General features: G+C 39.0%; 4 protein-coding genes across 8 annotated transcripts; 2 read left to right on the plus strand and 2 right to left on the minus strand.

The window, feature by feature from the left end:
- Positions 1-15,866: 15,866 nt before the first annotated feature.
- Positions 15,867-93,348, plus strand: ABCB5 (ATP binding cassette subfamily B member 5; the record flags this gene model as incomplete). The annotated part of the gene is made up of 27 exons (XM_084897121.1): positions 15,867-15,919; positions 18,154-18,211; positions 19,858-20,008; positions 26,251-26,305; positions 31,469-31,660; positions 31,741-31,912; positions 34,687-34,811; positions 34,895-35,072; positions 36,886-36,999; positions 37,284-37,394; positions 39,445-39,570; positions 40,797-41,000; positions 44,570-44,740; positions 53,875-54,036; positions 55,576-55,713; positions 58,024-58,167; positions 59,050-59,154; positions 59,340-59,417; positions 64,631-64,714; positions 73,605-73,808; positions 79,529-79,629; positions 80,840-80,980; positions 86,284-86,440; positions 87,024-87,221; positions 89,030-89,236; positions 92,002-92,148; positions 93,151-93,348. 27 exons carry the CDS (start codon positions 15,867-15,869, stop codon positions 93,346-93,348), a joined length of 3,774 nt encoding a protein of 1,257 aa, XP_084753247.1.
- LOC311629194 (thymosin beta-4-like) lies at positions 78,941-79,268 on the minus strand. The gene has a single exon (XM_084897127.1). It carries the CDS (start codon positions 79,219-79,221, stop codon positions 79,102-79,104), a length of 120 nt encoding a protein of 39 aa, XP_084753253.1. The 5' UTR covers positions 79,222-79,268; the 3' UTR covers positions 78,941-79,101.
- Positions 93,349-113,463: 20,115 nt separating the features above from the next.
- SP8 (Sp8 transcription factor) lies at positions 113,464-117,186 on the minus strand. Of its 5 annotated transcripts, none has more exons than XM_084897125.1 (2): positions 117,052-117,186; positions 113,464-115,112 (listed from the first exon to the last, which is right to left on the minus strand). In XM_084897125.1, the coding sequence occupies exon 2, from the start codon at positions 115,077-115,079 to the stop codon at positions 113,586-113,588; it is 1,494 nt and encodes a 497-aa protein (XP_084753251.1). In that variant the 5' UTR covers positions 115,080-115,112; positions 117,052-117,186; the 3' UTR covers positions 113,464-113,585. The 5 variants fall into 5 exon arrangements, with proteins under 5 accessions (XP_084753251.1, XP_084753248.1, XP_084753252.1 ...); XM_084897122.1 differs by lacking the exon at positions 117,052-117,186 and adding an exon at positions 116,211-116,296; XM_084897126.1 differs by lacking the exon at positions 117,052-117,186 and adding an exon at positions 116,211-116,230 and having other exon boundaries at positions 113,464-115,108.
- Positions 117,187-137,236: 20,050 nt separating this feature from the next.
- LOC311628878 (nuclear transport factor 2-like) lies at positions 137,237-137,665 on the plus strand. The gene has a single exon (XM_084896452.1). It carries the CDS (start codon positions 137,261-137,263, stop codon positions 137,648-137,650), a length of 390 nt encoding a protein of 129 aa, XP_084752578.1. The 5' UTR covers positions 137,237-137,260; the 3' UTR covers positions 137,651-137,665.
- The last annotated feature ends 6,514 nt before the right edge of the window (positions 137,666-144,179 follow it).

The raw sequence follows: 144,179 nt of genomic DNA on the forward strand, positions 1-144,179 counted from the left end.
AGAGTAGGGGTGTCGAACTCAATCAGAGAAGGGGCCAAAATCTAAAATCCAGCCTAAATCGCGGGCCGAATGGTTTACTGAACAGTCATAAACTGACAATGTCATAAACTGACAGCGGAGTGCAGTGATGACAGCGCGGTGCGGGCCACATTGCAAGGCCTGGCAGGCTGGATTTGGCCCGCGGGCCTTGTGTTTGACACATGTGCTCTAGAGTCTAGGTTTTAAAGTTCGTCCTATTCAGAACCACATAACATACAACTAGAGACAACCAAGTGAGAGAACTGGTCCTGGGGCCCTACGGCTCTCGTCCACTTGAACCACAGGTTGACCCTCGTGGGCGCGGGGGAGAGTGGGAGGGAGAGGGCCGCCCACTGCCCGCCCACGCGGTGAGAAACCTGCGGAGTTTCTATCAACTCCGCCTCCACCGATGGAAAACAAGTGTGCACGTTCTGCTCACCGTGAACCGCTCTCCGGTGTTTCCAGCCTCCACTTAGCTGAGCAGGAATCCAGGCCTTCCGGTGTGGAGGGAAAACGGAGCCACCGGAAACACCCACGCACGCCGCCGCCGGAAGCGGAAGCGCCTGGAGGCCTTCGGAGGACCCGGATCTGGAGCCCTGAAGCCTCTGTGTGAAGAAGGCCTCCCGCGTTGCCCCAAGGACCCCATGTGGCCCTCCGGGACCTCGGAGTCATCGCCTTGTTGGTTTCTCCATGCTCTTGGTCCTTGGCAGCACCTTCGTGCGCCATCCGTCCGCCTAGTGCGGGCGTGGGCCCGCCCGGAAGCTGAGGGGCCGGGGAAACCCCGGGAGGCCATGAAGTCCAGCAGCTTCGACCCAGCCACATCCAGCCGCCACACAGGGACAGACTCTGAATGCGGCTCAAGAAGTGCCACCGTCTCCACCCCGCCAGCCGACCTGCCCTCACCTCAGAACACCTAAAAGGGTCCTAAGAGTCTGAAAGGTTTGGGTGGTGGTGGTTTTTATTTTTATTCTGATGGAATTTGATGAGGTGGAGTTTGGGCAAAACGGAAAACCCCTGAAACAGTCGCCCACCTGGATCGCAACTGGAATAGAGGAGCCATCTATTGGAGATGGGCCCTCACTAGGGTGAAAGCATTTTTTTTTTAAGGGGAGCTAACTGGCTGAACCACTGAGAGCACAAATTCAGATTATTTTGCTAGTACAGTGGGTCAGCCAGAGGAAGGTGAGTCTCTGGGCGCAAGACCAGAGCAGAAGCTGATGTCCCTGCTCTACAGGAAGACAAGCTGGCGCCAGTTTTATGTTGGAGAAGGGCTGGGTATCGCTGCTATTTCCAGAACAAGATTTGGCGGGAGAGGAACATGGCAGATGACAAATAGACCAGTTCCTCAAAAACAGAAGGAAACTCCATTTACATAGGGAAGAAAACTCAAATGATGTTTACAAGGAAGCACTATAAAGTCGTGAATCATCACTGGTGCCTGACCCCAATGCCCAGTTCATCTTCCTACAATGAAATGTTTGCCAAATGACTCTCCTGTTCAAAATTTTAGAGGCAAATTCAGGAGGGAAGGTAAATTCCAACGCTCCTCTGTGTTATTTCTGATCTAGTAGAAGCTCGTCTCCTCCACAACCGACCTCCACTGTTCACTAAAGACATCTTCCATCTCATCTGGACTCTGTGTTTATGTCCATGTCCATGCTTGTGCTCATGTCATTCCTCCACGGAACGACATGGCTCTCTTCCTACCATAGAAATCTCTTATTCATCCTTTAGAACATCACTATTTCCCACATGAGTGGAACCTTCCACAGCCACTCCAGTTTACAATTATTTCTCTCTCTCAGATTTTATAGCTCCTGTTACCTCTATCCTTCATATTTGCAACTAATCACAAATGAATGCACACTCTGCAATATTCTGTAACTATTTCTATAGGTTTGTCTTGTCTCTTGACAGAAAAATACAGGTTCCTTGTTAGGACCCATGTGTTTGGTCTCTTTTACATCTCTCACGGCTCCCAGTTGAAAGGTGAACTTCAGGCAAGAGGACAGGAAGCAACAGACTACATTTAAAAGCGAGTTCCCGTCTGCTGGTATGCTGAGGCATCGTCAGCATCTTCTATCTCTGAATTGTGTCTCTTCTGTCTTCATGGCTGGAGCGCTTCTGTCTATTGCTCTCTGTTACAGAATTCCAGATGGTCTTGGAGTTGTTTTCTGAAAATATACAAACATATTCTCAACCAAAAGTTAATAAAGGGATATTTTCTTTAAATTTTATTTGGGATTCTTTTCCATTTTTTTCCCCCCAAATGATTTTCCCCTGGCTTGTTTTGTCACCATGTGGGTATTTTCATGGGTATCTTGCTATTAGTGTTTCAAATGAAGGTTAATTTTCTAAAACACAAATTTTTTAGATGTAAATTATTATCAGGATATATTTCCTTACATGATATTCTTCCACTGTCACCCCCTTTTTTACTTTAAATAATAGGAAACTTTTGGAAATTTTATACTGTAGTCTTGATAGCTTTTACATTTTAAGTTAGTTGCTCTACATTATGACTACTTTAGATTCATAACATGTTGTGCAATTTTACCGTGGCCGCTCTGCCAATAAGAATTTTTGTTAACCCATTAGGAACAGCTTTTTGAACAGTACAATCAGTTGTTGTTGTTGTTGTTGTTGTTTTAGAATATCATTTATTTCCATTAGCCACATTACTTTCCTCTGAGAAATTGGCTACCATTCATCTGTCATACTCAACACTCTAGCATCAATCTCATTTATCATGTGTGTATTAGTGGAGTTGATTATTTCCCTTCTTGAGAAGGGTCTGAGCATTCCTGCTGCTAGGTTGGACTTGTATATTAAAAACCCACTTGCCCACACCATGGGTATGAGTCCTTTCAAATAAGTCTTGTTGCAGTGAGAGGGCAGCTGCTGTCAGCCAAGTCTCTGTCTGTTACCTGGGTCCCACTTTGAGCTGTGCATGGTAAGCGATGCAGCCAAGGGGGCAGGAGACCTCCCTCAGAATGGGAGGAGGTTCAGGCGCCTGCCATGTTGCAGGGGGGGTTGTGGCCATGCATATCTAGGGAGGGGTTTGAGATGGGAATGGGGGAATAAGGACAATTATGTGAGACCATAATCAATAAATAAATAAATAAATAAATAAGTTGCCTCCAGCAAATTTGTGAAATTTGACCCTAATGGAGTGTGCAGCCATTCAGGTCTCTGTTCATTTAAAAAAAAAAAAAAATAGCCCTGACCTGTTTGGATAGAGTGTCAGCCTGAGGAATCAAGGGTCCCAGGTTCAATTCCGGTCAAGGGCATGTACCTTGGTTGCGGGCACATACCCAGTAGGGAGTGTTCATGAGGCAGCTGATGGATGTTTCGCTCTCATTGATGTTTCTATCTCTCTATCCTTCTCCCTTGTAGCAAAATCAATAAAATATATTTTAAAATAATTTTTAAAAAAATAAAAGCGAGTTCCCTTGAGCCTGGGCAATTCTATTTTATGAGCAGCAATGACATCTAGTGGTTGGAAAGTTGTATGCCTTCTGACTTGGAAAAAGGCATTCCCAAAGAGAATGTTGTAGAATATTCAATGAATCCAAATTATTCCCATCAATTATGCTTGCTTTTGAAGGGATTTCACATTTTAATTTATGTGCTCTGCCTTCCTCCCAATGCCTCCCCACGCCCTCCTGTGGTCCAACGGCCCACAAACTGCTTATTAGGGGTCCCCACATGTGCTCCTTGTAAACCACAACTTCCTTTTCCCGTAGGAAGATCACCAGAAGCTTTTATGGCAACTATGCTCCGCTTCCTGTTAAAATGAAGTTTACATGCATAAATATTTATTTTGGAAATAAAATATGTAATTTAGAAAGAAACTTGAGATGATAAATTTGATAGAGTAGAAACTCATTTCAGAGCCAAATAGGGGAAAGGCAGTGTGGTATAGAGGAAAGCTGTGGACTTCAGCTTCCAAGGCACTTGGGGTCAGAAGCCAGTTCTTCCCATTAAAGTCACATGGTAGTTATGACAGTAATGTCTCTGGAACTCAATCTCCTTACCTCAAACAATTAGGATGGCATATACCTTGTCAGGATGTTTTCCGGATTGAATAGAATCATGTACAATAAAATTCTGGCCCAGAGTAGGTGGTATTATTATTATTATTATTATTATTATTTGTATTTTACTAAGAATAATTATCCTCATGTTTACAGTTGGATATTGTAAAAAGCCAAAATGCTGGTTTTTAAATTTTCAACTATCTGTGATCCTGATTGAAATGACCTCATCTCTCTTTGTTACAGGTGTTTAAACTACAAAATAACGACTTTGGGAAAACTGCTTTAAATATCTGAAAATGAGATAGGAATTCTAATCTACTTGAGACTTGAATAGTAATAAAGGGTTTAGAAGAATTGGAACAGACTGATAGTACCTTTACATAGAGAACTTGAAAAAATGATTTCTAACTCTATAAATTGTGAAGATAATCTGGATTTGTGGATGAAAAAAAAATCAGTTTAGGAATAAATGTGTAAACAAATTTATCACAAGAAAATATTGTGAAGTACTGATTTCTGTGGCCCTCTTATGGGCAGAATGTGAATCACAGTACCCCTTTAATATATATATATATATAGTGTTAGAGAGTATCATCTGAGTAGTCTAAGTTTAACCTTATCTGCAACCTTGTTTTAAAAGTTGACCTTTTTTGCCTATAATCTGGAACTTAACAAATTTTTTCTATATAAGGAATGCTATATACCTATACTGTGGTCTATTTCCTAGTCAGTTTCACAGATTAATACCAAAGTTAGACCTCAAATATATAACCCCACAAATAGGACTAGCTCAGTTAGCATCAATTGACAGTGATTACTTTGGAAATATCAAAAAGCAATAGAATTTTGAGATTGGAAGAAATTTGAGATCTCTATTCTAAATTCCAGTGAAATATACCAAAAACACACCTTTCACCAGTTTTGACCATAGCAATAGGAGCCAATAATCCCCTTCCCACCTAAGACAGATGTGGCTGTCTTCTCCAATCAGTATTATAGAAATAGCAAGGCATGGGCTGACCTGGGTTCTAATTTTCACTCTTCAATCTATTATAGAAGAGAGAGTGGACACTGGGGCATAGTCATCCCAAAATCAAAGAGGGTTAAACAAAGGTCTGGTTTGTGCTCACATTAATGATCTTTGCAGGTTGGCTGTAGCTCTGTTCCAAATCTTCATCTGAAGTCCAGGCTGCAGTAGCAGCCACTAACAGGAACATGCTCTGAGCAGAGGGGGGAAAATTAATTGACAAGTTAGATTACTCAAAGACTAAACTCAAGGTTACAATAAAGATCAAGTAAGACTAAGTTATATTATGTTAAGTTATAACATATCTTATTTAAATTCTATTAATGCTATGAGATCTTTTATCAGGTATTCTGTCCAGTAGATCTGTATATATTTTTTAATGCTCCAGGACTGAGAGACACTTGGGGAGGGATAATTCTAGTCCTCGAGTCTGGCTGTGCCTGAAGCTAGCAAAACCCCAAGACTTTTGTTTTTCTTTTCTTTCTCTTTTTCTTTTTTTAAATATATTTCTTTATTGATTTCAGAGAGGAAGGGAGAGAGATAGAGAGATAGAAACATCAATGATGAGAGAGAATTATTGATTGGCTGCCTCCTGCATGCTCCCTACTGGGGATGGAGCCCAGAATCTGGGAATGTGCCCCTGGCCAGAATCGAACCCGGGACCCTTCAGTCTGCAGGCCAACGTTCTATCCACTGAGCCAAACCGGCTAAAACAAGACTTTTGTTTTTCATTTAACTATTTGCCATTGGGTTCCTGTCACTTGTAACCTAAAGAGTTCTAATTAATAATACACTCCCTTCAGGCATAGTCAGTTTTGTTGTTGTTTAATACATAAAATTTGAAGAAGAACCAAGTAGTTAACCTTGTTCAGAGTACTAGTACTAAAACAATTCATGCCATAACCCTGCAGCCCTTCATGTTGAGGCTTTACAGTTTTTGTGGTACAGACTTCTAAAAAACAAAATCTCTCAGAAGATAAAAGGAAAACTCCTTCCTCCTATCCCCTTTGTCTATATTCTAATCACTTACTAATATACCCCATAGCTGGGCCCTTTATCTAGCTTTACTTTTCTCATAGGTTCTTTAGACAGCATTAGCTCTATATGGGGAAATATGCCTTTCATTGAAGAAAATTAAAAACAAAAATGGAATCTTAGCTAACCTCTGCTTCCATGCCTATACTGGCAGCTGTTGAGAAGTAGCAGCTCACATTTACAAGTTTTCTCAGTTGTCCTCCATCTCTAACTCCTGGTAAGTGTTAGGTCTTCCAAGGAAGAAAACCAATTACTACTTCTCTTTGGCCATACCCAGAATTTCAGAACAGATGGACCTAGATGCCAAATGTTGCTGTAGAGTTTAATATGTTTTCTTGCTCTAAATTTTAAAAAATCATTATAATATTTAGTTTACTTAGAATTTAAAGCTACTGGGTTTTTTTTTTAAAAAAAAATACTTTCACTTTTTCAGGATAGAAAATTAACACATGATCTCAAAATAGAATTAGTTGTAAGAACTCACATATGTTACAAGTATATCTAATATATGAATTCAATAATTTGTCCTGTTTTATGGTAATAGCACAAGAACTTCCCCTGTATTGATCATGGATTTTATTTTCTGTATTTTATGATGCTTTAACATCTTGGGCCTTGCTGATTATAGAGAGATTGTCCTTCTCAAGGTTAGCCAATTCTTAGAGACAGCAAACAATTCATCCTGACGTGCTTTTCAAAACCAACCATCCAGAGCCTATAGCTTCCTCTCATTTAATACAAAAGACTGCCACATGCTGAGCAAGCCACTATCCCCTGCCCAAATCAGTCCAAGATCAGGTGCCAGACAACTAGAGACATCCCCTACACCCAAGTTCACTGAAATTATTCAATCTAGCTAATTCTAAGCCTTTTTATCCTGTGTTGCTATGCCTTTCCTATGGAAACCACAGTAAAGGCTCTTACTTCCTGGCCAACCCTGGGGTGGTCCTGTGCAGAGTACCTTATTTCATGTTTCTAGGGATCTGAGAGTATAACTTCTTCCTTCTTGTCAGTCATTTCTGAATCTATATGTCTTACCATCCCTGCTTAAAACAAGTCCTGAGTACAATTTTAAACCTTGGCAATTTTATTAACTATTCATCAAAATAGCTTCTATTAGTAAATATATTATTAATATAAAATTTTATTTACTAGGGTCCCTCTGCGTGGCCTGTGGGCATCAGGCCGAAACTGGGAGTCCAACATCTCCCAAGGGATGTAGTAGTGGGTGAAGCAGCAGGCAGCCCAGGAGGAGCCCAGGTCGGGCACCACTCCATTCCTGCTCATCCCAGTCCCACTGCTCCTGCCACTCAGTAGGCTTGATGCAGCTCTGCTGAAGTCTCCCCACCCATCCTAGAGTGATACCAGTGTGCCCATGACCTGGTAAGCGGCTGTGGGCTTGCACCCAGTCAGTCCTGATTCCGGTCCTGGTCCGGATAGGGGAGAGGCACACAGGGTGGGTGTCCAAAGGAGAGGTTCGCACCACAGCTGCACTCGCCAGGCGTAAGCCCGGTGTCAGCTGAGCAGCGCTCCATCTATGGAAGCTCACTGACCGCCAGGAGCCAGCTCCTGCATTGAGCATCTGCCCCTGATGGTCAGTATGCATCATAGTGACCAGTCCAACCATCAATAGTCAAATGGTCACTTAGGCTTTTATATAGAGAGATTTGCCAAAATAGCTTTTCTTAGTAAATGTATTATTAATCTAAAGTTTGTTTTTATAATATTCAGAGGTCTCCTTGAGATACTTTTTTTTTTTTTTTTTTTTTTAAAGCAAGACTTCAGGAAAGAGGAAAATTCAATTCCATTGAGACTGTTTAAGAATAAATAAGTCCCATATTTTTTTAGGAAAACTTCAGTAATAAAGTCTATAAAGTTGGACTTGTGGTTTACAGAAGGCTCCATAATCTGTTTTTGATATGGGTATAATAGTATGAGTCATCAAAGGAAAAGTAATTTTCCCTCTGTGGATTAGAAATGATTTCAGAAACCTTTATAAAACTCAAAGGAGAAAAGCATTGATTGCTGTGAACAACTTGCCTAATTCATTTAGATCTGGTTATTTAATCTTGTCATTTATTTACAGAAAGAGCTATTAACAAGCAAATGGCCCCCACATGTGACTGGCTGATGTTTCCTTGCCTGGAGGAAATTGATAACAAGTTATATCTTTTCTTTTCGTTGATATTTAAATTAGAATAGAATTGATGGCCTGTTGGTGAACAAAATGGATGATGGATGATGAATGCTGACTGTGTGACTGGGAGATTTTACCCATCAGAGTCACAATAATGTAATCTTTAATAATTCATATTATGAAATAAAAACATCATTGTCTCTAAGAAGTTATTTATCCTCCATTTAGAAGAGGAGCTTTAAAAATATTCTGTATATAAAAACAACTAGGAATAAAGCCAGTGTCCGCTACTTTAAGCAATGACCTCAAATCCTAACTTGAATAAAATCATGTGTAGTACTTTTTAAAAATGCATATTTTTGGGTTCTGTTCTCCAGTGATTCTGACTCAGTAGTCTGAAGATAGGCTCAAGAATCTGCATTTTTATTAAGTAGTCTGCCTCTTGACACAGGTGTTCCAAGAATCACAATTTAATAAACACAGAGAAACCAGTGGCCTACTTTCCCTGCTTCTAAAGATTCATTGTTGAGCCATGTGTGCAATCAGCTGTCAGCTTGGGTTCTAAAATATATTCTAGTAGCAGCTTCTGTCTAAACATTGAGCTGATAATATTAATTTTATGTAAAGTATATATATGCATATCAATATGTCTAGATAGACAGATATCTAGAGATAGATATACTTATTTTTTATTATAATTTCACCCTTTTCAGATCCAGAAATAAATTTTTATTATGATTTCACCCTTTTGAGGTCCAGTAAAAATTTCAGGTCAGTCATTAAGTTTAACTTGCCCTGTCTTAGCTAGGGCAATTTAAACACTTTGAATCTCAGTTTCCTCATCTTGAAAATGGGATTACAATGTACCTTCACAGAATTATGGTGAGCATTGAAGGGGCAGTGGTATATAATGCATTTAGCCCAATATCTAGCAAAGAGTAAGGGTTAAGTAAATAGTAAGTCTTGTTATTAAAAGATAGGGTAGAAGCACTATGACCCATTGATGCCTTATATTTGTAAGGAAATTGCTATATTTCCAGAGCTCTTTCACATACATCATTTCATTATATCCTCACAATGTGCATATGAGATAGCGGGTATAGGATATTGTCCAGTTTACAAATAAGGTTCAACTTTGTCATTCGCTGTGCGCATTGGCTCAGACTATGGAGGAGGTAGTGGGGGGAGAGGGGGGATGAGCCTCAAAGCAACTGAGAAGGTAGAAGTTTCTTTCACCTTTGAAACCAAGGAATTCGTGTATCCTAGAATGCTCCTGTAAACTTTAGAGCTCACAGTGAGTTTCTAATTTGTAGAATGGCAGAGTAGTACAATGGCTAAAAGCAATAGGTTTTGGAGTAAACAAATCTGGTTTTGCCAATATAATGGTTGTTAACTTGACAATGATATTTAAGTTTTTTAAGCCTGGATTGCCTCTTTGCATAATAGTAATATCTAATATTTATTGACTCTTCAATATAATGTTTTCAGAGTACAGAAGAGTACTGCTCAGAATAGAGGTAATATATAAGAATCCTTCCACCTATACATGCTACAATTACTACTAATGTATAGAAGCTGTTATTACAATGGTTAGCTTAAAAACTAAAGTAATAATTTTTCCTAATGTGAAGAGATAGCTAGTGGACAAATTGTTTGCCACCATTATAATCACTTACATTTTTAGGAAACAGAGTAAACATGAGCAGTCTGTGTACCTAGGCCCAGATCACAAAATGACTCCATGGCAGAGTCAAAGTTCTGCTCTGACCAAGACCTTATCTTGTCTCTAGAGATCACTGTGATCCTTTCATAGCATTCAAAAGGACTTCCACTTGGGGAGTTTCCTTATTGCATTCCAAATGCTCTTGGGTCTGGAAAATTACTTTGTATTCTTATGTTTAATATTCTGAGTTTTGTTAAAGATGGAATTTTTGCTGAGTTGAAGGCCCACACAATTCTTACAGGTTCCAACTTGGAACCAATCGGAAATCTTTTGTGGCTTTGAGTTAGTCTTGGCAGAACACTTTCAGAGTGGGAGGATTTAATGGGTTTCTTTAAAGAGTCACTTTAAAGCATTCATTTAGGCTCAAACCAAAGTAAACTGACCACTCTATTCCCATGGATGTCAGAGGATCAAGGGTTAGAATTCAGGGGAAATGTGGTAGCCAAGCCTATTGAGAATTTGGTTGATAGTTTGGGCCATAAAACAGAAGCAAGTCCATGGTGTCACTAAAAGAAACTTTCTCACAAAAACTTTTTTTTAAACTTTGTCCATTGACCAGTTGGGGGAGTTTTCAGGCAAGGCATCCCCAGCAGCTCATGAGGAGGCTTTCTGATGGAGTTCACTCCCTGGGGTTAATAGAATCTACATTCCTTTCATATGTTCCAGTCTGAGCCCTGGCTGGTCTTCTCCCGGTTGCTCCCTACCGCCAGTCATAGCACACCTCATTGTTATGGGTAGGTTGTGCAAGAAATGGGTATCTTTAGTGGCTTCGCACCCAGTTTACCCTTTTCAAAACATTCAAATTGGAATTTTTGCTTCAACAGTCTCCTTGAACTTCTCTGCTGAACTCCTAGACTCCCACAAAGGCTGTGAGTGATTGTATAAATCAGTGTTCTTTGTGGGAGAAATGATCGAAAGCTACTATTTCACCATTATGGACCCTGTCTAACTCTGACTTTGCTTTTTTTTAAAATAGTGATGTTTTACTCACATCTGGTATTACTTGATATGGCTCATTTGACCAAAAATGAAACAAGTAGTTACATTATTCGAAAGAGGAAAATTGGCCTTATTGAGTTACTGTGCTTAGTATTATACAGTAAGGATTAAATGGCTTGCCCAAAATTATATGTATAATAAGTGGGGAATTCAGAATTTGAGTTTAAACAAGTTGACTCCAAGAACTGTGCTTTCCAATAAGATGGTCATTAGCCACATGTGGCATCTAGATTTAAATAAATTCTATAAGCTAGAAATTTAGTTTCCTTAATAGCCACATTGCACATATTCAATCGATACACATGCCTAATGGCTACCATTATCAGACGGTACAGAAATATCTGCATTTTTGCAGAAAGTTCTATCGAAGCAAAACTCTTAGCCTCTATACTACATCACTTCCCTATACTTTTATATAACATTATAGATTAGTAAAGCAATTTATTCTCAAAGTTTTAATTATTCCTTTTGTGCAAGTGACCATAGCAAGCAATTTTCTTAATTATCAGTGCCACATTTTCATCTGTATGCCAGATATGTTCATTTGTACATTCTAATAGCAATGCAAACATGTGTTGTTGTTTTTTTAATGAAAATAAAGGAAATTTATTACCTGTATACAGTACGGTAGTACGGTAGTTGTCAACACAAACCAGACAAACTGTGAATCCTACGGTATCAAGAATTTACTCATTTATTCAATGATAATCATGTCATCATCTTCTGGAACATCATCATAACAATCCAATTCCTGAATTTCCTGGTGAATTTCTTGTGACTCCATTTCTTTCAGAATCAGTGGACCAAATCTCTCATGTTTAGCAATAGCACTGTCTTTAAATGAGTACTTCTTGTCAAGGTAGCCTGCTCGCAGTGCATTTGCAATGCAACTGTCAGTGATTTTCTCCCGTGAATTTTTCACCCAAGTCACAACTTCTTGCAGTTTAGGTTTCACATATTTTTAAACTGAATTTCACCTTATCCTCAAAATCAACTTTCTCTCTTAACCTCTCCATTTTCATCTTTGCTACCCTTTTATTTCCAGTTTCTGAAGGTTAGTCATTGAACTTTTTACTTTTTATTTCCTCTTTTTGTCCTCTGAATCTATATCCTATCAACCTTCCTTTAGAAATATCTCTGAAATAGGACTTTTTTACTGCAATTAAACTAGACCATGATAGTCTAGCTGAATCTTATCTTTCCCAAATCCTTCCAGTCTATCCATGACATCAGATATCAAATACCAATGGCCCTGTCCCTCATTCTCAGAAAATTACAGTAGTTTAAAAAAAACAAAAAAACAGTTAATGCCTTCTACAATCTTATCTACTTTATCTCTTCCTCCATTTCTGCATGAACTGTTTGTTCTAACCAGACTGGTCTTATTCCTCTATTGAGATACTTGACCTTTGCATTCCTGAGATTATGTTCTCATTCTTCTTCCACTAATCTCCACTTACTTTAAATATTAACTATCCCCCAAGGACTAACCTCAGGGCCCTCCTTATCCTTAGGGTGAAACCATTTTAGGTCATAATGTTCTTTTCAGATGCTAGACTAGTCAGTCACTCTATGTGCTATTCATCACATAACTTCTTGTCTTGCTAGGTATATTGGACTAGGTTCTCCAGAGAAAGAGGAACAATATATTTATATATCCATATATCCTTTTGTGTTTATTTACATCTTTATCTTTATATACTTATATAGATATGAGAGAATGGGTAGATAGATAAATTTTGATTGATTGATCTTAAAGAATTTGCTCCCATCAGTGAGATGGCTGGCAAGACCAAAATCCTCAGGGCAGGCTAGAAGGCTGGAAATTCTAACAAGAAGTTAATATCTTGAGTCTGGAGACAGAATTTTTCCTCATCATAGGACCTCAGTCTTTTCTCTTAAGGCTTTAACTAATTGGATGAGGCCTACCCACATTATGAAGGATAATCTGCCTTACTCAAAATCTATTGATTTAAATGTTAATCACATCTAAAAAATACATCCACAACAATATGTAGACTGATGTTTAATCAAACATTTGAGTCTCATTACCTATCCAAATTGATATATAGAATCCACCATCACATTGGGTATATATCAATATATTTTTAGAGCGTGTGTGTGTGTGTGTGTGTGTGTGTGTGTGTGTGTGTATGCTCTGCAATCGAATAGCTTTATGGAGAAGACAGAAATAAAAATTGTTTATGAAATTTGTCTATACTCAGCAATGATCTTCCTACTACAGTTTGTTCTCTTTGTAGCTTCTATAAAATTTATATCTTTCTTCATCTAGATTCTAGAAGAAAGATATAAATTTTATATCTTTCCATCTAACCTATCTATCTTAGCTAGGCATCATATTATTCTTATTAACCATGTTTCAGAATTAATTGCCATTCAAAAAAATTTTTCCATCTAACCTATCTATCTTAGCTAGGCATCATATTATTCTTATTAACCATGTTTCAGAATTAATTGCCACTCAAAAAAAATTTTCCCAATTTCTCCTCTGATTTCCCATCGTGGCACATAAACCTAGAACTTTTTTTTAAGCAAGAGCCTTGAAAACAAAATATATCTTTCTAAATTTGTATTTCTTTGTATCCTCTATAATATTTGCTATGATAATCTACATAGTTATCAATCAGTAAGGATTGGCAGAGTGACAGGTTATTTAGGCCAACAAAGAGTTCTATTCTCACATTACCTACTAATTGTTAGATATTACTACCTGATTATCTCACCAATATCTCACATCATATGTTTCAAACCAAACTTACTTTTCTCCTAAAACATTGGCTGATCTAGAGGAACAAAAAGTTGCCATCATTTCCAACCTATATCTTCCTCGGGAATAATGACCTCTTCATTGCGCCATGCTCTTTCGTCTTGTGTTCCTTTGTCTCATGCATTTTTATCTCCACCTGCCTGGGATACTCTTCTTGATCTTTATATGTCATTCTCCTTCTTTTAGTTCCACTTTCACCTTAAATACTATCTTCCAGAAGAGGTTTTCCCATACTGAACAGGAGAAGGAAATATTTTTATTTTTACTCTTATAAACTTACAATATAAGCTCAATACTTTTTCAATGAATTCCTGAATGAATAGATTAAATAAATATAATACAGTAACTAGGAATCTATAATAATAAAGGCATAATATGCTAATTGGACCAGACATCCTTCTGGATGACCTTCCAGACAAAGCTGGGGCTGCGAGGGAAGCCCATGTCCAGTGGGAAGCTGGTGCCAGCAGCTGGGAGAAGGAAAGCCTACTCTTGCATCAATTTTGTGCATCGGGTCTCTAGTTGTAATATAAGGCAGAATGTATCAATGCACATAATACAGATATGACCAAAGCACAAAAGGAGGTGATTATTTTCAGGTAGTAACAATGAGGTAGTTGAATGAATGCCTTGTACTCAATGATTATTTACTATGTAATTTGCTATTATTTAAATTATTATTTACTGTGCCACTGACATATGAAAGATATTTATTTTAGTTATTATAATTACTAATTCAGCTAACTAAAAATATTATGGGACTAAACAATAGAAAACTGGGTATATATAAACACTTCAGACTTTTTTTTTAAAGAGTGTTTGTTTGGCTCAGTGAATTCTCTTTGCTCACCTTGTTACCTGAGTGCAGTATGACATAAAGAACACAATGTGCTTTAGCTGGAAATTAACTGCTATAATCAGATGTTACCGCATGATCAGAAAATAAGCTTTTTAAAGCATAGTTATGAAAAGTATAGTTAGTTATTTGTTGAGAAGAGAAACTGCACATGACTTTGATGTAAATGAACAGATCATGCATTTAACAAGGTGAGCCTCAATTGTTTTTATTTTTTTTGTGTAAATATGAATCGTATTATATATTTGTTAATATCCGTAAAATGAAAATGCTTGATAGAGTATATTTTATTACTTTTCCTACACATATGTCAAAATAACGAAATGGTGTAAAGCTAGTGTAGTAATTATAAAGATTTCCTATTTGGAGTTATGACGATTGACTTCTAAAAAAGGAAGAGCATGCCTTCTTTCTCAGGCACTAACAACTGACCCATTAGGTCTTATTTCTTCATGAAGAAACTTACTATTTCAAAGTGTTGGGATTTTTTCAGATGTTCAGGTAGGATTTAATTAGTACTTCTAGAGTTAAAATTCAGATTCTCCATATTCTGTATAATGATCTCAATACATGAGGTTAACTCAAAACAAATGAGGTTCAGTCAAAACATCTCTATTACATTTGCATTGAAATGATAATTTATGTAAATAATTTCAATCTTAAGACAAACTAAGATTCTGAAGTGTCTTCCAAAGGAAGATACATTATGCTTAATATAATTATAATGATGAGTGGGTTTTCAAACTATTCTACTTTTAGTAACTATTAATTTATATATGGCAGAACCTTTAAATTGCTTACATTTGGTGAACTAGAGAGGCCTTCTTCATCAAACTACTCAAAGACACTATTGCATTAATTTTTTACAGAGAAAACTAAGCATGAGATAATTTAAAGTTTTCATCAATTACAATTAAATCAGAGGCAGAATAGGAATAAAATCCAATGTCCTGAACAACTATGCATTGTCATGAAACTTAATACTTCTTTTTTTCCCATTTCTATAATTTTCATTAGCTTTACATCTAAGCCCAAATGAGACAAAGAAGTCATAAATTCAATGATAAAACCTAAAGATACATAACCAGAAACTCCAGTTGGGGTGGAGGGGTGAAGAGGCAGCATGATTTTTCAGAAGCTGTAGGGACATAAAGAATGCTTTATATCAGCTAAGTGATAAAATTTCACATAGTCATGATATATTTGTTGATATTTACTTCAGAATAATTAAGTTATAAAGAAGATGGCAGATTATGAAAAAGCTGAAGAGATGCAAGAAAATTGCCAGAGAAATAGGTAAGTTTTGCCTAAATTCTACAAAAAAGTGTTTTACAACTTCATATATATATACCTTATCCTTTTCACAGCTATAGCAAAAAAGATAATTTTTTTCCCAAAAATAGCAATCCTATTTGCATTTTGCTGTACTTCTACATAATCAGTGTTACAAGTTTACAACTGGTTAAAAAGTAATTTTAGGAAATCAATAGCTACAGGATTTATTGAGTTAGCACTTCATATATCACATCTTCTGAATTTCTTATAGTTTACCAGATACAGATAATTCCATTTTAGTTATCTATGGATCTTTCATACCACTTGGTACATTTAATAAAATAAAATGTAAAGTTTTGATTTTTTTTTCACTGAATGTGGATGTCTGTGTATATGTAAGTTATAAAATTTTTCTTCACCTATAATCCATTAATTTAGAGATTTAAAGTTGAAATGATCTAAAATTTTTTCATCTTTAGCATAATATTTGGGTTAAATTTCAGTGTATAAACTGTGAGCATCAGGTGGACCTCTCTAGATTCTGTGGTTCATTAATGCAGAGCTGCAGTAGCCAGAAAGAAGCTCCTGCCATTTCTATGCTCTTCTCCACTTTCTTTTTAAAAAATTATTATAATTATACAATCTTTATTTTTATTGAATTTATTGGGGTGACATTGGTTAATAAAATTATATAGGTGTACAAATCTATAATATATCATCTGTATATTGTTTTGTGTGTTCACCACCCTAAGTCAAATCTCCTTCTACGACCATCTACCCCCCTATACCCTCTTTTGCCTCCCCACCCTATCTTCCACTCTGGTAATTACCATACTGCTATCTGTGTCTATGAGTATTTTGTGTTTGTTTGTTGGTTGGTTTCTTTGTTGTTGTTGGTTGCTTCATCTCTTCATCTTTTTCACCCAGCCCCACAACAACCCCCAAACCCCTCTGAAAGCTGTCAGTCTATTCTGTATCTATGAATCTTCACTTTCAACTCTGGTCTTTTAAAAGACTACCCAACCGCTCTTTCCAAGGCTTTCCATGAAGGTAAATAGAGACAGAAATGTTTTTCCTAAAACAAAATTTATCAAAAGAGAGCATACTGGGTCTTAAGTGTTTGGAGTGAAGGAAGGTCTTTTATGATCTTAAAGCACTTTTTGTCACTATGACTCATCTCAGAGAAAATTGGCTAAACTCAGGTGGAATAGAATTAAGTGACTTCTCATTTATTTTATAATGAGATAAAACAGAAAATAGTAAGTATTGGTGATTATGTTAAGAAACTTCCTTGTGCATGATTGGTAGGAATGTAAAATGATGCAGCTGCTATGGAAAACAGTATGATGGTTCCTTAAGAAGTTAAAAAGAATTGAAAGCAGAAATTGAAGATATATATTCATAGCAGCATTATCCACAGTAGCCAAAAAGTAGAAGTAACCCAAGTGTACATTGATTAAGGAATGAATGAATTGGTTTGAAAAATGTGGTGTATATATATATATATACAAATGGAGTAATATTCAGACTTGAAGGAAAATTCCAACATTTGCTACAACTTGAATGAACGCTAATGATATGTAAAGAAATAAGCCCATGAGAAAAGGACAAAATACTGTATGATTCCACTTATATGAAGCTCCTAGACTAGTCAGACTCGCTGGTGTGGCTCAGTATTTGAGCATCGACCTATGCACAGAAGATCCTAGTTCAATTCCTGATCAGGGCACATGTCTGGGTTGATCGATGTTAATGTTTCTCTCTCATGGATATTTCTGTCTCCCCTCTTCCTTCATCTCTCTCTCCCAAATCAATAAAGGCTTAAAAAAAAAAAAAAAAAAAGTAGAATGGTGGTGGCCAGAAGCTGGCAGAGTTTCCATTTTTCAAGATTCATGGTAGTCTGTCGATGGTCAGTGGTGATGGTAACACAATATACAATATGAATGTACTTGATACCACTGAGAAGTACACTTAAAAAAAGTTAAGATGGTGAATTTCACCACAATAAAAAAATTCACACCAGATGTATATCTTCAGTTGTTACTCTAACGTGACAGCCAGTGAGAACTTAAATTTTCCAGGGATTATACTAAAAATCTTTGTATTGTCTGTGGTTAATTTTGTTTTTAAAATTGCAATGTTGGTATAATTTGCTACCTTGGGTGAAATTTGACTCTTCAGCACAATTATAAACTAGAAAATGTTACAAATTATATTCACAATGTAACGTTACCTTTTAAAAATTTATTTTCCAGAAAACTGCAAGAACAACTGCCCAAAGTAAGAAACCAAGTTGTTGGACCTTTTGAGATAGTAAGTAACATCTGTTAGAAAGTATGCATATCAAAAGATTTTAGGGAATTCTCAGTAGTGGATAGACTGTTTGTTTGATAGGTTACATCTATTTGGGGAAAATAGGGATTTAAAAAAAATTCATCAAAGTATGATTTCCAAAAGGAAAAATATATAACCAACCCAACAGGTCCACAATAAGGCATGGAAAAAACCAACACAAGAACTATACAATGATTCCAACTTTGGGGGGGAAGAGTGTGTGCATGTGTGTATGTGTGATCCATAAATGTTATCAGAGGTTATTTCTGAGGGGTAGCCTATATAATAAAGAGCTAATATGCTAATTAGGCTGAACAGCAGAATAATCAACGAAGCCAGGGCTGCAAGGGCCGAACCCCTCGCACAAATTTCATGCATTTGGCCTCCAGTGGAATTATAAATGACTTTTACTATTTTTGTTTACATTTTAATATTTTCCAGTGATACTGACAAAAGTTGCCTTTATTTTTAAAATTGTATAAATCCTTTTTAAATAAAAAATAAGTATTTAAATATTTTGTAAACTTTATGTATGCATCACAGTATGTTTTAGCATAATTCTTTAGCATTATGTTAAAGGAAAATTTTCAAAAATGCTTTCTCAAAACAGCTCCTCTACTTAATCTAATCTCTAAATCAATCTATCAGATCAATATCACTAAAAATATACTTGAAACTACTTGAAAGTCCATTTTTTAAGAAATCTGAGAAGTAACAGAACATGAGAAAGTTTATCAAGGAGATAACACACTACTCTGGGGGTGTTGGAGGAGCAGATACCCTCTTATCATCTGTTGTAATGAGTACAATGGTATGGCAGTTAATTCATAAATATTTATTAGCTAATGCATGAATGAAAGGAAAACATTGTTTTTTCAGTTTCCACTTATAAAACATCTACTAAGTTCCTGTTATTCAAATCTAATTTTATTTCAGTAACATTATACATTTTATCTTTACCTCTCAGTAAAATAAATAATCCACATTTTTAAGTTCATGTTTTGGTTTGGAATAGTGTTATGGGGACCTGCTATATAATAGAATGTGAAGCAATCAATATTTGACTTCGTTATTTCTTTCTTCTAAACAGCTTTGCGAATTATTATAGACCTTAATTTACAGAATAAATGTTGTCCTAAGTAGAAATAAATATAAGGAATTTAAAATAAGAATGAAAAATATAATTTATTACATTTGGTGAACTGATTTTTACTAGGTTCATTGCACTTAGTTTTCATTGCTATGATGTTGATAAGCCTAGGGAATTGAAGATCATTGTCCATCAATCAAGATATTGTCATTGCAGTCTTTTGAAATATCTTAATTTATTCCAGAATTAACCAAATGAAGAAAGTTTCTGATTCATATCCACATCTGACCTGACTTGTATCACAGGTCTACAATTTTTACTGATTTTGCTACTTTATATTTTTCAATATACATTGTAATTCCTTAAAATTGGTGACTATTTTTTTACTTTATAAATACTTTTTCATTGTTTTATTCATTTATTTAGTCAATTAATTTATAAAATGACATTTACTTGATGGCAAAAACTGTAGTTTTGGTTTTGGGTTTTAATTTTTTACAGCAAAATGCTACCCTGTTTTGTTTATTTTCCTCAGTTTCGCTTTGCTGATGCATTGGACATCATACTCATGATCCTGGGATTACTGGCATCGGTGGTAAATGGAGCATGTCTTCCTGTAATGTCACTGATTTTAGGAGAAATGAGTGATAACCTTCTTAGTGGATGTCTACTCAAAAGTAACACAAGTGAGTATAATATTTACTTTTCTATTATATATTGCTGGAGACTCAGAGGTGTTAAAACAGTCAGCTCATAATATAGATTATTGTATTGTCATATAATATCTACATGGTTTGCATTAAAGTCATTTATTTTTATATATTGCCAGGGACTAAAGAACCAAAATCTGTATTCATCAATATTTTTCAAAGAAACAGAACCAATAGGATGAGTATGTTTTTGAATACATACATACACACATTATATATGTGTGTATAGAGACAGACACACACATATGCACACACACACACACACACACACACACACACACACACAGGATGTCCCCAAAAAATATATACACACTTTGAATGATTACAAAATCAGTATTTATTAGCATATAGTTCATTTTCAAAATTTAAAAAAAATCTATAGAAATGATAATTTTTCTGTCAATAACTGTTTTCAAATTAATGACCATTCTGGTCCAGGCACTGCTGATAACATAAAGCAATGGAATCATTTTATTTGTATTTGTGCACCCTCAATTCATCAATTGTTGTTTGTTTTGTGCCATAAACTTTATCTTTTATGTATCCACATTTTAAAAAGTGGCACTTTAGAATAAATTTTCTTTGTTTAAAGCCTAGTCTAGCTTCACCATTATTTCAAATCAGTTGAACCTGAAAAGGAGTGAAAATTAAATGAGTTATCAACTGCTAAAGTGTGCATACATTTTGAGAGAGAGAGAGAGATGAAAGATGAGATTTCAAGGAATTGGTTCACTCAGTAATGGAAGCTGGCAGGTCCAAAATCTTCAGGGTGGGCCTGAAGGCTGGAGACTCATGAGAGAACCAGTATTGCAGTTCAAGTCCATGATATACAAAAATAATCTGAGATTGAGAATAGTTCAGCTTGTCTTTCTAGAATTTCAAATAATTTTCTATCTAAAGTATGTTATAGGGAATATAGTCAATCGTATTGCAATAACTATGTTTAGTGTCAGTTGGGTACTACATTTATCAAGGTGATCATTTAAGAAGTTATATAATGTCCAATCACTAGGTTATACACCCAAAACAAATATAATATTGTATGTCAGCTATAATTGAAAAATAAAAAATTATTTAAAAGGGAAAAATCAGTGATGATTATGTCAAGATTTAATCAACGGCTTGGGCCATTCCAGGCTATTCATTTGTATTTCAAACTTTAAGAAGAAAATAATCAAGAATGGCTAAATCTTTCAGAGATCTATTTAGAGTTTCATTAATAATATATAGACATACATGGCATTGTAGAACATACCATGGCAAAGAAGCCAAAAAGAACATGCAGAAAAATTATAGTGCTAGAAACAGAAAGCCTGAATAAAGTTAGGAGGGCAATCTTAGCAATCAGGTGTGGAAAAAGTGTTTTTGTGCTTCCAAATTATAAATATCTTTCATGTATTGTTACCTTTGTAGCATCCTATTTTAGGGTCATGTCCTTCAAAGTGACATTTTTCAGATGTAATTTCCATCAATTCTCCTATCACCAATATAGTGAATATCCATTTTTTTAATCTAGCGGATATTATAAATATTAATAATTCCCTAATATGTTTTCTCCAAATTATACAGTAGGTAGTATCCTAATAGCTATCTATATACGTAAAGAGTTAATATGCAAATTAGCCAGATGCCTTAAGGCATCAAGACCAGTCAGGAGGAGCTGTGCACACAGAGGGTGGGAGGGGACTGCGTGCTGCCCCCAGCCCCAGTGGACACACACCAGGAGTGGGTGGTGGCGGCAGTAGGAGTGAAGCAGCCGGATCCTGGGTGCAGAGGGAAGCCAGTACTGGCAGCCAGGGGAAGGAAGGCCTATTCTTGCATGAATCTTCATGCATCAGGCCTCTAGTTTATTATAACTAGGAAAAATGTCTCATTAAAATCTGACTGTCTTTTAGACAAAAGCCTAGTTTTATACAGTGTGCTTCCCTCTGTGCCCTATTTGACTTTAAATACTAATTTATAGCCTCTTATTTTCTACCCTAAGGCTAATCTTTCTAAGGTCCCAATCTTGTTTGAATGAAGTAAAGCCATTGATTCTACCTCTGTCTTTGCATGTTAATTTTTTGATATTTTTTTTATTGCTCTGATTTTGAGCATGTGTTTCTTTTTTTTATCTTTATTGTTCAGATTATTATAATTGTTCCTCTTCCCCCCCCCCACAGATCCCCTTTACCTCGTTCCCACCCCACCCTCTGACCTTACCCACCCCCATCAGTGTATGATTTTTGCCCAGTCTCTTCCCACACCCCCCACATCCCTTTCCTCCCCAAAATTGTCAGTCCACTCCCTTTCTATACCCCTGATTCTATTATATTTACCAGAGTATTCTGTTCATCAGATTTTTTATTCACTTGACTTTTAGATTCACTTTTTTTGTTGTTGTTTTGTTTTGTTTTAAAGATATATTTTATTGATTTTTCACAAAGAGGAAGGGAGAGGGATAGAGAGTTAGAAACATTGATGAGATAGAAACATTGACCAGCTGCCTCCTGCACACCTCTCACTGGGGATGTGCCCGCAACCAATGTGCATGCCCTTGACCGGAATCAAACCTGGGACCTTTCAGTCCACAGACCGATGCTCTATTCCACTGAGCTAAACCGATTTCTGCTAGATTCACTTGTTAACCTGTTAACCGGGGAGTTCCCTTTTTAAATTACGCAACGGGCGCATACTCTTTCACTAGGACATGTCAGTACGTCACACCCAGTGGACGTAATTTTATATTATTATTTTTTTTTATTTATACTTAATTAAAATAAATGAAATATATATTTTTCCTTTATTTATATATAAAGCGCAAAGGAAAATACAAAATTACAAACAAATAGAAAAGAATACCAACAAAAACATGGAAACATCGAATTAAAAATTTATAAATTTTACAAACAATTATAAAGATTACAAAAAATATATACTGTCTCTCTCAGGGCGCAACATATATTTCAAGGATGTATTCATATGTCCTACCCGTTCCCGATAGTATTTACCTTTGATGTATTTATAGGTCCCACTAGGTTAACAGGTTAATAGATATGTATTTGTTGTTCATAATTTTAATCTTTACCTTTTTCTTCTTCTTCCTCTTCTTAAAGAATACCTTTCAGCATTTTATATAATACTGGTTTGGTGGTGCTGAATTCCTTAACTTTTTCTTATCTGTGAAGCTCTTTTTCTGACCTTCAATTCTGAATGATAGCTTTGCTGGGTACAGTAATCTTGGTTATAGGTTCTTGCTATTCATCACTTTGAATATTTCTTGCCACTCCCATCTGGCCTGCATAGTTTCTGTTGAGAAATCAGCTGACAATTTTTGGGTACTCCCTTGTAGGTAACTTTGTCTTTTGCTCTTGATATTTTAATTATGATGTGAATTAGTGTGGTCCTCATTGGATTACTTTTGTTTGAGGTTCTGTGTGCTTCTACTGTTGGTATCACTGAAAGGAATTGACCTCCAGGCCTATTGGCTGTGAGGATCAGCTGTGTCTGCAATGGGAGAACTTCTGTGCTGGAGACACCCTTATGAGACAAGACTTGCTTCAGTGGGGCTTTGGTGCTCACTGAGTCTTCCCCTTGAAGTGTGTCCCTTATGGATCTGAGGAGTTGTAATCTGGATGGTCCTATTCTGACCCCTGGGTATAATGGCTCTTGGATCTCTAAGGAGGTGCTAATTTAGCCTCTGCCTGAGGCCATTCAGCAAGAGCTGCAGAGAGATCTGCAGATTCCTCTTCTTTGTTTTGGTTTTGGAGGTGCCCAGATGAGGCCCAGCTGTGAAGTAATGCAAGCTGCTGTGGGGCCTTGGGCTTTCTTTTAGATGTTCTGGGGCTTTCTGACTCAGCTATAGTTTATTAGGTAAGTTTAGTTTTCAAAGGACCACGCCATTCATATGCAAAGGCTTCTGCACACAGTTTGAATGGGGCAGAGTCTCAGGGCAGAGCAAACAGTAATGGCTTCCCATCAGCCCTGCCTTAAGAGGTCCCGGGGTCTCAGTGTCCCTTTGTAATCACTGCAAGAACCTCTGAGAGAAAGCCACCCCCGAGTTACAGCAGTCTGTATGAGTCTGAGTCCACAGAGTCTCAACTAGAATTGGAGTTCAGAGCAGTGGTGAGTTTATGTCTCCTTGTGGATTGAAAAAGCCACCTACCGTATTTTCCAGCGTATAAGACGACTTTTGAAATGAAAAAAAGTCAGCTGAAAATTGGGGGCAAAAGACCAAAATTGCACAAAAATTACCTGCAGATCTTGACAGCAAAGTCTTTTCTTTGAAGTGGGGGGTAGTTTTATACAGCGAATATAGGCCTAAACCTATGTTTTAACTGTAAAATTAGGGGGTCGTCTTATACGCCTGAAAATACGGTACATACTTTGTTGCCCTTGCCGTGCGCACGCGCCTCTGTACCTCTGGACTTGACTTCTGCAGCTCCTCTGAGTCTCAGTGTGCTTTTCTCTTTCCTTCTAGTTGTAGAATTTCCACTCAGCCAGCTTTCTTGTGGTTCTGGTTGATGTCTGTTTTGTCTTTTAGTTGTAGTTTTGAAGTGGTTGTGCGAGGCAGCAAGGTCAGGTGTTTACCTATGCTGCCATCTTGGTTTCCCTTCAATTTTTTGATATTTTAATGATGGAAGCTAAATTAAGGATGTCATTCTGTTTGTTAAACAAAATAAATAGCCAATTCACTGAGCAAATATTTATTAATTGCCAACTATGTCTCTCTCTCCATCTCTTTCTCTCTCTCTCTCAAAATGAGTGATGAAGAAGGAAAGGGAGGAAAAACCAAGCAACCTAAGGCAGTATCCTTGAGGATATTTCTTCTGTTAGACTGACTCAATAAATTATTGCCTTACCAACTTAAAATAGCCTAGGCCAAACATAACTGGTTGGTACTGCTTGAATTTTAATTTTTGTTTTTGTTTAAGGCTTCTCCAGTTTTACTGAGTTTCATTGTTGAGTAATTAGTAAACATAATATTGATTTTCTCAGGGATAATAGAGGAGGGTTATTTGCTCCTAGAAATGAAAATATAAATGTAGCTATTATTGATCAGGAGCCCATTTTTGTGCCACTGAGCTTTTATGCATACTACCTCTATTAATATAATCTCCAAAATGAAATGATGCCATTTTTATGTGATTCTCGGTACCACTTCTAGAAATGTTTATTATATTTATTAATTGAGTTCATCTCATTAAAACTTTATACTTCTATGATACTTCTGTGTCAATTCTGAAATTTGGAATAGCTGCTTTAAAATTGTTTCCTGCCATAATTTTATAAATAGAATAAGAGGAAAATGATGGTTCACATAAAAATAATGATCATAGACAAGCATTATTATATGTGAGATATTTTGGTTATGTAAGAGATGAAGAGTTATGATGATTGTAATTCATTTTAAATTTTTATTATAGCGGTTTAAGAAAGAATATAATAATAGTAAATACTGACCACTGATTTGTGCTCTTGGTGAAATCATGATCTTAGAATACTAATCAATGTTCTATATATTTTTTACCATATTTTTTACCAGATGATATAATTTACAGTTTATGTAGCAAACTTGTAATTCAAGGAGTATTTTTTTAAAATATATTTTATTGATTTTGACAGAGAGTTAGAAACGTCGATGAGAGAGAAACATCGACTAGCTGCCTTTTGCACACCCCCTACTGGGGATGTGCCCACAACCAAGGTACATGCCCTTGACCGGAATCCAACTCAGGACGCTTCAGTCCCCAAGCCGACGCTCTATCCATTGAGCAAAACCGTTTTCGGCTCAAGGAGTATTTTAAATACTGTTTTATTATGTTGCTATCCTTGTTATACTCCACATATTTCAATGAGCTTTATTTACATTTTTCCCATGACTACTGCTTCTAGAACTTGCTTTTCTTGGACTTTCTAAATCATTCCTTGGGGTATCTCAAACTGAATTCTAAATGCATGATCTCAGCAATAAAGGAGAGCTTTATTACTATTAATTACACAATTGTTGTCTGAAATCAAAGATGTCCTAAAGAATTCTTTCTAAGTATGAGTTTCATGGTTAATATTAACTCATAATTTTTCACATTGCATGAGCACTTCTTGAGATCAAAGGTAATTATTTCAATTTTTATGTTAAAGTCATTACATTTATTTTCTTAAGAATGCATTATATTTGGTTTGGAGAGTATGGCCAATGATAAATTAATTGCTTTATAATTTTAAAAACTTTTTTACAGCAAATTATCGGAACTGTACTCAGTCTCAAGACAAGTTGAATAAAGATATGATTATGTAAGTCAAAATGAAATGTTAATATCACGGACATTGCATGCTGCTTTATTAAATACTTATGAGGAAAACTTAAAAGTTTGATCATCAACATGACATATAAGGGATTAAAGCAAACATATCCTCTTTTTTTTAGGTATATAAAATATTATTACATATTTTTTCTATTTGAAAGTTATGTAAGTATGCTTTAAGTTTTATTTGACAAAATTGCCATCAATAGAAAAGTTGTTTTAGGATTTGCATTTTTACACAAATTTTGCCTCCTAGAATTGAAGGTACATATCATAGAGACTAAAGGACTTGTTTTTCCTTTTTTTAAATATTATTTTTCTTAAAAATCTTATAGAAAAAAATGCCACTTCTATAGTTTAAAAAATTTTAAAAAGTATGCAAAAAATAGTAAAAATAGTTGTAAAATTGTAATATTTTGTTGACTAATTTTAGAGACTATTTCAGATCATTATCGTTATTTTTAGACTAAAAATTATAAAGACTGAAATAAGTAATTTATAAGGACATTTTTTGTTAGTAGTTTTATGTACTAAACAGCATGCTTTCCTCTCTCACATATAGGGTGTCCCAAAAAATGTATACACACTTTGAATGATTATAAAGTCAGTATTTATCAACATACAGTTCATTCTCAATATTTAAAAGAATCTACAGAAATGAATAATATTTTTGTCAATGCCTGTTTCAAACTGATGATCATTCTGATCCAGGCACTGCTGATAACTCAACACAATGGAATCGTAAACATCAAGAATCATTTTTTTCTGTATTTGCAAGCCCTCAGTTCATCAACTGTTGCCATAAACTTTTTTAAAAAAAATATATGTTATTGATTTTTTTTATAGAGAGAGAAAGGGACAGAGATAGAGAGTTAGATACATCGATGAGAGAGAAACTTGATCAGCTGCCTCCTGCACACTCCCTGTTGGGGATGTGCTTGCAACCAAGGTACATGCCTTTAACAGGAAGCGAAACTGGAATTCTTCAGTCCACAGGCCAATGCTCTATCCACTGAGCCAAACCAGTTAGGTCTGTTGCCATAAACTTTATCTTTTATGTATCCCCATAAAAAAAGCCTCGTGGCACTTTAGGATAAATTTTTTTGCTTAAAGCTTAGTCTGATTTCATCCATTATTTCAAATCAGTTAAACCTGAAAATTAAGTGAAGTATCAGCTGTTAAAGTGTATTTACATTTTGGGAGGACACCATATTGAGTTTGTTAGTTAAAGAGACACTACTGTACAGGGTATAATCATTGGATTTCAGTAATATCTCAATAAAACTATGAGTCTTTACTATAGACCAAGGGGATTTGTCATGTTTTCACCCAAGGGTAAAGCCTCTATGTTGCACAATCCCAGGGGATACCTATCACATCACAGTGATAGGTATCATTCTTTTTTTTAATTTTTAAAAACTTTTTTTTTTTTTTTTTTTTTTTGAGAGAGAGAGAGAGAGAGAGAGAGAAGGGAAAGGGATAGAGAGATGGAAACATCGATAAGAGAAAAACATCGTCAATTGGCTGATTCCTTCACACCCCCTACTGGGGATTGAGCTTGAAACCCGGGTTGACCAGGAATTGAGCCAGTGACATCTTGGTTCATGGGTCAGTGCTCAACCACTGAACCACACTGGCCTGTCATGGCTACATCCACTTTAGCTAGGCATGTTATCACTCTATCTCTGTCTCCATCTCTGGAATGCCAGTATAAATTTTTCAAGTGAAAGTATTTTAAAAAATTCTGAAAGGAGCCCTAACTGATTTAACTAAGTGGATGGAATGTCGGCCTGCGGACTGAGGGGTCCCAGGTTCGATTGTCATGGACATATACCTTGGTTGTGGGCACATCCCCAGTAGGGAGTGTGCAAGAGGCAGCTGATCAATGTTTCTTTCTCATCTATGTTTCTAACTCTCTATTCCTCTCCCTTACTCTGTAAAAAAAATCAGTAAACTATAATACCGTATTTTTCAGACCATAAGACGCACTTTTTTTCCCCCCAGAAGTGGGGGGAAAAAGTCCCTGCGTCTTATGGTCCAAATATAGCCTACACATATACTGTAAAAAAAAAAGTTTTTTTACTTGCCCGGCTCTGTGTGGTCTCTGTGTGCTTGCCCGGCTCTAAAATGGTTCTAAATGCTGCTGTTTACTTTACAGGGTTGATTACATGTGTTTATGACTGTGATGTTGGGTTTTAATGCACATAAAATATTTTAGGACACTATTTGTTTCAGAATCTTTTTTTCTTCATTTCCCTTCTCTAAAAACTGGTGCATCTTATGGTCCAGTGTGTCTTATGGTCCGAAAAATATGGTGTGTGTGTATATATATATATATATATATATATATATATATATGTGTGTGTGTGTGTGTGTGTGTGTGTGTGTGTGTGTGTGTGTGTATGTGTGTGTGCGCTCCAATGTGCACTAAAAGTTTGTGGGTTTGATCCCCAGTCAGGGCCCAGTTGCCCCCAACTTCCCTCCTCTGCTGGCCTGGTAACCCCTAACTGCCCTCCCCTGCAGGCTTAATCTTCCCCAACTGCTCTCCCTCACAACTTCCTTCCCCTGCTGGCCTGATCACCCACAACTGCCCTCCCTTATAGACCTGGTCCCTCCCAACTGCCCTCCCCTGCTGGCCATCCTGTGGTGGCAATCTTGTGTCCACTTTGGGGCAGACATCTTGTGTGTTGGAGTGATGGTCAACTTGCATATAACTTTTTTTATTAAATAGGATAGAGACCTGGTGTATATGCCTGGTCTGTGTGATATGACTTGGGTGTGAAAATAATGTCTTAGGAGAGGAAGCTGAAGGAGTGTGAATACAGTGGGAATGCTTACAATTTAACAACTGTAATCTCACTGGGGGAATAAAATTGGTTCTATAACCATTAGAATTATTTTTGGATTTGTAATCAAAATGATTTTATGATTTGTCTTTGACTATTCACAGATAATTGCAAATTTTGGTTTTATAATCCCAAGTCATTTTATATTTGCTTTCCTAAAATTTATTAAATTGGAATTTTTTAATACTTTATAAATACTATCTAATAAAAGAGTAATATGCAAATTGACTGTACATCTGCTACACCCACAGGCCATGCCCACCAGCCAATCAGGAGCCAGTATGCAAATTAACCCCACGAACATGGCCACAGAGCTGCAGCAAGCAGGAGCTTGGGTTTCCCTGGCAATGGAGGAAGCTAAGCTTCCCTGCTGCTTTGGCTGGCCCAGGCCTACAATCAAGGCTACAAAGTTTCAATTATAGAAGATAAATAAATCCCAACAAAAATGGTGGCAGCCATGGAGCTGGAGAGAGCAGGAGGCTTGAGTTGCTCCTGGTGATGGAGGAAGCCAAGCTCCCATAGCCCTGGCCTGCTTTGGCCTCCACTAAAAAGTTTCAATTATAGAAGATAAATAAGTTCCAACAAAAATGGCTGTGGCCACAGAGCGAGCAAGAGGCTTGGCTCTGCTCAAAGCTACAAAGTTTCAATTATAGAAGATAAATGAACCCCAGATACCAGGGCCTTCGCTTGGGTTGCCTTCGCTTGGGTTGCCGGGGGCATAGCCAGCCTGCAAACCATCACAGGCCCCTCACCCAGGCCATCCCATGCCCCAAGGGAACCTCATCCTGATCCAGGATACAGTTCATGGCAAACCAGCTGGCCCTCTATCCAACAAATGTAAAATGACTTGGGATTATAAAACCAGAATTTGCAATTATATGTGAATAGTCAAAGATAAATCGTAAAACCGTTTTGATTACAAATCCAAAAACAATTCTAATGGTTATAGAACCAATTTTATTCCCCCAGGGAGATTACAGTTGTTAAATTGTAAGCATTCCTACTGTTACACTCCTTCAGCTCCCTCTTAGGTGTTTTCATACCCAAGTCATATCACACAGACGAGGAGCATTTTTCCTTTCACAAAGCTTAGCAAAATAGTTCCTTTTGACTTAGACCAATAACTTCTATTTATAAATAACCCCTCTTCTCCCAGTGCCTAAATCCACCCACGTCTTTATCCTCCATAGGTTGTCTCCCCTTAGTGCCAGTTCCAGTATGACAGGTCCTCCTCTAAAAGCACCAGTGAGGCCACACCAGTCACACATTAGCTCCTGCCTATACCAATGTTGACTGGGGTCCTAGTTGTCTCGCCCCTTTATGCCCAAGAAAGTTATCGTGTTCTCCTCTCTCTTCCTCATTCTTGCTAGTATTCTCCTGCCTTTTCATGACATCTGTGACAACAAGATATGTGGTTATTCCCAGTCCTTTCTGTCTTGTACAACCCTTCATTGATAGCCAAGTAACTGTAACTATCATTGCAATGCTGAAAATCTCTTGGTCTTTTTCCCTCACCATCTGTATCAACCTCAATAAAACAGTCTCTTTTAGGAGCCAGGAGTCTTAAACCAGTGACTCCTATCTCCACATGCTCTGCCTTTTAACAGACCTACTTAATAAGAATCTGTAACTTAAAGATCTCCGCTGCTCTGCATGACCTAGTCAGAACACCACAGCCTCTGTCAAGCCTGAGGGAAGATGCCAGGCCCATCAATTCTCACCAATCGTTTTGGGTTGAATTAAATTAATATAGTACCACACTATGCTCTTTACTACACTTCTTAACACACATATAGCATCCACTTTAGTAGTTTGAGCACAGAGCTCTTGAGAGCTATCTTTCCCCCTTTCAATATGCCTAGTCACCCTCCCATTGGGCCTAGGAAGCCTGTGCAGGCCTTCTGAGTTTCTCTTAAAACTAAGTATCTAACTGGTTAAAAAGTTACCCACAACTAGTTATATTTTATGACCTCCATATAGTATGTATTGCAGCATCACTCAATTTGCAATCAGTGAAATTTATCAGGAATCGATGTTCTCTTAAATCTGATTTTAAGTGCTAACTACTTACTAGTACTAAACATGCTCCACTTTTAGTATGTCTATATTAAATGCTCAATGTAGAAATGCTGCTGAGAGAAAACATGTTCTGAAGACCTGTCTCTATTCTCCTCCCCAGTCTTTCAGTACAAATGTGATAGGCTCTTTTTGTTTGGGGGTGTAGTAAGGAGGTGTTTGGGGTTTCTTTGGTGATAAGGGAAAAGTTGTTCTTGGATCTCACTAACATTTCTCATCATCTTTTTCAGGTTGACCTTATATTACGTTGGAATAGGAGTTACTGCTTTGGTTTTTGGCTACATGCAAATTTCCTTTTGGGTTATGACTGCAGCACGACAGACCAAGAGAATTCGAAAAGAGTTTTTTCATTCCATTTTGGCACAGGACATCAGCTGGTTTGACAGCTGTAACATTAGTGAACTGAACACTCGAATAACTGAGTAAGAGTATGCACATATAGCCTATCAACTTTGTTTTCATATCTGACATATAAACAATCCACTGCATTTATTTGTTTCAGTGACATCAACAAAATCAATGATGGTATTGGAGACAAGATTGCTTTGTTGTTTCAAAACCTGTCTACATTTTCCATTGGCCTGGTGATTGGCTTGGTGAAGGGCTGGAAACTCACCCTAGTGACTCTGTCTACATCTCCTCTTATAATTGCTTCAGCGGCCATGTGTTCTAGGGTAGGTGAGATGGCTAATGTGTTGACTAGAAGTGGGAGTGTAAATGAGGTGTTTTACTGAGTTTGCCAGAAAGACATTTCTGTTCATTTTTTATGTCTCAAATAGAAAGGAACATTATACACCAAAATTACTTTTGGTTTTATTTACTGTTAATCAGCATTCTATCCTCAAGTTATTTGGCTATGATGAGGCTGGTTTTAGTATCTTACTAACATTAAAAAATATTCATCTTCATTTAGCAGCCTAATGCAACTTCATATGATAGCATGGATAAAGTATTGTGCCTGGATACATCAGATGTATCTAAATTCCCAGATAAATGTGTTGCAGTTTATTTCACTAGAACAGAATGAGAAAATCCTAAAATAGTAAATATTCAAATACCTTTTTTATGTCAGCTATTTAAAGTTTAAAATGTTAGTAAGGCTCTGAATTATATTTAAAATGTTTGCTAATGTCTATTTTTATGTACTATGTAAAGCTCTTTAAATTTTTAAATATCAATAAATTGTGTAGGTGCATTTTAAATTATAGTTTTAGCACTGTTATACTGTGAGTATACCACAAGATATTAACCTATTTATAGCCAAATCTTGAAACCAATGTTTTTTGTGAAGACTAAAAACAACCAATATATCCCTAATAGGTATCTCCAAATCATGTTTTTGTTAAGTCTACCAATGTACATACTCATCTCCTAGATTTGAGGTATAGTGTACTCTTAAGGGATGGATAGAGTTTTTAATTTTGCAAAGCTAATTATTCATTATGAAAATCAACCCCATAAAATTCACTGAGTGTATTTTCTAGCAATATAAAAAGTCAACCAAACAAGAATTTTTCGCAATGATAATATTTTGTGGTTAATAATTCCTTAACAATAGACCCAAATGTTTACACAGCAAATCTTTATTTAGTGTGACTTCGAGTGTTGACCTGGTAACCCTTGTCAAAATCTTATTTGAAATTAGAACCTCTTAGGAGAAATATTACCCACAGTATGTTGCTAAGATCAAATCTTTAACTTAACTGCCCAGGGAAGTGACGTAGACAAGTTGTTTAAAAGGAATAGCAGTGGGGAATCTAAGTTCTGCTATTGTTGTATTAACTGATTATGAAGATGAAGCAAGTAAAAGTTATCCAATTGACTAAAGAAGTTAGGTGGATAGCTTCTAGCTTCCTTCAATTTAATTTATTTAGCAAACATTTATTAAATAAATATGCACTATAGCCAAGGCTTTTTGCTGCTTCCCTTCTAGTGATATATCATAGAAATTATAATCTTTTGCATTAATTCATCAAATAATGGGCATTACTCAATTTATGCTACCTTCTGAGTTTAACAACTGACAAGTTTTGTCTTACATATAATAAAATCAGCTCCAATGATATGAAATGTACTTTGGAAGTGGATAGATCTGCTATGTGAGTAGGCAGTAGTTAGACTCAGAGGACAAATTCTATTCCCTTTCATTGTGCTAATTATTAAATTGAATCCTCTACTAATTAAAGGAGTAATAAGTGCATATAATAGAGGAAAGGGCCCATTCTGATTTTAAAATTTTGGGAAATCACATAAACCTTCCTAATATGACAAAGAGTGATATTCTCCTCTCTTTGTCTCTGGAATCTCACCTCTTAGTGTTTGGAGATACAGCATTTTCTTAGATGGCTGCATTACACAGTAATAGCTTCTGGGGTCATAACCCAGGCATATGCAAGGATCATCTTCTCCTGCTACAACCTGTGACCAATATCCTCTATAAGCCTTGCTTTTTACATAATAACAAATCAAATCAAGTTAAATTAAGCTTACTAATTTCCAGAGTACTCCCAAAATAACTGAATTCTATAATAATATCCTTCTCCAATTCAAGTCTTTATCAGTTATATAAACACCCAAGTTTTTAAAAATACAGAGGGGAAAAAAATAGTAAAACTCTACTCATAGAAAGCAAAAATAGAGATTTAGATTCTAGGTTATGTTAGGTTAAGATCTTTCACTGCTGTGAGACTTTATAAGTCAATTAAGCCTGGACAGTATGACTCAGGGTTGAGTATTGATCAATGAACCAGGAGGTCACTGTTTGATTCCCAGTCAGGGGACATGCCTAGGTTGTGGGCTCAGTCCTCGGTAGGGGGGCATGCAGGAGGCAGCCAATCAATGATTCTCTGTCATCATTAATGTTTTTATCTCTCTTTCCCTCTCCCTTCCTCTCTGAAATGAATTTTTAAAAATCAGTTAATATATCTGGCTATTGGTTTCCTCATTTGTAAATCAACGAGGTTAGATTAAGTGACATTAAGTACCTTTTGCAATAATCTTATATAATAAAAGGCTAATATGCAAATTGACCAAATGGCAGAATGACCAGTAGCCATGATGCACACTGACCACCAGGGGCAGACGCACAATACAGGAGCTGCCCCCTGGTAGTCAGTGCTGCTCACAGGGGGAGTGCTGCTCATCCAGAAGCCGGGCTCATAGCTGGCGAGCATAGTGGTTGTGGTGGGAGCCTCTCTCATCTCTGCGGCAGCGCTAAGGAACAGTGAGCTGAGCGGTAAGGAAGCTGGCAGGTGAACCTTCCCTGCGGGTCCCAGAATGCGAGAGAATGCAAGCCAGGCTGAGGGACCCCTTCCCCCAATGCACAAATTTCGTGTACTAGGTCTCTAGTAAAATTATGTTATTCTAGATTCTACCTGAATTAAATGTTCTATGCATTGTTACTACCCTCGGTCATTCTTTGGTTAACTGTAGTTATGGTTTATTACAGATAGTCATCTCATTAACCAATAAGGAATTAAATGCCTATTCCAAAGCTGGAGCTGTGGCAGAAGAAGTTTTGTCGTCCATCCGAACAGTCATAGCCTTTGGGGCCCAAGAGAAAGAAATTCAAAGGTCTGTTCTTTTAATTATGACAATATATGCTTGGTTTTATTTTTCCTCCCAAAGACTATTATATTATGTTTTGTCTTTTAAAGATATGCATACAATCTAAAAGATGCAAAGGATGTTGGCATTAAAAAGACTATAGCTTCAAAACTCTCTCTTGGTACTGTGTACTTCTTTATGAATGGAACCTATGGACTCACTTTCTGGTATGGAACCTCCTTGATTCTGAGTGGAGAATCTGGTTATACCATCGGAACTGTCCTTGCTGTAAGTTGTATGTGAGAACAAAAGTAACTGGCCTACATACATTTTTTATTTAGAATATAGTGAAAAAAAATTCTCTTTGAATAATATTTAATATTCAAATGTGAAGATTTTTAGTAAACATAGGAATACTGTTTCCTTCAAATGATTTGTATATACTTTATTTATATATATATATATTTTTTTTATTAAATTATTATCTGTGTACATATTTTAACATTGCCCCCCCCCATACATACCCTCCCTCCCCAGAGTTTTGTGTCCATTGGTTGTACTTATATGCATGTATACAAGTCCTTCGGTTGATCTCTTATCTCCCCCAGATCTCCCTACTCTCCCCACTGTAATTTTACAGTCTGCTTATTGCTTTACTGTCTTTATATCTGACTTTTTGTATATACTTTAAATTTTAGTTACAAATGGCAGGATATATTCATCTAGCCTATCTTCTAAAAGCATCACACTTTTAGAAGAATCATAATTTAATTTTCCTCTAGAAAGGTTCTGGAGAAGGGGCTGCGTGTAAATTAAATAACAGCCAGAGATTAAACAAAATTTGAAAGGCATATAAAGGGTGGGAGGTGGGGGGGGAGGGGGTCAGAGTACCCTGTTTCCCCAAAAATAAGACAGTGTCTTATATTAATTTTTTCTCCCAAAGTTGCGCTAGGTCTTATTTTCAGGGGATGTCTTATCTTTCCATGTGCTAGGTATTTTCGAAGAATGTCTTATTTTTGGGGAAACATGGTAGCCTGGCTGAAGAAACCAAATTCTCCTTGTCTCAGGACCCTTTGCTTTTTATTAACACAATTTGTCCTAGGGCAAGGTGGAGATATACACTTCAAAGGGTAAGGTTTAGGTACAAAAGCAATGTCAGATTGGGGAATTGCCTTTGGCTGTTCAGGTGTTTAGCCAACAGGAGGCAATAATATGTAGATTAAGATGCCCTGAGCTGTCTGGCAACAAATAATAAATTTAATGCATCCTTTTCAGATTTGGGGAAATGCCTTTAGTTATTCCCAGATGATTCAGCCCTTGCTGACGTGCTGAAATTGGCTTCTGGCACCTTCCAAGTTTCAACAATCAACAGATCATTTTAGGATTAAGAACTATTTGCCTTGCTGAACTGAATTGATCTGGTCTATATATTTCAATTTATGTATGGCTCTCCTATTCTATATAGATTTCTATTTTCCTCAGCTAAAATCATCTTCTGAATTTGAGACTTCCATAGTAAAGACTTAAGCTATTCATTTATTTCATATAAATAAAACTTCAGCATGAAGAATTTATGTGTGACTTGGGCAAATGACTTGCTATACCTCAGTTTCCTCATCTATAAGTAGGGAAAATAGCATCTAGCTTGTGGGGTTCTTTTCTTATTTGAATTTTTGCAGAGATGTGTCTGTATGAAAATGTTCAGTAAATCAAGAGTTCATAAGAGTTTGGACAGAAATAGTATAATGTCTATAAGTTAGTAAAAATCAAACACATTCTTCTTTTTAAAGTTCAAGGGGTCGACCAACAAGGAGGGAAGTGCAACTCACTTCCTCACTCAGCCAGGTTCAGATATGGCAGGCACTCCTCTGAAAGCCAATTTTTCTGCTCAGACTTCCCAGGCGATAATGACACGACTATGGGACAATCAAAAGTTGTTCCACATTAGGAAAAGGCCAAATATACTTGGATTAACTTGATTCCTTTATATTTGACAGCAGCTTTCAGTCTCTCCTACATAATTTTAACCAACTATATACTTTATTCTGCTGTCTCTCTTATATAACTGAGGAAAGATAAATATTATTTTTTTTTCTTTTAGGTTTTCTTTAGTGTAATTCATAGTAGTTATTGCATTGGAACAGCAGCCCCTAACTTTGAAACCTTCACCATAGCCCGAGGAGCTGCCTTTAATATTTTTCAGGTTATTGACAAGGTAAGACTTCTGATTGCTTTGAAATATAACTATTAGTATTGCTGCAATAAGGAAACAAAACAAAAAGGTGGGCAAAACTCATGTTGGGCAATTGACTATGGAAAGATTGCTTTAATTCTCCTACAAGGAGATTGTTTTATTAAAACCTTCATGTCTAATCAACGCCCTTCAAGCAAAAAGGAAAACATTATAAAAGACAATCATCTTTAATCTATACTGTAGTAAGTAGTGATTTGTCAACTTATTCCCTTGAAGATTTATAGCATTCTCTTTGTTTTTTCAAGGAACCTGCTATAGATAATTTCTCAACAACAGGTTATAAACCCACATGCATAGAAGGAACTGTGGAATTTAAAAATGTTTCTTTCAGTTATCCATCAAGACCATCTGTCAAGGTAGGTTAAAATTAATTACAGAATTGTACAGTTTTCTTATATTATCACCAACTGGCTAAGATCTCCTCATATAAAATAATCTGGGATCAGTTTGGCTAAAATTAGCCACTTTGTTCAGAGACTTTAAAAGAGAGATAGAGAGAAAGAGGAAAGAGGTGGTGGTGAGGAGGAAGGAAAGAAAAATCAGTAATGGACAGTTAACCCTGGATGAGCTAATTACATTTTGCAGCCTCTTTTCTATACTCAGCTGACTAAAGCATTTTCAACTCCCTGGGATTTCTTCACTCTGTATTTGTGAGCACACCAAAATATCTTGGATTGATGATGCCACCTATTGGTGAACTCTGGATGTTATCCACCCAGCATAACTCATTTTAATCTAATTTCTAACCTGGGAGAATTATGCACAGGTTGTGCGTTTCACTTCTCCCTTTCCTAGGGCATTTACTGTGTCAGCATTTGTGCCTCAGTTACTTCCCCTCTCACTTTTACACACACACAAACACACTCATGTATGCACACACAGCACAGTGTCTTCTTCTGTCATTCAGCCTTTGACAAGTTCTTGAGAAAATATGTTTCTTCTATTGTCTTCCTCCTTTCATTTTATTGTGTATTTCCCCAAAAGAGTAGTTAAAGGATGCGGGGAGTAACTACTAACAAATACTTGTTTCATAGAAAAAGGACATGATTTTAAGTGAAATTAATAAAATTGCTCATTATCAAACTATACTAGTAATGCCTTTTAAAGTATGATATAAATGTCCCCTGTATAATTTGCATCAAAAAAGACCTACCTACTCCTGTTTCCTTATTTTTCTCTAAGTCTTTGATTGAAATTCTCTTTTCAAAGCTCTTTATTTATTTATTGTTACTTAATTACCATTATTACAGGAGTACTGTCTTCCATTTTTCTTAACATAAATAGAGGATTAACTCCATTTTACAACTACGTTTGGGTTGTCTTCCTGGAAACAAGCACCAATTGTGCTATCAAATTGCAGAGTAAAGTGCTCTCTGGGTTTTAAGCAACTGTTTTTGAAATGAACTTTTGAAACAGCTCTGTTCATTAAGCTGAAGAATTTTAAAAAAGAAAAAGTTCACTCATTTTACATAAAACGCATATTCTTCTAGGGAAAGAACAGAAACCTACTCTAGAGTAAAAGTGCAGGTGGGGCAGGGGCTCCTCCCACTGGGGGTCCTGATTTCTCACCTCCTTTAAAGAATTTTTCTCCGCTTGGCCCTTTGAAGGTTTTATGTTTGGCTATTTAAAGGGTCTGTTTCTTTACAAATGGGGAGATCAAAGTGAGGGAATCCAAAGAAAGATTCCCATACTTGGGGCTAAATACATACAAATGCAAGCTAAGATAGGTGAGAATTTCTCAACAGGATTGCTCTTGTCATCTGGGAGGTTTCTCTCACTTTGCAGGTTCTTGGAACACTACCAGTAAATACTGGTTTCAACCCCCCAGTTACTGAGAAAATTTTGAAGTGCTTCCCCTAAGCTGAAATGTCTCCATGGGATCCACCACTAGGAGAAGGAGGGTTTCTGTTGGTGGAATCTCATTCAGTGGAGTCCCTAAAAAGTTTCAACAGTTGTTTTACTTTTGAATTTATTTTGCAATAATGTTAAATATATTCTAAAAAAGAAATTACTTAAGTAGCTCACCAAGATATTTGATAAGATTTCACTCAGTTGTTGCAATTAAAAGTAAAATTTTCACTAGCTTGGTAGTCATGAAATTCATATAAAGTATTTCAGCTGAAATATAGTTTTCTGTGGCTAGTTAATATTTGATAAGTACTCTTAATTTATATTTCTTCTTTATATAGAGAGATGATGATTCTTTTACTATTATTTTCCAAAATTATGTAGGTTATTATTATATATGTTTGTATATATAATATATATATTGTATAAACAAACAAGATCTAAATTTGTTTTTAAGAGCCTTTGTTTTATGTTAAATTATATTAAATTTCTGAAAATATGTAAACCATATTTTCATTTAACCTAGTTTTGTGAAATTTTCCCCATACATTCCAATAGATTCTGAAAGGCCTGAATCTCAAGATTAATTCTGGAGAGACAGTAGCCTTGGTTGGCCCCAATGGCAGTGGGAAGAGTACAGCAGTCCAACTTCTGCAGAGGTTATATGATCCCCAAGACGGCTTTGTAAGTGCACCTACAAATATGCAGAATCTTCTCAGTGATATTTGGAAATACCACCTATTACAAAGATCTTACAGCTATGTTAACTTTTAATTTTTAACAGTGGAGCTCCAAGAGAAGCAATATTGTTTTCTTTCCTATATATGCATTCATTCAATAAATATTTCTGAGCATTTACTATGTGCCAGTCACTATTTTATGTCCTGGGAATACATTGGTAAACAAAGCACAAATACCTCTACCTTCATCAATTTTACATCCTAATAAGTAGACAGACAATAAATAAAATAAGTTATATAGTAGGAATTAAATGCCGTAGAGAAAAATAGAATAGTAATTTGTAGTACCCAGGACTTAACAAGAATTTCAATTTCTCAAAACATCCCAGAAGAATGACATCTGTAGAGAATATGCTCTCTCATTTTTATCTGTCACCCATAATGTTGCACTTAATTTTCTTATCCTTGTTCATGGCATAAAGAATGAGACTATGATAATCACAGGACCATAATTTTTAATGCTTCTATTCAAATTTTCAACTATTCTTTTTAAAAGAAAATCTACTCTCCAATTGCCTGATTTCATTTAAATTTGATTTCTTAGTAAATCTTCATTTAGAATCTTCAACACCCCACTCATGTACCCATGCTAATGTTGAATAAATTATTGGATAACCATTCCATATATAAGCAGTTATACAAAATACCAGAGTTGGTGAGAAAGAGAGACTCTATAAGTTATATTGATCGAACATTGGCTTCTGTCATTGGAATATGTTAGGGTAAAAGGTAATGGTACTATCTCTGGAGAAGACAATTTACTATTATTTTGCAATGAATGGGGTGTTGAAGAGAAGTAAGGAAGGATATTTCCTAGGGGGGGGAAAAATGAAAGATCACATCAGTCTGAAAATAACAAAACTGAAGTTACATGTATCTACACAATGACAGGGGATATATCTTTATAATACTAGTTTGTGGATCTTAGAATAAAGATATTTAAATGATATGGCAAGATTTGAAGCAGATTTTTTAAATATTTTGTTTGTTCCTATCTATCAGAAAAAAGTCTCTTAACAATATAAATGCTATAAATATTTTATCAAAATATAGTCAGTCTTTGACTCCTGAAAAACTGTGCTTCTCAGCTTTTGTTTTAGACAAGTAAAAAAGACTAAAAACAATTAAATAAAAGGCATCACCACATGATTCATTCCTTTGGATTGGCAGATCACAGTGGATGGGAATGACATCAGAACTTTAAATGTGCAGCATTATCGAGAACATATTGGAGTGGTCAGCCAAGAGCCTGTTTTGTTTGGGACTACCATTATTAACAATATTAAATATGGACGAGAAGGTGTGACTGATGAAGAGATTGAAAAAGCAGCAAAGGATGCAAATGCTTATGATTTTATAATGGAATTTCCCCATGTAAGTACACTATGTAGCCTATATCCTTAGCTTAGAGCTAAAGCACTATACTATTCCAAAATGAAATAAAAAAACAATAACTTCTACAAAGCAAGAAAATGTGATTAATTTTTTAGTTGTCCTAGATGAAACATCTATAAATGAGAGAGCATGGTAACAACCAAAACAAATGCATTGATATTTTAAAAACCATATTTGGTTCTAATTGGTTCTCACTGTAAATGAAAATATAAAATAAAGATTATATGAGACACAGCAGAGAAATGATATCTCAAAAATGTTGATTTGCAAGGCCATCTTGTGGCTAAGAGTGGGATTGTCACACAAAATGTTCAGATTGGGTCTGTGATTAGGCAAAAGAATAACTAGGATTGTTTTTTAGAAGCACATAGAGCTAATATTGGACATGAAATATGAAATCATACTTGGAAATAGACATAATAAACTAATATCTTGGTATTAGGACATTTCTTAATGGAATGGGTATTTAGAAATGATTGCTGTAAAACCATTTATTTACATTTTCTTTTTTTTTTAATATTGATTTTTTTTTTTACAGAGAGGAAGAGAGAGGGATAGAGAGTTAGAAACATTGATGAGAGAGAATCATCAATCAGCTGCCTCTTGCACACCCTGTACTGGAGATGTGCCTGCAACCCAGGTACATGCCCTTGACCGGAATCGAACTCGGGACCTTTCAGTCCACAGGCCAATGCTCTATCCATTGAACCAAACCGGTTTTGGCCATTTATTTACATTTTCAAAGTATTTGTTCATCAGTACCACTGAAATTGTTGTGGGGAGTACCCTGTGAAATATGGAAGGATAATATTTGAAATTAAAATACAGACAAAATTTCACCATTCCTGAAGGAAACAATAACAAAAAAGTTCATTTTAATGAGTATGCTTTACAAACTGCCTTCCATGAATCATTATAATTTTGTTCATTTTTTAATAAAAATTTTTGTTATGCTAGTAAATACCTCCTATCCCCATTCTTAGTATCATAATTAAGACAGAAAACTCATTAAAGACTTGAGGTCATTCTTTGCCTTATGGTTCAGGAAAACACAGATTTTCTTTCTTTGACCTTTTGAGTCTTACAATGACTTCCTTTTCTCAAAACACCAGTCATCTTCAGTTTCTCACTTGGAATTAGGGAGCTTTCTGGTGCCTCTGAAATCATACCCTGTAAGTTACTACTGTCTTTTTACTAAAAGTCTCACAGCTATACAAAAATGTCCCTTGCTAAAAATAAAATAGTAAAGTCTAAAGATATAATCCAAAGAACAAATTAAAGATATTAGCTTATGATGATGGAAACTAAATTTCACAGCCATGTTAATCCTGAGAAATAAGGATAAGCACAATAATAAATAAAAATTCCAAAAGAGGATAATGTATGTAGGTGAAATATTTGAAAAAGTTATGCTCAAAATAAAACCACATTACTTTTTTGAAACTTCTGTGATATACATATATTTTTAGTTATTATATTAGGATTAACTAATACTTGCTAGCTTTTCCCAATAAATAACCCTAAGTCTGGCTAAAATAGGACAATTGTTTCTAAACAATGGATGAAAGGTAGCATAAGACTGTGATTCCTGGGAGAAAGGAAGCTCATGAAGAAAGTCTGTGATTTTGCAGCATTCTGCCTGGGAACAAGTTTCTGACCCCATTTCTGGGAAGTGGAATACAGACAGAGCTGAAAGACAGAATTTCAGAGCAGCTTAAGCAAAGATAGAGGAAATGAGAGAGCTGTGGAGCTGAGGTGGGGTCAGAGGTCCATGTAGATACCATGGGGAATCTTTGTCTGAGTATAAGACTATCCAAGGCTTACCAGAGAGCAGCTGATACAGCTGAGAGGAGAATGGAGATGCTAGAAGCTGAGCAGGATGGTGGGGAAGTTGAAAACACAACCCAGCCAGAATGGAGAAATCACATTAACACCTTTTAAATACCTCAGGCATGTAGCTGAGACACCAATAAAAGCTACACCTTAGGAGTAAAAACCACACCTTAGAGTAAGGCTGACTCTAGACCTGCCCTGACAAATTCTAAAACCACGCCATGACAAGATCCCCAGAGTAGACATAACTTGGAGGTTGGGTCCTGCCAAGTTTTGAGACAACAGATTTACTCCCAACAAATCATAAAACCAAGATTATACAAGTTCAAGGTGCTAAATCAATATTTGAATTACCTACTAGAATGATATCAACATTTTTTTCCACAAGAAAACATATTCAGAGTCTCCAATATATGCACAGAATTGAGTACATCATAATTTAGTTTATGCACTTCAGAAAAGCTTCAAAATGAATGAGGCAAAAAGAAAAAAAGAAAAGATAAATCTGAAAGGATAAATAGACAAATCCACAATTTTAGCTGAAGTCTCTAATACTTGATAGAACAAATAGGCAAAAAGTAAGGATATAGAATGACTGGAGTAATACTGTCAACCAAGTAGATCTAAATGACATTTATAGAATAATCTAATAAATACAGAATGCATTCTTCTCAAATGCACATGAAACGTTCACTGAGATAAACAATATTTTGAGTCATTAAAATAAAAATTAAGAGCTTTGCAATTTCAAATAAAATATGCCCATAACAGAATTAATAATACAAATCCACAAATATTTTAATTTAAATAACCCACTTCTAAATAATCTGTAGCTCAAAGAGGAAATTTAAAAGAAAATTTAAAAAATCTTTTTATCTAAATAAAAATGAAAATGCAGTGAACCAATAGTTGTGGGATACAGTTAAGACATGGCCTTGGTAGAAACATAGCATTAAATATTTACTTTAGAAAAGAAAAAAGATCTAAAATCTATAAACTATGTTTTTACCTTGAGAAATAGAATAAAAAGAGCAAGTCAAACCCCAAGCAAGCAGAAGGAGGGAAAAAATAAAGATTAGAGTAGCAATTAGTAAAATAAAAAATGGAGAAACATTAGAAGGAATCATTAAAACCAAAATCTGGTACTTTGATAAGATTAATAAAATCAGTAAAACTATATCAGGACTGATGAAGAAACAACAAAAAAGAAGAATAACTACCAATCTTGCCAGATTAATTATGTATATACCCAAAAAAAAGTAAAAGAAGACCTAAATTGAAATAAGTTTTAAGGGAAAGTTTATTTTTGCAGTAAACTTTTTCATACTCTTTTTCAAAATATCCAGGACAGAGATTGTGTGTAATGCATGAAATTGCTAATAAACATTTTTAATAGTAGTTAAATATGTTTTTGTATTAGTGTTCTTTTAAAGATAGCAACATATTCTAAAAATTACCTAAAAACTTTGAAAATTCAAATTGTTAAAAATCCTTGATATATCATATATTCTCATTTCTTTTATCCATAGCCAAATTTTTCTTAGGTCCTCGCTTTTCTCGACTTTTTAACTTGATAGCTGTTTATTTTTATAAAGAATAAACCAAAGGTCAAAACCAGCCGGACTGGTATTAAAACATAACTGTTTGTCATTTCCTTTTCTTATCATTTGATCATGCTAGCCTCTGTTTCTATGCTCTTTCCTATTTTCCATTAGAAATTTAATACCTTAGTAGGGGAAAAAGGAACTCAAATGAGTGGAGGACAGAAACAGAGAATCGCGATTGCTCGAGCTTTAGTTCGAAACCCAAAGATACTGCTCTTAGATGAGGCTACCTCTGCCCTAGATACAGAAAGCGAATCCGTTGTTCAAACTGCACTGGAAAAGGTAAGTGAGCAGACATATTTCTGATTTTTATGTTCCTGATTCAGCGTTATTTTTAAATACAAGAAAGTATAGTACCATAGTACATTATTCATTAAGTTTAGTTCGCTCCTTAACATATGCATGCAGTTTGTTCACCCTTTCAAACATTTATGTGATGGTTATAGGAAATGATATGGAGAAAAGAAAAAGATGCTGTAATTGGTGCTAAATACATATTTGAGAATGATATCCAAGCAGTCATCCTATATAAATCTTCATTCCAATGGGTCTGCATTTCCACTTCCCCATAGTAATCCTACCACTACTACCATAGTGGTTATAACTATGTTCACCTTTGCCTTTTCCATACACACCTATGGAATTCTCTTCTCTCACAACTTTTCTTCTTTAAGGCAGCCCTGGAGCATCATTTTAACTTAATTTCACCTCAAGTAGAGAAGCATACAGTGTGGTTTGACCTGCACTTGAACCATCCTATCCCTACAGCCCTGGGCCCTCAAACCTCCTACTGACCTGCTTACTGCAAGCTGCTGCATATGCTTCATGGCCTCATGCAGTCATGACTCTTGACCAAATTGTACTGCATCTGGAAGGGTGGTTAGTGAGGGATCTGGTAATTTTTCAATGGCCAAACCCTCTTTTTAATCATGGCCTCCAAACCCTTTAGAAAGCTTAATGTCACATTTTATTTTAACCTTATTTGAAAATGTACTGTGTGTTTTTCTCAAGAAAAGGATAAACTTTTTCTTTTTAAATATTGACTTTGTGGGAGCAGAAATGGTTGTTGGCAGCCAGAGTGCTCACTGCTTTTTGAAAAATTACTTATTATTATCAACTTGCAAATTAGATTGTATATGTTTTTAACCCTTGTTTCCATCACATGATGAGTATGTCACATGTTGTATGTGATATTTTTTATTTTCATAAAATGAACAACTGATAAGGAAATTCATGTTTATTGCGGACACTTTGCTAATTTGGTTCATTTGGGTGAAGAAGAAACAGTGATTCCCTCAAGGGCATGACTAATGCTTATTCATTTTTTATACTTATTATCTAGGACAGGGCTTTTATCTATAGAATGCACTCAAATTATGTTCAGAATTGTTGATGTTTCATTCCCTAGGGCTGAGTGTACTAAAAAATGATTACATTTAACATAACTATCTCTTAAATTACATAAGAGTTTTTTCCAGGCGTATTGAGGTATAGTTACCATAGGTATATAAGATTTTTTAAAACATATTATAATAGGCCCTGGAATTGTTTAAAGGTTAAATATCTCCATTGTCTTTTCATCCAGTATATTAATCACTTCAGGCAATCAAAACTTGTTTAAACTTTAGCCCTGGCCAGTGTTCTAAGTAGTTAGAGCATCGGCCCTTGAATCAAAGGGCCATGGGTTCAGTTCCGGCACAAGGGCACATGCCTGGGTTGCAGGTTTCACCGCCAGCCCTGGTCTGGGTGTGTGGGAGGCAACCAATTGATGTGTCTCACATCAATGTTTCTCTCTGTTTCTCTCTCCTTCTCTCCCTTACTCTCTCTAAAAGTCAATGGAAAAAAATATATTCTGGTAAGGATTTTTTTTTTTAAAAAAGCAACTTGTTTAAACTTTAAAAATAAATAATTGCTTGGCAACATGATAAACTAATACGCAATTTTTTTTTCCTTCCTGGTTAAAATGAAATCTACATTATAAGTAAAAAAGAGAACAATGCAAAATATTTGTAAACTATGATCCCAATTCATAAAATAATTGTATACGTGAAAAAAAAATGAAGGCAACATATATGAAAGTAATAACAGTTGTGTGGCAGAATTATGGTTTTTTTTTAAGATTTTTAAAAAATTCATTGCTATTACTGTTTTTTAGTTTATAAAGCATGGTATTAAATCAACATTGTAGAGATGTATACATGTGAAACTGCTTTAATCAGTGTTTGTTCTTTTGTGGCATAAGGGTAAATGGTAATAAATGAGGTGATGTAGCACAGTAAATTGGATTAATTATATATGCCTCAATTTATTGGAAAATGACTCCTGGCAAAGAGAAAAGTTAAAATGTAGGTAAGTTAAAATACCCCTTCTTACTGATGCATCTCTCCATGCCCAGCCTTCGCATATTCCTCCCAACCCTTTTTCTCCATTGCTGCATTAACTTCCTTTTATATTAAGTTCTAAAACCAGTAAAACTAATAGTGACTTTTAAAAATCATATCATTAGTTTCCTGGAGCAGAAGATGGGTTTTGATTAAAAAGGGACTTGATCTCACTAGGATTATTACAATATCTAACTCCCTGCTTCAGCCCAGAACCACTTCAGTCTTTTCTCAACACAGGACCACGTAATGCTATTAATGTGTAAATTTGATCATGACATGCCTCTGCTTCAAATCATCCAGTGACTTCTTATCTCACTCTTCACTCTAAATAAAAACCTAACTCCTTTCAGTAAGTTTTTTTTGGAATTAGGTACCAAACTCCTTCTGGAAATTTACATTTCTCCACTCGCCCCCACATTGGATGCTCCTTAAAGATGTCATAGCACTTTTCGTCAGTTAACATACTGTGTATGTATTTTGTTGTCTCTCTTTCCCCACTGGAATGTGAACTTTCTGGTGGCAAAGGCTTTGCTTGATTAACTGTAGTGTCCCCAGCACCAGAACCATGACTGGCCTTAGTAGACAGGTAATAAATACTTGTTGAAAGGATTTTGTATGAGTATGATACAGAATAGTTCCAAGACTTGAAGTGCCCTTTTCTGGATTTCTTAATTGCCCAAAACTAGTTTTTATTCATTAGTCTTGTTCAAGAAGAGAATCTAGGGCCCATGGATAAAGGTTAATGCCACAGGCTATGTGGTTCCACTTTGCTACTGGTTTGGACCTGGTGTGCCAATGCAGCAAGCTTCCAGGCTGTCCCACTGTGAGGAGGCACAGCATGGACATCTCCAGGTTACTAGGGAAGCAGAGGAAGCCCACACTGGTTTTAGAATAAGACCTGTAAAAGCTCTTTGAAATGTTAGAAGTTGAATGCAAATCTAAGGAATAATTATTATTAAAAGAAGGTCAACTATCCCACATCAATGGAGAACCTTTAAAAAGGCCCTTTACTAATTATGAGGGAAAAGTTTCCACCACTGTTTTATTCTTAGAAGAGATAGAACTGCTCCTATCGCAACCTTTTTGGGCTTTTCTTTATCGTCACTGTTCTTTCCCACTATAATGCATTCGGTTGGTGTTCCTCCAAGAGCCTTTATATTTATACTACCTGGATAACCGAACAATAAGAAAATTGGTATATTTCAGTAAGCGGTGGGTTACTTTCTTAAATTAAGCACCAAGAAATGGTTATCCAAAGTTGAAGCTAGCTTGATTATTGTGCACACGTGCGCGCGCACACAACACACACACACATTTTGGTGTCTCTACCATATGTGAATTACATATCTTGCTATCTAGGATATTGAGGACTTTTAAGATATTTTTTTCTTTCCTTTTTTTCTTTTAACCACTTCTTCCCTTTTAATACATCAGTGCCCCATTGAGACTGTTCAGAAAAATCTGACATGATAAGATCTGCCTGAATGAAAAAAATAGAATCTAATAAAATAAAAAAAGAAGAGTGATGGGTAATTTTTAAAGACCACTGTAATAATTGGGAACAGAAAGGGGATTTCTGCAAGGGAATTTCCTTGGCTGGAATTCAGCCAGAAAAGCAAAAGTAACAAAGAAACTACCTCATTCCCAAAGCATCATGGCATATTTTATAAGTCTGCTTAACCAAGCTCACATTTGTAAGGCTTGGTGTTAAATTATAGGCCATTAACTTCTTTTAGGGTAGTGCTTCTTCCCTTTTAATACATCAGTGCCCCATTGAGACTGTTCAGAAAAATCTACAAATGCACTTATACACAGAGATTTACAAATAATATTGAAGGGTTCATAGATTCCCTGGAGCCATTCATATATCATTATTTTAGGTTTAATAAAGAAATAAATAGATAATAATAGCTAAGAATCCATTGATCCCAGTCAGTGTGGTTCAGTGGTTGAGCATTGATCTATGAACCAGGAGGTGACAGTTTGATTCCCAGTCAGGGTACATGCCCAGGTTGTGGGCTTGATCCCCAGTAGGGGGAATAATGGGAGTAGCCGATTAATGATGCTCTTTCTTTCATCATTGATGTTTCTACCTCCTTCTCTTTTTCCTTTCCTCTCTGAGATCAATAAAAATATATTTTATGAAAATAACCCAATGATTAAGAACACTTATTCTCCTGCTTCACTGATGTACACACAGAAGTACATTTGGGCAATAGTGAAGTCAGAACCTGGACCCAGACTGTCAGCCTTCATTCACATAACACCATGCTGTACTGCATCAAAATTATACATTTGCCAAAGGACTGAAGCAAAATCTGAATTTAGATCACTGTTCAAAACTAGCCTCTTATTAAATACTAGAGGCCTGGTGAATGAAATTCATCCACAGGGGTGGGTGTCCCTCAGCCCAGCCTGCACGCTCTCCAATCTGGGACCCCTCGAGGGATGTCCAACTGTCTGTTTAGGCCAGATCCCATCAGGCAATCGGACATCCCTCTCACAATCCAGGACTGCTGGCTCCCAACTGTTCGCCTGCCTTCCTTTCTGATTTCCCCTAATCATTACTACCTGCCAGCCTGACCACTCCCTAACCACTCCCCTGCCATCCTGATTGATGCCTAACTGTTCCTCTGCCAGCCTGATTATCCCTAACTGCCCTCCCCTGCAGGCTTAATCACCCCCCAACTGCCCTCCCTTGCAGACCTGGTCCCTCTCAACTGCCCTTCCCTGCTGGCTATCTTGTGGCATCCATTTTCTGTCCACATGGGAGCAGCCATCTTTGACCACATGGGGACAGCCATCTTGTGTGTTGGAGTTATGGTCAATTTGCATATTATGCTTTTATTATGTAGGACTTGTGGCCTAGTGCACAGATTCATGCACATTGAAAGGAAATTAATTAGAAGAAATATTTTAATAGTGTATTTGCCCTTTATCTATAATAGAAGTGTCAGAAATGAAAGAAAGTTAGTAAAATGTATATGAAAATAATATATAAATTGATTAATAAATAAACAATAACAACAAAGACATAATATATAAACAACATTGATAAAAATAATGACTGATAAATTATTCTAATAATATATCTTTCTGTACCACATTAAGAAGCAAAAAGAAAACCCGCAATAAAAACAGTTCAAACTAGTATGTCTAAGGTTATTTATTACAACATCAATCATTTTTAACTTGATCATTTTACAACCTCTTAAATCTCAAAGACATGATAAGATCTGCCTGAATGAAAAAAATAGAATCTAATAAAAAAAAAAAGAAGAGTGATGGGTAATTTTTAAAGAACAAACTTAATTTATATACATGATTCCCCTGGTCAGAAACCTCAATAAATTCTATCCTATTATTTTCAATAGTTTCAAAACAGGTTTTCTTTACTTATAGATTTAGAATACAAGAGTTTGGAATAAATACTCATCTGCCTCATCTAGAATATATACTGCACCGAAACCGGTTTGGTTCAGTGGATAAAGCGTTGGTCTGCGGACTGAAGGGTCCCAGGTTCGATTCTGGTCAGGGGCATGTACCTTGGTTGCGGGCACATCCCCTGTGGGGGTGTGCAAGAGACAGCTAATCAATGTTTCTAGCACACTATCCCTCTCCCTTCCTCTCTGTAAAAAATCAATAAAATACATACTTAAAAAAAAAAAAAGAAGAATATATACTTCAATGGAGAGGCCTTTTTAGAGAATAGAGAAAACCATACCAGATTCTAGTACCAGTCCTTCCAGTGACTAGATAAAGGCTTGAGCAAGCCTCTTAATTTTTCTGAGCTCTAATTTCTTTCTCTGTAATAGATAAGAATAAAAATAAGAACAACAGTAAACAGTAATATATAAGTACTGTAGTATTAATAATATTAGCTATCAGTTCTTAAGTACCCAGAACATTTTTAGTGTGCCTGTAATATGCCAAAAGTATCAGATATTGTGCTAAGCATTTACAAAGCTATAGTACCTCAAGAATAACAAGACAATCTTGTAGAGGAATAATAAAGCTAAAAGACCTAGATTAGTAGATATGAAAGGCTATTTTAAATCTATGGAAGCTAAGACAATGTAGTATCCTATATAATAAAAGCCTAATATGCGAATTGACAGAACGGTGGAAGACTGGTGGAACAACTGATCACTGTGACTACCAGGGGGCACACTGACCACCGGGGGGCAGATGCTCAATGCAAGAGCTTCCTCCAGCCTGCAGGCCTCAGGCCAGCCAAGGCAGGTGCTAGCAGGGAGCCCCCAATCACCCTGCCAGTCGCTGTGCAGAGGGAGGTGACCAGTGGGGGGAAAAGGGGGCGCGACCAGGGGGCGGAGCCAGCTGGCTAGCAGGAGGCTCCAGGGGAGCCTACGTGGGTGTGGGCGCCAGCAGTGACCCCACACACACACAAAATCGCCCTGCTGGTTGACCCACAGATCAACCCTGATTGCCACCCAGGCCTAGGGACCCTATCCATACATGAATTTCTTACATTGGGCCTCTAATTAGTGTAATAACAAACTACATAGAACAGTATACAGAATACAAAAACAGACACAAATAATGGTCACCTGAATTAATGACAAAGACAGCTCTGCAGTGTAACAGAGAAAGGATGGTCTTTTAAAAAAAATGCTGATGGGACAATGGATAACATTAGTCCCTTTATCTGCAGGGGATATGTTCCAAGCTCCCCAGTGTATGCCTGAAACTGCAGATAGTACTGAGCCCTATATACACATGCCAGACATTAATATATATGCTTTTTCTGATATATACATACTTATGATAGAGTTTAATTTATACTAGGCACAGTAAGAGATTAATAACAATGACTAATAACAGAACAGTTACAACAATGTACTGTAATAAAAGTCACATGAATGCAGTCTCTCTAAATGTCTTTTGAATTGTTTATTTCTGGAATTTTCCACTTAATATATTTAGACCACAGTTGACTCAGGATAATTGAAACTGTAAAAAGTGAAACCTTCAATAAGGAGTGCCACTGTACAGGGAAAATGTACACTGATTCCTACTTGACATCACATACAATTCATTTCCAATGAAGTGTAGATCTAAATATGAAACACAAATTATAAAGATTGTAAGATAATAGATAGAAAAACACCCACATGACATTGGAGTAAAGATTTCTAAAATAGGACACAAAAAATCACAAACTGATCACTAAAATTTTTTTAATTATATTCATCAAAAACACCATTAAGAAAGTGAAAAGACAACCATTTAGAGGGAAAAACATAAGTGTAAAACATAGAACTTGACAGAGTACTCATATATAGAATATATAAACAATCCTGAAAACTGATGAGAAAAAGACAGTTCCTATAGAAAAAAATGAGCAAAAATCTACAATTTGCAGGAGAGAATATCCAAATTGTCAATAACCAACTAAAAAGTTGTTCAACTTTATCAGTCAAAAGGGAAATGTAAATAAAAGCCACAATATGATAGCATTTGTCTACCAGACAAATACAGAAATTACTGTGTTAGTGAGACTATGGAGTAACCAAAACTCTCCTGCACTTTTGGAGGTTTATAAATTGGGACAACCACTTTAAAAAGCTGTTTGGCAGAACCTTAAAAAGCTAAGCATATGACTCATTAATTCTTCTAGGTATATAACTAGTAGAATGGGTACATATGTTCACCAAATAAACATGTATAACAACCTATTTATTATGGGGGGAAATCTAAAACTACCCAAATGCTCATCAGCATAGTATGGGTAAATAAATTGTGGTATATAGAATTCAGCAATAAGAATGAAAGATTCGCCGAAACCGGTTTGGCTCAGTGGTAGAGCGTCGGTCTGTGGACTGAAAGGTCCTGGGTTCGATTCCGGTCAAGGACATGTACCTTGGTTGCGGGCACATCCCCGGTAGGGGGTATGCTAGAGGCCGCTGTTCGATGTTACTCTCCCATCGATGTTTCTGGCTCTCTCTCTCCCTTCCTCTCTGTAAAAAAATCAATAAAATATATTTAAAAAAAAAAAAAGAATGAAAGATTCACAATTCTATAGAAGAAACAAAATAGATGAATCTCAAAAACATAATGTTAAACAAAAGTACCTAGTCATATAACCTTCTATGACTGGGTGTTTTTGATTAACATTATGTTTCCATTTATATAAAATAACAAACAAAAAAAAAACAAAAAAAAAACTAATCTATGCTGTTAGAAGTCAGGATCGTGGTTGCCATTGGTGTGTGTGAACTGGACAACAGTGATTGGGAGAGAGCCTGAGAGAGTCTCAGCTGATCTGTTTTCTAATCTGAGTACTGTACATCTGGATCTATTCAGTTTTCAAAGTGCATTGATCTGTACCCTTAGTGTACTTTTCCATATGTATATGATACTTGTAAAAAAATTAAAAACATATTACCTTAAATCTGTACCCACCTCATTAAGAAATATCTCCATTCTAGAGATGAAGAAAATGAGAAATAGTGAGTTTAAGTTACTTAGTTATTTTTTAAATTTTGTTAAAATATATTTTTATTGATTTCAGAGAGGAAGGGAGAGGGAGGGAGAGATAGAAACATCAATGATGACAGAGAATCATTGATCAGCTGCTTCCTGCACAGCCTGCACAGGAGATCAAGCCCACAACCTGGCAGCATGTGCCCTGACCCGGCATTGAACTGGTCAACTCTTGGGGCATGAGTTGATGCTCAATTTCCTGAGCCACATTGGTCAGGCTACTTAGTTATTTTTAGTTACTAATAACCAGAGAGCTGTTAGGTGACTCAGATTAAATGATTTTTAGTTTCCTTTCTAGTTCTAAAATACCATGGTTTTATAAATCCACCAATTTGGAATCTAATTAACTTTATGACTTCCTTCTTATTTTAATTTTCATTGGCCTTGCTAATGTATCAGTGTTTCCAAATTCCAATATGCAAAGTAACATTCTCTGACATTTAAAATATATGACAAGTAGTTTTCTTGAATAGTGAAGAGTTTGTTATTCTATTAATTTTATATTGTTTCTGTATTTCTTGTTTTTAGGCAAGCAAAGGTCGGACTACAATTGTGGTAGCACATCGACTTTCCACTATTCGAACTGCAGATCTGATTGTGGCCATAAAAGATGGGGTGGTGGTAGAAAAAGGAACACATGCGGAACTAATGGCAAAACAAAGTTTATATTATTCACTTGCAATGTCACAGGTAATGTTTACGTGATATAATGTTATGTTATCAGGGTGTTGTTTTTTTAACCAGAATCCCAACTCTGCAATTTAATAATTTTAGGACCTTGACTAAGTTATTTAAATGTTTTTGCCTCAGTTTTCTAATCTCTCCTAGGGAAAATAATAGTAACGTATTCATGAATTCTTGTGAATACTAAATTGATTTATTCATATACAGTGCTTTGAATTATTATTGACATAAATTTTACTATATTATTATTACCAGCATTAGCATTATCCAGTGAAACTTTTCAGAAAAGTTCAAACCATGGAGATTAGTGCTGTAGTTATTTGTCTTGAACATGCATGATTATTTGCAGACATATTCATTTAGTGAGTTTCCACATGAAAATGAGATAAAAACAGATAGAGATACCAAAACTTATTTTGTCTAGCAGCCTTCTCAGGAAAAGAAGTTGTCTTTGTCCTGTTAGAGAACCTCCTTAGAAAAATTTATTATTAGAAGAGGTCAAAATGTTACTTTAAACTTGTCACAAAGTACATAACTCCCGAAAAAAGCCAAATAAAAGATTTCTTTCTTAGTACAGAAATTTATAGGGGAGGAAAGAAAGTGATAGCACAAAGGAATGTCTGATTAAAGATGTTAAGATAGTATAGGACTGGTTAAAGTTCATTGTACTTTGAAATGACTGATTAACAGTTGTTAAGCTTGTCAAAGAATCAGTGTCCCTGGGAAGCCTTTCATGTGTATATTCTCCTTTGTACCTAAATCTACCTATGTCTTTCATCTCCACTCCCCACCCTGATCTGGGCCACAATCACCCCGACTAGGCTCCTCATTTCTGTCTCACTCCCTTCCTCTTCTCTCTTCTTAGGGAAGCCAAATTTATTTACTCACACCACTCAGATGAGCAGACAATATCTAGCTCCTTTATTTCATGAAAGCTGGTCTTGTTTCTCTGAGTAGCAAGAAAAACAAAACTAGACTTAGAGTGTTCTGGTTTAGAACTTCATCCTGTCCTATGATTTAAACAGTTCCATTGATATTTTTGGAACTCCTTATTGTTTATGAACTGGCCTCACTACTTTTGCTTTTTAATCAGTTTGGAATGGGCAGCAGTGGCTGGCCTGGAAAGTATTATTCTCCTGAGATCTTCCTCAGGCTCAGGACCAGCCTCACATTTAAGTGCCTAGCTACATGTTAGAAAATTATCTTTAAATCAGCTCTCCCACTAAGCTCCTTTACCTAAGATCTGCCCCTGCTGATGGAATAATTGTTTTGGATTAAGGCATTGTTTTCTCCAGTTAATTATACTGATCTTTAGGGAGAGACAGGGTGTGTGGGGAAGGCACAGAAAGTCATTGTCACTCACTAACATTTTAGTATAAGTTGGACTTGCTCTTTATGAAGCCTGAAAACTTCAGCAAGACCTGCTGAATAAGAATATACTACTCTCAATAACAGAGACAATAGTGTTTAAAGGGATGGTTAATAAAGTTTCTTTGAATTTTTAAGGCCTTAGTCTAATGGTAAGCTGTATGTTCGTCATTTAAGGATATTAAAAAAGCTGGTGAGCAGATGGAATCAGTGGCATATTCTGAAAAAAATACCAGTTCAGCTCCTCTGTGCTCCATGAATACCATCAAGTCACACTTTACTGACAAGTCTGAGGAATCTACTCAGCATAAAGAGGTAATGTTTCAACTATCAACAAGTTTACCCCATGTTCTCCAATGAATTTTTATTTAATCCTTACAATATTTAGGGTGCATCTATGATAAAATGTTACTATAGCATTAAACTTATAAAACATAACTCTTTCCTAAACTTTAGTATCACCGGTACATTGTAAAGAAAGAGGCCCTCAAATAAGCTGGCACTTTGGTCAGAAGCCATTGTGCAAACAAGACATCTCATGAGAATGTTACATTTTTCTTTCTTTCCTATGAGGCAAACTGTGTTTAAAACAGTGGCTCAGGAATTGTGGTACAGATACTACCAGTGTTGTTCAAAATTAATTTGGGTCATATAAAAACCCAGATCCACCCCACTACCAGGACAGATAGGCCCCAGCATGTACAGGATCTAGTCCTCTAATCCCAGAACACAACCAGAGAGAGTGAGGAAAATGTTCAGAGTATGTATTGAGGCCAAAGTACATCCTGGGCATGTTTAGAGAAGGGAGGCTGAAATGAGTGAGGTAAATTGGAAATTGAAGAGAGTAGTCCTAAGTGGTATGAGATATAAAGAGGGTTACAGCGGGGTGATCTGGACTAGGGGAGAGCCTGGGGGTAGGAATGGGGAAGCAAGCATGAGAACAAGTACTCCTTGCCCAAGTGAACAAAGCTGTGAGCAGAAGGGTGCAGGCATCAGTGAGCTGGCTGAAGCACAGGCCCATGCTGTCTAGTCCTCATGGTTACACCTTCACTGGCCAAGCGAAGAGCTGGAGAAAGCACGTGGTATTCAAACACATGAGAAAACAGGCACCGAGCTCTTAGAAAACTGTAGGCAGAACAATGAAGAAAAGAGCTCACCCTGCAGGAGTGTTCTCGGATAGCCGCCAGAAAGAGCAGGAAGAAAAAGTGGAAGTATTCTATTTTCAGGTTCTGAAATGACATATATCAGTTGAAGATAGACTGTGATGTTAATGGCAGTCAAAGTAAATTTCAGAGCAAAAATATTAGTTTGTCAAGGACTGAAGAGAGAAATAGATAAAATTGCAATTATATTCAGAAATTTCAACACCCCTCTCTTAAATATTGATGGAACAAATAAACAATAGTTCAATAAAGATAGAAATAGCGTTAATAGTACTGTCAGCCGACCTGACCTAATAGACATTTATAAAAGTCTAGACTTATCAATAGAATACACATTCTTTTCAAATGCATTTGAAACATTCACCAATGTAGGCCATATTCTGGACCATAACACAAGTCTCAATAAACTTAAAAATTCAGGTAATTCAAAGTATATTACCTGACCAAAATAGAATTAAATAAAAAATCAAGAACAGAAAGTAGATAGGTTCTTTGGAAATTAAGTAACTCAGCTTTAAATAATGGATCAAAGAAGAAATCAAAAGAGAAATTCAGAAGTGTTTTTAACTGAACGAAATGAAAATTTCAAATGAAGCACAAAAGGATGCTAAGAGATGTATACTACTAAATACCTAAATATATAGTATATTAAAAAAATCTCAAATTAGTAAACTAATAAACTTCCCCCTTAAAAAACTAAAAGGAAAAGAATAACTACAAAGAGGAAAAATCAATGAATTCCAAAGCTGGTTCTTTGAGAACATCAATAAACTGAAAAACCACTGGACTAAATGAGCAAGTAAAACTTAGAAAGAAGACACAAATTACCAATATTAAGAATTAGAGTGATGACATCACCACATAAATTACAGATATTAAAATAATAATAATACAATCATATGAAAACATTTCTGCCAACAAATACTACAACTCTGATGGAATGGGCAAACTCTTTGAGTACCAAAGCCTACTAAAAAAAAAAAATGTAATAGCTTGAATAATATTATATCTTTTAAAATGAAATTAAATTTGTAGTTAAAACCTTTTTTATAAAGAAAACTCCATCCCCAGGTGGCTTTACTAGTGAATTATACCAAACAGAAAATTGAAGAGAAAGGAATTCCTATTTCTGAGAATAACATTTCATACAGGCTAATAGAAGTAAAGAAAAATTTACATGTTATTTCCTCTTTGAGTCTTAGCTATCAAAACATGTGGGTTAATTAGTACTTTTTAATGGTAGCAGCTGAGTGAAATGCCAAAAAGAGAAGTTGCACAAATAGTCACTTTTAGGTATGATTCCAGTAATATGGGCAGTGAAATCTTTCTAAGAAAAATTATTTCTACTGATTCATCTATTGTATTTGATATTTTACATTATCAGTCTATTTAAGATGTCTAACTTCTCTAGGTTCCATTATGCTCTCAAACTGGGGTTTTAACCAAAGTATTTTATTTATAGACAGATCTCCCTGAAGTTTCACTATTAAAAATTTTAAAATTAAACAAGTCTGAATGGCTTTCTGTGGTTCTGGGGACATTGGCTTCTGTTCTAAATGGGACTGTTCATCCAATATTTTCCATCATCTTTGCAAAAATCATAACTGTAAGTAAAAGTAATTTGCTAATAGTTTCGACTATTATAAACAAAATGTGACCTGAGAGAACAGACCTGTTGTACGCTGATCCAGCAAGAGGAAATTTGGGGTCCCCTCTACTGTGGGATCCATGACAGAAAGGTTAACTAATGCTCTCAGGGAACAAACCAGCCACTATTGTGAAGGTTTTGGCTGGGACTTGTTGATTGGGCAATCAGTAAATAAATTGCTTTGTATTCTAATTTTGACTCCAGTGCTGTATCAGCATTCCAAAGCATTGAAGCAATAAAATAGACAAATACGACTGCTCTTCTTTCAACTGTTCAGAACAATGGCCATTTTTTTTTTATTAACAGCTAAGTCAGGGAGAGGAAAAAGGAGTTTTAGATTGTGCTGAGGGACCTAGGAAAGTTGATGGACTCAAGGATTTTACCAGAGCTATGTTAAGTTTTCAGTCTCTCAGATTCGCACAGTTATGCCTTATCAACATAGATGCCAATATGTACATCTATAATTACCAATTTTAGGAACAATTTCTAAGGACATGTGCAAAGTTCTAATATTGCAGGTAGTACTCTAAATAGAAGAATACTAAGAAATCTGACTTATTGGAAATAATTCAAACTGATAGTTTCTTTGATAATATACTGCGAAAATAATAACAGGTAAAGGACTCATTTGTCTGATTTTATAAATTCGTAGCTTAAGTGAGAGAATTAACAGCAAATTATGCTTTTATCCCATTTAATAAACATAGAGGATAAAACAATGGTACACTTTATTATGTTGAAATTCATTTTTGAAATCCTGATGAATAGACATTTTAGTTTTTTCTCTCTTTTGTATTTTTTTCCAATCACCTGATTTTTTAAAAATCTATTCTTTTTCAGATGTTTGAAAAAGATGATAAATCCACATTAAAGCATGACGCAGAAATTTATTCCATGGTATTTATCATTTTGGGTGTTATTTGCCTTGTCACTTATTTGATTCAGGTAAGATTTCAATGAATTAAACAAGCTTTAATGAGATTACTTATTTACGTTATCTTCTCTATTTGAGATAAAAATAATAGCTAAGTGCAATAACTAAATAAAATATAAATAAGCAAATATAGTAACTGTTATAAAGAAATAAGAAAGAGTTAAGAATAAATGTAGATTTTCTTCTTGTTTTCCAGGGATTCTTTTATGGCAGAGCAGGGGAAATTTTGACCATGAGATTAAGGCACTTGGCATTTAAAACCATGTTATATCAGGTCAGTGTTTAGTTGATTTTTTTTTTCTTATTTTATTTAAAATGTGCTTTTAACTATCCTAGCTTTGGATAATTCTTCAAATCAATTTCTTGACATAACCTTTCTTTTGCTCATTTAAAAACATGCTTTTTGTGTTCCAAGAGGCATCTGATGTCAGAATTCTTATAGTGTATTTCTGTAAGAGGAGCAAGTTCAAAATTGTATTCAAAAGTACAACTTATAGAAAGCAAGGTTTAGAGTCTGCTCCTCATTCCTTGCATATTTCTTAACAAATCTTTATTTAATGTATAATGTAGTATTCTAGGATCAGAATGGAAACTCAAATTAAAACTGAAAAGGAAAGTTAAGAGCTACAATACCTTGAATAACATATGTGAAAAGGAGTTAATTCCCCTTGTTCTCACCCATGTGCACAGCTTAAGTTTTTTCACTTCATACTTTTTTTTATTTTTAAATCTTTATTGTTGAGAATATTACAGATGTACCCCTTTTCTCTCCCATTGCCCCCCTCCACCCAGTTTCTACCTTGCCCCAAGCCTTCATGACCTTTTGTCTCTGTCCATGGTAATGCTTATATGCATAAACTAAACAAACAAGGAATCTAATGAACAAAATAAACTGATGAATAAATAGAACCAGAGGCATGGAAACAAACACTTCATATTTCTTAAAGCAGCCAATCTCTCCTTCCTTAGAGGAGTTCTGAATTCAGATAACATCAGTCTAGTTGGCAGATCGGCCTACTGAACACTGGTGATCAATCACACATATGAAAAAAATAAAACTAGGTGGATTAAGTAATAATCTTGAGAAGTGAGTCTTGGGGGCAAATGATAGGAATGTCTGTTTGGCACCTCAAAAACTCTTTCAGGAGCCTGAGGTGTATTGGGTTACCCTGAAAGCAGTAATCACTGGGAGCCCTTCACCATAGTACTTTCTGTCACCAGAACTCACTGTGCAGGAACAAATAGCTTCCTGCCGGGTCATTTCTTTTCAGAAATAGAGTTTCTGTCACTCCAGCCAAGTCATCAAAACCAAATTTTACATCTTGTGACTTTTAGCAGTAGCATTTGAAGGGTTGCTGTATAACAAAACTCTTTTACTTCTGTGCACTTAGGGAACTAGGAGATACAAAATGCAGCAAAACAAATGGCAGGTTCCCCAGAGCAACCTGATGCTCCAAAGCAGTTGGTGCCTGGAATTCTCTGCTCAAAAAGGTCCAGAGACTGGAGCCTCTCCTTAATCCAGAAAAAGGGAAATGTAAGGGATCATAAAACCATATAGTGCCTCCATGTCTGGCTCATGTCAAACTTGGTACTTTAGTTTGCTTTTGTTTTTTAATTTATGAACGCAATGTCTTTGCTGCAAATCTCTGATAATATAAGGAGGAATTTTAATTATCTAATACTATGTTTCACACTAGTTGACAACATTTGCTCATTTTTGGTTTTTCTTTATAATTTGTGTTTTTTTTTCATATTCAAGGATTTTCAGTTTATGGAAATTTTTGAAAATGTTCCCTGATTGTATGTTTTAAACAACAGAGTATACATTTTAACCTTTAAAGCATTACTTTTAGCCAAAACTGGTTTGGCTCAGTGGATAGAGCGTTGGTCTGCGGACTGAAAGGTCCCAGGTTTGATTCCAGTCAAGGGCACATACATTGGTTGTGGGCACATCCCCGGTGGGGGGTGTCCAGGAGGCAGCTGGTCGAGATATCTCTATCATTGATGTTTCTAACTCTCTATCCCTCTCCCTTCCTCTCTGTGAAAAATTAATAAAATATATTTTTTTAAAAAGCATTACTTTGAAATTCCTCTATAGAGGTTTACAGTATGCTTTTAGTAGAAGAGCCTCAAGGACACTTCAACTTGTAGATATTATTAATCTAATATCCTGTTTGTTAATAATGGACACTGATGCTTTGCCTAGCACTAGCCTTGTGAACATAAGGATAGTAACATTCATGGATAAAGTAGCTTCTGCCCATAAGAATGCACCAATCTCTAAGCCATAAACTCTGGTCCTTCCAAAAGCATGCATGTACAGAGATACACACAGAATATCTATGTTATTTGTGTTTTTAAAATTCCCTCATAAATTTAACTCAGCCCTTTCAGCTTAGTGTTTGTTTTCCCTTTTCATCCTTCAGCATTCTTTTTGCTTCTTATCTTTGTGGTGTGTGTGTGTGTGTGTGTGTGTGTGTGTGTGTGTGTGTGTAATTGGAAAAAATAAAATAATAGTAATTTGGGTTTCTTTATAAATATATTTCCCAATTTCACTTTTATCTACAGTGAGGGAAGCTCCTAATGTTCAGTTTTGCCTAACTCTTATTACCTGATTATTGTCCCAAGTTAAGACTTTTTAAGGCTTAGAAAGCATGCTGAGACTTGCAGTGCTTTTTATAACCATTTTGAAACCTCATTTGAGGTAGAGGTATTTATGGAATCAGGTGTGTCTTTTTATAGGTATAAAATCCATATTTTATTTGATTACTTGCACTCCTTCCAGTTAAAAGAATGTTCTAATTGTTGCTGACTTTAGTGGTTGTAAATAACTCTTTGCCAATTGTGTTTCAAAGCTAAATTTATGCAGAGTCTCCCAAAAAATGTGTATACACTTTCACAGCTGGGAGCTCAATTTTGAAAATGAAATGTATTTTAATAAACACTGCCTTTATAATTATTCAAAGTGTGTATATATATTTTTGGGGCACCCTATATTTCTTAATGATAAATATTGACCTTTAGATCTATTGGTTTGTTTGGGGTTTTTTTGTTTTTTAACAGATTTGAACTTTATTTTTGCCCATTACTCTCTAAATTAGGTTGGCTAAGTCCTCTGTGGGAGTGTCTCTAAATCATAAGATGATGGCATTAAATGGTGATTCCTAAGGGATCTCAAAGGGCTAATTCCAAAAGTATTTGAGGTAACAAGTACTGAAGCAGGAGGAATAAGTAATGAAACTCAACTACAATACTGCAGTTAGATGGGAGGTACTTGTTTAAAATCTCTGGCATCTAGTTGCCTAAGTTCAAATCCTAGCCTCAGTACTGGCCAGCTATGTGGCCTAGGGCAAGTCATATTTAATCTCTCTGTACCACGGCTTCCTCATTTATAAAATATGGATGGATGATAATATCTACCTCACAAAGTTGTGATAATTAAATGAAAAAGTATATACCAGGTACATACATAGTGTTATTTATTTCTAGTAAATTTTTTGGCAGGAAAAAAGTGGATTTGCTAGTATAAAAAAAAAAACTGATAGCCTTACTTATTTTACCATCAGAAATAGAAAAAGCAAGCTAATTTTTACTCAACACCAGCTATGTTCTAGAAACTCTAAGAGTTTGAGCAAATATTGGAAAATGATCCCTAGTGTACAGTTGCTGACTTGAAAAACAATTCTGTACATCTTGCTGATTGAACACCAGATAATGACTAAGATTAGTCACATATGTATCTTAAGCTTTGTGCTACTATAGAATCAAGGATGGAATATTCAGTAATGAATTCTCTTTCTACATTTTAACATCCTATTGTATATAAAAATTCTCTATGCAACTCATGTCATATTGCAATATAAAAATAATTAGGGGCTGGCTTTAGCTCAGCGGTTCCTTCGAGTACAAAAATAATTAGAAAATGTACAGTATATCTTAAATTGTTTGTGTCTACAATGAAAAACAGGCAATGTCTTCCAGTACAAGAGTACTATGGTATTACTGTTGCTGATGTAAGTTCCCAATATGTTAGGCTCTTGACTGGGGTTGTTTTCAAAGTGACTGTGTAGTGCAGATCATGATCTCCATAGGATGCCCTCTGGGTATCTAGAGAGTAGTGCTGCCATGCCAGGATTGTACACATTCTGCCTCCTGCCTTATTCCCTCTTGGGAGCTTTATTCTCACGTGACTTCAAGATTACTGCATAGCCTTCTCTCTGTTACGCTTTTGTTTTGTTAGTTGGCAGAAATCTGTATGTAACCTAGGTATCAGGTTCCTGGCTGGGTTGTTGTAAGCCCAGTTATTTAACTCACTAAAAACAAATAATTTTTCAGAGCAGTCTCCTGTAGTTTTAACCCACAAGAGATACGCAGTTTGAGTGAATGGGAGGAAACACTCAATAGCTACTAAGATCAGAATTCCTTGGGTTGAGAAGTTCTAAGTGCTGTCTCTATTTGCTGTTGAAAATAAAATTGTTTATAATATGTTGCTTTTATAGCTTATATTTTTTTTTTACCTTCAGATTGCATGCTTCTTGGCTGCAGGAGTTTCATAGCAGCCTTTCTGTCTCCTTAGCTTCTCACAATGGCCAGTGCTTGTAAAATGTAGGGGGTAGTATGAAGTGTCAAAGAAAGCCTTGCTTATGTGGTTCCTAAAGAGAAAAAGATAGACTTTTTATTCCTAATTGGTTTAAGTAGAAAGATCTGGAAATATTTCTAAATTCTGTGGTGCATTACCTTACTTTTTAAATAGGGTTTGCTCTACACAAATTACTTGTGTAGTAAAATTACAAATTACTTGGTGGTTCAAACTAATCATTTTTAATATTGATTATTCTAACAATACTAGAAGCCCAATGCACAAATTTGTGCACCAGTGGGGTCCCTCAGCCTGGCCTACAGGATCAAGCTGAAGCAAGTTCTCTGACATCCCCTGAGGGGCCCCGAATTGTGAGAGGGTGCAGGCCAAGCTGAGGAACACCACTAAAGCACAATTTGGGCCAAGGGGATGCAGGAGGTTGGCCAACCAGCAGGAGGGACCGTGGGAGGGCTCCAGGGCATGTCCGGCCTGTCTAGCTCAGTCCTGACCTGCCAGACCTCAGCAGCAGGCTAACCTACCTGTTGGAGCATCTGCCCCCTGGTAGTCAGTGCATGTCATAGCGAGCAGTTAAGCAGCCTTAGCATATCATTAGCATATTACGCTTTGATTGGTTGAATGGGCAACTGGACACTTAGCATTTTAAGCTTTTATCATATAGGATTGTAGGATGGCAATAAGTCCAAGCTGTTGGACTTAATTTTTCAGTTTATATCTAAGTATAGATCATTGTGAAATAAGAAATAAAAGTCATTTGATCTGATATTTATAAAAATTAAGGACCTATGAGTGAGGAGGCAGGTAAATAAATGCCTTGTGACATACTACAGCAAAATAATAACTCAGAGAATCTTTTTAATACTCGTATGTTAATTCCCTTTTTTCTCTAGGATATTTCCTGGTTTGATGATAAGGAAAACAACACAGGTGCCTTGACAACAATATTAGCCACAGATATAGCACAGATTCAAGGAGTATGTATATTGCTTTTATTTTTTTTAATGGCATATGTATGTGGTATGCATGTGTGTGTGTGTGTGTTTGTATATAAGTGAACCATACTGGGATTACCCACATCTTTAAAGAGACCAGGTAAGTCCCAGGGCTAAAAAGAGATCTCAGTAAAAGATGTAAGGAGATTTAATAAAAGAAGAAAGTTTAGCCCAGCCAGTGTGGCTCAGTAGTTGAGTGCCAACTCATAAGCCAGGAGCTCACAGTTTGATTCCCAGTCAGGGCACATCCCCAGTAGGAGGCATGCAGGAGGCAACTGATTGATGATTCTCTCTTATCATGGATGTTTCTACCTCTCTCTCCCTCTCCCTTTCTCTCTCTGAAATCAATAAAAACATTTGTTTAATTTAAAAAGAGCATTTAGTTTTTTCTTCCTCCCAATAAATAAGATCTTATATACCATAATATCTAACAAGTTAGATTCATGTGTACATCTGGAAATGATTCTGTACTAGTTGTTATACAGATCAAGTTAGAGATATGTGTAATAAAAATGACTGGTCATGTCATGCATAAACAAAATATTTATGCACCATATTCAAAATTGATGGCAGAATGACCAGAATAATGTATGTCAAAGTGATGCTTAAATAAGTATGGGGAGCACAGTAGTATGGAAAATAATTTATTAATTTTCTTCCAGTTATTTTAAGAAAATTAACCTTTGATCACAAGTGGGATTTCAACTATGATTGAGAAAATGAGTGCAAAACAAGTGTTCACACTTTTAAGTTAAATGAGGTAAAGCTTCTTATCTCTTTATTAAAACAAGAGCTCTAGCAGTTATAGTCTCATTTTTCCTTATCACTATGGGAGAAAAGGAAAGTTGATGCACCTCCCTCTGAATGACAGAAAATCTTAAACGTATTTTTATTTATAAACTAGAGGCCTGGTGCATGAAATTCTTGCACAGGGGGGAGGGTGTCCTTCAGCCCAGCCTCCACCCTCTCCAATCTGGCACCATTTGAGGGATAGACATCGTTTAGGCCCGATCCCAGTGGGGTCCCTCAGCCTGGCCTACAAGATTAGGCTGAAACTGGCTCTCCAACATCCCCCAAAGGGTCCCAGATTGTGAGAGGGTGCAGGCGAGACTGAGGGACCCTATCGGTGCACAATCGGGCCTGGTTGTCTCCAACTGGCCTCCTCTGACGGCAGTCGAACATCCCCAAATGGGAGGTCGGACATCCCTCTCAAAATCTAGGACTGTTGGCTCCCAACTGCTCATCTGAGTGCCTGATTGCCCCTAATTGCTTCTGCCTGCAAGCCTGATCACCTCCTAACCACTCCCCTGCCAGCCTGATAGACACCTAACTGCTCCCTGGCCAGCCCAATTGCCCCTAACTTCCCTCCCTTATCAGCCTAGTCACCCCTAACTGCCCTCCCCTGCCATTCTGGTCATATTTAACTGTTCTCCCCTGCAGGCCTGGTCACTTCCAACTGCCCTCCCTGCTGGCCTGATCATTCACAACTGCCCTCCCCTGCTGGCCTGGTCCCCGCCCACTGCCCTCCCCTGCAACCTGGTCCCCCCCAACTGCCCTCCCTTGCTGGCCTGGTCTCCCCCAAACTGCCCTCTCCTGCAGACCTGGTCCCCCTCCTACAGTCCTCCCCTGCAGGTTTGGGTCGCCCCCCACAACTGCCCTCTCTTCCTGGCCTAGTCTCCCCCAACTGCCCTCCTCTGTTGGCCTGGTCATCCCTAACTGCCCACAATTGCCCTCCCCTGCAGGCCATCTCGTGGTGGCCATCTTGTGTCTTGGAGTGATGGTCAATTTGCATATTACTCTTTTATTAGATAGGATATTAAAATGTCAATTACAGCATTGTTACCAGAGCAACAAATTATTAGCTGAAACAGCCCATCAAAATTGCATTTTATGGAGGCTATTTCCACAGAATATAGCCATTAGTCTAACTTATGTAACTTCTGCAAGACCTTGTTCAAGATATAGATACAAGGGCAGATTTCTATCACCAGAGAATAGAACAAGTTGGTTACAGCTGTGAATATTCCAATACATCTGTATTAGTTTGGAAAAGTATTTTAATCATATAGAAAGAGCTCAAGAGGAAAGGGACATCAACTTTATCTTTTCCTGAAACTCTTTTTGATAATTTTAAAGGCAAGGCTCTAAATTTTATTAGATAGTATTTAAATATTAAGATATGGTTGAGTAGTTAAATTTTACTGGCATAGTGAGGAAAATGATAGAATTTCACTTACTAAAGTAATGAGCATAGCATTCATAGCACAAATAGAATTATGTAAATGACAATGTATTTTTTTAGAAATTCCAGGGTTTAACTCTTTAGACAGAAATATCATTCTCTATAATTTTATTTGAATCCCCATTCTACATAATTTGCTATTTTCTTCTTTACTGTGGGAATATGTTTTTCTTACTATCTATCATTTAGATCTTTTAAGAATTCAATGAAAAGGCATTCTTACTGGCAGCTGTATTTTATATGTGTGCCATCTCTTTTAGCAAGTGTTTACTTTAACAAAAGAACAGATTAGGATTGAAAGACCAACATTATTTTCCTTAAATTCATTAGTTGTTTCTAATAAATAGTGTTGTCTTTCAAGAGAAATTAATGAGAATATGTGTCAGCCTAATTCCATATAAGCATCTGACTAATACAATTTGATCACTTGAAACTTTGTTGCAATTGTAAATGTTGGTCTCATAACAACTTTTGGACAGGTCATTTTCATTGAATGAGAAGAAGTAGCTAACGAAATAATGGTTGTAATACTGATTGTAGATTTTTAAATTGTTGAATTTAAAAAGCAAAAAGGCCAATGAAGGATTTCAAGAGTGCGACTAAGTCTATTAGCATGTAATTCACATAAGTCCTTGCTTTGCCATATAAAGATAAATTCATATCTAACGTGAATGGATACTCTTTTTATCTAAGGAAGAATTATTTATCAGTCCTATTTATCCACTATTTTTTTTTCTCATAAAGACACACTACCCTATGGAATAATTCAGGATCATATTTCCTATCATAGCAATTTAAGACATATTCATCTCAGTCTCTTCATCATGTAATTTCAGTTATATTTTATTTTATCAAATGTATTAGGGTGAATGTTGATAAAATAGTTCCTTCATAATAATAAATATTATTTTGAAATCTTTACTAATGACCAAAAAATATATGTTCCTGGCCATTTTTAGAAACTCTGATACTTTGAGAGCCATGAAAAACACATGTTAGTAAAATAAAGTCATAGGACAACATGATTCCTGAAATATTATAGTTCAATAAATACAACTAATTTAGCTGGTATTATTTCAGTCTGAGGTCATGGTATATTACCATTGTACCTGTCAACAGACTATTTTCTATTTAAAATGTATCTTTACTAAAGGTATAAGGCCATTTTAGATTCTTTGGAAGACTAGATTTCACAAAATTACAAAGATATTATTTCTGTATCTTTTTGCAACCCCTTTGCATCATTTAAAAGTCTTATCTCGTTTTTGTCCACAAAAAAAGTGTATTATTGACACTACAGTGTACACTTGATGTAATACTGACAGACACAAATATTAGTTACAAGAATTCTTCTCATCATAAATATGATTATACTCCCTAAAGAAATTAAAAAAAAAAAACCCTCATTAATTCCTAAAGCCCAACGAAATGATTAAGTAGAACTAAGCTATCATTAAATGAACAATAGTGACCTCATTTCTTGACTTAACTTTTTGGGAAATGTATAAAACAGCTTGTCATTACTTGTGATTCAAAGAATGTTAGTGGGGGGAGGGGTAGGAGAAGGCAATGGAGAGAAAAACAGGACATATGTAATACTTTCGACAATAAAGATTTTTTTTAATGTATCTTTATTGATTTCATAGAGGAAGGGAGAGGGAGAAATAGAAACATCAATGATGAGAGAAAATCATTGATTGGATGCCTCCTGCACATCCCCCACTGGGGATTAAGCCCTCAACTGAGGCATATGCCCTTGACTGGAATTGAACCTAGAACCTACAGTCCACAGGCCTTTGCTCTATCCACTGAGCCAAACCAGCTAGGGCTACAACAATAAATATTTATTTTAAAAAGGTTAGTAATCATTCAAAATAACTTTATTATAGTGTAAGTGTGGCATATAATCAAAATGACTTTATCATAGCATAATTTCTTCATAAAACTAAAAAGTGAAAATTTTCCAGTTTTTCTGTGTTGCTTTTCTATGAACTAGAAATATTGCGATGAGTGCTTAGTCTGATAATGTTGATGTATTTTATACATTTTTAGTATTATATAATGTCATGGCATCATAAACACAATGCTATGGCATTTAATTATAACACAAAGTAACCCACATTCTATTGTTCCTTAAAAGCAGGGACATTCAAAGTCTCTTCTCTTCCTTCATTGTTTTTATATGTTGAATATGCACTAGTAATTTTTTAAAATTAGGATAAAATGTCAGTATAGCAATACATGTGGCACTCAACATGCTGTCAAATTGTAATCACCTCACAGATTTGCCACACGCTGAGCAGCAGTACAAAGTAAGGAGAGTGACACAAGGTTTCTCTAGCAACTACTCAACTCCATCATTATAGCACTAAGACAGTCACAGGCAATAGGTTCCAGTGAGAGTTTATTCCTAGACACTGAAATTTTCCTTTGATGTGAGTCTTTCTGATATCTGCATTATCTCTTAACTTTGAAATATATATTATATCTACGATATATAGAAAAGCCTAAGCAACTGAATGACCAATTGACCAATCGCTATGACATGCACTGACCACCAGGGGACAGATGCGCAACACACAGGATGGAGCTTCCTCCTGTCTAGATTGGGCCTGTGGGAATCAGGCTGAATCTGGCTATCTAGCATCCCCTGAGGGGTCCCAGATTTCGAGAGGGTGTAGGCCAACCCGAGGGACCCAGCCTGTGCATGAATTCGTGAACAGGGCCTCTAGTACAATAATAACTTTTAACATCATTGTCTGCTAAGTCTAACATTTGTGTCAATTTGGGGTCAGTTTTAATTGCTTTATTTTTATGCTCATTGTGAGTTTTATTTTACTGCTTTTTGCATACCTGCAATTTTGACACACTGTAAATTTAACATTTTTGAGTGCTGTATATTTTTGTATTTTTATATATTTGGTTTTGTTCTGAGATGTAATTAAGTTACCTTAGAAACAGTTTGATCCATTTGGGTCTATTTTTTTAAAACATATTTTATTGATTTTTCACGAAGAGGAAGGGAGAAGGATAGAGTTAGAAATATTGATGAGAGAGAAAAATCAATCAGCTGCCTCCTGCACACCTCCCAGTGGGGATGTGCCCGCAACCAAGGTACATGCCCTTGACTGGAATCGAGCCTGGGACCCTTAAGTCTGCAGACTGATGCTCTATCCACTGAGCCAAACCAGTTTTGGCTCCACTTGGGTCTTGATTTTAAAGTTTATTAGGCAGGATTACAGCCTACTATTCAGGCAAAATCCTTCTACATATTACATTCAACATTGTGAATCCTGAGGTTTTCCAGTTTAGCTGGTATGACAAGGCACTATTCCCAGCCCTTATACTCAGCTGAGTATTGAAGGAAGAACTTCTGCAGATATCCAGATTTCTCTCTGAGTATACCTCTCTCTGGTGTTCTGTGCAACAAATTCTAGCTTCCGTGACCTCCCCAGAGCTTAGCTATATTTACTCAAGTTAGGGCTCTACTCTGTTGGGCTCCATTGTAATTAACAATTTCTCCTTTGAAGCCTGGCTGCTCTTTCAAGGGGTAAGCTAGGACAATCATAGAGCTCACCTACTTTGTTCCCCATCTCTACCCTTGGTTGCCTTAAGTTTAGTACCTTGAAACCTATTGGTTCATAGTTTTGTCTATTTTTTTGTTTGTTTTAGATGGGAGCATAAAACCATTCCATTACTCCATGTTAGCCAGAAGCAGAAATCCAATATATAGAACTTTATTTCTACAATTATGTACTGAGTTTCCTTCCATTTATTTTCTTATGCTAGCCATTCCTCTTTGCATACTGTAATTCTCTTAGAAAAGTTGTATTCCTCACATTTAGCATAGTACCTAAGAATTGAAATATACTCTATAATTATCTAAAGAAGTATTTAATCATGATTTTCTGCTCTTAATTTCCAAGAAAAAAAAACAACTGTATCTTTGTGCATGTTTCTAAAAGATCTAAGGAAGTTCCATTACACTTATTCTGATTCCAGTTCTAATTCATTTGAGAGGTGCATTATTCCTCAAAGACCATTTTCCATTAGTTCTCACAGCATTTTTCAAAGCCAAATATCTGTTATTTTCTATTAATTCTTCATGGAACAGGACAAATATATTCAGACTTTTTTTGTCCTACCTCCATCACCAAAAGGCACGGTTTGTAGCCTGTTCTTAGCTGAAATGGCTAAACATTTTGAGAAGTTTATGGTAGCTTAAACTAATATACCATGTAAAAAGGTATATAATCTTATTTTTAAGCAGATTAGTACACAAATGGATAACCAAAATGCAAAGATTTGCAAATGCAAGTCACTTTGTAGAAAGGGCTTTTTATTATTGTTGGTTTTTTTTTAAATGACAATACTAATTTGGCAGTACTTGAGTGAACATTTATATGATTTTTTAAATATATATATATATATATATATATATATATATATATATATATATATATATATTAATTGATTTCAGAGAGGAAGGGAGAGGGAGAGATCTAAAGAGAAACATCAATGATGAGAATCATTGATCAGCTGCCTCCTGAAGGCCCCCAATTGGGGATCTGCAACCTTGGCCTGTGCCCTTGACTAGAATCAAACCTCTATCCACTGAGTCAAACCAGCTAGGGCTGAGATGATCTTTTAGATAAGAAATTTGACACTAGCTACCAAGAATGTAAGAGCACATACCCTTTTACATATTACTTCCGACTAAGAATTTAACAGTAGAAAATAAAATATAAACACAAAGACTTCACACAATGTGCTCATTATATCTTTATTATTAATAGTGAAAACTAGGAAACAACCTAAATATTTTTGAAGACTAATTATAATGATTCAGGAAAAAGTTTGTAGTATAATGTGAAGTGATAAAAGCAGGATATAGCCCGAGACTATAGTCAAATCTTGACAGCTATTGTCCTGGTGTGCTAGAATTCTCAGAGAGAATCTGCTGGTCTTAATTCACTGACGAGGGCAGCAAGTGGCCCCAGTAGTGTCCAGATCAGAAACAGAGGCTTCCCAGCTACTAGATGGAATGGGTTGTTTGTCAGATTTCCTCATACCCATTAGGGAGTTAATATCTGCCATAGTATGTTATAACCCTTTTCCAAAAAGAAAAAAAGAAAAAAAGCAGGATAGAAAAAGCTACATACATATAATAATCCTAACTTGAATATGTATCTATTTATGTCTAGAAGGATGTAAGTTTTAGCATTATCTAAATCTTTTCCAATTATAATACTTTCATGATCAGAGAAAAAATATGTTTTAAAATGTGAATTAAGCCCTGGCCAGGTAGTGCAGTTGCTTAAAGCATAGTCCCATTAGGGCAAGGTTGCAAGTTTGATCCTTGTCAGGCACCAAAAAAAAAAAAAAAAAAAAAGAAGAAGAAGAAGAAAAAAGGAAAAAAAAAGTGAATTGATATCTTGGTTGATTATAGTTGTGTTTTTAGGTAAATATGGATCTCATTTTTTTCAGAAGAATTTAACATTGTGTTTATTATGTTTCACATGTCCTATTGAAAGTTGATTCATAAGGCATGTAGTTCCTAGAAAATATATTTCTATTTATTTAAATTTTTAAAAATTTCTTTTGTTAAGTTACACCATGATGTTTCCAACTCCTCTTCTACTTTGATATTATTTCTTTAGAGTTTGCACAGTGAAACCAAGTTATAAAGTGCAGAAAGGGAATGTAGACACCATATCCAATGTGTACATTTTAATGAATATCCTCAGTTATTCCATTCAACTCCACCATGGCATAGCGGCTAAGAGTACCAGCCTTCCATCAGTGCAGGGGGGAGGACAGGACTGGAGTTACAGCCCACATACCATGAGTGGGTATCCATGTGTGGCAGCAGCCTGGTGTGGGAATGCCGAGCCAGAGCAGAGTGAGGAAGATGCCCATGCAGGGCAGAGGCAGGGGTCGTGATAGCAGAGTGGTTACATACTGAGGGATTAATCACATGAGTCTATTAAAGAAAATGAAAGCCACGTTTCTCACTGTTGAAAGGGGGACAACAAATATTGGAAGAGGAAATGCTGTAAATAACCTTGTGGTGTTGGATTGGAACTGTAGAAATTGATGTGAACTCATGCATTTCAATAAATATAACTAGAGAAATAAATGTAGATTTCCATGTGTGCATGCATCTGTACATACACACACACACTCACACACACACACACACACACACACACACACATTCCCCAGTTCTAGCCACTGACATTTCACTAATAATGAGCACAATTGGCACCATATATTGACTTCTAAATCACATTCTCCACTAAAAGAAACCAAGACTCCTTAGAGAAAAGACAGATTCCAGGAGTAGGGACTGGAAAATCTTTTTTGTGTCAGGAAGTATTTAAAGCATGATGGGAATATGTCAAAGAACAACAATATCAGACATAAGGTAGATAAATAAAGCATAAAGAGTCCACAGGACATTTTTTAAATATGGCTATTACTTGATCCCTAAGTATAAACTCAAAGTTAAAAATCTAAGTATAAATCCTAAAAAAGAAAGCCTACCTTGTTTTTCAAGAAACTATAATAGCAATTCTTATAAATTTTAGATTAACTGACTTTTCCCCCCCAAAATATGTCTGATTATAGGCAACAGGTTCGAGGATTGGTGTCTTAACACAAAATGCAACTAACATGGGACTGTCTGTTATCGTGTCCCTCATATATGGATGGGAGATGACACTCTTGATTCTGACTATTGCTCCAGTGCTTGCTCTGACAGGAATGATTGAAACCTCAGCAATGGTTGGATTTGCCAACAAGGATAAACAAGAATTTAAGCATGCTGGAAAGGTAAAATAAAGACTGTTATCATCATAACATTTTAAGAGAAAACAATCAGAGCTCCCATCTTTACAATATGCTAACTTCTTTCCTTAGGAATCTTTAAGTGTTGTATATGTATTGAAATGCACATATACAAGTCAAAGATGGGTTATAGACCTTTTATAGCAATAGGGTACACGATTTAGACCATGGACTCTAGAGTCAAACTGGCTGAATTAGAATCCATATTCTATCACTAACAAATGTGTGATACAAGCATGTCAACATTTTTGGACTTCAATTTCTTCATCTGTAAAGTGGGATTGATAGTATCCACTTATACATTTTTGAATTACATAAAACACTTAGCATTGTTATATGCAGAACACTTAGAATAGTATCTGGACCCAGCATGTCAAACTTGTGGCCCGTGAACCACATGTGGCCCACAATGAATATTTTTGTAGCCTAGCCAATATAACGATATGTAAGAAATGTTTTAATAAAAATTTTGTAACTTAATTTTTACAATATCCTGTTATGCATAATTATTAATAACAAACTATATACAACATTCACTAATGACTGATTACTATAATCATGTTGCATTCATTTCCCTTACCATTTCTCTCCACTTATAATAGTAGTGAATATTTTAGCAACCGATTGCTACATCTTTAGTCTTGTACTGCAAGCATGTCAAACTCAAAAGCTAACAAAGTCCAAATAAACAAGGTTTAAATTTACGTGTACCTCGAAAAAACAAAAGCTTCAATTTTCATGGAAACATAGGTTTATTTCGATAGAGACTTGCTGAATACAAAGGGCTGAAATAAATGAGTAATTGTTACATAAAATAATAGAAAATTTTAATTAAAATCATTTTTTCTTTAACATTAACTTGCCAGACACTGAATACTGCACAAATTAATGAGCGTAACACAAATAAACCTATTTTTCTGGTTCTCCTAAAGTGAAATATTTTCTGTTGTGCACACCAAACAAGTCAGTACAAGACTAATGACATGGCTATCAGCTGCTAAAATATTCACTGCTAGTATTAGTGGAGAGAAATGGTGGGCCTGCATGTAAAGCATGTAAGGGAAATAAATGCAAAATGATTATATTAATCAGTCATTAGCGAACATTGTAGTTCACTATTAATAACTAGAGGCCCGGTTCACAAAATTCATGCATGGGGAGGTGTATCCCTCAGGCCAGCCTGCACCCTCTCTAATCTGGGACCCCTCGAGGGATGTCCGACTTCCCATTTAGGCCCGATCCCAGTAGGTAGGATCGGGCCTAAATAGAAATTCGGACATCCCCTTCACAATCCAGGACTGCTGGCTCTCAACTGCTCGCCTGTCTGCCTTCCTGATTGTCCCTAACCACTTCTGCCTGCCAGCCTGATCATCCCCTAACCATTCCTCTGCCAACCTGATTGATGCCTAACTGCTCCCTTACCAGCCCTATTGCCCCTAACTGCCCTCCCCTGCAGGCCTAGGTCCCCTCAAATTGCCCTTCCCTGCTGGCCAACTTGTGGCAGTCAAATTGTGTCCATATGGGGGCAGCCATCTTTGACCACATGGGGGCAGCCATCTTGTGTGTTGGAGTGACAGCCAATTTGCATATTACTCTTTTATTAGATAGGATAGGAGCCTGGTGCATGGGTGGGGGCTGGCTGGTTTGCCCTGAAGGGTGTCCCGGATCAGAGTGGGAGTTCCCTTAGGCCATGGGGTGGCCTGGGCGAGGGGCCTGTGGTGGTTTGCAGGCCAGCTACACCCCCTGGTGACCCAAGCATAAGCTGGAAGCACCCAAGCATAAGCTGGTATCTGGGATTTATTTATCTTCTATAATTGAAACTTTGTAGCCTTGAATGGAGGCCAGGGCAGGCCAGGGCCAGGGAAGCTTGGCTTCTTCCATCGCTGGGGAAACCCAAGCCTCCTGCTTGCTCCAGCTCTGTAACTACAGCCATCTTGGTTGGGTTAATTTGCATACTTGCTCCTGATTGGGCATAGCTTGTGGGCATAGCGGAGGTATGGTCAATTTGTATGTTTCTCTTTTATTAGAAAGGATTATATATAACAGGATATTGTAAAAATTAAATTAGGAAAATTTTATTAAAACATTTCTTATATCTGTTATATTGGCTGGGCCACAAAAATATTTGTTGTGGGCCACATGTGGCCCATGGGCCATGAGTTTGACAAATTGTTGTGCTGACTTGTTTGATGTGCACAACAGAAAATATTTCACTTTAGGAGAACAATAAAAATAGGGTTTTTTGTGTTACGCTTATTAATTTGTGCAGTTATTCAGTATCTGGTAGGTTAATGTTCAAAAAATATTAATTTTTATTAAAATGTTCTATTAATTTATGTTAACGATTACTCATTTATTTCAGCCCTTTGTATTCAGCATGTCTCTATCAAAATAAACCTACATTTCCATGAAAATTGAAGCTTTTGTTTTTTTGCAGCCCACATAAATTTAAACCTTTTTTATTTGGCCTTTGAATTTGACATGCTTGATCTGGACAGTAAGTACTCAGTAATGTCAGCCATTATTACTACTACAATCTCATGGGGGAACTTGCTAACATATGATTCCTTATTCTCTGATTACTGAATAATTACATTTTCTTGAACAATTCTGGGTATTTTTACTTTTCAAAAGAAAGAAGAAATATAATAGTTACTGCATACATAGTGATGCACTTTTTTTTCAAATTGATAGTGACTAAGACAAGGTTTTAGACAAGAACCATTTTTATGCTGATCAAAATGAGCAATTTAATTTCTTGAAAAAATGCTTTGATATATTTAAGCTTCTCAGGATCAATTATATCCATAAAAATAGTAATTATATTGGGGACTTAGAGAAACATTAGTACTATATCATAACCTCTATAATTGAAAGGGGTATCATTTGGTTTAATTAGGCACCCAAAGTAGGACTCCCTTTTACAATATCCCTGTCAACCTGTCAAGTATCCATCCATCTCTTACCACCCCCTCCCATTCTCTCGAGGGGCAGGCAAGGCAGTACATTACTTTCCAAATTATTTTATATTTTTTGTGGGCCTTCTATCCTACTCTTCGTGGCTTTCATTTTGGTACAGGTCCAAAGCCTGTTTCTTATGACAGCCTTTTGGAGGATGCATCATGTAAACAAGGAGTCTTACCTTGGCTCTCCATCCCCAAGTCTTGAACCTGTTCTGAAGATATGGTTCCAGAGATCTTTATCACACTGGTAAACATCCTCTGAATATGAAAATGATTTTAATATCACTTATGGTTGCCCAACCAGTGTGGCTCAGTGGTTGAGCATTGACCTATGAACCAGGAGGTCACAGTTCAATTCCTGGTCAGGGCACATGCCCAGGTTGTGTGCTCGATTCCCAGTAGGGGGCATACAGGAGGCAGCTGATCACTGATTCTCATCATTGATGTTTCTATCTTTCTCTCCCTTTCCCGTCCTCTCCGAAATCAATAAAAATGTATTTATAAAAAATAGATTTTACTTATGGTCTGTAAAACTGACTGTGCTGCAGTTGGCACATTATAAATAGCATGAATATTTATGAAGAGGGATGCCAAGCACATGACTCATCTAAATCTGGTTTGTATGACCTTGGGGCTTTTCTACCTTTCTTATACTAGATAAGGACCTTTGGAATGCATGCTTGGGCAGTACAGACTGAAATATTTACTATATATTTGCCTCAGACATAGTGAAAAGTTGTTTGCTTAACTCTGCCTATATGCAAATGATCTTAACTTCCAAATTAATGGGGCCCTAATTAATTATATTTTACTCATCTTAATTTTTATGTCATGAACTTTAGTTGTATTCGCCTTTTGATTTTTCCTTTTTATATTATTAGAGTAAGCATAGAATATACAATCAGTAACTTCAATCAAATAGGCAATAGCTTTCCCAGTACCTTTAAATCAGTCTATTTACCAAACATTAAAACTTCAAATATGGACAATAAAACATATTGCTCCTTCTTTGGTTGCATGTGTAGATTTTGACAAATCACCAAATGTTTTATTTTCAGACTTAAAATGGCCATATTAGTTTTTATTTTAAAGACTATTTTCTAAGGTTCTAAATTGATAATAGTCCTTTCTCCATTGTGAAAAATGATCACAGATTTTTAAAAATCACTTCTATTTTTTTTCAAGATTTAAGTATTCTTCTCCATTTATCTTGCATACAACAGAATGCTACAAATTGAGGTTTCTTTGGGTTCATTTTGAAATTAATGACAATTTCAAACAAAACATCAAAATTGAGAGTAGGATCCAGGTTTTTCTGACTTAAGTCCAGAAACCTTTCCTGTAATGCAAATTCTCCTTCAAAGACCGTTTGGTGTCCACCTAAATCTTGCTCAGTCTCGTAGCCCCCCTCGGCCACTCTGGAAACAGAATGTAAAAGGAGGAAGGTCTTCTTCCCAGCCAACATGAGTTCTCATGTTCCAGAAGTTGGTCTAAGCAAAAAGTCTCAATTTTGGATCCCACATGATTACTCCTTTTTAAAACTATATAAATATGGGAAAGCATCCATTATATTTTAATGGAGTATTTTTTAAGTTCACAGATATCAAAATGAGAAATGACTATAGCTTATAAAGAATTCTGTAGCCATCCCCCATCTTCCTTTACTGCAATGTTCCTGAGCCTTTTGGTTGCTATTTGCCTTTCTGTACTAGAATAAAATAGTTATTTTTTTTCCTCTCTACTGTCTTCTCCTTGAATTATCTTGTAATTCATAGGGCAGTTCTTTTGCATAATTACATATCAACATAATGCTCACTACTCTTTGATCCTATCCTTCTGCCTACGGAACCAATTTAAATAGAAGTTTAGTGAAGACTTGACAGAAGTCTTTAGGTCAGTGAACTAAATCTTTTTTTTCTTCCAGGTTATAAAACTTCTTGTTTGCATATTAAAAATTGTGCATTCCAATAATTAAAATCATTTGAACAAAAAAAACCACTGCATTTTACAGCTGCAGGACCCCTTGGACCAGCTTGGTGTTTATTCTAAATTTCACCCTTGTCCCATCCAGCTCCTTCCTTCACTAACACGCAAGTTCCCCCCTTCCCCTCCAGCCAGCCAGGCAGATGGGAGCACAGGTGCGGCCTTCGTTGTCAGTAGTTCTGACGTGAAAGGGGGCAGCACAGTCACTTAAACTGATCCAACCTCTTTGCATCTTGCACAATTAAACATCTAAAAGAAGTAAAATAAGAAGGCAATGCTTGTAGAATGTACAGTGCAAATTGGCGGCGCGTGCCTCATTACCACGCGCCTGCTTACTTCGCCTGTTCAGTCTTTTCTTTTGAAGGCAGTGGGTTTTTCTCTTGCGTTTCTGTCTTCTTCAATTTCGACTTATCGAATGTCTCAATCTCAGCATTATCGGGTTTGTCAGACATGGTTGCAGAGGAAGCCGAGCGAGGTGCGTGAACAAGAGAAGTCCGATCTGCTCAGTAACCGCCGGCGAGTTGGGCTAAATCTTTTTTAAAGTTTTCCTTGAGGCTGTTATCCTGAAATGTTATTTTCTTATTTTATTTTGGGAAAAGAAAAAAGGAAGCTAAAAAAAAAAAAAAACTCATTAGGAAATCTTACTGAGTTGATGTACTCAATATATCCCCTGTATAAATGATTGAAATTCACAACTACGGTAGGAGAATTTTAAGCATTATTAATTTATTTCTCCCTTTTGTTGTCCTATTTTATAAGATAGCAACTGAAGCTGTGGAGAATATACGCACATTAGTATCACTGACAAGAGAAAAAGCTTTTGAGCAAAAGTATGAGGAGACGCTTCAGACTCAGCACAGGTGATTGTAGATCCATACTAACGCCATTAATTATAGTTTGCTCCTGTAAAGGCTGTACTGTTGACCCCAGTAATTTGCCTGCCAATCCATTTTCTCTGGAATCTTTCCTAACACTGCCATATCATAATTTCTCATTTGGCTTCACCAAGAGGAGACTAAAAGAGGAATAAAAAACAAGCACGGTTAAAAATGTTTTAGGTCCTCCCATATTGCCATGTGCTTTTATTAAATGTGTACCTTTTTCTTATTTCCCTAAAGTACGCATGGGGAAATATATATATTTTTTAAATTGAATCTCTAAAATGGTTCACATCTTTTAAACCAATTTATACATAATAAATGTGATCACCCCTTTTAATTTTAAACTAGTCATCCTAATCACATTTACTCACTGATATTCTTTGTGTTACTTTATCAGAGAGATAGTTTTATACTGTTATGCACATGCTTGTGGTTGGTACTGACCTTTAATTTCACTATTTAATGTCCTAGCGAAAGATTAGGATAGAAAATATTTTAACTTCTAAACCAGATCTCCTTAACTCTTTCATTAACAGTCCTCTGACAGACTTATCCATTCATTTGAAAGTAAATAGAGGCAACTTGTTATACTGAATTAAGTGTGTACTAAAAGTCCTGGCCGGGTAGCTTAGTTGGCTAGAGCAGTGGTCGACAAACTCATTAGTCAACAGAGCCAAATATCAACAGTACAATGATTGAAATTTCTTTTGAGAGCCAAAAACCAACTTCTGCTCATGGGCCACGGAGTTTCAATTGCACTGTACGTGCGTGCCCGCGCGTGGTGTTTTATGGAAGAGCCACACTAACGGGGCCAAAGAGCTGCATGTGGTTCTCGAGCCACAGTTTGCCGACCACTGGGATTGAGCATCATCCCAATACACCAAGGTTGTGGGTCTGATCCCCGGAAAGGGCATATACAGGAAGCAACCAATGACTGCATAAATAAGTGGAATAATAAATAGATGTTTCTCTCTCAAATCAGTTTTTATTTCAAGTATATAGCTATAGAGAAAATCATTACATTTTCTGTTTTCTCTATAATAATTTTTAGTAGTTAAAAAATAATTCTTAGGAAAATGTATGTCCCCTAAAAAATATGTCTAATCTCCTCTATTCATTACTCTACATTTATTAAAATGTGCTTGGTATACCTTATGACCCATTATTTAGTAAATTTTGTGCATTTCAGAAATACCCTGAAGAAAGCACAGATCATTGGAATCTGTTATGCATTCAGCCATGCTTTTGTATATTTTGCCTATGCAGTTGGGTTTCGATTTGGAGTCTATTTAATTCAAGCTGGACGAATGACCCCAGAGGGCATGTTCATGTAAGTTGTACAAAAATATAAACCCTGTAAATGAGTCATGTATTTAAAATGACCAGAAATGTGTGTAGTTTATAGCATTATCATTTTAATCATATATGTGGGAAAGGCATGCTGGGGAAACTTGTTAATTTTTTTTTTTAATGTAAATGTAGTCTAGCTGGTAAAATACTGATAGTGATATAATACAGGTAATCTGAATTCAGTTCCTAACTAAATTGCTCCTTTTTCAGTATATTAGAATTTGGTAATGTGGAGAGGGGTAAACTATGCCTTCTGATCATCCATTTCTCCGGAATCTGTGAGGCTTCATGGATCTCTCAGAGTGGAGATGGTTTTATCAAATACTAGCAGCCTGGTGCATGAAATTCATGCACAGGTAGGGTTCCTAGGCCTGGCTGGTGATCAGGGCCAATCAGGTTCTCCGCCTCCTCCTTCCCTCACTCCTTCAGTGCCTCCCCCCCCCCACTACCACTGGTTGCCCAACATGTTCTGTACTGCCCCCTGGTGGTCAGCACATGTCACAGCAAGTAATCAAACTCCCAGTCTCCCAGCCAAACTCTTGAGGGGACACTTTGTATATAGCCTTTTATATATATAAATGACTGTAAATCAGTCTTCCTTCTGTCCCATATAATAATTCCCCAGGTCTTTGCCAAGTTGCCTCTTTCTCACCATCCAGGCCTCTGCTCCTAAGTGCATTCTTCAGAGAGACTTATCCTGATGGCCCTAAGTAGACCCTGTCCCCCTCCTCATCATCACTCTCTATTATATTACCATGTTTTATGCATAACACTTACCACTATATAAAATTACCTTTTAGATTCCTTATTTATTGACTGCATAGACTGTAAGCTTAGGGAGAGTAGAGCTTAATCTGTTTTGGTCACTAATGTTGCCCTAGAACCAAAAACAAAAGCTTGGCACATAGTAGGCACATAATAAATATTTATTGAATGAATGACTAAATCAAAAATAAAAGGGGAAATTTGAACTGCATAATTAAGCAGTCTAGTCATTCTTGGAAATGTGCTTCCAGAGTCAATGTTTTCACAGTACTCCTGTTTTTCACAGATTCTTCTGTTTTTCTTCCCTTCTATATCCACACAGCTAACACTAGGTACTTTGGTAGCAGGACTGGAACTAAGTCAAAGACAACTTTATATAAAAATAGGATGTTTGTAATTGGGAGTCTAGTTCTACATACTAAGATTAATTTAGATTAAAACTAAGTAAAGAATTTTCTTAATTAAAGGATGATACAGTTGAAACTGGTTTGGTTCAGTGGATAGAGCGACAGGCTGTGGACTGAAAGATCCCAGGTTCGATTCTGATCTAGGGCATGTACCTGGGTTGGAGGCACATCCCCAGTGAAGAGTGTGCAGGAGGCAGCTGATTGATGTTTCTCTCTCATCGATGTTTCTAGTTCACTATCCCTCTCCCTTCCTCTCTGTAAAAAAATCAATAAAATATATATATTTTTTAAAAAGGATGATACAACCTTGCCCTGGCTGATAGTTCAGTGGTTAGAGCATTAGCTAAGTGCCCCAGTCATCAATGATGTATCTCTATGGTACATCTCCATCTCTGTTTCTCTCTCTCTCTCCCTCCCCTCCTCCCTAAGGCCCTCCCTCTCCCCCTCCTGCCACTCTCTCTAAAAAAGAAAAACTGGAAAAAATATCCTCAGGTGAGGATTAACAGCAACAAAAAAATCATACCACCTCAACATCATACTGATCACTATCATGCCTGCAAGTGAAATTAGGCAGGATGTTTCTTGAAAAGGGCCTTTGAAGATGCCAACCATTCTGTTCATATGATAATCATGAAAACAACAAACCTTTCTCAAGTATTAAGGATTTTTCATGCATTATCTGACTAGTCTTCTCAACTACCTTGTGAAATATTATAATGCCCATTTTACATATGGGGAAAATTAAGACTCAAGAAGGAAATTACCTAACTTGCCCAAAGTCACTTAATCAGCAAGTAGCACAGCACAGATTTTAGTTCATGATTCAACATGGCAGAGGCTTTGCTTGGTAGACTTTTTTTTTTTAATTATTATCATCATTATGATTACTATTGTTACTAATTCTGTAGACAATTTTGCATAGAATCTTTCTGTAAAATTATATTTTTAAAAACTTCTTGCTTAGCTTTCTGAACATTTGACTATCTAGGACTGGACTGATTCTTAACATAAATGGAACAAGTCACTTGTTTAATTATTTTATGACCCTAAAATATAAGAGAATTAAAAGGCCCCAATACAAAAATTTCTTCTCCTTCTGGTGTACCACATTTCATGAATTACTTACATTAAATTCATAAAAAGGTTAATTTCTGGAGACAAGCATTTTAGCTCTCAGAACACATATAGAATATTAACATAAGAGTAATGATTAATGAACACTATCACATTGGTATTGCCCAGTGTCCTGAGGAAAGAAACAGGGAGCTATCTGAGCTAAGCAACTAATATCACATTTTGAGTTTCATACGCCAGTCTACAGACAAAACAAGGATACCCATCCTTTTATAGAATGGGCAAAGGAGAGTCTCTGGGAGATAGGGATACATGGCTATGCAAAAAACGTGAACAGATGAGGTTTGTCTTCAACATCAAAGTCTCCAATCTTCTTAGAAACCCAATGTAGCCCCCAACTACCATGAATATGTCACAAGAGTCTCTTTAGATACACTAAATTACACTTGGCCTAGAAGACTGTGCCTTGCAGAATCTAGGGTGATCGACAGCTTTCTATCTAATCAACTAATTGAGAGAAAGAGATTACAAAGAAACTCTCTCCTACTAGAATCATCCCTAAGTAAAAAGAACCTTGTGTCATTCTCTACATTAACAGTGTCCTAACTCACCAATCATGGAGCTGATTAAAATGCAGCCATCTGAAGCTCCTCCCACCAATCTAATCCAGATATTTGTAGATCTAGTATAGGGCCAGGAATCTACATTTTACCAAATATTCCAGATTATTCTGAGGATCACACTTTCTTTAAGAAATAGAGGCCCTAGCTGGTTTGGCTCAGTGGATAGAATGTCAGCCTGTGGACTGAAGGGTCCCTGGTTCAATTCCGGTCAAGGGCACATGCCTGGGTGTCAGGCCCGATCCCCAATGTTGAGCATGCAGGAGGCAGCTGATCAATGATTCTCTCTCATCATTGATGTTTCTATCTCTCTCTCCCTATCCCATCCTCTCTGAAATCAATAAAAATACTTTTTTTTTTTTTTAATTTTTTAAAGGAAGAAATAGGGGAATGGGGACTGAATTCCAGTCTACTCTCCATAGTTGCTTAAAACCTTAGGGTTTTCTTTTGGCCACTACCAGAAACCTCTTAGAATTATATAAAAATTGGAGAAATCATATTTTAGTTTATTGTTAAATATAAAGATGTTCTACTCCCTCTATAAAATGAGGATGTATTTTCATGATTTATAGCTATAGGGATGGATAAATTGTCTCTCTTTCAGAAATAATAGTGTTACTTCAGAAATAATAGTGTATAGCCTTAAAGGGAGATTCACAAAGGGAGTTTTAACAGCAGAATGCCTTGATGTGCTCATAATATCAGTTTATCAGCGTGGCTAATATAAGCCTTAATAAAACAAACAAAAAAAGGGTGGGGCAACATACATTTTCTATGGCAGAAGCTATCTTTATCTCTATTGTTATAGACGTTTCTCTGGGATGAGCATTTTTTTAAGAGGTGACTCCATTTTCACTCTGCTGCTTGCACAGGCATTTAGACAATCTCTTGTTTAGATCCTCATACACATATATGTTTAGTAAAACTCTCCCCTCTGCCTCTGTTAGCCCAGGTAACACTTTTGACTCACTTCCCTATAATGTGCACACTTTGAAAAATACAAAATAATTTTCTCCTCTCTGGTTTTTAGTGCCTCTAAAGTAGTTTCTAGCTGACTTGCACTTTGCAAATTGGTTCAGAAATCATTATTGCCTAGCAGAGGTTACTGTAACTCTTCATACCCCCACTACTGAACTTTCCTCTTCGTTTCTCCTTTGCTATACGAATTAGCAGGAAGCTAAGTAGAACACATGGCTAAGAAAGAATCAAGGCCTGACAGCCTTCAGTACAGTAATAAAAGCCACAGCTTTAGCTGAAACCAGTTTGGCTCAGTGGATAGAGCATCGGCCTGCAGACTGAAAGGTCCCAGGTTCGATTCCCGGTCAAGGTCATGTACCTTGGTTGTGGGCATGTCCCCAGTGGGAAGTGTGCAAAAGGCAGCTGATCGATGATTCTCTCTCATTGATGTTTCTAACTCTCTATCCTTCTCTCTTCCTCTCTGTAAAAAATAAATAAAACATAAAAATGTTTTAAAAAGCTACAGCTTTGAAAACTGCCTAAAAGACAGAGCCAAAGTCTTTACTGACCAAAACAGGCAGGTTTTCAATAAATATTGATAGTTGGTTGATAGCTTGAAATAATAAGGGATAAAGATGCAAGCTAGGCCTCCACCACCAACTTTGCTGTGCTAGGCTGGGAAGCCCTGGAAGAACTGTGAGTCATCATTATAATCAGGAAAGCCACCTTAGTTAGCTAAAACAAGGAGGCAGGAAAGTCTTCTTTTAGTGTTCCCTGCAATGGCAGCCACCCAACTCCTGCCCCACCCCTCCCCAGAGATTATCCAGAGGAGAGGAGGACAAGATAAGGAGTCTAAATAGAGGGATCAATGACTGAAGGGATGTAAAGGAGACAAGTCAAGCGAGATTTGATATTTAGGGCCTTCTGAAGATGCTAATATGGAAACAAGCGATAACAAACTCCAACACGCAGACATCTAGAGTTCGGGCCAGCTTTCCATTCGAAACAGCACCAAGTAAGGGAGAACAATGAACAAGGAAGTTCAAGGTCCATTCCTATGGTTTCACAGTTATGTGACCCTAGGCAAATGGCTTGATTTCTTTAGGCTAGAGTTTCTTCATTTGTTAAAAAGTTGTATGAGTTCCTGCCCTCCTTATCTCCTAGGTGATCAGATGGCATCACATATATGAAAACATTCACTAGTTAGGACCTTTGATCTGTCTCTCTTATCTGGACGAGAAACTTTTAAAATTACCTGAACTTCAAAGGTTATTGTGGTGTACAAAGCAAGGGACAATAACTATGTGGTAGAAAATTACAAGATCATTATTGGGCCTTCAGCATTAGAGGTGTTGTCTGGATCAAAAGATTATATTCCTGTGCCTGCTTTTTCCTTTACTTTTAGAGCTCCATTGTTTGAAATGAACCTAACTAGATTCAAATGCTTTATCTTTTGACAGAGTTTTTACTGCAATAGCTTACGGAGCTATGGCCATTGGAGAAACACTTGCTTTGGCACCTGAATATTCAAGAGCCAAATCCGGGGCTGCACATCTGTTTGCTTTATTGGAAAAGAAACCAACTATAGAAAGCTATAGTCAAGAAGGGAAAAAACCAGTAAGCACAACTATGATTTTAAATGTCCACTTATTGTTAATTGTGTATATTAAGCTAATCTCTATACTGGACTGTGTTTGCATAGTGAAGCTGAAGGAAACCTGGGCTTTTGTGAAGTCCAGTAGTGAAGACAACAAGAAGCACAGATATAAAAATCTAAACAAAAGTAAAAGAAACCAGCCCTGACCAGTTTTGCTCAATGGAGAGAGCATCTGCCTGCAGACTCAGGAGTTTCAGGTTCGATCTGGTCAAGGGCATGTGCCTTGATTGCAGACACATCCCCAGTGGGGGTATGCAGGAGGCAGCTGATTGATGTTATCTCTCTCATTGATGTTTCTAACTCTCTTTCCCTTCCTCTCTGTAAAAAAAAAAAAAAAAAAAAAAAAAAAAAAAAAAAAAATCAATAAAATATGTATATTTTAAAAAGTAACAGAAACCCATAGGCAGGCAGCAGCTCCACAGAGAGGAATATGATGTTTAAAATTAAAGTAGTGTGGAAACATGTTCAATTGTCAGAAAGTGCTAAGCCAATGTGCTATAATGTGTTACTACCTTTCTAAACACTGCCAACTTTCTTTCACAGGACACATGTGAAGGGAATATAGAGTTTCGGGAAGTCTCTTTCTTCTATCCATGTCGCCCAGATGTTCTCATCCTCCGTGGCTTATCCCTCAGTATTGAGAAAGGGAAGACAGTAGCATTTGTTGGGAGCAGTGGCTGTGGGAAAAGCACTTCTGTCCAACTTCTGCAGAGATTTTATGATCCCATGAGAGGACAAATAGTAAGACTTAATTTAAATACAACTTATCTGGGGATTAGTGGTGCTATTCTTAAACATTCTCTTGGGTTTAAGTATCTTGGCTGGTTTGGGTAGGGCAAACAGTAAAGTAGTTAAAAGAAAGAAAAAAACTATCCCTTAACTAAGAGGACAAGCAAACCAATAATAGGAATGATGGATAGCACTTTGACGCTAAGTGTAAAGACCCAGAGATACTTCAGCCATTATGGTGGTAGAAATTTTCATCTTATAAGCTGTGGAATTCTTTTAAAATACAGGTGTTGGAGGAACGGCCTAATATCCATACTTGGGCACTTTGTTCTGTTCTGGTTTAAGACAGAGATAATAGTTTCCTCTGCTTCTCTGGCTCAGGCCTTTTGCTATTCCCACTGACCATCTTCAACCCTTCCACCTCCAATTCCTAAAACTTTGTGCATGATTAGGGCTAATCAGAATCAGTTCTATTAAATCCTGCAATCTGATCTCAAAAAAAAAAAAAAAAAAAAAATGCCACCTCTCCCTCCTTTGAACTCTAAAGACTGTTTTTCTCACCTGGGACTTTTCTTACTCTACAGTATATTCAGGTTTTCACTAATCCTCTCCCCCCAACCACCACCATATTACACACATAAACAAGCACAATCTTCTGTTCTGTCTCTTTCTTCTCACAAAAAAAGCATAAGCCCTTATTTTCTTGCAATTTACAGTCTTTTCCCCATCACAGATTCTCAATGACTGTTTGCAGAATGGAATGGTCCAAAATGGCTCCCTTTTTTTTTTTTTTTTTTTTTTTTTTTTTACCAATAATAAGTCCACAATGAGTACAAGTATTAGGAACTACTCATCTGTCTGCACAAAGCATATGACACTCCCTCCTTTAAGACCCCCAATGGTTTCCCATCACAGTTAGAGTAACCCATAGTCCATAGCATCAATCAAGGTCCTTCATGATCTGGCACCTGCCTCTCTCTCCAAACTCCTTCCCTATCACCCCCAATTCCAGTTCATTGTACACTGTGTGTCTATGTTCTTTAAACTTACTTATGGGTCTTTGATCTTCCTATTATGCTGGTTAGAATTTTTTACTCTTCTTTGCTGGCTCCTTCTCATCATTCATGTCTCAGACTAAATGCTACTTTTAGGTAGGGCTTTCTTACATAACCCCATAGAAAATAATGCATCCACCCACATTCATTCAACATCCCCACATCCTCAACCATCCTCTCTCCCATTATCCTGTCTTTATGACACTTTCTAATTCTAGTTTGAGTTCTTTGTTAGTGTGATTATTGCCTGCCTCTCTCCACCAGAATATAAGGTGCAGGAGGGCAAGAGCTTTGTCTTATTTGCCACTATTTCCCTGGTGCCTAAAGAGCCCCCTCACAGAGTAGGTTGATGGATGTTATATGGACATAAACATGGCTGTGTGCAAAATGACATATTTCTACATGTGGGCTACTATATCAGTCTATACATAGTCTCTGAGTTTTAATAAAGTGGGGTCCAGTTACGGTGGAGGTACATGACTTTAGTACAGAGCAGCAGGCTCTATTCTAAACTCTGGTAGGTCTCTAGAATATATGGCCATTCCTAGAAATGTCAAGTTTAGGAGGAGTTGGCATTTTAGTCATTTACTCACTGTCTGCTTGTATGAGACATATGATTTATGAGCCTTCCTTGAGTAACATTATACTACTAAATAGCTGGAATGCCTAACCTTCTTGTTATGATTTGTGTGTTTGAATACAGTGAACTGTAACATGATACAGTGTTGGATCTTCACATACCATTCTCCATTCTGGTTTTGGCAGCTATTTGATGGTGTGGATGCAAAGGAATTGAACATACAATGGCTTCGTTCCCAAATAGCAATCGTTTCTCAAGAGCCTGTGCTCTTCAACTCTAGCATTGCTGAGAACATCGCATATGGTGACACCAGCCGTGTTGTGCCATTAGATGAGATAAAAGAAGTAGCAAGTGCAGCAAATATCCATTCTTTTATTGAGGGTCTCCCTGAGGTAAGAAAATATCTGAAATCTTGAACTTCAAAGCTGCCAACTTAGCCTAACTTGGTCAGTGAGGTTAAATGGTTGTTTTACATGTTCCATGTGTTATACAATGTATTTATTACCAGCATCTAATGTAAAGTTACATGTAAATGCAAAGTTTGAAATTTTTATGTGACTATTTTTCCAAGACCAAACTATTTTAATATTCACTGAATTATTATTTAATATATTTATTATTTATTATTATTCTTCCTCACAGCAACCAGAGGGATCCTTTAAAATCATTAGTTTTTATGTTAAAAAAAAAAAAAAAAAAAAACTCCTGGTTGAAAACTCCTTAATGGTATCCCTTTGTTCTTACAATAAAGTCCAAATTCCTCATGTGGCTGGCAAGGCTTTCTGTGATCTGGCCCTGTATACCTCTCCAATTCCTTCCTCACCATGTGCTGGCTCTGCTCTAACCACTCTGGCCTCTTTTCTATCTTATAAATACATCAAGTTCTTCCCTACCTCAGGACATTTGCACTTGTTTTTTTCTTCACTTGGGACCTCCCGTCCTCTGGCTTTTTGCAGAACTCGCTGCTTAACTTTCAAGCTCTTTCAAACGTCACCTTTGTAGAGGCCTTCCTGGACACCTTATATAACCTTTGGGGGTTCAGAAGGGTGAATACCAGGGAGTTAGTTTGAAGCGTGCTAAGGGTAATACATCTGTGGTATATGCCATGCAGATGGCCTTCAGGCACTTGGAAATATCAACTTGGAGCATGGGAGATGAGTTGCAACAACACCTTGGTCTTAAGGCTTCTCTGAGAAACAGACCAGGTGTAGATGCACCATAGTCCACACAAATCACGCAGTGGCAGCTCAATGAAGCCACCCCATGGCTTCTTGAACAGGACTTTGGCCACTGGAACCACCCTGCAACTCCACCCCAGGGCCCCCGGGGGTTTTCCAGAATGCAATTGACTTAGGATTAGATCTTTTCTATGTTCCCTCCAGGACCCAAGTGGCTTTGAGCCCCAGGTCCCTATTAAGAAGCCATTGCCCCTTCATCTCATAAAACAGGTAACTTCAGGGCATTCACCATCTCAGTGTTTGCCAGAAAACTGATTCATGTTTTCAGTTTAAACAGGAAAGAATGGAATTCTATGATTCATTAAAAACAAACCGTCAGTTTAAGTATCTGAAAATGTTTTTGTATATCTACCTTTATATCTACATTTATAATCTGTTCTGCGTATGATAAGCAAAAACATCTGAATTTGATCTTCATCCAATTCATTCTTGAGACTTATATTTTCCTATAATCCAGAGAAGGCCAAAAATGCAAAGTGATTTATAAGCTAGTCTTGTACCTTCTTCAGCTACATGGAAAGATCCATGTACAATTTAAGTGAGACTTGTTAAAAGAGCTACAAGCCCATGATCATTTCCCATTCTCTGTTTTTTGTTTTGAGGTTAAATCTCAACTTAGATGGGAATTTTGCAGTGTGTGGAAATAAATGACACAGTTCTTTCAGATTACCCTACCCTAAAATTCCAAATTTTACAAAATACATTTTAGGAGAAGGGGTTTAGCCTGCTGGCATTCCCAGATAAAATCTCAGAGGAGATAGTTGAAGTCTGTTTTCTTTGTACAGCATTTCACTTCAGAAAAAAAGCACTTTCACTGAGCGTTAGTAATTCAGACATCCATTGTTTGATATAAAGAAAGCAACTGCACATTTTAAATTAAAAAATGAGTTTTGAATGAAGTAGACACATTTGTCATAAGGCTGTGTCATAGGCTCTCTCAGTACCAGCTTTGCCCAGTGACAGTCAGATGTGAAGGGAAAGGTAATTGTTTCAAGCAGCTCCATGGTGCCAGGACAAAATGGACAGCATATAATCACATGCTGCTTCTTCTCTGTGGTGAGGCGATGGATCCACCTTTAGAAGGCTGTACCCTTGGACTTGCTTTCCACTAGAACAGATCCATCCTCCCATTCTTGTTGGGGTACCGCAGACATGCATTGGTTAGATAAATGGCAACCCCTACTAGAAAGCAGTGTGAAACCCTGGAGGGAAGACGATTCCATAGGACAATCTAGAAAGCAAGCAGGAGGCTGCTTTCGCTAACTGAACTGACCACTCGTGATTCAGCAGACTCCAAAGGCTGCAGGATGTGAGACATTCCCTTTACCCATCAGGAGCAGGAGACACTGGAGAAAGGGTAGTTCATTAGTCAGTAAGAGAGCTGTGGAAACACTGTGAAGTGCTAAATGTGATGCCAACCTAACTTATTGCCAGGCAGCACCCTATCGCTGAGTACAGCCTCCTGGCATCTGAAGAGATATGCCTGTAGAGATTTAACAAGAGCTAAAATGAAGGGACCCAATAATTTCCTTGTGTTTAGATACTTTAAATCATGTTGACCTGAAAATAGAAGGTAATGCAACTTAATGGTAAAAGATTTGTGTTTACTTGGAACTTCTTTTTTTTTTTTTGCCAATTGTTTTTTCTCTTATGCTTTAATTCAAACAATTCCTTTGTAGGAGCATAATGGCAAAGGTCTGTTGCCTGTGACTAGATTTGATATGTAAATGAGATGGTAGTGTTTACTGCTGGTTTAGCATTCATTTGCGACAAAGCACAAGAATATATTCCAGTACTTGTTGGGACACAAGTTTTCCAGAGTAGCAAAATTTGAAATATTTAGAGGGTTCTCACCCACAGTTGCCATGCTAATTTAAATAACCAAGCCTTACTTTCTTAATTGCCTGTTCCTGTAATAGAAATACAACACACAAGTTGGACTGAAAGGAACACAGCTTTCTGGAGGCCAAAAACAAAGACTAGCTATTGCAAGGGCTCTTCTCCGAAAACCAAAAATTTTATTGTTGGATGAGGCCACTTCATCCCTTGACAATGAGAATGAAAAGGTAACATCCTCTTTTTTTATCTCAGAATATAATATTACATATGAGAGTGGAGAATCATGGGGGGAGGAGGGGAGTTCAGTTTAGAAAAAGAAAGGCCTGGAGAGAATTGTAGTCACCAGTTCTAATTAAGGTTAGAGGCTGGTGAAGTGATGGGGGAAGTGGGAGAGAATTGGGACACAGGGCATCTTATGTTCTATAAAGGTGTTCTCTCTTGAATTTGTCTCATTATTAAAAAAGGGGCCTGATACTTGAAATGTTTCTCCATTCAAAGAAAAAGCACAAAAAAATTAACTTTTCTATTTTATTATTAGTCCCATAAAGCCAAACAAATTAATAAGGCAATCTACCTGTGTCACAGAGTGTTCTACGCTTTAGTGTGGGAGCCTGCTAATTACTCCATAATTAATTATAATTAGCTCAGTTTGGGAAGGAAACCAAGAAACATACACATGTGATAGACCCATACTGCAAACTCTTTCATATGTTTAATTTTGCTATGTCCTTGTCCCCTAGTTTTTCACCTATTAGGCACTTATTTGTTAAATGAACATTGGTCAAATAAGAGATAATCATTAATGCAGGGTAAGGCAAAAATAGGCTTATAGTTGTTCATATGGAAAATAATACAAGAATAAACTCTGTGTTTCCCATACTCATAACTGTAAACCTGTTTGTCCTATCCTGTATTTATTGAGTACTCATTATTACATGCTGTCGTCTCAAGCCTCATAGCAATTCAATAAATTAGATTATTTTATCATCATGCTCATTTTACAGATTAGAACACTGAGGCTTAGAAAAGTTAAGTGACTTCCATAAATTCTAATAGAGGGTGTCTGATCTAAGAACTCATTTCTATTGAATAGGATGACTATTTCTCAAAGTAGGACAACTTCCTTGGGAATAAGCATATAAGCCAAGACTGTTATTAATTGGTTTGATTTGGGCGAGTTTATTCGCATCTAACCTGAGCTGCTGATCACAAGTCCTTCTCTCTTGCAGGTGGTTCAGCAGGCCCTTGATCATGCCAGTAAGGGGAGGACGTGCCTAGTGGTGGCTCACAGACTCTCCACAATACAGAATGCAGATCTGATAGTGGTTCTGCACAATGGAAAAGTAAAGGAGTGGGGAACTCATCAAGAACTCCTGAGAAACCAAGACATATATTTTAAATTAGTAAATGCACAGTCAATGCAGTGATGCTACTGGAGTTAGCACATGTTTTGATCTTTGTGTAATGCAAAGAGAAAGTACTTAGTAATCGTGTGGCATGCTTTGATCTCCTAGACTGTATATATCATATCTAGAATCATGCTTTTCAAGTATAGACATGTTCTATTTACATACCATCTTCCTTCAGGTTTGTAAAAGCAAACAAGAATGTTCTACATTCATCTGAGTGAGATAATGCCTGTATGTTTCACTTGATAAAAATTCTCTGGCATACTGGCTTGTAAAACAGTTTCTGCAAAGTGAATCTATTTTCCATTGACTTCTGCATGAATCCAGGAATATGTTCCAAGAGGAAAAATTTTTCCAGGTAACTAAGTTGAAAGATTTTAGCAAAGAAAGAGTAAGATGTAGTTGGGCCTGTGACATTACAGGGGGGGGGGGGAATAAAATAAAACTATATATATATATATATATATATATATATATATATATATATATATATAAAATTTGGAATTTTCAGCATTTTGTAACACATATTAGAGTACTTTGAACTGATCCTTTTCTTCAGACCTTAGGAATTTCTCTCATAATATTTCTCTCAGAGTTTCTCTCTTATTGAATGTCCACTGTTTCAAAAAATTATTTCCCTTTGTTAGGGGGATAGGAAGATTACATTGTAAAATTTCTGACAAATTAAGTAGTTATTTCCATTTCATCAGTAAATGAAATGCCTCACATGATCCACCCTGAATATTCCATTATCCTGGGCTTTGGGTTTGGCAGAATAAGTCACAGGCCTACCCGTGTATGAACACTTATTTACTTAAAATAAGAGCTACTTTTATTATGGGTGAATGATTAAAAATGCCTTTATTATTAGTGAATCAAGTAAATTTGTTTAAATTTTATAGATACCTTATTTTATGTATATATGATTTAAAATTTCTGTGTAAATAACAACATTAGTCATCTGAGTCATGTTTTCCATTTACCTAAATATATAATTTCATCTAGTGACTTTATTTCTATTCTTAATTCTATTTCTTTTCATTTACAGTAACACTACAGCCAGCCTCTCTAGAATGCATTCTGTCAGTCATCCACAGTATTGTGGAGAAAATTTAAATGATGTGTGTATTATGCCACTTTTTAAAATGCAAAACAAAGATAGGGTTGGGAGTTTGAGAACCAGATGTAGTGTTCAGAGGCATTGGCACTGAAAGCCTTGTGGCCGCTGTGCTAGGCATGGTGGCTTCTCTTCCCAGAGAGAGGGCATGCCAGAGGAAAGGGCCGGGTGGTATGACGTGCAGAAAGTCTCCACAGGGGAACTGGGCCCCGGTTCTGTAATCTCTACACTCTCCATCTAATTCATAGCCCTACCTAATGTTGATTAGCATTTTATTTTAAGAGATTCTAAAGGATGCTCTACAGGCAGCATTCTCTTAAGTGAAGTCACTGCCTTCACTGGAATAAGCAAATATGCCGAGAATTGTTCAACAGTTTACCAGGATCTGCGGGGCTATCAGCTGTTAAAGGCAGAAAGTAAGTGGAGGCCAGCTGCTTTTTAGTTTAACAGTTTAAAATGCCGTACTGTTCTGAAGTGGTTTTAAAATATCTTCTAATTAAAACATTGGTCTCAATGGAATCAAAGCACCTGTCCCTAAAGTTATTTCAACCAGCTATGGAATTACTTTGATGAGCTCAGAGTTTGAGGAAAACTTGTAATAATATTTTCAAAATGAACAATCATTTACACATTTTATTGGTTTTATAAGTCTGACTTTTTAATCTTTATACTTTTTCTTAAAGGAAAATATCTAACTGAAAAATATCCAAATTAAGAATTGACATTTTTACCTTTAAAAACAAAACAAAACAAAAAAAGCAAATTTAAATCTAGGTTTTAAATTTTAAATCACTCATTAAAACACTTATAAATTAGTCGAGACCGGTTTGGCTCAATGGATAGAGCGTCGGCTTGGGGACTGAAGGGTCCTGGGTTCGATTCCGGTCAAGGGCATGTACCTTGGTTGCTGGCATATTCCCAGTAGGGGGTGTGCAAGAGGCAGCTGATCGATGATTCTCTCTCATCGATGTTTCTAACTCTCTATCTCTCTCCCTTCCTCTCTGTACAAAATCAATAAAATATATTTTAAAAAAATAATAAAAATAAATAAATAAAACACTTATAAATTAATTATTAAATAATAATACATTAGGTTTGTAGTTCACAGCTTGGTATTTCCTTAAGGCATTAAGCAATGAAGGCCAGATTATTCAGGGCACCAAGTCAGTAAATTAAAGATATGTTGTCTTCTTAAAGGGCCTTGAATATAGTAGATGTTCAATACTAAATACTATGAGATTCAATTCAAAAAGACAACTATCATAGCAAGTGAAATTATTGATATTAAAATGAGGCACACACATTTACTGAAAAAGCAAACCTGGTGAGCTGCAAATTGTTTTGCTTCAACAATCACATATGGATTTCTCCACTATTCTAGTAAGCCAAAATGACATAAAGCAAAGAAGTAGCATTCGCTTATATGGAAAAACCACACCCAACAATAACGTACCAAGTCATACCAAGTGCACTTAATTACATTCAGTTTTATACTAAGCATAACACCCTTATAAACTCACTTAGCCTTTTCTAGTACCTTAGGACGTAGCTTACCAACAGATGCACAAAATAAATCAAAACAATGCCCAGATCACAGGCAGTTCAAAGCTTTGGCCACTTGGTGCTGAGATGCTGAGTGTAGTGCCGAGCGTGGCGGTGCCACTCTCGCTGCTCAATAAATGCTGAACGCTAATTTTACTTTAAACCTTTGTTCGTAAAATTGAAAATCCTCTTCAGGTTTTTTTGTTTGTTTGTTTTTGGAGAGAGAAGACAGACACTAGTGTAGGTCTTTCCTAAAATAAAAAGTGACTTAACAGGAGATTTCAGAAAGCAGGGAGACCTGTATCACCATATCCCTGATCATAGTATGATCAGTCATTGTCGACCATTGGATAATATACTTCTATTCTTGGCTAGTTTAAGCCCATAAAAACTTTTTCTTTCCATTCACATAGTAAATGTAATTTTAATTAACTTATTTTTCATTTAATATTTAGTCTTATCATAGTTCAAGTTGGCTTTATTTAATTTTGAAATAATTTCGTACTAGAACATACATTGCCAAATTTCACTGATTTCCCACAGAGCTTATCTAAATTAATAATCCCCTAATCTTGAACACTTCCTGGTCTCAGGAAAACACTGATTTCTGCCAGTTATGATTCACAGCCTTAATACTTATCCAGATTAACCTCAATTTAAACTCGTCTAAGTATTCTTGCCCTCTGCTTCTCCTTTGCCTTTGGGTTTGGATATACAGTAGTAGCAACAGGCACTAATGAAGCACCAGTTTAAACTGAAAGGGGGGTGGAGAGTGAGGGGACCTGTAAATACCTGGCCTAGAAAGCCCTGAATTCAACACAAGGTGGTTCACCAGAGAGGTCAGGATCTATCTCACAGTCCTCCTCTAAATGTCAGCGGGTTACAGTAGCCTTCAACCATCACATCACATCCTATCCTTTGCACCACCTTTCTTCCTAGGGGAAGGGGGGGAAGCTGTTCAGTGAGTCTTAAAGTAATTGCAACACCAATGAAAGTTCCAGTGGAATAGAAAATATTAGGTAAGGATAAGGCATGGCACAGGTATTAGTGAAAAGAATAAAAACCAAACCCTACCATGTCACACCTGTTTTATAACTAAGCCAGCCAGCCTCCTTTACATCTTGCCACTCCTTAAAATAAGCTATGCTGTGTTTCCATGTTAAGTCAACTTAGGTCATAGCTAATAACCTGGTTTTTAGGCACTATTATAATATGTATAGAATGTCTTTACATATGACCTGTTGTACCATCGTATGCATAGAGTATGCACAAGTGCTTTGCACATAACCTGCTGTATAAAATATTTCCTGTTAGCATTGAGCTATGTATTCGTTGTTTTAGTTTGAGGACTTATTACAAGTAGGTTTGTGAAGTGGAATCATAAGAACTAGTCAAGGGGGGAAACTGGGAAAACTGAGGTAGAAGAATGAGGATAGAGTGATTGGGAGACATAGCTTTCAAGCCTTATTTCTTTACTATTAGCAATAAATACCAGAAATTTAAAAGTTCATTTAAAAGCCATTTCTTAAAAATAAAGCACAAATCACTAAACATCTCTGCATAGTACCTCAAGTATCTCTTTCTAGCACAGCCACACTGATGAGACATGTATTACTTCCCTGTTGTTGCTGTAACAAATTACCACAGATTTAGTGGATTAAAGCAACACCTTGATGAGAGAGCAAAAATTCACATTTCCTGCCTCCAAGTCCTGTACATTTCCATTGCAACCTTCTACCCTCATTGCTAGGCCAGGATTTAGAATGTAATTGTCTTTCTCTTTTTACTTTTGCTGTTGGATGTGCTATTTCCTTTTATTCTGAGACTAGATTTTATTAAGTAGAAGTTTATACTAAGTTCTAACCTTAGTCTCTTTCCACTAAATAACTTTATGTGCAAGTGAAAACAGCATCCTTAATATTATAAATTTATGTGTTTTACACACTTCTACCTTTAGAATTTCATACTTTTTAATTTTTCTAAAACCATTTTTAAACTACTGCTTTTAATGAGAGCTAGCTTTTTTTTGTAAAATTTTCCACACAGGCTTGAGATAAGCATTTTATATACATTATTTCTTTAGTCCTCACAACAACTTTATAATGGCACATGCTAATATTATCTCTCTTTAAAGAGAAGAAAACCAAAGCTTAAGGAAATTAAGTAGCTTGTTGAGACTTGGGACTCTGGGATGCATATCCTTGTCTAACTCCGAAGCCTTCCCTCTCAATCATAGCCTAAAGGACTTCTTTCTAAAATTTATTCAGGAAGATGGCTGGCTGAATTGAGAGCACAGTCACTGCTCACAGGAGTACAACAGGTCAATGTGAAGATAAGAGCAAGTTTTGTCAGCAGTTACATAGTCTAATAAAATGAATCAGCCACACCCTAAAAATACTCTACATTCACACCATTAGCAAAAGATTGCATTCAGCCCAAGGTTTAAGATCTGTTTTTTCTTTAGAGTTTATTTACCTATACAAGTGTTGTGGATGTGAACATTTTTTTACATGGACAAAGTTGCAGAAATATGAGAATTCCAAGCTAAAAAAACATTTTTTAAAGAAGCATACTTTTTAGACAAAAGATGTAGTATCTGTGATTATAGTGTATGGAAATATGCTGAAATATGTGAATTTATTGGGTATGTTATCTTAGTGATTTATGCTTATCAAGGTAAATTTAATCCTAATTTTTTTTTCTTTTTAAACTGCTTTAGTTTATTGAAACTTCAGAAAAACAAAAGTTAGACAATTTGGTGAGTGAATAACTGTAAATGAGTAATTACTGCTGCATTATTAGACTGAGGGAAAGAATGGTCTAGTACAGTGGTCGGCAAACTCATTAGTCAACGGAGCGAAATATCAACAGTACAACAGAAATTTCTTTTGAGAGCCCAATTTTTTAAACTTAAATTATATAGGTAGGTACATTGTTATTAACTTAATTAGGGTACTCCTAAACTGGCTTTTGCTAAAAACTCAAGGGGCCAAAGAGCTGCACGTGGCTCTAGAGCTGTAGTTTGCCAACCACTGGGCTAGGAGATGGATCTGTGTTTTTGTAAATGATGTAATGATTGAATGCTATTCTTTATAAGCCAAGAAAATTTTGCTATTGAATGGAGGTATTTGGTTTGACCACCATCAACTCTGTTACACCACAGTAATCTCTATATATAAAAGCCTAAGCTACTGGCCAACTGTTCGACCAATGGCTATGATGCACACTGACCACCAGGGGGCAGATGCTCAATGCAGAAGCAGAAACCACAGGCCTAGAAACATGGAACACACTGTTGAATCTCAGAGGGGAGGGAGGAGGGGGGAGGGCAGGAAGAGATTAACCAAAGATTTTACATGCATACTAGAGACCTGGTGCATGGATTCATGCAAAGGTGGGGTCCCTCAACCTGGCCTGTGTGCTCTCGAAATCCAGGACCTCATGGGGGATGTTGGAGAACCAGTTTCAGCCCGATTCCCGCAGGCCAGGCCAAGGGATTCTTGCACCGGGCCTCTAGTCCTAATATATAAAAAGCCAGGGGCCATCATGACTAAAACAACCGACGTACATGACCAAACAGCAAGCTGCATGGGGCTTCAAGGCCAGCAGAGGGATGACCAAATGACTAAATGGCAGGCTGGTGGGGTAATCAGGCTGGCAAGAGGGGAGCAGTTGTGGACAACCAGGCCAGTGGTGGAAGGGGGGAAGTAAGGGGCAATTAGGCCAGCAGAGAGGGGCAGTTAGGGAAGACCAGGCCAGCAGAAGGGGCAGTTGGGGGTGACCAGCCTGGCGGGTTGGGGGGTAGTTGGAGGCAATTAGGTCAGCAGGCAGAGGTGGTTAGCAGTGATCAGGCTGGCAGGGGATCAATTAGGGGTGATCAGGCAGTCAGGCAGGTGAGCAATTAGGAGCCAGTGGTCCCGGATTATGAGAGCAATTAGGAGCCAAGGGGTCCTGGATTAGAGAGGGTCAAGGCTGGGCTGAGGTGACCCCTCCCCCCACCCATGCACAAATTTCGTGCACCAGGCCTCAGGTATATACAATAAATGGCTAAAATATTTTCTGCCCAATTGAGAGTTAAGAAGAGATTGCATGAAAAAAGATTGAAGTTGATTACCAAAGCATTGTTAATAATTGGAGAGAAGAAAATATTTGAAAATAACAAAATGTAATACACTACAGCAATCAATCAGCTTAGTACTTGAAGAACAAAAATATTCCTTCATCAAATCCTCAGAAAATATGTACAAATTTAAATTCCTAGTCCCATGGCCCCAATTCAGGGAGAATTACACCTTTGCCTATATTAGTTTCATAAATTCCTTTAGTCCCCAATTTCTTAGAGCTAAGTCCCCTGAGAAGAAAGGGGCAATGAGTGATATATTAGCCAAAAAGGAAGAGAAGGTCATGGAGAATTAGAACAAGGTCAACAGGGCTCCCAAAAATGGAGAAAGGAGAAAACCTCCAAAATAACAAAGATGAATGCCTTCCATTATAAATTGGAATTTTCCTGGTATTAGTTGTAGCAATAATAAGATTAATAATATTAAATAAGCTAACACTGCTAAAAATAATTCTTATTCACTGAGTACTCATCTATCAGACACTGTGATTGAAATTTATAGGTATTAACTTACTGACAATAGGACACATCCCATTATTTTTCATATTTTACTAAATGGAAAAACTGAAGCACAGAATGATTAAGGAACTATCCCAAGGTCAAATACCAAGGAAATGACAGAATGAGGCTACAACCCAAAAAAAAAAAAAAAAAAAAAAAATCTGACTCCATTGCCCATACTCAGCTGATCCATTCTCCCTCTATGATGGAATTGAAAATGCTAAGGTGCTTTGGAGTTGCTCACTTAGAAAGCAACTTGCTGTTTGCCTCCTCCCAACACTGAAAAAATACAAAGGTGGGTAGTTCCTCTTTGGTTAACATTCTGGTGTGAAGCTGGATCTCTTTCCTACCCATGCACACACTGAAAAAATTCTCATACAAAACCCAAGTACAACTTGGAAGGGTTAGAAATGCAGCTGCTCTGGCAGTTAGCAATTTTTCCCACTACTCTTCAATCTCCCCTACCTTCAGACACACTCACAGTGTAGGGGAAGATTAGGCCCGGTATCTACATAGGATGTCTCTCACTGTTGAATCATCCCTGATATCTTTATTTTCAGGGTGTTTATCATAACTCTTTTGTTCTATTTGCATCCCACTTGCTGGTGCATCATTCCTTTCTCTGGTTAAGATTAAAAAAAAAAGATCTTGATAACTGTATCACACTGAAACAAAGAGAGATTCACCAATGTAGCTGGGGAAAAAAGTAGTGACATATACGCTTTGGGCAAGTGTTGACTAAGGTGTAATCATCAAAACTGGTTCGTGTTTACTTAACTATTCTGAGGCTTCTATTCATACAAATGACTTTGGAAATAATGTAAAATAATGCTTCAAGTAAAGTTTTGAAAGTGGGGTGTTCAATGATTGACTATAACATTCTATGTATTGTCAGAAAGCCATTAATCTAGACAAAATTAAAACATTCGGCATGACCACTAGTAAACTATATCACAAACCCAGCATCTACAAAATAAGCAACAGAGGTACGAACATAAAATTTTGATTATATACACTTGTGAAATGTGAGGGGCAACAGTCTCATGTTTTTCTCTTACGATATATATTTCAAGTTGCTCCCTCAGTAAGAATGGAATCTTCACAGAAACTCCAATCTGTCGGACAAGAGTTACCTCTTCTTCTTTCTCCACGTTAATTTTTATCAAGGTAGATGATAGAGCCAAAGAAAAGATACTTTCTTTTATTTACTCCAGTAAAATTTTTCTAAAATGAGTGAAATTTTAGTAGAAATACATAGTAAGGACTCAGAGGACCTCTAGCTCTAAATCTAGGGTCCATTTACAGGCGGCAGGTGCTGATTGAGATGAATATATTTTTAAGAACGATAGTCTGTATCAGAGTCTCAAAGGGATTTGTAAACAACAAAAAGGTTGAGAAGCATTGTTATAGACAAAATATAAAACCTGCCTCTAAACTGAGTCACTTTATATAGAATCCATGAGTAAAAGTTGTAGACATGAGCCTGGATAGAAATATTAATCAAGACTAGTAAGTGGTAAGTTGTAACTTATTTTCTCTTTCACAGTATAGCTTTTAAAAGGCATAGGCACTTGTCTCCTTTTTTTTTTTTGGAGGGGGGGAAGGGGGGCAGGGAATCTCTTTTAAGTTTCAGTGTGTTGAAAATGTCTTGTATATGATTAAAAAAAGAAAGAACTTTTCTAAATCTCTATTTATCACCATCAGTGAGCTCTGGCTAAAAAAAAAAATAAAATAAATAAAATAAAAAAATTGATTTTAGAAAGAGAGGAAGGGATATGGAGACAGAGAAAGAAACAAGGACCAGTTGCCACCCACACACACCTAGACTGGGACTAAACCCACCACCAGGGATGTGCTCTCACCAGCCAGGGCCACCACTCAGCTCTCTTCGTTTGTTATACATAATAGAATATTTAAATTTACTTAATAATTGAGTAACTTTATTTGGAGGGCAAACTAAATTAACCCCTGTCCCCTTGTAACAATTTGAGATAAAAATAGATCAGTCTTAATTTCCAGTAAATATGTTTACACTTGCAGACCAAGCTTTAAGTTAACACACTTTGAACATTTTAAAATTATAATACTATAATGCCTGCATATTGTTAATTTTAGAGTCATAAGGGCAGGATGTTAGGTGATCTTTATTTTTTTCTAACAATATTTTTCCCTTAAAGAAAGAATGCCAGAAATAATTTCTATTTTACAATTATGAGTAAGTTCTCAAATTATGGCTGTGATTCATGATCATGTGCAAGGCTTATTTTTAACACAAAGAAGATAATTCAGTATGTGTTGATTTGATATTTTTAAAATTTTTGAACAAAATCACGTTTAATTTAAAATAGCACTATAAGTTAAAGTTTTATTTCTACTACACTTTAGCTGAGGCTATATTAAAGATATGTTCTTGCCAAGACCGGTTTGGCTCAATGGATAGAGCGTCGGCTTGGGGACTGAAGGGTCCCGGGTTCGATTCTGGTCAAGGGCATGTACTTTGGTTGCGGGCATATCCCCAGTAGGGGGTGTGCAAGAGGCAGCTGATTGATGACTCTCTCTCATCGATGTTTCTAGCTCTCTATCCCTCTCCCTTCCTCTCAATAAAAAATCAATAAAATATACTTTTAAAAAAGATATGCTCTAATGTGATATGATCTAATGAGTCCAATCTGATCATATTTGTCAAATCACATTATCTTCATCTTAATCCAAAAACTTTTTATTTTAAGAAACTATATTTTAAAGACATATCCCTGAGTACTAGCTTTCTAGTAACTTACTAATTTAGTATGTAATATCTGCATAGACAAGTTGATCATAAGAAGTTGAATAAGCTGAAACCAGTTTGACTCAGTGGATGGAGCGTCGGCCTATGGACTGAATAGTCCCAGGTTTGGTTCCAGTCAAGGGCATGTGCCTTGGTTGCTGGCACATCCCCCGTGGGGAGTGTGCAGGAGGCGGCTGGTCAATGTTTCTCTCTCATCAATGTTTCTAACTCTATTCCTCTCCCTTCCTCTCTGTAAAAAGTCAATAAAAAAATTTTTTTAAAGAAGTTGAACAAAAAGATGTCAACATTTTGCTAAGCTACACCCTCCCACTGACAGAGTGCAGTGCAACATTTATTGCCTTTAACTCTTTTTAAAATTATATACCAATATTGATATCTTAGGGTTGACAAACATACCATTGTAATATAGGATGTTGACATTAGGGAAAACTACTAGAACTCGCTGTACTATTTTTACAACTTCTCAGTTACTCTAAAATTACTCCAAAATGAATAGTTTCATTTAAAAAAAAATTAAGTTAAAAAAAAATATCACTGCTCTTAGAGAATTAAATAATAAGAGTAGTTCCAAAACTACTTCACAGACATAAATATCATTTCTGTAACAGGGGTTACTATTATATCCTTCTTTTGAAACAAAAATTTTCTCTGGAAAACAACAGGTGAAATTTTGAGAATGGAACACTTCACTGACTGATTTTTCTGGGTATACTAGTACACATGAAAACATTCCAGTGAACATATCACTAAACAGAATATGTTCACATTTAATAATTATACAATACACTAAGTAAATTAAATCATATGCTTCCTACAAAGTATATTCAACTAAAGAATATAATGCCCAAGGTTGTTTTACTGCTCTCTACTCATACTACCACATTTAATTGTAATAATTAATTAAATTATGTCACTATTGAGGCATGGGAAATATATATGAGAAGTTATGTACCTTACTAGAAGTTACCATTACAGTTTTGTTTATTTTTTTAAAATATTTTCTTTATTGATTTCAGAGAGAAGGGAGGAGAGAGAGATAGAAACATCAATGATGAGAGACAATCATTAATCGGCTGCCTCCTGCATGCCCCTTCCTGGGGATCCAGCCCACAACCCAGGTATGTGCCCCTGGCCGGAATACAACCTGGGAACCTTCAGTACTCAGGCTGACGCTCTTTCCACTGAGCCAGTCCGGCTAGGGCACCATTGCAGTTTTAAGCCAAATATTTATTTATTGGGAGAAAAAAAATAAAACTTAGTTTGCTTAATAATACCTACAAGAAGCTTATTTTCTTGAAGTTTGGAAATGTAATTTAATATTATGAAAATGATTTATTTCCTCCTAAATAGAGACTTCATAGATGTATAAATTCTGTTAAAATATATGTAATTTATTGACATTTTTTAAACATCATTAAATTGATGCGAATGTCTTATATATGCATTCCCACCTGCCACTGGGTTCCCCCTCTCCCCGCTCCTTACAAAGACCATTGTTCCTTAAATTGAAAGGGGAAAGAAACTGCTTATGCAAAAAAGAAAGAAAGGAAGGAAGCCAAAATAAGGGCTAAGTATGTAAGAGAGAAATGAAGCATTGATCAGTGTAGAAGAATGAGCACAAAACTTCCTGCAGTGATGGGAAACCTGATGATAGGTTACCTGCATAATTAGGGACATTAAATTGGGTGCAAAATTGAGTAGTACAAATCCTTTAATTTCAGTTGAACTAGACAATCACCTAAACTTTTGAGTGGGGTGGGGGTGAACATCTACTTTCTTCTATTTCTGAGCTTAAAATGGAGTGGCTAAATAACTTAAAGCTGGAAGGATTGGTTCCCTCAAGAACATTAAGATAACCCCAGGTGAATTAGTGAGGTTTTTTTCCCCAGCATTCTCTCAGAGTGGCAAGGTGAAATGAACATAATGTTGTAAATCAACTCATTGTTTGGGCCCTTTCAAATTAGTTGCCAAGAGAGGAGTGAAAACTTGATAAGCAGGCTCCAGTTTCTATGTGTTGATTTAGAAATCTTAAAGCTTGTGGGAGCTCAATTTATTTAATGGAAGAAATTTAAAGGGAAGAAAAGTAAACAAGGAAAATGCTATGCAATGAAACACTGATGTAAGTGGAGTATAAAGGGTTTTCTTTAAAAAGCAAAACAATGGAGATCCACCGTGCTTTCAAATTAAAAATTTAGATTCCTTTGATTTAAGTTGAGTCTGACTTCCTTTTTGAGTTTCAAGATGTCATGACCCACTGAAATATTCAAACTGTTGATGGTGTTTCTTATCTGTCTTGGGGGGGAAATGAAATATAAATAAAAATCTTAAAGAATTAAGTCCACATTTCTCTAGTAGATAGGTGACTGTTTTGAATGAAGCAGCAAATGCATTTTTTTTTTCCTTTTCCTTTTAACCTCATCCCCATGGAAACTCTTTTCTGAACTGCAAACTAGCTAGGTTCCGAACACTGGTCACTGCAGCTTCAGGTTTTGACCCTTTTACTCAGGAATCAAGCAAGAGGAGTACTCCACCAAAATAAGTGAAGAGAGGTGGCAAGGCTAAGTCCAGGTATTTGGAGGCAAATCCCAGGAAATGTGTTTTGTTTTGTTTTTCCGGGAAAACAGGGCCCCAGCTTTTATCAATGTGTACTTTGTCCTGATAGGAATGCATACTTAAGCACCAGAGCAAATGTTATTTTGCCCTCAAACAAGGTTCTTGAGTAGAGATTTTTAAAGTATTTCAAAACACAAATAAAACCTAAATGAAAAAAAGTGACACTAAACTGCTTTGCAGGGTCAAGAAAGATGAGAGCAGGGAAGGACTAGCTCATCCACACGGAGATCTGAAAGACACTTGTAGCTAACATGAGAAGCTTCATTTAGCATTGAGCGACCGGGAAATTCTGTCCCTACTGATGGCCCAGTGGGAATTCCCACTCCAACAACCCATGAAATGTTACTGCATAATTATTCACCTTCGGAGGCCCATTAGAACTTATCAGCAGAGCAAGAAATTTAATTTAAACTCACCCTTCTGTGCTAAAGAATGACTGGGACAGAAGATCAAAGCGGGGAAACTTTGTCCTCCAGTGGTTTGCAACACCTAGGCCCAATAGGGTGAGAAAACAGGCATTCCAGCGCTCCCGGGCCTTCCGGGCCTGGGGAGAGGGGGGTGGGGGCAGGGCTCCAGGCACCAGCAGAACTGAGGGAGGAGGGTCCAGGTGGCTCAGGAGCTCCCGGCGGCCTTCGTGCTTCTGTGAGCAGCTGCAGAGGCTTGGCATTGGCGGCCCTCACTTCGGACCGGATAGGTCATCCCCCGCCTTCCCCGCCTCAGGGATACCAGGCAGGGGAGTCTGAGGACTTAGCCACAGGCCAGCCACAGCCAGGCGCAGGTGTGCAGCTCAGAACACCCTGGATACAGGTGCTGACAGTGTTTATGCCCCTGCTCATCACAGGGTGCCTTAAGTGCATACAGCCGGTGCAGGCACCACCATCAGTCAGTGCCGAGTTTAATCCTTGGCATACCTCAAAGTACAAGTGGAACCATGGACCACCCTGCACCATAAGCTTCTACGATGGTCTACGTCCTAGAGGCGCCTAAGACAGGCAGGGGAAGGAGCTTCACAGGAGCTAGCTTCTTCCTCGCCTTCCTCCCTGAGCTTTAAAGGGGATAGTTAAAGGGAATACGGCACTTATTTGTGACGCACCAGTCCTCAGACTGTCACCAAAACATAGGGCCTGGACAATGCTGCTAGCATTCCCCATATGCCCAGCTTCCCAAAGGGTCCCGAGGCGAGGAGGAAGAAGAGGAAGGCTTCCTAAGAGAGGTGATTGGGGTTTAGGTACAACGTGGTAAAGTTCTATTCAACAGGTACAGTGATTGTACATCTATAGTTATAAAATGCTCCAAGGTGACTAACGTGTCCTTTCATTCCCGAAATCAAAAAGGGTAAAGATTGTCCACAGCCAATCCTCCTCAATTTTGCTCCCTTTGTAATAACAGCGTGGGAAAAGGTGTGCAAGTTCCTTCCTTCGAGTCTGGCAAACCCATAATAAAATGGCAATAAAACTTGCCACCGATGGAGGACGCAGCACCACTTCCTTGAAGGCCTGGCGGGAGGGGAGGCAGATGCAGTTTGGGCAGGAAGTTGAGGAGAGCAGGCAGCGGTCACTTAGGCCAAGGGAGAACCCCATACAAATTTGGGAAGAACCACCTTGGCCAGTCTACGCCCGATGGCACCAGCAAGATGCAACGTGGGGCGTGCCGCCCTGAGAGGGTGAGACGGAGGCCCAGGTCCAGGCGCTCAGAGGATGGCCGAGGGCAGTGGCAGACGCCGGGGATTTGGAGCACCTGGGAAGGGGGGGAGAAAGGAATCCTCCACCCCAGTCCCGCCCCGGGGGGCTCCCTGCACTGACTGCCACGGTGGGATCGCGCGGGGCCAGAGGCTCGGTGCAGCTCAGGTTGGCCAGCATCGCCCGCCCAGGGCCAGCTGCAGAGCAGGCGCGGGGCACGGGGTGGCGCTCGCTGTCCGCGACGCCTCTGTGCGCGCAGGGAGCTGGCCTCCGCAGCACGGGGTGGACCGCTACCTCACCCCACGCTTCTCTGCAAACCGGGGCGCGTGGGTGCGAGGACTGTGCGCGTCGCCCACTCGGAGCCCTTTCCAGAGGTCGGGGGTCGGGAGGGTCCTTCTGGGAGCACCCTGCTTGGCACATCGAGGAGCGGGGTGGGAACAGGAGAGAATCAGAGGCAGCGTTTGGAAAGGCTGGGAATTCCCCTGGGCTCAAAAGCTCCCCCCTGAACTCCCTGAAAAGGAAAAAGCGGAAACTTTGGGCATCCGGACAGACCTCCGCTAAGAGCCCCGCAGGAGAGGCTGAGGGCGCCGCCCCCGGCCCCTCCGGCGCGGAGAAGAGACGCGCTTGCTCTCGAAGCCAAGTTAGGGAGCGCGTGGGCTTCCAAGGAGCCCCAGGAAACGGGCTTAAAAGAACGGCCTTCGCACAGCAGCGAGAAGCGGCGGCTTCCAGCCGGCGCTGACATCCTGCTTTCTTTCCCGGTCACCCCCAAGCTCCCCGCTGTCCCTGGAGCTCGGAAAGCCCCCGCCTGCCCTTAGGAGCCAAAGCTAAATGTAAATGATGGCTACTTCCTCGCCGCCAGGAGACTCCGCAGAAAATTTAATTAAATGAAACAAGCGCCCGGGGACCAAAGAAAATAGATTTCTTCCCCTTTTTCCTCCCCCCCCCCCCCCCCCGCGGGCTGGACCAAATCAACGCTGGTGTGCGCGGCGAGTGCAGCGAACCTAACGCGGTGCCCACTGGCGCGCATCACCTTCAGCAGCGGCCGGGGCCCGGCTTCCCTCTAATCCGGAAACAGGGAATAAATAGGACACAGGCAAATTCTGAACCTTATTTTTTTTTTTTTTTTCAACAGCGACATCAATTGTGTACGGAGCAAAGTCTTCAAAAGATGCCACCCGGAACAACAGTCCTAACTTAAAAAAACAAAACAAAAAACGAGTAAAGCTTTAGTCTACCCTTCACGCCTTTTGAGTCTTAACATGATTTTCTTTCGATGCAGTGATAGAATTAACTACTGGGCTATTTATTCTTTTTTTTTTTTTAGAAGAGCACACAACTATAGAAATCATTTTAAAAAAAAAACAGACACTTGATCATACCTAAATTTTTCTTAAGAGTATATATAGGGAGAAATTATAATGCCCGTTTGGACAGAAGCAACAAAAAAAAAAAAATCAGGAAAATGAAACCCTTTTTATTTTTCAAATTACCTGCACCAAATCAAGCCCCCATTGAGACTATATGTATGAAAAATTAGCAAAATGCAGAACTTCTTTCATTATAATATTTACCTCTACCATTTTAGGTGAGGGGAAAATTATCAAGACCATGCTTTTTTCTTTTAAAGTCCCTACCTTAATTTACCAACCTAAAGGACCATCTGACCTTTTAGCTAGTCCTCTAAAATAAAATATTTACTTTAAAGAAATTCCTCCACAGCCCTGCTGTAACACTGCGTTCCAGGCTCTCACCAAAAGATCTGGGGGTGGGAGGGGGGATGAAAATTTTCATGGCAGGATTATCGATCTACCCACTCAGGAGACCAGTCTCATCACCTGCTCGTCTTTAATTCTTAATTTCAGCATTCTCTCCCCCAGGGAAACTCAGCGGAGAAGTTATACCAAGATTGGAGTAAGAGGACAGTGGAAGGAAAGCAAACCCGTCCAGGAACTTTTCCAAAGAGCAGTTGATAGCAGGAGAGTAAGTCACGCATCACATTTGCTTAAATTAAATTCCTATCATAAAATACTTCCGTGATAGTCCAACCTCAACAAATTGCAGTCATGTACGTCCCTAAGGAGAAGAGAACATCCTCAAAGAAGCTGAGCCAGAACGGGAGGAAGCAGAATGAGGAAGGAACACTGAAGTGTGGGGAAGAAATGAGACAGGTCCACAGAAAGGCTGGACTGAGAGCGGGCTGACGCACGCTGGCCTGACCTCTGGGTCAACAGTAGTTTAACTCTACCTTGATCTGCGAGACTGGACGCTTGCCCCTTGGTTCAAAGTGAAACCCGGCATTTGGTTTGAGTGAGCCTCCCAGGCACTGTGAGAGGCGCTTTATCACAAACAAGGCTGGGGGAAATCACAATTCTGCACTTCACCCACCATCCATCCCCGCAAGAGGGAACCCAGCCCGCCCTGCAGAACAGCAATCTAGAAACACTGTTCAATAGTCATCACAGCAAAATACACCAACACTGGAAGGGAGAGGAGGGGGAGCAGAAGAAAGTGAAAGTTTTTCATTTACAACTACCGAAAAATCTGTCCCCCTTCAGCCTCCCCCAAGAAATCATCTTCTAGACAATATCTTTGCCATCATCCACCTCTTAAATCAAATGTGATCTGTATGTAATGCAACTGATATTATAAACGCACCAAGCAGCTTTCCTTACCTGCCACTACATTTAACTCCTTCAGAACCGGTTCCTCCTCAGCACTGCAACTTTCAATAGAAAAAGAAACAACACTTAAATCGTGTTCTGTGTGTTATTCCTAGGAAGGAAGTGACAGAAAGAGGCTATTTTACTTAAAAACCAAAGAATCAGAGCAGCTTGCTTCCCTGAAATTATAGGAATTGAAGATCACAAATATTTGCAAAACAGCAGGATCAAGACAGTCTGCATCTTAAGCCCAAACTGCAGTCCTAAAATATTTTACCCCCAATTGGTTTTTCTTCTACATTTACAATATTCACAGCACTCTGTATTTTCACTTGTTTATATGGGTAAGAAGGACTTCATATTCTTTTCAATGGAAGATTTTCAGTTTGAGATATACACCAAGACTGAACTTGGGGTGAGGAGAATGCAAACGGAAAGAAAGAAGCTAAACTGAAAAGAATCTGAACACACTAACTTTTTATTCAATTTGATTCAAAATAATATTACTCTAATAGTGAAATAGTTTGATATAATAACAATCAACATTTAAAGTAATTTTTTTTTATGTTTCAAAGTATGGCTCAAGGAACCCATTACTTAAATGCACTTAGACATAACAAGACAATTTTTTTATTGGCATCTTTGACACCTGTGAACAATATAGCCTAGTAAATAGATTAAGGTTTAACCTTCCTTTTCTTTGGTGGCTGTTTAGAGACTTTAAAAGAACAGATAACTCATTTCAACAGGAATCTACTACCGATATTTACCTCTACATAATCTTTAGCTAAGACATGGAATGCCAAAAACAAGCTTTTGTTAGCTTGACCTCCTCCACCCCCTAACAACAAAAGTTATCCCCGAACCCATGTTTTTATTTTAGATGTATTGATCTTCCAGTGTAAGTCTTGCCCTTTTAAATACCAAATGCAATCAACCTGAGTCCTTCTGGAGAGTGAGAAGGAAGCAAAACGGGAAATTCCTTGGATTTGTTTTGGTGACTTAGTCCAAATTTTAAGAGGTCAGTAAATCCTGATGCTTTGAGCTAAACCTACTGGTAAATAATTAATTACATTTCTTAGACACTATAATCTTTATCTTGGTAAATAGAGAAAACAGTTTTTGCCAGATAAATCATTCTATCGAAGTAATATTAAAGGCGATTATTTAAATAGTACCACAAAACAGCATTATATTTTGCTTAAATAGACATTTAACTGAGAACAAAATGCAAATGTCCATAGTTTAAACAGGAAAAAAAAAATACAAATTAACTGGCCTAGTCTTTTATCTGAGTTTATTAATACCATTTAAAATATTACAAATAAATCAATTACATCTCATGCATTTAAAATGCAAGTCTAAAATGTTCTAGAGAAAGGCTTTTCATTTCAATGTGAAATATCCAAATTATTTCAACATTACAATGAGCAATTAGTTTGCAGAATTTGCAAACATTTAAATGTAAGTGTCAGGAGTGTTTGTTAACAGTTAAACAATATTACCTTCAGGAAATACACAAAGGCCAAAGTTAGTTGAGTTTCACTTGGACAATTTATTTAATACATGGGTTTTGGCAAACCCAGTGATGAAATATAGGAGAACTCTCACTTTAACTATACCTGAACTGCCAGCAAATGCAAATAAGTACATGCTCCATTAAATTAAATGTCACCCCACATTTATCAAATATTGTCTTAATTACAGTTCGATAGCTATCTAAATTAATATTCGAGCAACACTAGGCCCTGAAAGTGCGTTTGTGGCTCTGCACCTCCAGAAGTGAGTTCAAAAGGCCTGCAGTCTTCACAACTGCCACAATAACTCTTAATATTTTCTTGTAACCAAAAAAAATCAAGTTTACTTCGATATATTTTCAAATATTTACTGGGAGTAATGTACAAGAAAAATACTATACAAAATCGTCTCCTGGACAGCTGCACCTCGCACCCATAGGCTGGTGGAGTTATAGTTCATTGGTAACTAATGTAGAGCGATTCTCCAGTGGTACAAACCATTAGGTTCAGATTATTTTTACAAAGGTGTTTCCCCTCCCCCTACTTTCCCTCTTTGGGCATTTAAATTTAAACTGCAGCCTCGTCTGATATAAACGATAGCTTTCTTCACTTGTTTATAAGTTCAAATCACACACAAAAAAGTTTCACCCTAATAATCTTCAATGGATTGCAAGAATTTACAGATACGGGTACTATACAAATTGATGTCTGGACTAGCAAAAAAAAAAAAAAAGGGGGGGGGGAGATTAGGCTCGGGGGTGATGAAAAACGAGGTAGAAAAGGACAAACACGGAGATAGCGAATCTGTTCTCACCGGAAAAGGGGTATTTTTGCATAAGAAAGACACCTACCCTCACCCCACCCCCACCCCATAAGTTAAATTAATTCCACCAAAATAACTTTGGGATCAATATTAGCACAGTTTTGACAGAAAGACTTGCTCACTGCTGGAGGAAAAGCTATCTAGATGGGAAACCAAGGGAAGGGGTGCCTTTTTTTCCCCTCCCATTAGGTTTTTAGTTTTTTAAAAAAAAATGTTATAGAGGTGACAGAAGGCTGCCAAGACGGCCCTTGGTTGAAACTTGCATGGGTCCCGCCTCAGGGAACAAAGGGAGAGGGGCCGAGCTGGAGCTGGGACAGCTCAACTCCGCAAACTCCGCACCTCGGTGCGGCCAGGAGGGCCCCCGCCCAGCGCTCCCACGGGGCGGCCGGCGGCCGGCGGGCCTGGCCCCGAGTGCGCGGCCGCCCCGGCGGGGATGCCCACGCGGGCCTCCTGCCTCGCCCTCCCCAGCCGAGCCCAGCCTTGTCCCACCGAATCGCTGCCGTCCCGGAGCGGGCCTGTCCCCCGGGGCCCTGGACTCCACCTCCAGGGCCGCTTCCCTCTGGAAGGCCCTTCGCACCATGGGATGGAGGGAGGGAGGGGAACCAAGGGAGGGCGAGGACAGACGAAGGCCCGGCGGGGCGCGGGTGCCCGCAGCGCGGAGCTCCGACGGGGTCCCGGGTGCAGAAGGAAAGCGGGGGCCCCCGCGGACGGCAATGCGTGTGTTACTTACATGTACGTCCACATGCCCTTTACAGAGTTAAGTCCCAGAGGGAGCGAGTGAGAACAGAGGGACAGAAAGAGGCAGGAGCGGAGGCCAGGACGGACAGACAGACGGGGACCGGCCGGGGCGGGAGGAGGCCACGGGGAGGAGGGCCAGGCAGCGCGGGGCGCGCGGTCACTCCAGGCCGTTGCGGTGGCCGGGCTCGGGGGGCGGCAGCAGCTCCGGGGAGTGGCAGGGCGGGCTGCCCGCGGCGCTGTGCTCGCTGTCGGTGTCGCTGCCCTTCTTGCCGCCGCTGCCGGAGCCCGCGGAGCCGCCGGCGCTGTGCGTCTTCACGTGCTTGCTGAGGTGGTCGCTGCGCATGAAGCGCTTGTTGCAGACGGGGCAGGCGAAGCGCTTCTCGCCCGTGTGGGTCCGCAGGTGCCGCTGCAGCTCGTCGGAGCGCGTGAAGCGCTTGCCGCAGAAGAGCCAGTTGCACACGAAGGGCCGCTCGCCCGTGTGCCAGCGCAGGTGCGCCTTCAGGTGCGACGTCTTGCCGTACACCTTGCCGCAGCCGGGGATGTGGCAGCTGTGCAGGCCCTTGCGCCGCAGGCTCGCCCCCGCGGGGCCCAGGCGCTCGGCCTCCTGGCAGTTGGGGCAGTCGCAGGTGGCGCGGCCCGAGTAGCGGCGCGCGGAGGAGCGCGGGGAGCCCCCCAGCGGCGCTGCCGCCGGCCCCGTGCCCAGCATGGAGCCCCCCGCGCCGGCCAGCGGCGACGGGGCCGAGTCCGGGTAGGAGCCGGGCAGCACGGGCTTGAAGCCGTCCACCATGAGGTGCTGGCCGGCGGCGGGGCCGAGCAGGTGCGAGGAGGCGCCGCTGCTGAAGGCCGAGTGGCCGAGGCCCGAGTAGTCCGAGTTGTAGCCTCCGAGGGGCGAGTGCAGCGAGGTCTGGAGCCCCCCGGCGGCCGCGTGCAGCGAGCCCGGCAGCGCCGCCGCCGCGCCGCTCGGGTTCTGCACGTCGATCCAGCCCGCGCCCACGTCCCACCAGCTGGAGGCGCCGGCCGCGCCCACGTCGCCCGCGGCGGCGGCGGCGGCGCCCAGGCCCGGGTGCGAGGGCTTGAACCACGACTCGTAAGGGTGCGCCATGCCCACGCGCGGGTAGATGCCCTGCAGCCCGTCCACCGAGGCGTGCACCTTGGAGATGAACACGGGCTGGTGGGCGCCGTCCTGCGAGTGCGCCGAGGAGGAGCCGCCGCCGCCGCCCCCGCCGCCCCCGCCGCCGCCGCCGGCCCCGGACACGCCGGGCGCCGGGAACACCGCGTAGTCGTTGGCGAAGGGCGAGGCGGAGGCGGCGGCCGCGGCGGCGGCGGCGGCGGCGGCGCTGCTGGAGGTGAGGGAGAAGGCGCTGGAGCCCGGAGAGCCGCCGCAGCCGAACGAGTCGGACACCAGGGCCGCGGCCGCCGCCGCCGCTGCCGCCGCCGCCGCCGCCGCCGAGGACGAGCCGCCGCTCCGGGAGGCCCCCGCCACGCCGCCGAAGCCGGACAGGCCGGAGCCCACTACATTGCAGCTGCCCGAGGAGGACGAGGAGGAGCGTTTCCAGGGGTGGAAGCCCTTGCCGAAGGAAGAGGAGCTGTCCGAGAGGGAGGAGGGCGACGGGCTGGGGCTGCCGATCTTATTGCAGGTAGCAGCGAGCATGGCCAGAGGAGTGGATCCCAACCGCGGTTCTTCCTGCGGGAAGGGGGGCAGGGGTGTGGGGGAGGGAGAAGGGAGAGGGTGGGGATGGGGGTGGGCAAAGGGGCCGGCGGGGGAGGGAGGAAAGAAAATCTGCATCAGATCTCCGGGAGCCCCTCCGCACGAGCGCCCCGCTGCTGCACCCCGAGTCTCGCTGCGGCGCGCCGCCGCCAACTCACCTGGCTCCCCCGACCGCCCCGGCGCCCGGCCGCCTCCTACGCTGTGGGCGGGGAGCAGGGCGGCTGCCGGCGGCGTCCGGGTCGGGAGCAAAGCGCCATGCTAAGGGAGAGCGGGACACAGTCTCACCCACACACACTCCCGCGCCCCAAGCCCCGGGCACTGCGAAACACACAAGCAAAAAGCAAAAGTCCGGATTCGGGGGGAAAAGAAAGTTTCCTTTGCCGAGAAGCTTGGAGGGAAACCGTGGATTGCTAAAAAAATAAAAAATAAAAAAAGCGCTTCCCGTGTCATCCAGAAAAAAGAGTTTTTGAAAACCCTGCTCCGGTTCCCCCAGATCCCCCTCCTGGCTGGTGTCTCCCGGGCCAACCGAGGTCACAAACTACAAAGCTGGCTCACTTGCTCTTCCTGCTGTTCTTTTCATTTTCTTTATTTTTTAAAAAAATTATCTACAATAGTTTTTAAAAAAATAAAATAAAACGAGACGGGTTACACGTACCTGCAAGACAAGGAGGACTGCGGAATTGTTTAAGGGGGTGAAGGAGAAATCTGCCGTTTGCCCAGGAGGAAAAAAACTTGCTCCCTTTTCACCCCCGAAATCGTCGCCTGCAAAATGGGCAGGAGCGCAGGTCTCCCGGGCGGGGAGCGGCCGGGCGCGGCGAGGCGGCCGGTCTGAGTGCCCTCCGAACCTCTTCCTGCGCTCACAAAAGTGCCTCTGCCCCCCCTCTCCCCCTCTTTCTTTTCTCCAAACTCCCTTGTATTTAAAGAAGAAGGGGGGGGGGGAGGGAGAGGAAAAAAAAACTCTCCATAGAGACTGATAGCCCGTGGCCTGGCCGGGGCGACTCGAACCCCCCTCCGATCGGCCATAAAAAGGGAACCTCATTAAAGCGGCGAGAGAAAGCCCTGAGCGAGACTCACCCCTAGAAGTGAAGTTGCCATCACACACCAGTGCCCTCCTCCTCCTCTCGGAGGATCTGTTTTATATTGATAAATCGGAGGCCGTGTTTTTTTTGGAGGTGTGCAATACAATGATCAGGTCCGCCCATTCCGCCACAATTGTAGCTCCCTCTCCGGCTTTGAAGTGCCGCGGGGGCGCGGCCAGCCAATCTGCGGCCTCGCCGGGCCCGCCGCGCGCGCCGTGAGGTCACCGGCGCCGCCGCCGCCGCCGCCGGGGGGGGGGGGGGGGGGGGGGGGAGGCCGGGCGGGAGGGGCGCCGGGCGGCGTGTGCTCCCGAGCGGGTGTGAGTGTGCAACAACGTGACTGCGTGCGTGTGAGGCCGGGAGGAGGATAGGGGCTGTGAGTGTGGCAGTAGGGCGCTGGTGAAGCGGGGGGGGGGGGGGGGGTGACAATATCACTGCGGGCGACAAAGGGGGGAGGGGAGAGGGACCGGTCAGTAAAGTGAGGAGGGGAAAGGTGTGAGTGCACTACAGGGTAGCGGAGTGACAGGCCCAGGGAGGGGCGGGGAGGTGGTGTGAGTGCGCGGTGGGGGGGGAGGGAGGAGTGCGAGTGTGTGTGTGTGTGCGCAAGAGGAGGGAGGGGGGGTGCGCGCGCGCCCTGGGTGTGGGGGGAGAGGAAGGCTGTTTGTACGCGTGTGTGTATGTGTGTGTGTGTGTGTGTGTGTGTGTGAGAGGGAGGGAGGGAGAGAGAGAGAGAGAGACGAGAGAGAGAGAGAGAGAGAGAGAGAGAGAGAGAGAGAGAGAGAGAGAGAAGCTGGGGGTGGAGGGCAGGACAGTAGGACAGTGCAGGGAAGTGCTCCTACCTAAGAGAGCAGAGGTTGGCGACTTGAAGAAGGAATCTTCGAAGTTGAGCGAGGGAGGCTGAGCCCTTGATAAATGCGCGCAAACGCCATCCCCGTCGCCAACTTCCTCTGGTTTCTTGCACCTAAAACCTCAAGGGGTCTTTTTCTTAACTTCTTAGACGTCCTCGCGGTATCGTTTGAAGAGAGTTGTGCCGATACCTACCTTTCCTTTCCCAGACTCTCTGGCGGACGGAGGGAAGGCGGGGAGGCTGGGGCGTATTTTTAGGGGTGCGTTAGGGCGTGTGTGCGCCTGCGTCCAGGAGTTGTTCCTTGGATGCGGTGGTTTTCTTTTTTCTTTTTTCTTTTCTTTTCTTTTTTTCCTGCTGAGGTGGGGTTCATCTTTGGAAGGGCCGGTCTCACTGTAGGGGAGGGGGTGTGTGTTTGTCCCCTGACGATGAGTACATCTCAGTACAAAAAAAAAAAGGCTTATGGTAGATGGAGAAAGGGGTGAGAGAATATTGTGTTTTTTTCCCCTTGGGGTGAGAAATTGAGGAGCGTTTTTGTGGAATTGAGGAGTCTTCACAGGAAATCACAACTGCCTCTTTCTGAGAGGAAAAATTGGGATTTTGATTGATATGTGTGGGTTTTATTTATCTGAGAATAGAGACAAGGTTTTGACAGATCTTGGACCACATATATAGAGGTGTCTGCGTCTCATAGTGTTTGGGCCAGATATCTGGGAATGCGTGTGCATGTTAATAGATACACTCAGTTCAAATTCAGTGGGCTTTAGTCACTTGCTTCCCATTTGTGTTATTAGTTGCCTTCAGAAATGTCATTACAATTTCACTGCCACCACGAGGAAACATCTTAAACCACAGAAAGCACCACACCAGTGAAACAAAAAGTCCACAGCCCTTGGCGCCCTATTGAATATTCATTTGGTTTTTTTTTTTTAAGTAATTCGTATTTCTAAGCAGTTATAAATGCCCTCAGAAATCTAATTTTAAAGCAGAATTGATTAAAATGTTACTAGCTGGGAGAATTTTTTTTTTCTGGGTAAACATTTTTTTGTTGTTGTTGTTAACACTCCTCAGAGCTTCTAGAGAGGAAAAAAAAAAAAAAAAAAAACCCTCCTGGCGTTTACCAAAACCCAAAGTCAGGTAGTAATCTGTGAAGTTTCATTGAGCAGAGTTGAGTCTGGTGTCGTGGTGTACAAGTGCGTGTTTCTGACCCCTTTTCAACATTGTTGGTATATTGACTGTACATCATATCTATTGATTAAGGGGGTAAGGTACACTCTCCGACTCTGAAGTAAGTGTGTAGTAAATTAATGAACTGCTTTCTTTCTCTGAAGGCTGACGCTTACCATAAATGTCGTGTTTCTCCCTGCAAGCCACTCTGAATGATTTTAGCGTGTTGAGAAGGCGTGACAGGCCAGCCCAGAAGGAGGAAGGGGTGGGGGAAGGAGGGAACTCCGTTTAACAAATAAAAGAGAATTAACTTCATTGCTTTGGTCTTCTCCTATAATGATATTCATTTTAAGGACCTAATACACAGTTGTTCAAATTTAGGGCTTAATTCTAATCAATACCACCGTCACCCTCAAAGGTGGAGGGGGGGGGGAGCTTTGAGGGAAGACTCCCTTTATGAATAGTTATTTAATCTTTTTATCTTCCAATCTTCTGGAAGGAAGTGAGGCAGGACTGTCAAAAAGTTAAATGCTGATTCTGAGAGTAAACAGAGGCACTAACCACTGTTTCTTGAAAAATTACTATTTTGAGATACCTACTTCTAAGTCCTTTATTTCTATAAACCCAGTTTAGAACCATGAATTCTTCCTATGACAATGGGTCACAAAGTGTGTGTGGATTCTTCAATTTACATAAGGTTGGCTTGCATTTGGGGGATTTTCACAGGGGGTTGTATGTGGATCTTTCTTCATCAGAAGATATATAAATATATATATTTATTCCACTTCCATTTAAAAAGTTAGGTGTTTATTTCATAGTACTAGTATTGGTCAAAGGGCATTTTTTCTTAGTCCACCCTCCCAACACGTGGTTAGTGCTTATCCTACAAGGTAAGACAGCCAGAGTAAAAGAGGAAAGACAGAAAATGATATAATGGACCAAACATTAAAACAGCAATGATGTTGCTTCTGGTTCCAATGAAACTAGTCTAATGGCACCTCTTTCTCTACTTTCCATAAGTGACTCCATCATTTAAGCCAGCCAACACCCCCCCCCCCCCCCGTCCCCCATCCCCCGTCCCCACCTAAGGGAACGTCTGAAATTCATTGTAGATACAGCCTGTCCAGCAAAACGTTTCACATTGCACATAGCTCCGTTTACCTTTTGTGATATTGACCCTTATTCCTGAGTATAATACCGCGATACCATAGAGGTCTGGACGGGGAAAGGGGGGAGGAAGATAAGTGCAGGCTTTCTAACAAATTAAAAGTTTCCCCCACTCCAGGTGAAGTTTAATGTGCTGGCAGGGAGGGGTAGATGGCTATTCTGCTGTTTCTTACAAACCTGTGGGATCCACTTTCAATAAAGCTAAAATCTATTAGCATTCTGTATGCATCTGCAGCATAAATTTCATTTGAATTTCAAATTTAATAAACCAGGAGGTTTTTAATCATCCCTGGTTTTATTTGTTTGATATTAACATGCTTATTGACCGGGTCTGGTGACCAGTTTGATCATTACAGGACAGCAAAAAGTTAATTAAAACGACCACAGCCCCTTAATCATATCATCTGTCTCATCCATGTCCTTCTCTTTATTACCGGTGATGATGGATAGTCTCCCAGATTAATTTCTCTGTTTCTTCGATTTGGACAACAGCTTTTGGGACCTAATTTACATCCTGGGAACAACTTGCTCAAGTATATCCAACACCTTGCAGCTACAATATATATCAACATCTCCTTAGATGGAGCAGAAAAGGAGAGGGGTGTGTGTGTGTGTGTGTGTGTGTGTGTGTGTGTGTGAGAGAGAGAGAGAGAGAGAGAGAGCGAGCGAGCGAGAGCGCTTTTCAGGCGCGTTTGAAGACTAGTCAATGTTGCGATTTGGAGCGTTTATGTTTTCGAAGCCAAAGGAATAGAAGGTCCTAAAAGCAAATTGGAGGCCTCTATCCCTGCTTTTTCCTTTTCAGGGAGGTAGGGAGTGAAATATGCCTCTGCTGTTTGGTTAAATAGATTGAAACGTGTAGGCACAGCGGCAAGTAAATAAAGCCATTTGTAACCGTTTAAGGACTAGTACAATTAGGGATTTATAGTCGAACACATCAAAGTTCTCCGGGCTTTCAAGTGTCCGGCATCACATCTACATCGAATATACGGTTTTTAACATCAGTGTGTTCCGGTCCGGTCCGGTCTAAATCGGCGTAGGGGGGTGGGGGGGAGGGCGGCGGGAATGCACATGAACTACAGAGGCGCTACCTCTGCTGGGTACGCTCCAACCGGGCTCCTCGCAGCCGGGTCCCCGGGAGCTGGCACGGACGCGTAAGCCCTGGAAGCAGATTGGCGAGCCCACCGAGTGGATGCGGTGCTGCCCCGCATCCCTGCAGGGCGCCTCTCCCACCCCTCCACCCCTGAAATAAGGAAACGACTCCCCAATCCCTGGCCCGGGTGTGGGGACCTCGCGCGCGGATGCGTTGGTGACTCAATAAAGCGGGGAGAGGGGCGGGGAGCCAGCCCGGCGCCGCCGGCGGCGGTGCGGGGGGGAGCGGGCCGGGCCGGGCCAGGTTAGGCTAGGTGCGGGGTGTCTCCTGGTCCGGAGCTCTCTGGCCAAAGTTCCTCCCCCGCTGAAAAGAAAGCCTGTGGGTTCCGGAGGGGGTCCCCTGAGCTGCCCACCCCCGCTCCCGGGCGGCTGCGCCGGGAAGTTGCCTGAGGTGTGCGGGCAGGGAGGCCATAAAAGCTCTGGCTGGTGGCACATTTAGAGCGGCGGGAGGGAAGGGATCAGGCGGCCGCAGCCCGGAGAGGGCTGTGTTTTCCTGATTGGAAAATGGGAACTTCCACGCTGAACAATAGCCCCTATTAGGGAGGTTATTTGGTTTCAAACTGCCCGGCCAATTTTATAGCCGGGTCCTGACTGCCCAGGCCCCGCTGAATTGGATGCATTTGTTGACCCCAGCAAAGCAATAGCGACCTGGTCTGTCCCACAGGCTCTCCCCGTGGGGGCAAAGCATCGTCTTGGGTACTCTTTGGGAGGACCTGGGGCCACTCGGAAAAGCATCCCCCCCCCTTTTTTTCTTAATTGGATCTATATTTTTCTTCCATTTCCCACTGCTTAATTTTTTTTTTTTATTCTCTGCCACTTCAAAAATTTCCAAAGTTAGAGATGGCTTTCACTAAGAGACTTTCTCATCTAACTTAGGATATCCCGTGCTTTGATTCACTTTAGCTAGGGCATTCAAATTCTGAAGACAAGGAGGACTTCCTCCACATAGCGATCATATGACTTTGTAGGTAAATCCATGGGCATCGGGAGGGGAAATGTGAAGGCACTTACCTAAACTGGCATTTCTCTCTCTAGTAAAGGAAGAAAAAATTACATTTCCTTGCTTGTTCTCTACATGCCTAATGTTCATGTCCTCATAGTATGTTGGTATGACAGAGTGTTAGTTCTACAAGCAGGCGTGTCATCTATGGTATATTTCATATTCATCTCTGCCAGCCCACAGATGAAACTGATAATTAATTCCACACCACTTCATAGTCCTTCTTCATCATGCAAATGAAGAAAACATGTAAGGAAAAGAGAGTTTGCCCCTTTGGGGTGAATGGTGTGTGTGTGTGTGTGTGTGTGTGTGTGTGTGTGTGTTCTTGTTTAGCAAAGCAAGAATCAGAGGCTGAGGCATTCGGAGGAGTTCCTCTCTTTTTTCCTAGAATGGATTTGTTTAGACTGTTTTCCCTTTTGTTGTTATATATCACTTTCTCACAGCTAACATGCAGAGTTAAAAACTACTAAATTCTTATCCTCAGCCGTATTGATTTCTTTTCATTCCGTCCTGATACTAGAGGAGGTAATGCTCCCAGATTACCCCGTCGTCTCCTCCAGACGGTTGACAATTGCAATCGCAGTTTCGGGAAGATAAATGTTACTCTGGGAATTGTGTTTAATTACAAATAATCTAGGCGCTGCACCGGGTCTCTGGCTTTCACCACACATGTGTTCACATCATTGTACCAAGCTTACAAACGAGTGATGTATTTTTTTTGGGGGGGGGCGCCAAGGTGGTAATATTTTTGAAAGGGGATACAATTTGCTTTTCTAAAATCAGGGAACAAATGAGGATGCACCCACTTGGGGTTTCTCAAGGGACCCTGAGAGGTAACACAGATCAAAATAACACCAACAACGAAACGTGTTGGGCCTATGGATACCTGAAAGCTTAAGAAAGAAAGAAAAAAAAAACATCACTGGCATTTACCTTTAGGTCAATTTTATTGAAATAAAAACCCTGAAAACCATCCACTCTTTGTTGAGTTCCTCACATCCCTTCTATAAACCCATTTCTGTAGTGAGTGGGTTTTTTTTTTGTTTGTTTGTTTTTTTGAGCGCTCCCGTTCCTTTTTGTCTCAGACAGAGTTATGCAGATTTTCCCCGAAGTCCCCCAATGGGTGATTTTTACAGTTCCTCTTGCAACTCAGCTGCTACCTTTGTGTGTCTCCTTCTTTGCTGACGTGGCAGCAGTTAGTGCTGTTTGTGTGTGCTCGCGCTCTTTTTTCTTCCCCTCTAATAGTCTTATTAACAAGAGAAAAGGTGGCGAGCAGGTTATTCTCTCACCCTGACCTGGCTGTAAGAGTAAGATGAGCAGCACTGAACAGATGTCCCCATTTAAGCCGCTCTTTTCCCACATGCCTGCTGGATATTGCAGGCGCGCAGGAAGCTCGCTGCAAACCTGGCCCATTTCAGGCCATAATGGCCACGTTATTTCGGCCCAGTGAACACGAACAAAATCGCGTGCTTTAGAATCATTCGACTCTGAGTCCAGAAAAAAAAAAAAAAAAAAGCTGGGAGTGTGGTGGCAGTGGGGGTGGCTAGGGAGGGGTTCATGGGGGGGGGGGCGGAGGAGAGGAAGCCCATTTCACCTCGGATCGCAGGAAGAGAACTTGCTCAAAAGAATTTTCCCCCGGCAAAGATGGTATAATTTACAGCGCAATTTAATAATCCGAGGGGCAATGCAAGAGCCCTTTGCGTTGTAAACCGCTTCTAATTACCTGCCAGAGCAATTAGCTGACTATCACGAAGAAATTAGATCGCTCAATGTAGCATAAATAATGTGAATAATTTCGTAAGAAGAATGGAAAGCGAGACCTGGTGTTTCTTTATAAGGAAATAACACCTCGTACGGTACGAGCCCTCCATGCACACACATTAATGTCTAGGCATGCATGGCAATGAGTCCGAGCAGAGCCCCCTGGCTGCGGTTCAGCACGTCCCCGCTCGCTGTGCGGGGTGGAAGTCGGCTTCCAGGCCGCGGCTCTCCAGCCTTCCAGCTCACAGTAATTAACACGTAGCCACTTCAATGGGGAAACCTGTTTTCCAGATGATTTTTACAATGCGGCTTTATGTCTCATTTGGCAGTTTAAATAGCTGGAGTTGTTTTCTGGCTGCATCCCTGCTATCATCTGTTGAGCCTATTTTGCTCAGACTATTGAATCCCAACCAAAACTTGGGTGCAGGGCTTTTTGCTAAGTTGCTTTTTCTTAAGAAGTGAGGGTGTCAGAAGCCACCCTGGGGACACGAGGGCGAGTCATTCCTGTGGGGACGGGAAAGGTGCCTGCTGCCTTGAGAGAGGTTGTAAAGGACGTTGGGATGTTTCTGTGTGCTTCTCTTTGACTTTTTATTTCAAAAACGACGTCACGCACATACTCTGTGTAACTCAGATCTCCTGATTGGGGGTCTCCTAGAGGCGGGATTTGCGTGGTGAGTTCACCCAGGCTAGCGAAGAGTTGTAAGGGCAAAGCAACTAATTTTGGAGAGAAACTGCCAGTACATTTAGGTGTCTGATAACACTACCAAGCTCCTTGTAATTTAGTGGGTTTGCAAATTACAAACGAGAAGACAACTTCAAAAGATGTTTGGGAATCGAACGTGTGCTCCAACCCCTAGCACACAAGCTGCTGCCCACAGCGCCCCACACTTGCCAGCGCCTCTGCAATGAAGGGAGTCCTGGCCCCGTTCTCCCCGGGAAATGAGGTGAATCACACGTTTGGGTCAAGCTGAATCAGCCCCGCAGAGTTTCCTTGGGAATCCAACTGGACTGGACCTGTGTGTTGGCCACAGCGAAAGGCGTGGTGCGGGTCCCGCATGTGCTCGGTCAGGCACAGCCTGAGGGGCGGGTCCTGCCCCAGCAGCCCTCCGAGGTTGGGGTTAGCGTCCCCACACCCCATTCGTCCCTACACACGAAAGCTTCAGCCAGTTCATTTCTAAACACCTTCCACGCCTGACTTCAGGGAGTTTTGCAAGACTTCGCAATGGTTCTGGCGGCCCTACTGGCTGCACACACCCAGTTTCCTTCTCCAGAAAAGACAGGATTTTGCTGGGGACTGGAGAGTTCTAGGTGGAAACAGAAGGCACCACAGAGATTAATTTCGACAACTCAGGCTACAAATTGGATTATTGCTATGTCTGGCCTCACGTCTATGCACCACCTTAGGCTCGTTCCCCCCTTTAGATAGAGGGGCACTGGGATAAGGGGCAGGCTATAAGCCTACAGAGTGGGACACACTGAACAGACGCCACCCCCACTGCAGGCGGTGTTTAAAATATCTACATCCGCTCTAGGAAATTGGTGACGTGATGCCCTCATCACTGGGTTCAAGGGCATCTACCCTACCCTTTGCGAAGTCCCTCTTCCAAGTCCAGACAGAAACGCCCATCTAGACGGTACAGGGGACATGTTTTTGTTTAAGGATTGACTAGTATCGACTCCACTGCCCAGCAGAGTTATTTAAGAGGAAATAAAATCTTGATTTTGCTTATGGACTCTGGAAAAGTAATATATGTTGCTCGTACTGAGGAGGCAATTTCCTCTGGCCCTCACCCACAGCTCCGTTTCTCCCCAACCCTTAGCACCACCCCTCCCCCAATGCTGCCTTGAGGATTCCCCATCTTAAATAACAAGGACCCCGCTGGCCATCAAAGGAGGCTGCCCCATTTTTATTCAAAACGAGACCCAGGATGGCAGGACTTCAGGGAGGGGGGAGAGTAAGAATCAGACCTTTCCCTCCTGAAGTGTCTGCACTTAATCCCCAATAGTCTGTATAGTGCCCCCTTCCCTCTCCTTTGTCTTTATTTTAAAGGATTCCTCTTTTTTTTTTTTTTTTTTTGCGATGCTCCTTCAGGTGAAGGAAATGAGATGAACTGATTCCTACCATGCCTGTAATTGCTCTAAGAACATTTTCCAAAGGGGCCTGGTAAAGCAAACACCTGGGTCTTTGATGGACACGGAAGAAAGCAAGCATTGGAAGAAGCCAAGCCCACTCCTTTAAGCAAGCATTTACAGCGGTGCAGGACGGAAAGTTCTCGTTTTTTTTCTGTAGATGGTGCTTCCAGTAGTTTCGTAGACGATATCTACTTAAACGTAGGAGAGCCCTCCAACCCCCACCCCCACGAAGCTGGAGAAAGCAGTTGTTGCAAAAATGGAATGACTTTATGGTATTATCCGAAATCAGTTTACTTGAAGCTTTCTGGATAAAAACGTTGGAAGAGCTTAAGGATCCGCTCCAAAACCTTGTCCCCTTTGGTGCAAGAAGAGACAAAAGGAAGACAAAAGTGATTTCTACAGTCCTGGCATACCAACCAAACTAAAGAGCCAAAGCCAAGCCAAAAGAAGCATTCTGTTGTTGCCAAAAGACACCTGCACTATTGATGTTATTGATCTACTGATATCAGGTCATCAAAGAGCATTGGGTTCAAATTTCAGTCTTGCAATAGGTTTTAACAGATTTAACTGCAATTAACATATATTATTTAAAGTTTTGAGATAAGCCTTCGATACTTATAACTAGTTTTTATCAGTTGATTTGCTGTTCACGTACCAATAAATCAAAACTATTTCTTTAACTCTAGAGTCAGTGATTGGAATTTCTTTCCCCTTTCGCTACCTAATATTTAAGAACAGAAATCCCCACACGGTTAGACGTAGGTGGGAAAACTGTAGGCTTAGAAGTGGGCGGGAGGAAATAACCCCTCGGCGTGAACGTGAGAAAGCCCTGCTATGCCCCAGCGTGTGCCTCAGTCGGAGGTCAGCACCTGGGGGACCGGCTGTCCCGGGATCCCTTAGCATCGGCGCCCACCAGGCTCCGGGGGGACCCGCGCGTTCCCGCCCCGGAGTGTCCGGGCACCTTCCGAGGCTCCCCGTCACCCCGTGGTGTTTTGCGCTACGGAGTCTCCCAAAGACCTTGAGTCCCTTTCCTGGACCCTGGCCGTCTAAGGCACCAGGGCAGGAGGCGGGCTGCGAACACCGCGAGGCCAGCGCCGGGGACTGGACGCGGGCAGAGAAGGAAGAGGCGGGACGGCGCCCTCCCGCCCGCCTCCCCCGGGGCCGACGCTTCCCCGGCCGTGGGCGAGCGGCCTCCCCGGGCCCGGGGCTCTGGGGTTAGAGGTGAGTCCGTGGCCAACTCCCCCCCGCGGCGTAGGACCCGGCAGACCCGGAGCGGGGGGTGCGGGTCACGTTCGGGAAGGCGTCCCCAGCCGGGGCGGCGGGGCGGCGGGGCCTCTCCCCGGAGCCCGAGCGCGGCTCCCCGCAGCCCCGCGCCCGGCGGTCACAGTGTTCGCCCGCCCCGTCCCTCCCGCTGCCACTCCCCCCTCCGCCCTTCCCTCCGCCCTCCCCTCCGCCCCTCCCGCGACGGCCCCGGCCCCGGCCCCGGCCCCGCGCGCCCGGCCCCGCGCGCCCGGCCGGGCCGGCCCCAGGCCCCGCCGCCCCGCACCTTCTGGCCCGGGCGCCGCCCGCGGGGGCCCCGGAGGCCGCGGGCGCGGGAGGCGGGGGCGCTGGCGCCGGGCCCCGCCCCGCCCCACCCCCGGCCCTCCCCTCCGCTTAGCCGCCCTCCCCGCCCAGCGCCGCCGCCCGCTCCCCGGGCTCGGACCCCGCAGGCCCCGCGGCGCCGGGCCCGGAGGCGGCGTGGGCTCCCGCCAAGGGGGCGGCGCCGCTCCGCCCCGGGGCGGGGGCCGGGGCCGCCCCAGCCCCTGCCCGCCGGCCGGCCGGGTCCCACCCCCGCGCTCAGCGGCCCGCCCCGCCCCGCCTCCTCCCTCCCCGTCCCTCCTCCTCGCCCACCCCCGAGGGCTCACACTCCGGCGGGCGGGAAGGTGCGGCCCCGGGGCGGACCGAGCGGCAGGGCGGGCGGGAGGGGTAGCGGCCGCCGGAGGGGCCCGCGCGCCGGGGCCGCCCACCCGCCTCCCGCGGGGCGGCCTGCGGGGCGGAGGGAGGCGGCGGCCGCGAGCGCGGGGGGCGGGGGGCCGGAGGGGGTCGCGGGCGGGTCAGGCGGCCGGGGACCACCCCGCCCGGGCGGTAGCTGAGTCTCCTCTCCAGACTTCGACGGGACCGCACTGTTGAAGCATCTTTAGGAAAACGTGTATTCTCGTTTCTCTGTCGGCGATCATACATCAGCATCACTCAAAAGGCCAGTTAGGGTGCAGATCGCTGGGCCTGGTCCCTGGGCTTCTGCCTAAATCGGTCTGTGGCGGGAACCGGTCATTTGCATCCCTAACTAGTTCCCACGTGATGCCGGGGCCGCCGGCGCGGGGTCCTCTCCGCCCCATGCGCCTTCCCTCTCTCTCTCCGCCCCGGACTGTGTGGGGAGAGGGTCACCCCGGGGGTCCCAGGTGCACGGACCGTGTTCTCCTTGCCGAGGGAGTTTCACCGCGTTGGGAGGTAACCTGTCTATTGAATACAGGCTGGATTTTCTGGCCAGAAGCTCACAGTTTGAGGCTGACCAGAGAGGCCAGTGGTGCCTGAGGAAGCGGGGGCATAAATGAGGGGTGGGGGCGGGACCCACGAAAGCCCCTGCCTCTCATTCCCAGCCGACCTGGGCAGGTGGGTCTCACTGCTCCCGCACAGATTCAAAAGGGAATCAAGGAATTTGATAGAATGATAGTTTCCTGTCTTACAGGTTTTAGGTACTTTTTGGTCAGTTCAATTCTCTGAATATTTTTCTGCATGTTTTATATTTTATTGAGGGTTGTAAATCATTTTAAAGCGGTGCAAAAAAACCAAAAACCAAAAACAAACAAACAAAAAACCCACAAACAGGTTTCAGGGAAGATATTTGAATGAAACTACTTTTAAAAGTCCCATTACTGTTGAAAAGTCTCTGTGGTTTTTTTCAAAAAGCATATTTATGTATGTAAAGGGAACATAATTAATCTTATCACTTTAAACATCTCCCACCACCACCCCTTCTCAAATCTGGTTCCTCAAAACAAAAAACATTTTTTTTAATCTGGTGTGAAACATATTTTCACATTCCAATCCAGTTAGTTGAGGAAAGTTGAGAGTTAGTTGCGGAAAGTAGAGAGTTAGTTGAGGGAAACTACCCAAAAAGAGACCCGCTAAACTTTTCTTATTCCCACTGGGCGGTGTTAATCATCTGGTTCGAACCTTGTGGTTTTCATTGTCAAATACTCTGGTTCTCTCAAAGGGAAGAAAGTTGGGGACTTGCATTCACTGTTTTTCAAGAGGAGATTAAACACAAAATCAATTTAATGGAGCATCTGTAATCTTAAATACAAGAAGTCAAGAGCTAAGGCTATAATAGAAAGGTTAGCTTTCCTCCATTGTTCACACAATCGAACTCATATTTTTGGAACTTAATTATCAATGAAAGCTACTGCATCAATGCAATACCCGTATAGGCAAATTACAAGAACCTTTTACTTTTCCCAATTGGGTTTAAATTGCAAATCTTAACGCTGAACAGTGTGCTTCTGGCACTGAATATTCAATACAGTGAAATGTGTTTTAAGTGAACCACCCAAGGGCCCAGGAACATTTGCTTAATAATGATACTTTGCAATTCTATAGGGCCTTTCAGGCAAGGATCTCAAGTGGAATGCTCTTTAACTATACCCTGCATGGGAAACCTTGGGAATATTTTAAAGTGCTCACTTAAGGCCTACTGGAAAGAGCCTTTAGTATAGATTTCACAGTATGGTTTTAAGAAATGAGGTACCACAGAATTTTCAGTCTCAGGGGTATCAAATTCATGGGTGTTTGATGGGTACTGAATATTTATTAGTTATTCTATGCAAAGCTGAAAATGTGTATTTCCCCCCAACTATTTATTTTGAAAATTCTCAACCTACAGAAAAGTTGAAAGAATACTACAATGAAACATTTAATTTCAGTGAACACCCACATTCTTTTCATCTGTGTTAACATTGTTACCATTTTGTGCTTAGGTTCTCTTACGATAGATAGATAGATAGATAGATAGATAGATATTGACATAGTATATCTAAATAGATGGGTAGAGCCAACACCGGTTTGGCTCAGTGGATAGAGCGTCAGCCTGCGGACTGAAAGGTCCCAGGTTCAATTCTGGTCAAGGGCATGTACCTTGGTTGCGGGCACATCCCCAGTAGGAGGTGTGCAGGACACAGCTGATAGATATTTCTCTCTCATCGATGTTTCTAACTCTCTGTCCCTCTCCCTTCCTCTCTGCAAGAAATCAATAAAATATATTTAAAAAAAACCCACATATCAAAATAATAGATGGGTAGATATAGGATATAATTATTTGTGTGCTTGTTTATTAGTCATGCACATACATATACTTCTCTCCCCACTCCTTTAGTAAGTGATGAGCATCATGGAACTTCACTCCTGAATTGCTTCAGCTCACTACTCCTGGCTGAAGGGCATTCTGCTACCCAACTATAATGCCAATAACAAGAGTATATTCTCACTGTTCATTTTTTTAAAATTTTCAATGACTTTTATTTTTAGTGCAGAGTTTCCATAAATCTTATGAGTATTGTCTGTGAACTCAGGAAATGAGATCTAAGTCAGTGCTAGTATAAACAATTCTAAAATGCTATTCTATTACCTAGGCATCTTGGGAATTTTAAGAACCTGAGATTCTGATGAAGGAATTGCTATAGAAATAACATATACTGAGTGTTTTGAAATCAGATTTCAAAAACAATACAAGACACCGAAAACCTTTTTGACATGCTTATGGAACACAAACATTTATATTCCCCTCCCCCCATTAATTTGCTTTTACCTTAATTAATGTTTGATCTAAATTATCAGAATAATTGTCTTAATTATCCACTTCATTTTGGTAGCCAGTATAGACCTGACCAAAGTGAAAATAGCATTGGCAGTTATGTACTTTGAGAAGTGTATGTAGACAATTTACATAATTTAGCTAAAACGGCCAATTAATGGGTATCATTATGAATGTTTAGACTTAGCTTTTATGGGTAGGCAGAAGAACTAAACCTCTCCTTTTTCCAGTAGTTACCCTCCTCCAGATTTGAAGATCGTATTTTTCCTGTATTGAATATTTTTACATTCCTAATTTAAAATAGTCTCATATTTTTAACAATATAGGCATGTTAATTAAAAGTAATTATCCAAAGACTGCAAAGTATATCTTATTGCTTCTTATAAGTCCTTGAATTATGACATAACTTAATGTGTGGGTTTATCCCACGTTTAGAAATGTATATAATTACATATTTACCTCTGCAGTGTTAGTAGTGCCTTATACTTAACATTTACTCATTAGCATTATTCTCTCTTCTATAGAAAGTCAACTTCTCACTGCATGAAATTCCTGGAGCTTAAAGCCATCTTTCAAATAAATGTGGGTAGGGTTTTAGGTGTGATATTCATACAGCTTTATGTAATGATGAATGGGAACATTAAATTTTATGCATACAATTACCTCCTTGGGTCAGAATCACTGTTACTTTGACTATTTAAATATAACTTTATGTTTTATTTTACTCTTATGTAGTTCACATTTTTAAGCATGTTTTTCTACAGTTTCAATAAAGTCTTCATCTTCTGAAGCTATTTGTCAAGGCAAAGCAAATGTGTTGATGGTTGTGTTCATTCTATTAAGGAACTGCAATAGGAATAGTCATCAGAACTTAACCTTCAGAAATGTATGGCTTAGATATAATGCCAAGTTTTTGACATCTACTCACAGTTATTGTCTCTATCCCTCAGACATTTGTTTATACTGGTCTCTGAAAGAAATTGAGGATAAAAATACTTCTAGTATAATTTATATGCCTTTCCATATATTTGGAGAAGTTGTAGATATAATGACTGAATTACAAATTAGGAAAACTGATTTCTGTTTCAATTTGACTGATTCTCTGTATGAGGTTAGATAACATGTCACTTAAGCTGCTGGAGCCTCAGTTTGTTCATTTATAAAATAGGGATATTACTAGCCCTGTCAACTTTATAAGATAGCTCTGGGGATCCAGTGAGATAAGATTTGTGAATTATCCTATTTATCAAGTACCTACTCCAGACAAACATAAGCAATAGATGCCTATTTCAAGATATTTGTAGTCCCTGAGTAGGAGAGCAAAAGTGCAGGGAGTCACCAACACAACATATGGTTGAGAATTGAATATGTGTTTAATGAGTTGTACAAATCATTACTTTGGATCAGTTGGGATTTGCATGAACACACAATTAGGGGTCTTTGGTAGATTATAAGAAGATACATGTAACAGAGGATTAAAATTTTTACTTTCAGATTTTTGATGGGTAAACCTATGACACACACAGAGCAGCCCTTATTATTGGACACATTTGATAAGGCTAAAAATGGAACAGTAGCATACAATACATTTCCAGTAAAATATAAATGGAAGTAAAAGGTAATAATGAGTTAAGGAAAAATGAATTGTTGGTGTTTTGCTTGGATTATCAGATAAAATGATGTTCTGAGACCTAATCAGTAAATGCTGCCTTGTACCAGTATCTTATATTAAAGACAGCTGGCTTCCATTTTTTTTTTTTTAAATTGAAGTAAATGGGGCTCCAAGTCTGTCATCCTCTTTTGTTTGTCAGGGATGAGGTCCTGCCCACTTTGGGGCTCTGGCTCTGCATCTGTCATTCCATTCACCAGTGAGTCTCAAAGTCGGGACACTACAGCTGTCCTGTTCTTTTCAACCTTTTCTGGGATGGAAGAGATGAGACAAGTGGCTGGCTGGTCAAGGCCTCATCACATATTCAGCAAGTCTGTACAAGCACTATCATGTAATTGCATTGTTCTTCCCTTTATGTGTAGAGCAGAACTTTTCCATGTAAAAGGTCGTTGGAATGTTTATTTTACTGTGTGCCCCTATTTAATTATTTTGCTATGAATTGCATTTGTTAATAAAACAATGGTGTCAAACTGTTAGCCATAATTTATGTTCTACCATGCTCATGTGAGCATTTGCACAGACAGGAGTGAGTGAATGGAAGAGGAAAGGAGAATCCAGTTGGAAGGTTCTGGTTAGGTTTCTCTCCAAATGAGGACTAAGCTTTTGACTTTCCAAAAAAGACATGTAGCAAAGAGACTTTTGTGTTTGGAAGCAGCAAATTCTATTAATTTGGTATTAATGGTGTGGATCTGTCCCAGGAACTAGAATATAGAGAATCAAATGGTTTACCTGTTGTTTGGTGACTTGGGTTGTTTCTGGCTAAACTGCAGCTTTCAGTTGGATGGAGTTGGTGGAGACAAGATTAAAGTTCACTCAGGCTTTCTTTTCACTGGCTTTTGAGTGTGCATTTGTTTGAATTAATCTTTAATCACCCCAATAATCCTGATGGAAAAGTGCTAATTCTAAGGTTGCTGCACAGGTGGGTTTGACCAGTTCTGTAGGAACAAACTTTAGAGAGCCAACAAACAGCAAACCAAGTTTTAAGGAAGATACTCCAAACACAAATTATGAGAGAGACAGATTAATTCTGATGATAGCTTCCATTTGGAAATTCAAGTTTATTTTCTGTATCTTAGAGTATTTTGCCAACTTCCCATCAGAAACTTAATGGCATAAATAATCAAGAATATAAGCTTTCTACATATACTAATACAGTAATACACAGACGTTGATCAGAATAGTTGGTATTAAAGCTAAATAAGAAAAAAAATTGAAGACTTTTTCTTTTTAATTAATGGAGGAGGGAGGTTAGAAGTCCTTTTGTCATTTGGAAGATTAGTCTGTCAACTATGAGTACTGTACTGTAGATTTTAGCAAGATGAGAGTCATGGAATCTAAATCTGGCTGTGTCTGCATCAGAATTTGAGCTTCATGTAATTCTTGGGTTTGCCCATTCTTTTTCTTTCAGCTTTGTTCCCATTTTAAACAGTTAAATGTTCAATAGCAGAAAAAAATAATCAGAAAAATGCCTTACGTACTCCACTAGGTGTTCTACCCAAATCCCCAGGAGGCATTGTAATGAGGCATCTCTAAGGGTGCTGTCTGGTAGTCCTTGCTCAGCTGCCATGAAGTTAAATGCATAATCTTGATACGTGGCCATTACATCCTTTGGCTTCTCTCTTGAGTCTCAGTAGTTTTTAACCCTGGCTGTACTTTTCACATTCTCTTGAGAAGTTCTCAGAAATCCTGTTATCCGGCCCCAACAGTCAGAGATGGATTTCATTGGTCTGGGATGTGGCATTCGAATTTTGAAAGTTCCCCAGCATACTTTGGAGAAGTGATACTAACCTTCAGCTGTGATTAAATAACCATTGACTCAGGGTGCGCTATTTTGAGTGTGCTCAAGATTTTACAGTTTAGCAGTTCCTCTCCAGGTCTTTCCTGCATGTCTTCAGTAAGGGGTGATGGCCTCAACAAATATCCACAGGAGAGAAGCAGGTAGGGTAGGTTACAGAAATCCTGAATGGGAGCAAAGTAAACAGGATTCAGAGCCTCGTAGTGGAGAATATCTTTTCTCATTTAGTTACTTCAGTGTCTTATACTAAATGCCACCGTTGCTGGCAGAGATTTTTAAACTCTTAAAGGGCATTATTATTTCCTACTGTAATACTGTGTATCTAGAAACAGTTAGTAGATTTATTTAAATAATAGCTATTTTATTTATTTATTTATTTATTTATTTATTTTTAAACAAGAAGTTTATTTAAACAACAAGACACTTGACTTGAAGGGAATAAATAATAGCTATTTTAGCATCCTTTCTTTATACAAAAGACTCAACCTAATGTTATTATTAAGGGGAAAAGACCTAAGTTCACATTTTTTCACTAGTAGTTAATAGGGAGTCTTCTCTCAAACTTTTACCTGCAAAAACTAAAAGTCTCCTCATGTATTGGTGATTCTTACATTTTGCTTTATTTTTTTAAGTGACTTTCCTCCTGTAACTTTCTAGCTAATTCTCTGAGGTTTTCTAGGTAGACATTCTACAGGTAATCATAATTTGATCTTTTCTCTAATTATAGTTCACAATCTCTTATCTGCAATCCAGCTTGAAAATGGAGAAGTTTGTAAGATTGGCACTAAAACCTGACTTGAATAAATGTGAGCCTGCTTACAGTCTTTATGCTTCCATTTTGTGTTAATGTTCATACATTTTAATGTAGAAATATTATGGCTTATAGAATGCTGAATCAGTTTCTGTTATTACATGATATACAGTAAATTAACTTTTCTAAAATATGAAAACTTCTAAATTCGGTAATACATCTAGTTCCAGAGGAATGTGGAATGCTTTATCTTGATGTGTTCAATTTTGACCTCTGTAGCTAGTCATATTTAATGTCTAACTCCCTATTTAATTTTTTGATCAAAAATATAATGTAAAATTGTAACTATTTTGTGAGTGCATATGTCATTAAGTTCTTTTTTAGTAACGATGAAGTTGATTTTGCTACTCTTAGTAATGATGAGATTGATTCTGTCGTATTTCTTGAGCAAAAGAAACAGCCATTGATTGCAACACAAGCTTTATGTATTGAAGGAAAATAATTGTATTTGAGTGAAGTTGATTAGAGCTTGCTTTTAATCAACCATATTTAAAATGCTTACACAGATTCTGAAAAGTAGCATGGAATACTTTGTCTTCATTTTAGCTAACTGCAGGCCACTGGAAGTTATATAATTGATTATCGGGTAGACATAATGTTCAAATTATATGCATAATCTATTCAGTTACATATTAACTGCTGGTGGTGATTATTTTAAGTTGCAGTTATATTACGATGTCTTGTGTGTGTTTTTAAAATAAAGACAACTCTACTGTCAAAAGCTACATCAATGTAAGTAGTCTCTGAAGAAAATATGATTGGAAAACTAGTAGTTAAATATAGCAGATTGAACATACATAATTTTCTGTCTTCTTGCCAAAAACTTATCAAAATTATAGTGAAAGAATGTGGGAAAGCAAAGTAGAACCAGAAAGTAAACTAAGAAACAACTAGTCATAGAGTCCAGGAAACAATCCAATCAAAGAGAAGAAGTGAAGGTACTTGGTTTAGAGAGAGCAACCATTCCAGATTGAAACAAGAAGCTATGGAAGGGAGGAGAAAAATAACTAAATGAAATGGAGGTAAGCAAGCTACCAGATACAGAGTTCAAAACAATTGTTACAGGATGATCAAAGAAATTAGTGAGAACTTCAACCAAGAGAAAGCAACCATAAGAAAGGACAGAGAGCCTAACCGGTTTGGGCTAGAGTGTGGATACAGCATGGACTGAAGGGTCCCAGGTTTAATTCTGGTCAAAGGAATGTACCTTGGTTGCAGGCACATCCCCACTAGAGAGTGTGCAGGAGGCAGATGAATTGATGTTTCTCTCACATCGATGTTTCCAACTCTCTATCCCTCTCCCTTCCTCTCTGTAAAAACAAATCAATAAAATCTAAAAACAAAAAAGGACGGAGACCATAAAAAGAACTAGTCAGAAATGAAGAATATATCTGAAATGAAGAATACACCAGAAGTAATCAACATTAGGCTAGATAAAGCAGAGGACTGAATCAGAGATTTGGAAGAGAAGGTGGCAGAAAACACCCAATCAGAGAAGCAAAATGAAAAAATAATTTTTAAAATGAGAAGAGCCTAAGGGACCTCTGGGACAACATCAAGCGTACCAATACCCGAATCATAAGGGGTACCTGAAGGAGAAGAGAAAGAACAAGGAATTGAGAACCTATTTTAAGAAATAATGACTGAAAAAAACTTTGGAGGGAGGACTTAAAAAAAATACTCAAAAGAAATGGTTTATTTGATGTCCATAAACCTTTAGAAAATGATGAGTTTTTAACAAATCTGTTATAGCATTTGGAGAAAAAATAGCCAGAAGTACATAAACCAGTGTTAAATCAATGAAATTAACAACTTTTGGCAAAACAAAAAGGTTAGTGAGAGGGGAAATATAATCGGAATATAACTGTTGCCCAGTTGGCATGGCTCAGGGATTGCGTGTTGACCTATGAACCTGGAGATCACATTTTGATTCCTGGTTATGCCTGTGTTACAGGCTCGATGCCCATTCGGGGCATGTAGGAGGCAGCCGATCAATGATTCTCTCATCAGTGATGTTTCTGACTCTCTCTTCCTCTTCCTTCCTCCTCTGAAATTAATAAAAAAAAAAAATTTTTTTTAAAGAATGTAACTGTTGTAAACAATATTTACCAATTAATGCTCTAAGTAAAAATTTTGATATAGTATTTTTGGTAAATGAGGAAGATACATGTGTATTTTTTTGAAAAAGAGATGAGATGGTATAAGATAGCTCAATCATTATTCATATTATCCATAATAGGAAATCAATAGGTAACATAAAAATATGTATTTACAATTTGAAAATATGTACTTAATTATTGAAAAGTGGTTACTTTGAGCTGCAGGATTTAGTGAACATGGGAACCTTCTAATAGTATTTAATTTTTTGTATCATTTGCAGGTATTACATAGATAAACATTAGATTAATTTTAATGTATACCTAAGGAGAAAACAACATGTGGTTTAAGGAAACCCCCTCAAATTGTTATTTTACATCCAAAACTAGTTAACAGGTACATGTGTGATTCTTGTAAAGGCTTCTTCAAATCTAAATATTTTTTTCAGGTTGTTACTTTTGGGGATGCTAAAGCTAAAGCTCTCAAAAACTCAGCTCTAGGGGCTCAATTCCGATCAAACTATGAAAAACAAAACAGACAGGTTGCTGCTGCTGCCGCCGCCATCGTGCCAGCCCCTTGGGTTTCAGTGAGGCTGGGTGTTGCTCCAGAATGGGAGACACGCCACTCTGGGAGCAGACTGGATCCAGCTTCATCCAACATCACTACCAGTTAACTGATAACGACAGAACCCAACTAGGCACAGTTTGCATTGACGTATCATGCCTTATGTGGGTAGGACAGCAATTCCAGAGGAAAGGTGTCACTGTGGAGAAGTTGTCTAGCCTTCCCTTCCAGAAAATCCAGTACAGCATCATGGCACAGGACAGCATCCACCAGCCTGCGCCACATAGCTGCATCCTCAGCACAGTTGTGGGCCAGCTTAAGGCTGATAAAGACCCCATCATGGGGTTCCACCAGATGTTCCTATTGAAGAACATCAACGATGGCTGGGTTTGCACCAATGACATGTCGAGGCTTGCCCTGCACAACTCCGGCTGACCTCCTCCCAGCCAGGCACTCCTGCTGTTTCTTCCTCCCTCCTCTTCCAGGTCCTATCCCACTCCTCCAGAAGCTCCATACACAAACGAGCAGAACCCAGGTATTGTGCATGATGTTTGGACGCTAGAGTAGTTATATCTGACAGAAGTTTGTGTTGTACCAGCGCATGCCTTGGAAAGACTTAAGTAATGCAAAAGGTTGTTTTTTTTCCCTTCTTTTTAATCTACTGACAAGTTGCTCTAGTAACTCAAAGAAGTGAAGGAAAAAGCAGCTGCCTCACCGTCCATATACTGATTTGTTCAGATGTTTCAATGCTTCATGATACAATAAAATCACAAAAATTTTCTTGACAGAAAATAAAAAAACAGGTTGTAACAATGGAGAAAATAATTTACATATTTTGGCTTTTATCCCACTTCTTTGATTTCTTAGTGGCACAGTGCAGTAGAGGCAATATTCCTGGGTTTGAATAAGCTCCACCACTTACTGATATATGACCTTGGGCTAGTAGCTTAATCATTGGTTTCTTCTCTAAAGTTAGGTAAGAGTCTCCATTTCATAGGGTAGTTGTGAGGATGAAAGGAAATGAAATACATTACTTAGCAAAATGTTTGCAATGTCACAAGCATTTATTAAATTTATCTACTAGTAATTACTCTTTATTTCTCCCTTACTCTACATTTTTCCTAGAACAAAAGGGGGGTATTTAGTTCTGTTAAGTAATGCAAAAGGTTGGTTTTTTTTTTAATAATATATTTTATTGATTTTTTTACAGAGAGGAAAGAAGAGGGATAGAGAGTTAGAAACATTGATGAGAGAGAAACATCTATCAGCTGCCTCTTACACACTTCCTACTGGGGATGTGCCCACAACCACGGTACATGCCCTTGACCAGAATCGAGCCTGGAACCCTGCAGTCCGAAGGCTGACACACTATCCACTGAGCCAAACTGGTTAGGGCTGTCTTTTTTCTTTCTTTTTTTTTAATCTACTGACAAGTTCTACCACTGGGTAACTAGACTTTTTTTTTTTTAACTTGTTCTATTAAGTAATTATCTTGTTATCTTTAGCTACATTTATTTGTATAAACAAATGAATTATGGGCCATTATATGCTCCACAACTGAACTAATTTCTTAATGTGTCTTATATATTATGCAATAACTGGTAACTAGTTTTTAATGATCAGAGGGAGTAAATTTAGTAGTAATTATAATCATTTAGGACTTTCATTTGTGAAGTTTAAATTGTCATATATGTAAAATCTGATTAAACCTTTGATGAAGTAAGGCTAATTTATTTTCCCCATTTGGCAGATCAGCAAACTGAGGTTTGAAGACAGTATATAATTTGTTACAGGTTATGTAGTTTATGTCTATAAGAGGCATTTCATTCTGTTCTAAGTATAATACAATATATGCCTCAATTTATTTTAACTTTATTTTAGCATTGTCATAGGTATTGATGAATAGGTAATGAAACAAAGTTTCAAAACTTGAATATATAGTCAGTAATAACTTTATGCCACAAATTTTTAAGTCCTAAATAATACCAGGGTTACCTTTGGTTGCTTCAGGGTTAGTAAAGCTTTTCCCTATCGATTGTTCTGATAGGTTTATTTGTATATTTATTAATTCAATAACTTCAAAGTGCCCTCTGTGTGTTCGGCATGGGGCTTGGTGCAGGATATCCATAGGTGGAAAGGTATGGTCCTTATCCTCCAGCAATCTAGTGGGGAGATCTATTCATACACATATATATGCATATATATTAGACAAAAGTTATGATATATATCTTCATATGTGTTTCGCATTTCACATATTCATTCCCTTTGGATATATTCCCAGAAATTGGAGTGTTGGACCATATGGTAGTTCTGTTCTTAATTTTTTATAGAGAGGAAGAGAGGGATAGAGAGTTAGAAACAATGAGAGAGAATCATCAATCTGCTGCCTCTTGCACACCCCCTATTGGGGATGTGCCCGCAACCAAGGTACATGTCCTTGACCACAATCGAATCTGGGACCTTTCAGTCCGCAGGCTGACGCTCTATCCACTGAACCAAATCGGTTTCGGCTGTTTTTAATTTTGAGCAACCTCCACACTGCTTTCCATAGTGGCTGTGCCAGTTTACAGTCCCACCAGCAATGCAGAGGGTTCCCTTTTCTCCACATCCATGCCAGCACTTGTTATCTCTTGGCTTTTTGATGATGGAAATTCTAACAGGCACAAGGTGATATCTCATGGTGGTTTTAAGCTTTAAGAATTTTTAAAATAGAATTTGTCATGGGACAACTCTTAAGAGAGAATATTTTATGGAAATTTGAAATATTTGCTTCCCTTGAAAGTAGATCTGAAATCAACTTGAGGTCTAAACGACATACAAGTAGGAGACAAAGATGGTCTTTGCAGGATTACTAGGAGGCTAAAGTTAATCACCTCTTAGAACTTTATCTGTCTACCCCATTGGTTTGACACTTTTTTGAGAGTTATCTTAGGCCTCTTTTTTTCCTTCCATAGAAAACACTAAATGAATACTCAAATGAATCAAATGAACACCAAACATGATGACCTTGAGGTTTGAAATTCTTGGAATGAACTCGAATATAAATTTTTATTGGGGACTAATAATTCTTATCCATACCACTTTAAAAGAATATACTTTATTGATTTTTGTAAAGAGAGGAAAAGAGAGAGAGAGAGAGAGAGAGAGAGAGAGAGAGAGAGAGAAGGAGGGAGAGAGAGAGGGAGAGAGAGAGAGGGAGGGAGAAAGGGAGGGAGAGAAAGAGAGAGAGAGAGAGGGAGGGAGAGAAAGAGAGAGAGAGAGAGAGAGAGAGAGAGAGAGAAATATCGGTAGGGCTGAAACCGGTTTGGCTCAGAGGTAGAGCGTCGGTCTGCGGACTGAAAGGTCCCAGGTTCAATTCTGGTCAAGGGCATGTACCTTGGTTGCAGGCACATCCCCAGTAGGGGGTGTGCAAGAGGCAGCTGATCGATGTTTCTAACTCTCTATCCCTCTCTTCCTCTCTGTAAGAAATCAATAAAAATATTTAAAAAACAATCTGTTCTTAAAAAAAAAAAAAAAAAAAAAAAAAAAAGGCCGCCTCCTGCACATAACCTGACTGGGGATTGCACCAGAAATCTGAATATGTACCCCGAGCAGGAATCGAAACTGACACCTTTTGTTGTGCAGGATGACAATCCAACCAGTAGAACTACACCTGCTAGGGTTCCATGCCACTTTTAACTATCACTTCTGGTTAGGTTGTTAGAAGATTAGACTTGGAATTAATTTGCAATATTAGATAGGGTTTATCATGTTCTTTAGAAAACGACTTAATAAAACAATGAAATTGTGAATAAGATATGCTGGGTGAACTATGATGATATAGTTTTAAAATAATCATTGTAAAATAATGGTTTGGAGGAACATATGGAATTGTTTTTGTAAGGCAGGCTGTTATTACTGTGTTTCTTTTAGAGTACTAAATATTGGACATAAAATAGGAAGAAATTAATATTCAAAATACATAGTGTCTTTGGTTCTTTTAAAATCATGATTTCCTTTTTTTTTTTTTTTTTTTTTTTGTGGCTCCTATAGCACTTGGAAATCATATACACTTCTATCCCAGGAATAGTGGTATTGCCAAAGCAAAACATCACTTATTTACATATAAATATTCTCATTCAGGATGACTGAATGCCTTCCTCATTTATAATGAAGTGGCAACAACTATAACAATCAAATACTAAGAAATAGGTACTAGATTAAAGTGACTGGGCCTATCTCAGGATCAAGAAACAATCTTTCAAAAAATTCAGCCTGGTCCCAATGTATAATCCTTCTCAAAGCTATTTTGAATTACTGCCAGGTCTTTGGCTATGATTTTGCAATCCCAGCCAAACAATTCAGAAGTCCTTTGGAGGAGAATATCGGAACTTTCTGCCTCATCCAATGACAGAGGGAGTGTTGATCTGTTTTCACCACACCACCTACCTTTTGCTGAGAGACCAATAGTTTGAACTTATAGTGACCCATAGAAGTCAATGAACATTGTGATTTCACATTAACCACAATCTTGTCATTTCAAATGAGATAGACAATTTCATCACAATCCACTTTAATCCTTTTATGTTCTCAAAGCTGCAGGAAGCCTGCTTATGTGGTCAGGTAAATGGCTGTTGACTTTGACTTGTGTCATGCTCTTCTCATTGAACTTGAAATATGTTGAAAAGATAAATTAGAGCATTTAAAAACTGAGCATAATTTGTTCTGCAGATGTTTATTTTAAAATTTAAAGTAATTTATTAATTTACTAGAGGCCTGGTGCATGAAATTCATGCACAAGGGGGGATTGTGTCTCTCAACCCTAGCCTGCACCCTCTCCAATCTGGAATCCCTTGAGGGATGTCTGACTGCCTGTTTAGGCCCGATCCAGGAAAGATCGGGCCTAAATAGGCAGTCGGACATCCCTCTCACAATTCAGGACTGTTGGCTCTCAACTGCTCGCCTGCCTGCCTTCCTGATTGCCCCTAACTGCTTCTGCCTGCCAACCTGATCACCACCTAACCACTCCCCTGCCAGCCTGTTTGCCCCTAACAACCTTCCCCCACAGGTCTGGTCCCCCCCAATTGCCCTTCCCTGCAGGCCCAGTCACCCCCAACTTCCTTCCTCTGCCAGCCTGGTCACCCCCAACTGACCTTCCTTGCAGGCCTGGTCCCTCCCAACTGCCTTCCCGTGCTGGACATCTTGTGGCAGCCATTTTGTGTCCACATGGGGGCAGTCATCTTTGACCATCTTGTGTGTTGGAGTGATGGTCAATTTGCATATTATCCTTTTATTAGATAGGATAGAGCCATGGTTGGCAAATTGCAGCTTGCAAGCAATATGCTACTCTTTGGCCCCTTGAGTGTGGCTTTTCCACAAAATACCATAGCCTGGGTGAGTCTACTTTGAAGAAGTGGCGTTAGAAGAAATTTAAATTTTAAAAATTTGGTTCTCAAAAGAAATTTCAATCATTGTACTGTTGATATTTGGCTCTGTTGACTAATGACTTTGCCAACCACTGGGATAGAGGCCTGGTGCACAGGTTGGGCCGGCTGGTTGCCCTGAAAGGTGTCCTGGATCAGGGTGGGCGTTCCCTTGGGGTGTGGGGCGGCCTGGGAGAGGGGCCTGTGGTGGTTTGCAGGCTGGCCATGCCCCCCGGCAACCCAAGCAGAAGCTCTGATATCTGGGATTTATTTATCTTCTATAATTGAAACTTTGTAGCCTTGAGCAGAAGCCTGGGCCTGCCAGGGAAGGCAGAAAGCTTGTCTTTCTCCATTGCCAGGGGCAACTCAAGTCTCCTGCTGTTTCTGTGGCTGCACTCATCTTAGTTGGGTTAATTTTCATACTTGCTCCTGATTGGCTGGTGGGCATGGCTGTGGGGGTAGCGGAGGTATGGCCAATTTGCATTTTACTCTTTTATTAGATAGGATCTTTTGACAAACATCATTTAAAATCATTCTCACTGAAAGTTTAGCACAATATCATGTCATTTTCCTCCTCACAGTCATTTTTTTTAAAAAAAATTATATTTTTATTGATGTCAGAGAGGAAGGAAAAGGGAGAGAGATAGAAACATCAATGATGAGAGAGAATCATTGATTGGCTGCATCCTGCATGCCCCCTATTGGGGGTAGAGCTCGCCAACCTGGGCATGTGCCCTATGCTGGATTAGAACCAGGATCCTTCAGTCCACAGGCCAATGCTCTATCCACTGAGCCAAACTGGCTAGGGCCTCACATGCATTTTTGTATCCTCCATTTTTGACCCTTTACTTGCCCCATGGATAAAGAAGCATGATTCCATAAAACTTAAAGGACTAAAAGCATCTCAAATATAAGCAAGAGGAACTATCAGTACAATTGATTTTCATTAAGTTTACAATACTTTAGTTAATGCATGTAATTAATTCTTATTTTTAAAAGACTCCGTAAATCTTTGATTTCTATAGGTGATGCTGTAGAAGGAATGGTAAATAACCTGATTGGAAAAAGAATTATTTTTCATGTTTGAATTAAATTTATTTTTATAGAATATAAGAAAAAATAATAATGCTTATAATTATTGTTTTTTTAATAATATTCAGTGTTACATTTTAAGAATCTAAAACACCTGAGGTTAATTACTAGTTAAGGATCTACCATCTGATCCATTAGTGTAGCTGATAAGAAGGTGCTCAGATACAAGGTTTGAAGTAGGCATCCCTAGCGTCACCAAGGTGATCAGGAACATGGATTTTCTTAAGCGAGGATGAAGATCTTCTGGGGAGTGTAAATGGAATTAGTGTCAGCAAGTTTGCCAAAGAACCAAAGATGGAGGCCTCAGGGCCTTAGATAATCCAGTCTTATTCCACTGAGGATGTTGAGGGATGGTTGTGGAGAGCATGGTCACTGTAGAATTGAGGCCACATATATCATCACTATATAGTACATTGGGGGTGTAAGCAAAGTCAATGGCCCTATCCCACTAACTCCAGACTGAGCTTAGA

The sequence above is a fragment of the Pipistrellus hanaki genome (assembly GCF_964339955.1).
Source record: "Pipistrellus hanaki genome assembly, chromosome: 10".
Classification (NCBI taxonomy): Eukaryota; Metazoa; Chordata; class Mammalia; order Chiroptera; family Vespertilionidae; genus Pipistrellus; species Pipistrellus hanaki.

What these genes read in the sequence shown, in the direction of transcription:
- SP8 (XM_084897122.1), bottom strand. Translation starts at nt 116,231, where the DNA reads ATGGCAACTTCACTTCTAGGG. An exon ending in TGGCAACTTCACTTCTAGGG is followed by an intron (nt 115,113 to 116,210) that starts GTGAGTCTCGCT and finishes CCCTTCCCGCAG; the next exon opens with GAAGAACCGCGGTTGGGATC.
- LOC311629194 (XM_084897127.1), bottom strand. Translation starts at nt 79,221, where the DNA reads ATGTCTGACAAACCCGATAATGCTGAGATTGAGACATTCGATAAGTCG.
- LOC311628878 (XM_084896452.1), top strand. Translation starts at nt 137,261, where the DNA reads ATGGGAGACACGCCACTCTGGGAGCAGACTGGATCCAGCTTCATCCAA.